This window comes from Ahaetulla prasina, chromosome 2 (genome assembly GCF_028640845.1).
Source record: "Ahaetulla prasina isolate Xishuangbanna chromosome 2, ASM2864084v1, whole genome shotgun sequence".
NCBI classification, from domain to species: Eukaryota; Metazoa; Chordata; class Lepidosauria; order Squamata; family Colubridae; genus Ahaetulla; species Ahaetulla prasina.
Genome location: NC_080540.1, coordinates 193,960,255 through 194,087,324, shown reverse-complemented (window position 1 = coordinate 194,087,324; position 127,070 = coordinate 193,960,255). Strand labels below are relative to the sequence as shown.

At 40.7% G+C, this 127,070-nt stretch overlaps 4 protein-coding genes and 1 non-coding gene across 6 annotated transcripts; 1 reads left to right on the top strand and 4 right to left on the bottom strand.

Annotated features, from left to right (window-relative positions):
* Positions 1-12,285: 12,285 nt before the first annotated feature.
* GAPDH (glyceraldehyde-3-phosphate dehydrogenase) lies at positions 12,286-19,025 on the top strand. Its single transcript, XM_058171036.1, has 12 exons — positions 12,286-12,391; positions 13,387-13,432; positions 15,806-15,905; positions 16,081-16,187; positions 16,276-16,366; positions 16,900-17,015; positions 17,136-17,217; positions 17,410-17,561; positions 17,657-17,735; positions 18,152-18,235; positions 18,533-18,630; positions 18,800-19,025. Exons 2-12 carry the CDS (start codon positions 13,410-13,412, stop codon positions 18,867-18,869), a joined length of 1,002 nt encoding a protein of 333 aa, XP_058027019.1. The 5' UTR covers positions 12,286-12,391; positions 13,387-13,409; the 3' UTR covers positions 18,870-19,025.
* A 12,478-nt stretch (positions 19,026-31,503) lies between these two features.
* IFFO1 (intermediate filament family orphan 1) lies at positions 31,504-53,475 on the bottom strand. Of its 2 annotated transcripts, none has more exons than XM_058169482.1 (9): positions 52,180-53,475; positions 40,121-40,181; positions 39,926-40,021; positions 39,264-39,404; positions 38,291-38,448; positions 37,641-37,761; positions 33,847-33,942; positions 32,898-33,028; positions 31,504-32,223 (listed from the first exon to the last, which is right to left on the bottom strand). In XM_058169482.1, the coding sequence occupies exons 1-9, from the start codon at positions 52,992-52,994 to the stop codon at positions 32,121-32,123; spliced, it is 1,722 nt and encodes a 573-aa protein (XP_058025465.1). In that variant the 5' UTR covers positions 52,995-53,475; the 3' UTR covers positions 31,504-32,120. The 2 variants fall into 2 exon arrangements, with proteins under 2 accessions (XP_058025465.1, XP_058025464.1); XM_058169481.1 differs by having other exon boundaries at positions 38,291-38,472; positions 52,180-53,473.
* A 2,050-nt stretch (positions 53,476-55,525) lies between these two features.
* On the bottom strand, positions 55,526-77,200 carry NOP2 (NOP2 nucleolar protein). Its single transcript, XM_058169483.1, has 16 exons — positions 77,027-77,200; positions 73,918-73,963; positions 70,406-70,479; positions 68,874-69,112; positions 67,684-67,727; positions 67,411-67,562; positions 66,346-66,545; positions 65,733-65,822; positions 65,563-65,650; positions 65,311-65,451; positions 63,143-63,282; positions 62,735-62,824; positions 57,316-57,438; positions 57,127-57,224; positions 56,891-57,021; positions 55,526-56,056 (listed from the first exon to the last, which is right to left on the bottom strand). The coding sequence occupies exons 1-16, from the start codon at positions 77,130-77,132 to the stop codon at positions 55,746-55,748; spliced, it is 2,073 nt and encodes a 690-aa protein (XP_058025466.1). The 5' UTR covers positions 77,133-77,200; the 3' UTR covers positions 55,526-55,745.
* A 1,712-nt stretch (positions 77,201-78,912) lies between these two features.
* CHD4 (chromodomain helicase DNA binding protein 4) lies at positions 78,913-112,801 on the bottom strand. Its single transcript, XM_058169350.1, has 39 exons — positions 112,098-112,801; positions 109,102-109,229; positions 108,643-108,837; positions 108,249-108,367; positions 107,505-107,746; positions 107,242-107,369; positions 106,961-107,096; positions 106,360-106,541; positions 106,032-106,271; positions 102,502-102,705; positions 102,210-102,415; positions 101,261-101,392; positions 100,956-101,052; positions 98,392-98,583; positions 98,099-98,299; positions 97,800-97,937; positions 97,155-97,276; positions 96,817-96,990; positions 96,375-96,516; positions 95,701-95,832; positions 95,458-95,575; positions 95,143-95,267; positions 94,714-94,978; positions 94,110-94,282; positions 93,748-93,928; positions 93,575-93,661; positions 93,087-93,175; positions 92,807-92,940; positions 92,364-92,508; positions 91,983-92,148; positions 91,577-91,695; positions 91,051-91,177; positions 90,798-90,875; positions 90,534-90,671; positions 90,339-90,447; positions 89,688-89,820; positions 88,774-88,969; positions 79,788-79,963; positions 78,913-79,655 (listed from the first exon to the last, which is right to left on the bottom strand). Exons 1-39 carry the CDS (start codon positions 112,192-112,194, stop codon positions 79,638-79,640), a joined length of 5,784 nt encoding a protein of 1,927 aa, XP_058025333.1. The 5' UTR covers positions 112,195-112,801; the 3' UTR covers positions 78,913-79,637.
* On the bottom strand, positions 91,814-91,948 carry LOC131193785 (small Cajal body-specific RNA 11). Its single transcript, XR_009154036.1, has one exon. It is a non-coding gene; the product is annotated as a small Cajal body-specific RNA 11 (non-coding RNA).
* Positions 112,802-127,070: the final 14,269 nt, after the last annotated feature.

The window sequence follows — 127,070 nt, the reverse complement described above, 5'->3', positions numbered from 1 at the left end:
CACAGATGCATTTGAATAGGAGTGCCGTTCAACCTGTAGAAGAAATCCAATTTCCAGATTAAAGCCTCCCTAAACACCTGCACTGGAGAAGCATGGGATGACTATGCCTGAGTTCTGGGTGGCTTTGCCTATCTAAAAGAGGGTTTCCCAACCTTGGCAACTTTAATATGTATGGACTTCAAATCCCCAGCTGGCTGAGGAATTCTGGGAGTTGAACACACATCTTAAAAGTTGCCAAGATTGGGAAACCCATCTATAAATTGGAGAGCAGTTGAGAATATAATAAAAACTTGATTTTTGCAGACTAACTAGGGAGAAAGGGTGTCTGTTACAGCTGAATTTACATCATTTTCACAAATTCCTGCAAATAAATGCCCAAAGGTATGGAAAAGTTTCCTATTGTCCTCTTAAAATGTTAATCAACTTTATATTCATATTTATCACAATTATCTTGAATACTAGAAGGAATTACTCCTATAATCTAGAGGTATTGAGAATGATTCACTGCAATTTATACTATGACTACAGAAAATACCAAACTCATAGTAATAAAAATCGGGTTAGGAAAATATAAAACATATTCACATTACTTCAATAATTTCAGAATTTAGAACCAAATAATACAGCAAGTGATTCTAAAACTAGATTAAAAGTAGAGGGAAAGCACAAGCCCTTGTGATTTAAGGATGAATATTTTTTTTTTATTCTGAAATATGGAACTTTAGAGAAACTCCAAATAATACAAAACTTTTACTCAAAGATTGGTAAGAAATCAAAGTTAAAACCAAATATTCTTTTTTACCAAACCTACAAAGCTGGGCCAAGAACCTTCCCCACTTTCGTAGGTTTAATTTTAGTGATAGTTTCTGGAAGTCACAAATTACTATCACATTCTCTACAAACAAATTTAGCTGTTTTTAAATTGGAATTAAACAGCTTAGAATAAAATTCAAAAAAATTGAAGAATACAGTTAAGGTTTTCATTCCATTCACATATTAATAGTCTAAGTACATAAAGTAAGTACTAGACTAAATCCAGAATTGGCCTTAATGCTGCTGATAATATGCATCTGTACAAAATTCAACTTTGCAAACTTTTAAACAAATTTTAAAAATAGAAAAATAAAAGTTAAAATGATGGGGCAAACAAATTCAAATCAAAACATCAGATTTGTTGCAATTACTTTAAGATGGCTTTAGCCAATGGGTTCCTAAATTTGCAAAACATTTATTTTACTCCGTCAAAACAAGAATCTTTTGGCCTGAAAGTGCCAACGATCTGATATAGATATTTCTTCATCTCAAATTATTTCCTAACCATGGGAAATCTATTATTTCCCAAAAGATATACCTCAGAAGAACCAAAGCAACTATCAACCACTTATAAACCAAAGTAAGTCGAAAAAAGAAGTTGGAGTAAGTGGAAGGAAAGTGCTTTGCCTTGGAAAAAGGATTATCACAGGAAGAAGGTGTTTCAAGCACTATAAAAGCACTTAGCACCATTCAGCTAACAAAAAACAGGAAAAGGAAATCTAGGGAAAGGAGCCTGGATTAGATAGATATACAAGAACGGGAAGGGGAAGCTTCCAAATTAGTTTCCAACTTTTTTTTCCTCCTTAGTTCATTTGTACCACAAAATTACAAGATAGTTATTTGTTTTGTTTGTTAGATATATTCAACTTTTGTTCAGGATTTCAAAGCAGCTTTCATAGGGATTTCTCTGCACTTTATTTATACAACAGCAACCTGTGAAGAAGTAGACTGAAATGAGAAGTCACCTAATCTGTGAATGGAGTTAAACCTGCATCTCCCTAATCCACACCCTAGTCTAAATTTTACCCACTGTGTATTAAACCAGAGGTCTCCAACCTGGGCAACTTTCAGCCTGGTGGACTTCAACTCCCAGAATTCCCCAGTCAGCTTTTCCTGACTTTCCAGAAGAGCCTGAAGACCCGGCAGGACCAATTAGCTTGGGGCCCTGATGGGGGAGCACCAGGCTGGATGGACGTGGTTGATCGGCTAATAACAGCTCTCACCTCCCTCCCCCCATACATTCTGCTCCTTTCCTCCTCATCTTTAAAGTTTTAATTTTAATGTGTATGTTTATTGTAATTATATAATATAGTTTTATTTTAATGCTGTAAGCCACCCAGAGTCACCTTGTAGCAAGATGGGCAGCAAACAAATTTAATAAATAATTAAAATAAATAAAAAGCTCTACAATTTAACAGGTAAACTTATCAGTGGTGAGGCTGACTTTAAATTACATTAAAGAGGCTCAAACCTCACAGACACATTTGGCTTGATATTGATATAGGTATACAAATGTTAAAGTACATCTTGCAGTAAGAACTAAATTGCAACATATTTACATATTTATTTATTTCTAATTTTCTGGATGGTATTAAAAATGTCCATTCTGTTTTGAATTTTCCTCACATCAAGGGTTCTCCAAAGTTTGTGTTTTCCTAAGAGTCATGAGCAAATCTGAGGGGGTTATGCATGGAATGAGGATCAAAGCCACAACTTGCTCTACTGCTTGTGCAAACTGGCTATCGAACAAACAAGGAGGAGAGGCCAGAGCAAGGCTCCACCTTTGCAGCTGCAACTCCTAATGGCGTATGCACCCAAAGCTAAAGTCCCATCAGAATGTGGTCTCTTTCTGCCTGGACAAAGTCAGGATTTTATACAGCTGCCACTATAAACAGCAAATATCAATTCTTTAAAAAGATGGAATGAAAAACTAGAACAGGTATCTCAAAAGTATAACTTCTGAAAAACAAGCAATATGATTTTAAATCGGATTGATTTGATATAATTGAAACAATGATAGAATCCCTCAGCTTTTTACATAAAATGTTTTATTCAGAAATAAACAATAAGGATGGTTAAAATTTAATTATTAAAAGTAAGTAGTCTATTTTGTTTTTTGCCCAACTTCAAAATCAACACCATCATTTTTATTTATGGAAGTCACACAAATTCAATTATCATTTTAGTTCATCTTACCACAAACTTTTACATTAATGGTAAAAGCTATTAGATCTGACATGCAGCAGATGGCAGCAAAATCAACCACATCTTAGTATCTAAAAATTGCAAATTCACATTCCTACTGTTGCCAAAGAACTAGATGACTGTGACCACATAATCACCTGGAATTTATGTTGACATAATTGTTGTTGCTAGTTATCTTTGGGCTCCCAGAGAAGCATCTGTAGCATTATAAAAGTAGGAATACCAACCCATTTCCCATTGCTTTTTAGTAGGCTTACAGTTTACAATAAGGGGTAACTGGCTCCAATTCTGCTCACTTTTAAGAATATAGAATTATAGGTTTGGAGATCTTCTAGTACAGGGATCTCCAACCCCTGGTCTGTGGACTGGCATGCTAGAAACCAGGCCATGCAAAAAAGCAAAGCCCCATCCATGGGATGCAGGCAGCACACGAAACCACATCCCCTCTGTTCCATGAAAAAACCTCTGCTCATGGAACCAGTCCCTGGTACTCCAAAAGGTTGGGGGGCATTGTTCTAGTCCAGTCCCTGCTCAAGGCAGGACCCTTTTACTATCCCAGTCAAATAGTTGTCTAGTCTATTTTTAAAAAATCTAGTAGTGGAGCACCCACAACCTCAAAAGATTAATTGATCTCACTATCAGAAAATTTCTCCTTACTTCTCTCTTTAACAAGCCTCCACCCATTATTTCTTGTCCTGCCCTTTGGTACTTTGGAGTATAAGTCAATCCCCTCTTCTCTGTGGCAGTACTGGAAGGCAGTGAACATGTCCTCCCAATCCTTCTTTCCAATACACTAGTCATACCTAGCTCTCTTAGCTATTCATCATATGATTTAATCACCAGACCCTTTATCATCTTTGTTGCTATTCTCTGCAAACTTTTCAGGGTCTCAATATCTGCTAAACAAGGGTTTTTACTTTTGGATGTCTCCCTCAATTAATAGGGAATTATTGGACAAGTTGAAGCAACACATTTCTTTGAATGCCTCACATCCATGGTTGTGCCTTAAGAGCAGATAGTCCATGGCAACCCTATTTTCCAATGTGGCTTCATAAACTTGTCTGAATTCCTGATTCAGGCCACCCAGCCAGGGCTTGTGAGATGACATTCAGGCTCTTGGCAATGATGCAAGCCAGGCTCCTAACACTGGGGGTGTTGCAAGTGGTTAACCTTGGACACTTACCAGGGAGGTGGCAAGAGAGACATATTCCACTTTGCTTACCAGAATGATGTGGGAGTCACAGTCAAGAGCTAGGGGTTGGAGGTTTCTTTTCTTCTGGTTTTGGATGTCATTTGGTCTTTCTTGTAGGCATATTTAGTCTCTCCAGTATTCAGTAAGCCTTCATGAGGTACTAGTTTCAGTGAAACTTCTTCACCATCATTCAGATATTCTTCCAATGTTCTTTTTTCTTCTACTATGTGGTATACATGCCACATTCCGCACCCACCTATTTTCCTCAGCAAGTACAGTTCGTCAACGTCAGTGCATGAATGAAGAGCATGAATCACTGTCATGATTTTTCTGGTTTTCTTATCTAGGATTTTTAGTTCTGCCTGAATCCAGCCCACATTCCAGCTATATATCTAAAAACAGAAGTATATATATAAATAATTATTATTATTAACATCTTAATTCAGGGGTGAAATGCTCCCAGTTTGGACCGGATCGCCCGATCTGGTAGCGATAGTGGCAGTTGGTTTGGAGAACCGGTAGCAAAAATCCCTGCCCTTCCTCCCATGCCCAGCTGAGCCACACGATCATAAGAGGTAATTTTTTTTTTACTTTTAAAAGCATTTTTTCTTCAGCCAAAAAAATGCTTTTAAAAGTAAAAAAAAGCTTCTGCTGATCACTTGGCTCAGCTGGGACGTCAGAGCCTTTTAAAAGCATTTTTTCTACAACCTCTTCGGGCGAACAGGTTGTAGAAAAAATGCTTTTAAAAGGCTCTGGTGATCCCAGTTGAGTTGCCTGATCGTCAGAAGCTTTTTTTTCTTTTAAAGGCAAAAAAAATGTTTTTAAAAGAAAAGAAAAGCCTCTGACAATCAGGCAACTCAGCTGGGATCATCAGAGCGTTTTAAAAGCTCTTCAGCCAAAGAGGTTATAGCAAAAATGCTTTTAAAAGTAAAAAAAAAGTTAGCCACACCCACCCAGTCACATTACCCCCCCACCAAGCCATGCCCACAGAACCAGTAGTAACAAATTTTACATTTCACCACTGCCTTAATTATTATGGTTGGTCACACAATTAACCATATGTTTAGACTGGATTTGGCATTTTTATCCATCTATCAAGTCAGTTGACCAGCCATATAATTTTTTATACATAAATAAATTTCAGATCTCATTTAATTATTATCTTTGTTATGTATTAGATTTGTAACAGGGGGATTACCAAAGGAAAGCAAATAGCCAGACTCAGTATATGGCACAGGGCCAGGGGTGGGCTTCAGATCCTTTAGCAACGGGTTAACTGCCCTGTGCTGGGTGGGTGTGGCCATGGTGGGCATGGCCTAGTCAGTCACCTGTACCACGGTGGGGAGGCATTTTTCATCCTCCCCATTCTGCGGAGGCTTTCCTCAAGCCTCCAGGGGGGTGAAAACAGCTTACCCCAGGCTCTGGAGGCATGCTTCCGGACTTCCGGAACCTCCAGTAGGCCCAGTTTTTTGCCCTCTGTGCGGCCCCTGCACTTGGACTAATGAACGGCCCATGTGGAGACTCTTGGGAGGGGCGGGGTGGGCTAGAAGGGGCCAACCGGGGTAGCATTTGGGGGTTCGCCGAACCCTGGCAATCCTTGGCTAGAGGATCGCTTGAACCCTGCCGAACCCCTAGGAGCCCAGCCCTGCACAGGGCCATATCATAGGGTCATAGAATCATAGGGCTGGAAGGAACCTTGGCGGTCTTCTAGTCCTTATCTGTGAAACTGCATTTCCCCAAGGACATCTACCCATCCTACAAGGTCAGATAGCGTGGGCACACACACCCTAGTCCCTTCCCCTAAATATTGTTGTCTGGCAATCTGTCCTATGGAACACTCCCTGAAGTTCAGTAGGCCTCTAGCCTTTTGGTCTTTTGTAAAGCTTCGAAGACCTGGCTTTTCTCCCAAGATTAGATAATTGCACATTAGAAGGTTGACTTGGCACCAGATCTTTGTTCCTTTCAAGGTTTCAATCTGTTCAGTTTTATAGTTTTAGTATGATTTTATATGTTGTTTTAACTCTTGAGTTGGAGCTGCTCAGAATTGGTTAGAAAATGAACAGCTATATAAATGTTTTAAACAAACAAACAAGTAAACGAATTTGCACTATAAGATAAATTGCTTAGCTTTATCTTTCAGGCCAGAAAAGTGTTTACTCATACAATTTTGGCATGTAAAATTGCAGACTCAAAGCGGCATATTTGCCAAGCCTTGGGAAGCATCTGCCAAAACCTTACAGAAAGCCACTGCCTGTCATTCAGATCATTTTGGATTCACTGATCAATGAACTGACCAATTGTTTCATTCTGTATAAAGCTTCTTTTCATCGTATTTTTCATCAATGGGTGAAATTCAAACCAAAGAAGTTTTTATCCCTTTTTTGTATTCACTTCCTGATAGTTCATTAGTTTTCTAATGCTAGTGACAGCATAAACAATGGAATACTAAAATTCGATGTTCCCCTGTTATTTGTCCTCTGCCCCTGCACAGAGTCCTCGCTGGGAACTGTTTGCTCATCAAACAAAATGCAGTGATTGTGTAAATGCTCCAAAAGCTTCAGAGTGAATTTTTCATGCCCTTTCTATAGTAGAAGGCTGAATGCAATCTAGAAAAGTTCCTTTGGTGCCCATTTGAGAAAAAAGTGAAACGCTTGGTAGGCCATACGGTACATTTTGTTTGTGGAGTTGGAAAAAAAAATCTCCATCTCCTTCAGTACAGGTTGCCCACAGGGCCATGTCTTGAGTCCACTACTGTTCACCTTGATGACCCACGACTGTTGTGCCAAATCCGCTACAAATCATATTGTAAAGTATGAGGATGACAGGGCAGTGGTGGGTCTTATCCAGGATGACAATCAAGATGCTTATAGGGAAGAGGTAAAGGCTCTGGTGGACTGGTGCAATAAAAGTAACCTAGTTCTAAATATTAATAAAACAAAGAAAATCGCTGTAGATTTTAGAAAGAGCTGACATGGTCATACTCCACTCAGTATCAAGGATGCAGCTGTAGAGATGGTCAACAGTATTTATTTATTTATTTATTTATTTATTTAGTCACAACAATATACATAAGCATCACACAAAAAGATTATATAGTATATAAACATATTATCTGGGGATGCAGATAACTAACAATCTGAACTGGTCTCTCCACACGTCATCCTTAATGAAGTGTGCAAACCAGTGCCTGTATTCCCTGCATCGGATGAAGAGAGCACAACTTTCTCCTTCTGTCCTGGCCACTTTTCACAGACCCATGATTAACAGTGTTTTAACAAACTGCATCACTGTTTGGTTTGGTGGCTGCAGTGCCTCAGAGAGAAAGTCCATTCAGAGAGTGGTAAGGACAGCCGAGAACATGATAGGAAGCTCGCTTCCTGTCATTCGGGATACTGCTTATAAACCCTATGAGCTTAGATCTCAAAGCATAATTAAGAGACCCCACATACCCACTTCACAGTCTGTTTCTGTTGCTCCCCTCTGGGAGGAGGTTTCAAAGTATTTCTAGCAAGACTACCAGATTCTGAACAGCTTTGTTCCCTATGCCATCTGTCTGGTAAACTTGCAAGATTCGTTTTTCTCACCATGTACATTTATACAACTGGACTAGACTGTATTGTTTTCCTGTATCATATAATATATGTGGGTATATGCATAATTTTGTATTTATTATTTATTTTGCCATGTTTATGTAGTGCATATTGGAGGTCAAGGGGTGGGTTTCATTTACCTTTGCTATCGATTAACTTGCGTGTGCGTCACTTCTGCGCATGCGCAGATCATATTTGATGATGTCTGGGCAGGTGGGCGGAGCTTCCCGCCACTGCTGCTACCAGTTCGCCCGAACCGGTTGGAAACCAGTAGCAACCCATCATTGTGGAGGTCGTGACCCTTTGAGAGCTGTATGTAGCGAAATTTCATTTCAATGTATGCCGATTAGTGTACATTCAAAATGACAATAAAGTTATTCTTGTACATAGGCTAGTGGCTGACAAGTTGTGCTGCTTGGTTACTTAAACAGCGATTTCCAATGCAAGAAATTATCCTATGCAGATTATGTTAATAGGGCCCATCAACCCCTTAGCATTTTGTGAGCATCAAATCATAAACTGGCTGTTTGACCTTTTGATAAAGGTTATAAACTCAGCCAGGGCTAAACTTAGTCCCTTGGTTGTTCTGTAATACAGGGAATACTGGTTGGTGATAGGAATCAACTTACATCCTGAGACAGATAAGCTTTCTCCAGAATCCCTTGGAATCTACTCTCACTTGCTTCTCCTCAGCAGCTCTTCAGCTGTTTTCTCTCTATTTTCCATATAGCACAAGAAATCATTGAGTTTCCATTATTATGGCTAAAATATTCAAGTAATCATTTTTAAAAAGACCTTTCATCTTATTCACCCATTGCTCGGAATCCTACTTGAAAGTATAAGCACATAAGTAAGAAATTGACTGGATATTATGTGACCAAAAATTTTAAAAAATGAAGGCCTTAATTCTTGCTATTAGGTTTGATCTATTTTTAATGATAAATTTGATGATTTAGAATTCTCAAAAGACAACACTGAGCAAAATCATTACTACATAATCATTTTCAAGTGAAGTATTCTTTAAGTCTTTAAAGAGAGGTTATAAATGCCTACGATTCAGATCTATGAACACTGGCATCACTGCAGCCACACAAAATATATAAACACTGGACAACATTATCTCTGTGTATCTTAAAGGTTCCAAGTCTAAAATGTACCATTTCACATTTTGTCAATGCTCATTGGCCTTGGTAAGTATCAAATAGCGTAATCCTTATACAGTTAAGATGACACCTGATCTGCAGTTCAGACATTTATCGGAGTACCCAGAAAGTAAGTAAGTAGTCCAGTTGGAGATGAATCACACTCAATTTTTTTCCTGAGAACTGCTAAGAACCTTTTGAAATCAAAGTTATAATATGGCCCAAAGAGATCATATATAGATCCCAGAGGTGGAGATTTATTTTCTCCTATCTCTAATCTGTAAACCCATTTAGTTGTGCTCATTTCACAACAGCAATGTATCACTATTTTTTAAATTAAATATTACTAAGATTTAATTTTGAATTATTATTAATATTTAATTAAACATTACAAATATTAAATATTTTGAACTAGTGTTGCATGTGACAACTACTTCCAGGATACTCTATGCACAAAACTTGATCTGAGGAAGAATGGCAAAGTTATAGAAAGTACAACTCAGTGTCCAAAATAATTTTGTATTTCAAAAGAAAACCTGATAATTTACAATGCTATATATGACCTTGCACCATATATGAAATATGGGTTTCTCTTAACATAAATCTTAACATTCTTCAGTAAATATTTGTTAAATCATAGTAGATCTTTAGTAGCTTGAATAGAATTTATTGTAACTTTTTAATTTTATTTTAAGGTTTATATTGTGGTAGTAGATATTTATATTTATATATTGTTTGGCTGTTAACAACAATCTGGAGTTTTCAAAATATATTTGGTTAAAACTAATGAAATATTGAAAATTGTAACCTAATTCTATAGTGTTTCTAAATTCCCTGTTTATTCACTACGTGTATTTTTCTCTTTCCTTTTCTCAAATTTTTTAATGAAAATATAATAAAAAGTAATGTATTAACAGGAAAAACGTTGGCTTCTACTCATTTTGTTTGTTTGCTTTGAGGCATAATTTCTGGTGATTTGCTAAAGTGATACTCCTACCACTTACTCCTGCTTAACATAAAACATGCCCGCATCCCCGCATAGCGTGATTTCTATCACAGCAATAAACCTCCTTTGGCTGTGGACTGCCAGAGGCTGCTATGGCAATATCCATGGCCTTTGTAGCCGGCTCCTATTGTATTCTGCAAAGGGGGCAAGATTGCAGATTCAATTGATCCGCACAACCCATTGTAATGAGAAGGCGGGATTTCCGCTGTCACGTTCCTCCAGTAGAATTCTAGGAGGAACTTCAGTTTTTTCTCCTTATTAGACATGCTGCTTGCGCTTAAGTAGAGAAAAGGCTGGAGAAGGGAGGGACTTTGCTGGGTCGATGAGCAATTCGAGTAGCCTTTGCGAGAGGAATGCAGAAAACTAGTGAGAAAGGGCCTCAGCTGGGAGGGGGGGAGAGTTATCCTGAATAAACATGAGTAGAAGTTCATTGCAATGACCAGAAATCATCTGCAACTCATAAATATATCTAGAATTTATATGGGTTGAGCTATTCTCCCAAAGGCTCTTTCAAATACATACATTTGCTTCTAAACACACTAACTTTGTATTTCATGATTGAAAAAACAAATGAAACAAAATGTAACAGATGGTCTGATACAAATTGTTACACTAATTTGCCTATTAATGCAACCCTTGTGCAGTTACACGGGACACTTACCCAATGCTTCTGCATTGGACTGCTTTTTAAGAGTGCTTTGTGCAGAAGTAATTTTTAGCACAGTTATAAATATATCTCCTCTTGTGAGATGTACCGAATGGTAGCATGGAGATGTAAGAGTCTCCCTCTGATAACAGATTATGCCTTGATTTGTAAAGGCAGGGCAATTCTTTTGTTTGGGATGGCAGAAATAATTGGAGGGAAAGATATTCTCTTCCACTTATAATGGGTGTCTTGGAAGGCTATGTTTCAGCTCTAACTCTGTTACTATTTCAGTTATGGCACACACATTTCCTCTTTGGGCTGGGGGGGGGAAGGAAAAGAGCTGCAACTGAAGTAATTTTGTGGCTTCTCCTACTAATCTCAGTGCAAATAATTTTTACAGAATTGTGCATGGTTACAAGGCAGGTTGATCCAATATTGAGCTAAATTATGTGGTGACATTACAGAATCAGAATTTGGACATCCTTCATGATTTTTCTGCACATAATTCTCAGGTCTAGAACAACCAAATGATAGTCAGGTTTATACTGTATAAGCAATCAGCCCAAATGCACATGATTTAGCTTAAGCCTATCCTTTGAACATAGACATTAACACTTCACAAAAAATGGTTTACGGCTTAGATATGGGCTGTGTGAATTCAGCTATTCTGTGTTTTGAGATATTGTCCTTATACTTAAAAAATAAGTCCTGAACCATCCAATCCCAATGCAACTGCATCTTTCAAGTTGTCTAAACTTTCCTGGGATTCAGTGATTTTGGCAGAAGCCGCAACATTTGGCTGCTAAATATTTCAAGCAGAATTGATTCACAGTATTTTGATCTATATGCTTTATTTCATTGCTTGTTTTGTTTCATGAATCATTTTTTGGGGGGGGGGAAATGATACATATCAAACCATGTTACATAAAAGTGTCTCTCGTTATTATTGCAATTATTTAGAGTCAGACCTTCCTAAGAATTTTGTAGCTTGTAGGGGAGAGAGATTCAGATTCCTCCATTAAACTGCTTCTGAATATGTCGGTTCTGTTTTATAATCACAAAGAATACAGGGATTGGAATTATTGCATGAGAACAATGTTTTTCTAATTCCAGCATTCTCTCAACAACGGTTGACTAAGCATCTTTGAACAAGCAGAGCATGAAGGAATGCGATTTCTTTCATGCTAGTTTTCCTAAACCATACTCACAGAACAAACTAGACTGTAATGGCTTTGGCTTACTATATTGTGTTAATAGTGGACTACAGTACTCACTACGTAGTTAAAACTCAAACCACGATTTAATGTGTTGCATGAAACTGGTGATAACATGATTCGTCCTGCGAGCTTGGCAAACCGTACACGGGTTTAGGAAGCGGCTTTGATTCCAAAGTACTTTGTCGAGATTGCAAAATGCCGCAGGTGCCAAACTTGGAAGGAACTGATTGATAAATCACCGGCCGCCGTCATAGCAAAAGTGATCGCTTTGGCATGGCGGTTCGGGTCAAACAAGCGTTTTGGGGAGTTGGGGAGGCCACGGAGCGAAAGTCATGGCGTGGGAGAACAAAGAGTCTTTCTCTGAGCCGGACTGAAAGCAGGGCGGGAGGGAAATGGCGCCGGGCTTGGGGCTGTCCATTAGCCACCCCTCCGCCGCCTCCTCGTGTTCTGATTCGATGTTGGCGCCGGAGGTCGGGCTTCGTGATTACCATACCGCGCTGTATAAAGGGGAGAGCCGAGGGGCCCTGCCTTCTCACCTCCTCACTGCACTTCGGAGCTGAGTAAGGTCAGGACCTCTCTGGTAAGCGCTCCCTTTGAACGGAGTGCGGGGAGCGCCTGGTGTTGCAACTTTGCCGGGCGGTGGTTCGAGAGACGCAAGCCAAGAACGCTGTAGTTGAGCGGTGGCCGGGCGGCTACCATACTACCATCCCATGCAAAAGACCCGGCTTGGGCCTTGTTGCTGTGGGGCGGCTGGGAAAAGGGAGCGTTTATAGACCGTAGTCGGTGCCGGCCGAGACTGAACTGGAACTGGGATCTTGCATGGTGGAGAGTGGGGTGGGGTGGGGTGGGGTGGGGTGGGAGCCGTAGCCGCGGAAACCAGGATGCACGACTCGGGGCGGCGTTTTCGGCTCCCGTGAGCGGGGAAGGCGGGAACAAAAGTTTCGAGGAAGCTTACAGGTGTGGGGTGGAATATTCCGGAAAGGCAGCTGCGGCCCCCACTCCCGCCTCGAACTCTCGCAAGAGTGAAAGGGGTCGCAGGCCGTCGGTCCGTCCCAGTCTGGGGTTTCCTTCTTTCCTTTCCGCCAGGCTTCTTAATTCGCCTCCCGTCTGTCGGTTCGCGGGCGAGAGGGGAAGGGAGTTGGGCGAAGAGCGAGAAACGGGGTTTTAGTCCGGACGTTTATCGGCTCCGCCATAGTTTAAACCAGGAGTCTCCAACCTTAGTCCCTTTAAGACTTGTGGACTTCAACTCCCAGAGTTCCTCAGCCAGCTTTGCTGGCTCAGGGACTCTAGGAGTTGGAAGTCCACAAATCTTAAAAGGACCAAGGTTGGAGACCCCTGGTTTAAAGCCTGCAAGTCAGGAGTCTCCAACCTTGGGAACTTTAAGCCTGGTGGACTTCAACTCCTAGAATTCCCCAACCAGGAAAGCAAAGCTGGCTGGGGATTTCTGGGAATTGAAGTTCTCCAGGCTTAAAGTTGCCAAGGTGAAGACCCCTGCTATAAGTGAATCTTGGGCGGAGGGGGAAAAGTTTGAACTTTCTGGAACCGGTTGACAAAGTTTGCCTCTTCTTTCTCTAGGAACAGTTATTCAAGCGGCGAAGATGGTGAAAGTTGGTATCAACGGGTGAGTCCGAGGGGGGCGGACGTGCAGCGAGTCTGCCTGTGCATGGCAGGGAGCGAGGGAAGGAGGGGCAACCCTCGCATAGGAGCTTCAATAACTTTCCGGCCAATAGGGGGACTCTGGTGTAGGGATGGCCCCTATTGCTGTCCAGCCTGAGCTTCTTGCAGATCTTGGGAGGCTGCAACGGGAGCTTCCAGCCCCAGCATTCCTTTCCTTTCCAAGGACATCTAGAAGTCATCCCAGCCCTCCCCCTTTCCAGCAGCTGTTTCTCTCCAACAGGATCTGCTTGTGTCTTTTCTTGGCACTCTTCCTCTTGCTCAAGTGGCGCCCTGTATAAAATTTTTAAGGCTGCCATCTTTGCCCTTTTTATTTCAGTGTGCCGAAGCACATGGAGCAAGCTTGTGGCCACGATGGGTACAGGAAACCCGGACTGACTCATTTTCCTAAACATTAATTGCTGAGTCATCCCCACCAGGAAGCTACAATAGTTCTCTGATCTTCTCTATTGCTTTTAATTCTACCTACTTTTTCCCCTGATACATTTACATGCTGAGATACAGAGCATTTTATGAGGTCTGCAGGGAGGATTATATAATCTTCCGGTCTGAAGGGCCTATTAAGAATGTGACCTTCTTGCTCTTCTGAGCAGCCAAAAACTGTAACCAGATAACTCCAGCTGGGTATCTGAGAGGACTGGCTCTAAAGTTAGTGTTTGACCTTTCAGTAGCAGGATGGGGTTGTAAAGAAGGGAGTTTCAAGTAGCATTCCCTAGGAAAGACAAATGGGAAGATGCAACTTGAAGTTCTGCCTAAGATACTTGTGTATAAAGACTGATAATGAAATAACAGGAACTGATTTTTAGAGCTTGACAGACAGGATAAAAGATTTTTTTGGCAGAGGGGGTGTTCCCTGAAAACACTAGTCTCAAAGATAAGGAAACCCCCCCCCATTCTTTTTAGTTAGATAACTCTTACAGACTTTCCATAAAGCAGCCTTGTGCAGCTGTAAAATTGTAAAAGCTTCAGTTCCCCTTTATTCTTTTGGTAGTCATAAAAACCTGTAATTTTGAAACATTTTAGAGCAGTGGTCACCAACTGGTGGTCTGTGAGAAAATTTTGGTGGTCCGCAGAAAAATTATTTGCATTTTTTATGTTGCACTAAATACTATTTATCTTTTTAAAATAATAATAAATATTTTAATTTTTATACCGCCCTTCTCCCGAAGGACTCAGGATATAAAAAATTCATATTAGTGGTCCTCGGGATTTAAAATTATGAATTTAGTGGTCCCTGAGGTCCGAAAGGTTGATGACCGGTGTTTTAGAGCAATCTTGCTGATTTAAGAAGGAAATCCTTTCTAAACTGCAACCTGTATGGTAATTTCAATACCTGTTAATGCTGCATTATTTTGCAAAGGAAAAAAGGTGGATTTTGAAGGAGGATGGCCACAAGTCTGGGGGAGGGAGGGGAGTTATTCAGTTTCCTGCAAGGATGCTCTTTGTTTCAAATACAAAGCAGTCACATGATCCCCTAAAGCCACATACTGTTTTAAGACTCTGAAGTATGTTTCTGTAAGAGTGATATCCCTCCCGTCCTCCCATCCTCCATTGGCCCCTTACCTCTGCAGGGAAACTGAGAAGAATTTTCTGAGCTGTGTCCTACCAGTCTTTATTCTAGTACTGGTAGATGGTTGCTCTATAAGCCTAATGAGGGTCTCCATTTGAATTCTGTAATTTGCTAAGAGGAGAACAAATCAAATATGGAACTTAGGCTGTACATTGCAATGACAGTTACGCAGTATGTCTCTGTTGGGAAGTTTTGCTGCAATTTAAAATACCAGACAGAAGGCTCAAATAGACATTTAGTGTTAAAACAGAAAGTCTACCCTGAATAAATTCCTTTTACCTAGAACTAGATCAAAGTTTAGGGAATAAACCAGAAATAGTTATAGGGTTTCTTAAGTATTTTGTAATACAAATTTCATCCTTATTTTGCATAGCCACTGCTAATAAACTATGGTTCAGATCTTCTGCAGGACACCATGTTAATTTGTCTAATATTTGCCATTCAATATTTATAGGCCACCTGATTAGGTAATTACTTCAGTCTGTTTCTTTTCCTATCCAAAAAGGGTGATCCTTGATGCTTTCTGTTCTTCCCTACATGTTGAGCTGAATTAGTTCTCTTAACCGAGGGGTGTCAAACTGGTGGCCCGTGGGCCAGATAGTTCATGTGCAGGCCACGCCCACCCCAGCTCCGCAAAGGGAAAAACATTGTGATGTGTCATGTGATGGCAATGTAACGATGAGAGTTTGACACCCATGTCTTCACCCATTCTGGAAATAACAGTTGCTTTTTATATTTTTCTTCCTTTAGTTTTGGCCGTATTGGCCGTCTGGTTGCCAGATCAGCAGTCATGTCTGATAAGGTCCAAGTTGTCGCCATCAATGACCCATTCATTGATCTGAACTACATGGTAATAACTCTCTGTTGTTCTTCACGGGGCCTGAGTTTGTCTGCCTTTTAAGGCAAAGCAAGTTACACTCGATCATAGAAACATCCATATGTCAACAAATAACACTCCCCTCCATTGTTCTAGAAACTTGTCCAGGTAAGCTACACTGAGTTAATGTTGTGTGTCTTAATTTCAGGTATACATGTTTAAGTATGACTCTACTCATGGCCGCTTCCGTGGCACTGTCCATGCTGAGAATGGAAAACTTGTCATCAACGGACATGCCATCACTGTTTTCCAAGAGTGAGTAGCATCCCCTCCATTCAAGTTTTCTTTACTTGTATATTTCTTGCCTGCAGAATCTAAGCTAATCCTTCTCTCTTCTTGCCAGGCGTGATCCTGCAAACATTAAGTGGGGTGAGGCTGGTGCAGAGTATGTTGTGGAATCAACTGGTGTTTTCACCACCACAGAGAAAGCTAGTGTAAGTATCTGTTACAGGAGGAAGGAGCATTGTACAAATTTCTGCTGTACATAGAGATATACAGTTCTTATACTGACGGAAAATTTGGATGCCATCTGGATTCATAAGTGTTTTGTATTCTATTTTTATGAGGGTTGCGAAGAGTGGGACAGGACTTTGCAATTGAACAACAAAATTCCATTTTATTTTTTTAGAATTTAATGTGTTGTGTGCATATGCTCAAAACACCTATTTCCTGAGGAGGAAGTAGATCCATTGATGAAGTGCTATGGTGAAACAATATTTTTGGTATTTGGACCTGGCCACTTTAAATTACTTATCTGCTTAGCCGCCTAAACTGTGAGATGGGTGGCAAATAAATTTTATAAATAAAAAATGAGCAAACGTTTCCATCATGCTATATGAGAAATCCAAAGAAAATAATTTGCATAGCAATGTGTGATTAGATTGTTCTTAAGACTTGCTGTCCAGGAGTCTTGTATTATTTGTATTTTTTTAAATACGAGATAAAATGTTACTCTTTTCCCTTATAGGCTCACTTGAAGGGTGGTGCTAAACGTGTTATAATATCTGCCCCATCAGCTGATGCTCCCATGTTTGTGATGGGTGTCAATCATGATAAATACGACAAATCTTTGAAAATTGTCAGGTGACTATGGGGGAAAGCAAGGGGAGAAAGCAAGGCTGTATTGCCAGAATAACATGGGTTTTCTAAAATGGTGCATGTCCATCCATTGAGTGCTTCTTCCTTTTTTTTTTTTCCCCCCAGCAATGCTTCTTGTACTACCAACTGCCTGGCACCACTGGCCAAGGTCATCCATGACAACTTTGGCATTGTGGAAGGTCTTATGGTATGTGAATTGCACAAGTCCTAGGTAGTTCCTCTGCTTCTCCAACACTTAAAATAATTCAGAATTGTGTTGCGTAATGGTGAAATGTTAAACAGGAATGGTGATCATGTGTGCAAATTCTTCCTGTGGTACTTGGAATAAATATTCAACTTTAGGTGGTATAAATGGTCTATTCTGCTTCTCCTATTCCAGACCACAGTTCATGCCATCACAGCCACACAGAAGACTGTGGATGGCCCTTCTGGGAAGCTGTGGAGAGATGGCAGAGGAGCAGCTCAGAATATCATCCCAGCATCCACAGGTGCAGCCAAGGCTGTAGGCAAAGTCATTCCTGATCTGAATGGGTAAGCCTTCCTGAACACAAAGTGCAAATGATTGCATCATAGGCCAGAACAAGGACTGTGTATTTCTTAACCTGAATCTTTTCCTACATTCACAGGAAGCTCACAGGAATGGCTTTCCGTGTCCCAACTCCAAATGTTTCTGTTGTGGACTTAACATGCCGCTTAGAGAAACCAGTGAGTATTCCTACAGTAGTTCTAAGCCTGCTTTGCTTGTACAAGACCTAAGGTTCAAAAACCTAGATCAGCAAAGACATTCAGAAAACTCATGTAATGGTTAACCAATGCTTAGCAGTTTAAATCTGATGATCCTTACTTTTCTAGGTTTTAGGGAATTTGTTCAAACTCAGTTATGGGGAGAGGGTGCCAGATTGGGAAATTCTGCTCTAAATGTATTGCAATCAAGTTCTTTGTAATTTAAGTTAGGAGTGGGGAACTTGTGGTGCTCAAAATTTTGAACATCATCTTGTCAAGGGTGATTGAATGGTAGCAGATATTGGTGAGATGAATTGACCATCAGCTTGCTACACAATAGGAAATCGGGGCAGAATTCAATTACTTAATACTTCTGTCTCCCTCACTTGCTTTCTTAGGCAAAGTACGATGATATTAAGAAAGTTGTGAAGGCAGCTTCTGAAGGCTCAATGAAGGGTTTTCTGGGATACACAGAGGACCAGGTAAACTGAAAATTTTTGATGATACAAAAATAACTACCAGGCCCATTGGAACACTTTGTAACAATTTTGGTAATGTGATTAGAAATTTGGCAATAGTTTTTAGGTATTGTTGACATGACTGTATGTAGTCATAAAATATGCTTTTTCTACTCTGCCTCCAACCTGTAAAATGTGGCCATCTAGTGCAGCCAACCATTCCATCTAGGTTCATTTGATTTGGCTCAAATATACATGGAGGCTTAATTTCAAGACTTTGCTTATTTTCATGGATTATAACATCTACTTCTTCTCCCCCAGGTGGTCTCTTGTGACTTCAATGGCGATAGCCACTCTTCCATCTTTGATGCAGCTGCTGGCATTGCTCTCAATGATCATTTTGTCAAGCTGATCTCCTGGTAAGAGATGGAAGGTGGTAGTTAGTTAGTTGGCTTATTGGATTTGGGAAGATATGGAGGCGCAACATTTAATATTCTAATATGCTGTGGCAAGACAATGGCTTCATGCCACTTTTTTTGCTACTGCTATTTTTCTCAAGACTAAAAGAAACCCTGCTTCCTTTCTTAGGTATGATAATGAATATGGATACAGCAATCGTGTGGTAGACCTGATGGTTCATATGGCATCTAAGGAGTAAATACTAAAGTTTTCTTTTTCTTGCAACTTGGCTCTGTATTTTGCAGTTTAGAGGCACTTTGTTCCATCTGCCTCTGAGGAAGTAGAGAGGCTGGAAGAAACGTGAATGTTTCAGGAACATCTCCCCTCTTAATAAAGTCATCACTGTCTCAAACAATTTCTTCTCTTGTGTGGCAATATTGGGACTGAGGTTGTAAACACAAAATGAGACTTTCCAAAGTTTAAGATCTGGCTTACATTTTGCAATACACTCCAGAGTACAGCTCCCATATAAAAATGCCTTACCTGACCTAGTATTCCAATTATGAGGTATCCTTTTTCAATCCTGGAGCTTGGCTTCATTAGGGAAATACATTTGGCACATGGTCTTCATTTTATCCCTTCTAGAATCCATTTCAAAAAACATTGCTTTTCAACTTGCATAAATTTACCCAACATTTTTGTGTTACATTCCTCTAAAATATATGAATAATTATGATTTCCCACTATTTAGAAATAGGCTGCTGATTCTTAAACTCGGCTAAAGTATTAAAATAGCTGAAACTTGTACAGGCTTGTTCCTTCCACAATCCTAAATAGCTATACATTGAGTAAGTGGTTTTAAACATGTCAATTTTTTCCCCACTTCCTTCCCACTGGGGACTTGAACTAACTAATATGGGATGACGAATGAATTCTGTTCCTGCAGAACTGTATGAAATTAGGAAATGCAAATGTTACTCACATTACATGAACTTGGGCAAGCTGACACTTCCTATAGCAGTGGATTTAATGATACATATTTTCATATGCAAACAAGAGTGACATATTTTGTGGAGAAAAATCCTTGTGGAGGAAATTTTGTATTCTGAGATCCCTTTGACCTGCCAGAGGAGGGCTGTAATACTGGTGGGTGATGAGAAGGGCCTTGGACTTCCTAGCTGTAGCCCTGGCCCTGTTTCCTGCCCACATAAATAACAAAGCTGCTGGTTATCGATTAGTTGATATTTCTACTGCTGTCCTATATCCTGGAAGAATGAACATACTTTGAGTTGGTTTCCCTTCTACCTTTGATCTACTCACGTGAGATGGGCTCCCCCAGTCTGCGCAACTTGCAAACATGAGCATGATCCTGATGGTGGCAATAAAGATGAACAAAGAAGAAAAATCTGCCTGCCTATCCGAGTCCCTTCATATATCGGAAAGGGATTACAAAGTGAGCATTTGGAATCTGGAAGTAAAAACACAAGTTTTGTTACATATTTTTTTTAATTAGAATTTATATCCCGCCCTTCTCCAAAGACTCAGGGCAGCTTACAATGTGTTAAGCAATAGTCTTCATCCATTTGTATATTATATAAAAAGTCAACTTAATTGCCCCCAACAATCTGGGTCCTCATTTTACCTACCATATAAAGGATAGAAGGCTGAGTCAACCTTGGGCCTGATGGGACTTGAACTTGCAGTAATTGCAAGCAGCTGTGTTAATAACAGACAGACTTAGTCCGTTGAGCCACCAGAGGCCCCTATCATGAATAATAAATGAATATCAATTAGATAACAGTTAAATTTGCTGACATTGTAAAATCATGAGAGACTTACAATTCCATGTGTCCTCCCCTCCCAGTTATAAATGGGGGGGGGCACCAAACCATTGACAATGTAGAATGCATTCTAATGCAGAATTTAATTGCTTTGGAGGTCATTTCTACCAAAAAGAAAAAAAGGGAAGAATAACTTCAGCATTTTTTTTCATCATGCCTGGTATCTTGTTTAGAGTCAATATTGTTAGGTCATATATTCAGCTCCAGGAGAGCTTTTCATCAGGTTCGCCTGATTCGCCAGTTGCGCCCCTTTCTGGACCGGGATTCCTTAAGCACAGTCACTCATGCTCTGGTTACCTCTCGCCTGGACTATTGCAATGCTCTCTACATGGGGCTCCCCTTGAAGAGCACCCGGAGGCTCCAGTTAGTCCAGAATGCAGCTGCGTGGGTGATAGAGGGAGCGGTTCGGAGCTCCCACATAACACCTCTCCTGCGCAGGCTGCACTGGCTGCCTGTGGTCTTCCGGGTGCACTTCAAGGTGTTGGTTACCACCTTTAAAGCGCTCCATGGCTTAGGACCGGGAAGCAATGTCGGCTGGCTGCCCCCAGGGGAAGGGCCTTCTCTGTGGGGGCTCCCACCCTATGGAACGAACTTCCCCCTGGACTTCGACAGCTCCCTGACCTTCGGACCTTTTGCCGCCAGCTTAAGACATATCTATTTTTTCACGCAGGACTGGCCTGAAATTTTAATATTTTAGATGATTTTATGGGTTTTAATTTTAATTAGTTTTATATGGTTTTTGAATGTATTTTAAAAGTTGGGCCAAATTTAAATAAGTTTTTTAACTATTGTTTTTAGTTGTATAGTATGTGTCTTGATTGTTGTTTTATTTGGCTGTTAACCGCCCTGAGTCCTTCGGGAGAAGGGCAGTATACAAATTAAAATATTATTATTATTATTATTGTTGTTGTTGTTGTTGTGTTGACTCCTAGTGACTGCTTGGACTGGACATGACCCTGCAGTTTTCTTGGAACTCATGGTCTTCTGAGAAGCCTGTTCCTATTTCTTTATTAAACATATTTTTATTAAATAAGTATGCAATAGAATAAAAGCGATTTAAATTTTGAAGAGAAGAATAGAAAAAATAATAAAGTGATTTCCGATCTTAACAGCAGTTGTATGGTATTACATTTTACCGTCTCTTAAGTTTGCAATGTAATATCCTTTCCATGATCTCCCCTTTCTGATATCAAATCCATGAAACCTTTGAAAGGCTAGTGCTGTCCCACTTGAAAACCATCACGGATCTGCTGTTTAGACCCCTTGCAATTTGCATACTGAGCAAATAGATCAACAGATAATGCTGTCAATATGGCTCTGCACTACATCCTACAACATCTCCAAAGACCTACGCAAGAGTCCTCTTTGTAGACTTTAGTTCAACATTCAATACCATCATTCCAGACACTCTTCTGACTAAGCTAAACCAGCTACAGGTACCTGAACACACTTGTAAGTGGATCATAAGCTTCCTAACAAACAGGAAACAGTAGGTGAAGCTAAGCAGAATCACATCAGATATCTGTACAATTAGCACAGCCTCTCCCTTCCCCCAAGGCTATGTGCTCTCCCCACTTCTCTTTGTATACCAATGACTGCATCTCTAACAATCCATCTGTTAAACTGCTGAAGTTTGCAGATGACACAACAGTGATCAGTCTCATTCGAGACAATGGTGAATCCGCATACAGACTAGCCTCGTGGTGCAACTGGAACAATCTGGAACTGAACACACTCAAAACCATAGAAATGGTGGTAGACTTTAGGATAAACCCTTTCATACTTCCACCTCTCACAATACTAGACAACACAGTATCAACAGTAGAAACCTTCAAATTTCTAGGTTCTACCATATTGCAAGATCTAAAATGGACAGCTAACATCAAAAACGTCATCAAAAAAGCACAACAAAGAATGTTCTTTCTGTGCCAACTCAGAAAGCTCAAACTGCCCAAGGAGCTGCTGATCCAGTTCTACAGAGGAATTATTGAGTCTGTCATCTGCACTTCTATAACTGTCTGGTTTGGTTCTGCAACCCAACAAGACAGATACAGACTTCAGAGGATAATTAGAACTGCAGAAAAAACAATTGCTACCAACCTGCCTTCCATTGAGGACCTGTATACTGCACGAATCAAAAAGAGGGCTGTGAAAATATTTACAGATATTTATGTCACATCCTGGATATAAACTGTTTCAACTCCTACCCTCAAAACGACGCTATAGAGCACTGCACACCAGAACAACTAGACACAAGAACATTTTTTCCAGAATGCCATTACTCTGCTAGAGAATAATTCCCTCAACACTATCAAACTATTTACTAAATCTCCACTACTATTAATCTTCTCATCGTTCCCATCACCCATCTGCTTCCACTTATGACTGTAACTTTGTTGCTTGTATCTTTATGATTTATACTGATATTGATTGTTTCCTGATTGCTTATTTGTAGCCTATGACTATCATTTGTATCATTAAGTGTTAAATTTGTACCCTATGACTATCATTAAGTGTTGTAAGTGTTGTACCTTGATGAAGGTATCTTTTCTTTTATGTACACTGAGAGCATATGCACCAAGACAAATTCCTTGTGTGTCCAATTATACTTTGCCAATAAAAATTCTATTCTATTCTAAATCTCCAATACATTTTTTCTTATTTCAGCAAAAAGGTCCATAAGAGGTTTCCAGTTATTAATAACTGTAGCTGATCTTTAAGAAAACTAATTTTGCCACCTCTGGTAATTCTATCATTTTAATCAACAATTCCTCTGTTGTATTTCTGAGTTTTTCCTACTGTATTTCTAATTCCAGTAAAGAGTTGTATCATGATTAAGAAGACCTTTTTGCTTCAATGAAGAATTATATATTTATTCTCACCTTTATTATTTTTACAAATAACTCAAGGTAGCAAACATCCAACACACCTTTCTTGTAATCATACTTGACCTACATGTGTAAGTAACCTGTTCATAAGTTTCAATTAACAACAGCCTTCATTACGATTTCTGTTTTAAAGCAATATTGCTGACTGTCGGGGGGCGAGTCATTGGCCCCGATGGAGAGGGTGCGCAACTTAGGCGTTCTCCTGGATAGGCGGTTGTCTTTTGAAGACCATTTGACGACCATCTCCAGGAGGGCTTTTCATCAGGTTCGCCTGATCCGCCAGTTGCGTGCCCTATGCACGGTCACTCATGCTCTTGTTACTTCTCGCTTGGACTACTGCAATGCTCTCTACATGGGGCTCCCCTTGAAGAGCACCTGAAGGCTCCAGTTAGTCCAGAATGCAGCTGCACGGGTGATAGAGGGGGCTGTCCGTGGCTCCCATGTAACACCACTCCTGCACAAGCTGCACTGGCTGCCTGTGGTCTATCGGGTGCACTTTAAGGTATTGGTTACCACCTTTAAAGCGCTCCATGGCTTAGGACCGGGCTATTTACGGGACCGCCTTCTGCCACCGTTTGCCTCCCACCAACCCGTGTGCTCTCACAAAGAGGGACTCCTCAGGGTGCCGTCGGTCAAGCAATGCCGGCTGGCAACCCCCAGGGAAAGGGCCTTCTCTGTGGGGGCTCCTACCCTCTGGAACGAACTTCCCCCGGGACTTCATCAACTTCCTGACCTTCGGACCTTTGGCCGCGAGCTGAAGACGTACCTATTTCTTCGCGCAGGACTGGCATAGAATTTTAGAATTTTAATATTTTATTATTGGGGTTGTAAATTTTAACTGGGTTTTATTGTTTTATATGTATTTTAAATTGGGCCATATTTGATAGGTTTTTTAATTATTGTTTTTATTATATTTATTATTGTGGTTTTATTTGGCTGTGAACCGCCCTGAGTCCTTCGGGAGAAGGGCGGTATAAAAATTTAATAAAATAAAATAAATAAATAAAATAAATATATGTAACTACCAAACATAACTGCTTTAGGATGTCTAAAGATTTTAGCTGTGACACTGATGTGCCTACTACCATGCAGATTAACTTTTTAACTTTTTTATATTCTTCTCCTTTTTTTCTCAGCCATGGCAGCCCTTCTGCTCTCTTGTGATCTTTAGCTGGCATTTTGTCTAGCTTGTGATTTGTTGAAGATTAAACCTCCAATAATTTCTATGAGCAAAAAACTTAAAATGGTAAATTCTATTACTTATCATATCACTCTTCTGTCCTCTGTTTGTCCTTGCTTGCAAGATAATGCAGTTGTATTGAACTGTAAGAATGCAAGAAATGTTATATAAATAGCAGTAAGAGGCATCTCTGTCCCCTTGGAAAAGGGACATCATAAAGCAGTATACAAGTACAATTATTAAATTAACAGGTTAGGAATAACTGGCTTGGGAGACAGTAAAATTATCATCACTGATAATTCAAACCGTGAAGGCAATCATAATGCTAGCCTATGAAACCAGCACACCTCTACTCCATTTAACAATTTTTAATAGAATGTAAGCACCGAACTCCACCGAGTTCCTTTAACTCCTTTAGCTTCAGCTGAGAATCCGCTAGATGGCTCTCCAGGACAATAAAACATGCTTTAATATGCTGGCAGTGATTGCAAGACTGGTGGATCCAGTGTTCCTGGGGTTTTCTGTTTTCTGCAAAACAGATATATATCCCCAACTGCACCCCACCGCGTAAATAAGGGAAAGGCACATCACTTATGCCTCCAAATCAGGTTTGCCTCTAGCAATGGCATTTCCCAACCCAGTGAATATTGCAGCAGCGTATTGAATGTTTGAAGTTCTGTGTGAGTTTTGGCTGGGAGAGGGAGAAACATGGAGCAGAGATGGCTGCAAAGAAAGGACATGCAGGTTCATCTTAGGATATTTTTTAAAAAATCAGCATTTATCCTTATGCTTGTATCCTTATGATTTATATTGATATTGTTTCCTGATTGCTTATTTGTACCCTATGACTATCATTAAATGTTGTACCTTAGAATTGTTGATGAACGTATCTTTTATGTACACTGAGAGCATATACACCAAGATAAATTCCTTGTGTATCCAAACACACTTGGCCAATAAAGAATTCTATTCTATTCTATTCTATTCTAGTCTATTCTAGTCTAGTCTAGTCTAGTCTAGTCTAGTCTACTCTATTCCCTGAAGTTAATCCTTCCATTCCCCACCATTCAAGTCAGAGCTGAAGAAGCTTCTTGGATGAGATGAGAAGCAAAACATGTTCAAAGAGAAAACAAGAAAGTCCAATTGTCTCTTGAAAAAGCACCTTTGGGACACCCCGCAGTGACAGGACACTATTTGTGGGATTGCAGCATGCTTGCTATTATAAGGTAAAGATTGGTATAGTATGATGTGGAAGCTTACAATTGCAGATTCTATTGCTTTTAAGAAACACCACAAGAGCTTGTAGTTTGATGCATTAGAAGATTTTAAATAAACTCCTTAGATGTATGAACTGAACTAGTTTCTCTTCTTTTAATCATTGAACAGACCAAAGAAGAACAATGATTCTCAGTGAAGATTAACTATTGTGAAAAATATTTTAAATATGATTTGGGAGGGGGGGACCAAATTGTTAACCAAGTTAACAATTTTAGATGTAGCTGTGCTTTCTGGCACAGGGCGCCACAAGCAACGATTGGCATTTGGACACTTGAACAAAGCTAACTCATGTATGGAGACTCAAGTATGGAGATCAGAGAGGTCTCCCAGTAACAAACTGGATTAATATAAAAATCTGGCAAAAAGCTTTTAGCTGCTTCAGCAAATGCAAATCAGTATCTGCAACATGGCTTCCAACCTGTTCAAAAGGAAGTTCTGCTAAGGGCAAATGCAAACAGAAAATAAAGACATCCCAACCTGTTCTGATAGTGGATGAGAGCTGAGAGTAAAAAGGTGTTTCAACACTTCAGAGATGTGAAAAGAGCCATTTAGACCAGGGGTCTCCAACCTTGGCAACTTTAAGACTTGCGGACTTCAACTCCCAGAATTCCTCAGCCAGCCTTGCTGAGGAATTCTGGGAGTTGAAGTCCGCAAGTCTTAAAGTTGCCAAGGTTGGAGACCCCTGATTTAGACAGCCCAGCTTCTATTTGAACACACCTAGAGAAGAGGAACTATTTAATTGGGTATTGCTTACACTGTCAGCCTGCCCTGCTCTGATAATGTCCTTCCTCTCAGTGTTCATCTTGAAACACAAGACTTCATTTTGTGCTTTGTGCTCTGCAGCTCACTTGAAAGCTGAAAACTCTCTTCAGGCTTGTCTCCCTACTCTTATTGTTTAGGCCCAAACACACCTAGATGACTTAGTCTCTTCTCCTCAGGTTTAGCTTCTGTTCCTTGCATTAACTTCCAATTCTGTATCTCAAAATCTTTCTTAAAGTTTAATGCTCAGAATTAGAAAAGGTACCATTATCTAGCACCAAAAAAGTGCTGACCATTAGTTGAGAGTATTCCTATGCATAGGCATGGATAGCAATAAAGTAGTGTTTAATTAGACTTTCATGCGTGGACTTGATCTTTCCTGCCTGACGATTCCTGGCCTTTTGCATGTTTCCATGTAATATGCCTTTAATTGGTTAGTCTGAAGCAGGGGTGAAATCTAGCAGGTTCTGACAGGTTCTGGAGAACCGGTAACGGAAACTTTGAGTAGTTCAGAGAACCGGCAAATACCACCTCTGGCTGGTCCCAGAGGAATGGAGATTTTGCAATATCCTTCCCCCAGGAGTGGGGAGGGAATGGGGATTTTGGAGTATCCTTCCCCTGGAGTGAGGTGGGAATGGAGATTTTGCAGTATACTTCTCCTGCCATGTTCACCAAGCCACACCCACCAAGCCACACCCACAGAACTGGTAGTAAAAAAAATTGGATTTCACCACTGGTCTGAAGTTCTCAGGACTTCAAGCCTTCTCTCCTCTTACAGAGTTCATTTTTTCCCCTTTTCTCACATTCGCTTGTGGGGTTAAGGTTCTTACCTGACTTGCTCTCTCTTCATAAAGGAGGAGGGCACAGTTCCTAGCTGTGGAGAAGCTTAGGTAACTCAGCCTCAAAAATACTTTCTTACAAAAATTTGGGAACTATATTTCTACTGATGCTGCTTAAAACTGCATTTGCCCTTTTAGCAGCCAAGGTCTTTATCATGCATATTGTTACTGAGCTAGGCATTCCTCATCCTGTCTCTACATTTGATTTATTTTTTGCTCCTAAGTAAAGAACTTTGCATTTCTTGCTAATGTTATGTTATTTTGGGGCCATTTCTCTAACCTAGAAATAGTCTGAATGTTTCTATTTTTAGATTGTTTGCTATTCTACTGAATTCTGTCGCCTGCAAATTTTGATAACCATTGTGTCATCTTCATCTATTCCATTAATTAAAATTAGTACCAGATCCAATGCAGAACTCTGTGGCTATACAGGTAGTTCTCAACTTACAACAGTTCATTTAGTGACTGTTCAACATTACAACTGCACTGAAAATAGTGACTTATGACCATTTTTCACATGTACAACCTTTGTAAGGACTACCTATATACCTTACTCCAGTTTGATGAGGAATCACTCATAAGAATACTTTAAATATAGTTTTCAAGTGAGTTCTAGCTCCACTTAGTTAGATGAGCCATTTAACTATAGTTTACGAACTTACTAATAAAAATATCATGGACACTTAGTATACTTGCTAAAATCAAGTATACTAGGATATCCTTACAAACAACCAAGGAATTTATTCAATCAAATACTAAGACAATATTATTATGGCAAAACGTGTTCCCCTGATACATCTAAGTTGATGTCTAATAATTTGCAGTTACCAAGACACTCTCATCTTCTATGATCCAGCCAATGTCAGACTACCAAGTCTGAAATTCTGCTTCCAGTCTTCTTTTTTAAAAGACAAAACCAAAACTTGTCCTTTTCTAGGGGCTTGTCTGAGATGCTTATTCACTTTACATTCTTGACGTAGGCTCAGCCCTCTGACTGTTGCTATGGTAGTGGCTCTCCCCCCCCACACACATCCCTCATGGGCATTTCCTCTGCCTTCTAGAATAACACAGATGGATCAGCCAAATCATCTGCAAGTTTCTTCACATAGGATCTTTCATGTTAACCTGACCTGCAGATTTAAAGTTTAAACCATTTTTTAAAAAAAATCCCTAACCATGTTTCTCTCAGGATTGAGCATCAGCCTTGTCCATTTTTACTGCTGCTCACAATTGCCTGGAAAATTCACACACTTTGGAATAAGACTGAACCAAAATAAATGTACTTTTCTTTTGTTATTTGTCACGCCATTAAATATCTTCACTAAATATTGGTATACTGTGTCCTATTTCAGGAGAAGTCATATTTGTTCTTGTCATCCAACCCAAACTCTTACCTTTCCACTTTATAAATCCAAGTCACTTTGTAATTTGGGATTTGAGATGGTTTTTATTTCCACAAGTACTACACATACTTCCAGATGTGTGGCTGTGTGTGTGCATGTGGGTGCATGCAACTACAACCTTTTTCTGCTGTTTCTCTCTTTCTCTTTTTGAAATTTATTTATTTATTTATTATTTAAATTTGTATACCGCCCTTCTCCCGAAGGACTCAGGGCGGTTCACAGCCAGGTAAAAAATACACAATACACCATAAATACGATTAAAATACAATTAAAAAACTTATTAAATTGGCCACAATTAAAAATTTAAGATAAAAACCCATAGACTTAAAAAACTAACCCAGTCCAGCGCAGATGAATAAGTGAGTTTTAAGCTCGCGGCGAAAGGTTCGGAGGTCCAGAAGTTGACGGAGTCCTGGGGGGAGTTCGTTCCAGAGGGCGGGAGCCCCCACAGAGAAGGCCCTTCCCCTGGGCGTCGCCAGACGACACTGTCGCGCCGACGGCACCCTGAGGAGTCCCTCTCTGTGAGAGCGCACGGGTCGGTGAGAGGTATTCGGTAGCAGCAGGCGGTCCCGTAAATAACCTTTAACCTTAATCCTTTGTGAATATACTTTATAGTTTTTCTTTTATTTAGGGAACTCATCTATCTAGGGCTATTTTAAATTCTTAATGAAATCCTGCTTTTTTCTATTTATTAAAGTCATATTTACTTCCCCTTTTTATCAATAATGTCAGCATTACCACTAATTTTATTTTATTTTTATCATGTTTGGATAATTTTCATATTACATTGCCCCAAGTATTGTCTGTTTGGTGAATGATGCTATAATTTATTTTTTAAAATATACTTAAACATGCCCATGCCCTAAGGAAAAAATTAAAATAAATTTATAATACAAACATATTAAATAAATAATAATAATACAGAAGTTAAAATTTATAAATACATTGGGGCATAGAAATAAATGCATGTGCAACTTTAAAAAAATTTATAAGAGATCGGATATATAATAATTATCTAATTATTATATATAAATAATTATGTACAAATGAAACATTTTTACCATGTACAAAACTGAGGAAGAGGCAAGGGAATTGAAAATGTTTGAAGCAAAAATAGAAAAATAATAACTGCGGTGGTTCAATGGCTAAGAGGCTGAGCTTGTCAATCGAAAGGTCGGCAGTTTAGTAGTTCGAATCCCTAGTGCCGTGTAATGGGGTGAGCTCCCATTACTTGTCCCAGCTTCTGCCAACCTAGCAGTTTGAAAGCACATAAAAAATGCAAGTAGAAAAATAGGGACCACGTTGGTGGGAAGGTAGCAATGTTCCGTGCGCCTTTGGTGTTTAGTCATGCTGGCCACATGTCCACGGAGACGTCTTCAGACAGCACTGGCTGTTTGGCTTTGACACAGATGAGTAACCTCCTCTAGAGTCAGGAATGACTAGCACAAATGTGCAAGGGGAACCTTTACCTTTACCTTAACTGCATCTAGCAACAATAACAAAAAAAGTGCCATGCCTTTTTTTTAAATTTGATTTGTGTGAATCCTTGTAGTAAGTACCCCAAATATCTGGAGAAGCATGAAGTCCAATAATGTCATTTTTGTAACTCCTCACTATTTTTGATTAGTTTAGCAGACAATGAAGTTTGAGGGGAGACTTGACACAATACTCTGCTTCAGACTTCCTTGGTTGAGGACCAGTCCTGGCAATGTTGTATCTCTCAGAGTGCTGATACAAGGAGAGAGAAGAGCACTTTTTACAAGGTCTTGTACAACACTTTGCACAAAGTGAGCATCAAAGATGGGGATCCTTGAGGAAAACTGGTCAGAGCAATCCCAGAGGGACCCAGGCAGATTAGACACTTAAGCCAATGGGCCAATCCAGGATTTAGTGGCTACAGGTTTATGCTAGGCATGACATACCTGAATTAAAGTTATCTGAAATGCTTATGTCTTCTGTTGCAGAAATGGGAAGGAAACTTGACTTCTTCCAACTCTCCTTATTCTCCCGTGTTGGAAAAAGCAAGGAAATTTAGGATGGTTGTGCCAGCAACCTTAAATATGTAGGAGCCCCATTCATGAGACTGAAGGGTTATTTAATCCAGCAAGAAGTAATAGGTCAGAAGATACCCCTGAGAAGCCAAGTCAGACTTGAAGGCCACCACCCCCTTTCTTGATCCCAGAAGGTCCAAGTACTGAGACTTACTTCCATTGAAATGTGAAGCTGAAGAGTTATAGCAGAGGCCAAGGACATCTCATAGCTGTGAACTCCATCAATTAAGGACTGTACATTTTTATGTGTCCTAAATCTCCTATTAACTTTCACTGGATTGCTTTAAATTCTTATTGCTATGTGAAATATTTTGCTACTGTTCAAGTTTTACCACCTTTATGATGTCACATTCTCTGTCTTTCAAGCTTAGAAAGCCCAAAGTACTATTCATTCCCCACTTCAGAGATATTTCCCAGTTTGTATCATGGATTTAAATTTAGGAGGTTTTGCATCACTGTCTCATTTACATCTGGAATTTTATTGCTCATTCACCATGTCTGGAGTTTTTGCGGTTTGTATATACCCTTGTGAATAATTTGGGACCATCTGAAAACCCACCCATTTCATTGCTCAAAAGAGGGTCATTACGTATCTTTTAAAAACTCAGCTACATGAGACACACATTTCAGAAACAAACTCACTAACAACAGCTGTTGAAAAAGGAAGGTAACCATTTAATGTTCTTATTTCCAGACATAACACATCACATATGACTTCTGCGCCAGAATGGCACAGCCAAGCAAGGCAAGGACAGAGCTGCGGTGGAGGGATGGGGTTCATTCTGTGTCTCCACAACAACAGACTGTCACTATTGTGTACATTGTGACCTGGAGGGAGGGTTCTATTAGCCCAGCCTTCGGTCCACTTGGCACCAAGAGAAAGTTCAGTTTTGCTGAGATAGGCAGACCCTGCTTATATACGTACAGCAGGGGGAGGAGAGTCACATATGTTTGGAGGCTGCAAGGAAGACAGGGTTTCATAAGGCAAATCTTCAGGGCACCAGATACAGTTAGATGGGAGCCTCCCCACACAAGCAATGGCAAGAAGGAAGGAATAGGAAAGGGATGGGAAAGAGCTGGGACGTCTCCTTGCCCTGGGCATCTTGGTTGGCTCCACCTTCAAGTAGGGAGGGCATGAGTGGCAGAATTCTAGGAGCGGCTTCTTGCCCCTTTCTGCCTCTCAGAGCTTTAGCTAGGACAAATCTCCCCCTCAATACGCTCACGCTCCTGGGGCAGGAGGGGGAGACGCAGAAGGGACAAAGCCTCCCACATTATCTTATCGAGGCATCACTTGGGAGGTCATGATCGGACTCCTCTGTTTCCTCGTTTGGGGCCGATTCACAGTTCGGTACCGGAGTAAAAGCAGGAGATTTTCTGAAAGAAAAAAAGGGCGGGGGTCACATGGGCACTAGGGCTAGGAGAAGAGGGAAGAGGCCTCAAAGGGGTCAGACACAGGGCTCAAGAAGCATCAGGCCATAAGACAGGGCACAGGTTGCATGGAGAGACTTGGCTGAAGTGTTAGGGTGGCTTCATAACTAGAGTGGACACTGTTGTAGAGCACAAGGAGGAAACTGAGGTGGGCAAGGAGGGAGCTTCATTGGGTTCTTGCTAAGCCTAGGATTACAGTTGGATGGGAAAGTCAAAAGTCTTCCCCGCCCCCGTGCTGCATTCATTGTCCCATAAGCTAGTGCAAAGGGCCGGCCGATCAGTGGTGCGTCTTTTTCCGATGAAAGTTGTTGTTCGACAGCGATTGCATCTGACCTTCTAGAGACACATGGCACGAAACACAACTCCTGCAAGTCTGCAAGGGGGGGTTACAGCCAATCACTCAGAATCCAGCTCAGGTTTGCCATCACCCCACCTTTGAGATTCTCCCATACCAGAGAAGAGAACTCCAGAACTCCATGTTTCCTGGTCTCACCCCTAGACCTTTCTGCACCTCTTAGTACTATCTGGAGAACTCATGTGATCTAACTCCACCTCACTCCCCACACCACCTAGGATTACAACATGACTATACTACAGCCACCAATCCCATGGGCACTTACCTATCTCCAGACTGGGTGATGAGGCGACGACATGTCTCCATCTGCACGTCCAGCCCACGCTTCATGCTGCACATCTCCATGTATTCATGTAGATGCCGGTTCATGTCATTCTTCGCTGTTGCTAATTCCAGCTAAATAAAAGGGTAGCAACACAGAGGATCATTCTGCCAATAATATTGGGGACATCACGCTACCTCCTGAGGCTCTCAAAAGGGCTGGTTATACCTATGTTGCTGGCCAGGCAAATATTCCCTTATACTACTCAGTATCCCAACTTTGTCATATAAATACGTACGTACATACATACATACATACATACATAATTTCCTCTGTGGTTGTCCTTCACTGCAATGCTTCTTCCATTTATACATAGAAACTGATTTTCATCATAGCCATGCTCTAGTGTAGTGCGACCAAGAAATAAGCTACCCTATGTTCTAGAGAATTGCCATTTGGCCAAAACTTTATCGCACCTCAAATCTTGGATGCAACAATTGGACACCCAGCGTCAAAGGATATTCCTCTTTAGACAAATGCCTTTGGAATTCTTAACATTATACCAATGCAGATTTTGTTTTAACAACGATATGCCAAACAAATCAGAAGTTGCTTTATACATAATTCTAGGTCAAAATCAAACCACATTATGCATTGTGTAAACCAACTGGCAAGTTCCCGTGGGTAATTTATCTAAGTAGGACACACACTGCTTTTCATTTTTTCCCCTTTTCAGTAACCTTTTTCTCTTTTTCTAGAGAGATTTCACTGCTTCCTTTCATTATTATTTTTCTTTTTGCCATTGCCATCTAGTTTTTCTAAGCCCTGACATTTGCATTGCGCTATGACAATGATAAGAAGAATGCCAGCTTGCAAGCGTCATATTTGATAAGGTGAAGGCAACTTGTGTTTCTCTTGCTTCCAGACTTGGCAGATATTGTTTTTTCCCCACCTCAATTTGGTCAATGGTTTCCTGATATTCCTTCTCTCTGCTTTTGAAGAGTGACTCTGTGTCCTTGATCACTTTCTCCAAACTGTCATCTGATTGCTGAAGAAAGAGAGAGAGAACAGAGACAGTTCATGAAAACCAAGGTTAGAGGAGAAGTCATTCCTATCACAAGACAGAAGAGATCATATAACCATTATTTCTCTTTTTAAAAATCATTTATTACATTGTTTCCAGAAAGGCAATTTCACCTGAGAGTTGGTGTAATGTAAGTTTGAGTAAGCTAAATTCAAGTTGTAAATCAGGAATGTTCCTTTTCACTTTGCCTCAGCCATGATTTTGCGGGTTTTGCATCAGACAGATCACTTTCTCAGCTCTCTCGCTCTCTCTGCTCTTTTCCAACAGAGAGGGGCCACATTTAGAGATGGCTCAGAAAACATACATGCAACTGTTCAAAACTTCATATGCGTTATACAATAATGAATAGTTGTACTAAAAGCAGCACTGAAAAATGTGGGAGATGGTAAACAATCTTGAAAAATTAAGTTCTCATTTCATGTACATTTTCTAATCACTATGTTACTTACAATCTTTTTAAGCCTTACTGTTTCAGCATTGTTTTCTTCAGGCTATTCTTACAGATAATCTAGATGCCTCAGCTACTTCAAAATGCTTTCCAATCTGGAGCAATCAGAACCTATCATTATAAAATCTTCAACTGCTTCTGTATCTTACTATATAGGTTCAAGACATCTCTTCCAAAATATTAATCTTTCCTTCCTGCAAAGCATTGAAAGAGATTTCCTTCACCTCCCCATTTTACCCTCTCATAGGATAAACACGGAAACAATATATATTAATTGAGTAAAAGCACCCAATTAATTCCCTGGTTGAGAGAAAGATTTAAATCTTGCTCCAACTTCACACGTTCGTCATTACTCTACTTAGGCTTCTTTTTTCATCCCACTATTTTCCTAAACTGGTTTAAAAATTGGTAGTTATACTGCTAACTGGAATAAATATTGAAAGCACATTATGACTTTATTAAAACATCTGCACAGATTACTACCCACATATCTAATCGGCTAGATGCTAAGAATAACGGAACAGAAGCATGTTCTATGAGTTAGGTGGGAATGGAATGGAATAGAATAGAACAGAACAGAACAGAACAGAACAGAACAGAACAGAACAAAACAGAATAGAATAGAATAGCTTTATTGGTCAAGTGTGATTAGATACATGAGGAATTTATCTCTGGTGCATAAGCTCTCAGTGTACATGGAAAACAACAATAATAATCATAATAATGAATGATAATAACCATAATGATAGCAATAGAAAAGGTAATAGAGCAGATGAGAAGGATAAAAGTAACACAGCCATACTACATGGATAATATACTTAGACATAAGACAAAACTGTGGAAACTGTTTAGCAGAGTGATGGCATAAGGAAAAAACTGTCTTGTGACTAGTTGTTTGGAGATGAAATGCTCTGTAGTGGCATCCTGAGGGGAGCAGTTGAGGATGCCAACTCCTCCACCCATCACATTTATCTATTTATTTTTTTATCACATTTATCTAATTTTTTAAATTGTTCGTTATCTATCTATCACATTTATGTAAACGTGATAAACAAACAACAGAGAAGCAGTGTGGTACAATGGTTAAGGAGTTGGACTAACCCTGGGGAGACATCGAACATGGAAGCTTTTGAATGACTTTTAACCTGTCACTCAGCCCAAGCTACCTTCCAGCATTGTGGGTTGTGATAAAAAAATAGAGACGAAGTATCTATCTATGCTACCTTCAGCCCCCCTTCGAGGAAAGGAGGGATATAAATTAATAAGTAAATCAGCAATAAACCATAACAACAACAACAACAACAACAGGAAAGGCTCTCTTATAAAGAGATTTTCATTCTCTGAGGTCCATTTGCCAGATGGGTTTTTTTTTACTTCTTTTACCTCTTTACTTCTCAGGAAATGAGTTTCCTCTTCAGCCAGATTTTTTTTCAGTTAGAGCTAATCTATATTATTTTAATTGTTTTTATATTATATCAGGTATTCATCAGAGGTGGGTTTCAGCAGGTTCTGACCAGTTCTGGAGAACTGGGAGGAAATGGGGATTTTGCAGTAACCTTCCCCTGGATTGGGGAGGGAATGGAGATTTTACAGTATCCTTCCCCTGCCACACCCACCAAGTCATGCCACACTCACTAAACCACACCCACAGAACCGGTAGTAAAAAAAATTGAAACCACCACCGGTATTCATGATTAATTTATTGCTGCTAGTTGCATAATGAGTGCATTAATTGTTAATCTTACTTTCTTATGCTTGGCCCAGTGATATAGTACTGCCTCCAAAGACAAAACAATTCTACAAACTTAGTACAAAGACTGCGTCTCATGCCATAGAAAATAAGCCATAAACTGGCATATGCTGACAGCTCTAACTTTATACTCTTCACGTACACAGAATCCTTTGAGAACTTATTTCTGCATCAGCTGGCAAGTGCATCACTCAGTAGTATAAGCAACCCTGGGGCTATTCATAACAGAATTCCAACCCAAACATTGTACAAGATGAGCAACAAATTACTTCGTTATCCACCCTTTCAAGAAATCAGAGAAATAAATTTAGGGACTTCAAAATACATATAATTGTCTTCTTTCTCTACTAGAGGACTCACTTGTATATGACCAGATAGCAACATTTCACAATATGAGAGAACAGGTGCTTAAGTGTTCAGAGTGTATGCACAAAGACTTGAAAACTGTACTATATGCACCTCTGGGATGTGATTGTTCCTGAAATCTATGTTCTTCCCATCCTGAGGGCCTTCTGTTCCTAGAAGACCTGGTATTTCCCCTGGGCCATAGGTTGTGATGGATGGAACCTCTAGCTGGATGTGTTTTGGTCTGTGTTTTTGTACAGAGTAACTGGATCTCATCTTTGCATTGTGGGGGATTTTTCTGTTTATTATATTCTGAGTTGCCCAGAGTTGTTATGGAGTTTGAAATAAATAAACTTCCCAAGAAGAGGCAGTTTTCCTCCTTACTTTGTGGGTCATAGTTTATGTTACCTCAAAGCAAGGGCAAAATCTTGATAATTGAAGGGATTGTCAATGATTGGGCAAGCCAACTTTAAATAACCTGATGAGCTCATTGTTCTTTTTTTAAAAAAGGATATTCAAATATGTATCTGAAACCAAAGAAATCTATTTATTCAAACAACTTGGTCAGAAAGTCAACGTGTCTACTATACACATGGGAACCTGTGCCAAAAACACAGCCCTCCTCACCATTCTAAAATGTACAGTATAGCACTTAGCACTTACACTTATATAAAGCTCCACAGTGCTTTACAACAGAGGTATCCAACCTTAGTAACTTTAAGGCTTGTGGACTTCAACTCCCAGAGTTCCTCAGCCAGCTTTCCTGGCGGAGGAACTCTGGGAGTTGAAGTCCACAAATCTTAAAAGTTACTAAGGTTGGAGACCCCTGCTTTACAGCACTCTCTGGGTGGTTTACAGTGTCAACATATTTCCCCCAACAAAATCAGAGTCCTCATTTTACTAACATCGGAAGGATGGAAGGCTAAGTCAACCTTGAGCTGGTCAAGATTGAACTCCTGGCAGTGAGCAGACTTAGCCTGCAATATTGCATTCTAACCACTGCACCACCAGGTTTCACCACCATGATATAGAAATGAGTCGTGTCTCATGTAGAAGTGAACGGGACAGAATCTGGAGATGACAAAAAAGACTGCTCAGAAGACAGAAGCTGAATGTTACCTCTCCTTGTGCCTCAGCAGCAGCAATAGCATAGCCAGAGAAATCTTCCCACAACAGCAGTGTTTCTTCAGTCTCCTCCCAGGTGAGGCTGTCACAGTCATCTTCAAAATCATATTCCCTCCTGAGGATAAATTGTAAATCAGTGGAGAGAATAAGTAAAAAATGCTACAACAGAAGAAGTGACTTTGCTACATTTTCTTCCACCTTTCCTATTAGACACGCCAGGTTTGGGGAAAACTTTCCAGTCCTCTCTACTTCTGGAATGGATGTTTCTTGCATGTGGTGGCCATATGTAATCCAGGAGCTACAGCAATTGGGTACCAGTCCCTCTTTCCCAGCACACACAGATGGAAAGCTTCCAGCGTGAAGTTGTTTTCTCCAAGCAACTCCTCCAAAAGGAAACATCTATGTGATTCTTGAATGGCTCCACAAAAGGTCAGACTGTACAGAGGCTATTCCCCTTTCCAGAACCTAGGAGAATCATTCAAATCAACAGTTACAGGATAAGGGAAGAGCCTTAATTTTTTAAAATGACCCTTGTTTTTACAATAACAAGATTCAAATTCAGTGGTGGCAACAGCATAGGCAATTCCTGAACATGAGTTTGGTGCCTCTCTTTCCCCATCCCGCTGCAGACAGGCTTCACTCACAACTGATTCAGCATCCTCTGCATCTCTTCATTGATGCTCGCAGTGGTCTCATCCTCTTCTTCCTCTTCTACTTTTTTGGAGGCCTCACTCTCAGAGAGGGAGGTGTCCTCATCACTGACCAGCTTTCGCTCCCGTTTCCGCCCCACTGTAGCTGGGACCTTAATGGGAGACAAGTGCAGAGACTACAGAACGAAGTTGGGTTGGAGATCGTAGGTGGATGGGTGAAAAGAGATGCAAAGGTTGATGGAATGGGATGGGATGGGATGGGATGGGAGAGAGAGAAAAGGGTAGACAGGTAGAGAGGCAGGTAGAGAGACAGAGAAAGAGAGAGAGAAGCTTATTATGACCAAGTTAAAGATGATATGATGACTAAAATGCAAGATTAGAAACCTTTATTTTTCTAAATTAAAAGCTAAGCAGCTGAAGATGGAATCGGATGGGGGTTCATTTAAAGTAACTCAAATCACACATCAGAGATGAAGGCAAGAAGACAAAACAAGACATAAGTAGAAGGAGAAAAATGCCAGGATTTGCAGTTAAGTTTTATTTTAAAGAAAAGCTTCTAACTTGGATATTTTTCCAGCTTAATGAAAATAAAAACTAACCAACTGCTTCTGTAAAGGAAGAAGAGAAAGAATAATGTGTGCAAAATAGTGCAAGAAAGTGAGCAAGTGAATAAGACAAAGAAAGAGAGAGAAAGAGGGTGGGGAGGAGAGGAGAGAGACGGTGTTAGAGGGACACACATGCTTTGCACCATGTCTCCCTCTCCGGCAACTTTTCCCCAGAGACGGCGCACCAAAACTGGGTGGAGAGACGTTCTGGGGCTCACTTTGTGGGAGTTGCCCTCCAATTCAACCTGCCTGCCTGATTCTGCCATAGACAGAGGTGAATACATGGAATGAAGATAGAGTGATGGGGACTTTGCCCTTAGATGTTTCGGCTCCAGATGGGAAGGGAATTGGGCGCCTCTCACCTGAAACATTTTGATCATGTCCTCGCAGTTGCGCTGTTGGGCTACATCACATAATTTAGCTGTGATATCGATACGTCGACAAATGTCCATGTCTACCTTCATGGCCTTCTCTTGGATCTTAGTATCCAGCTCACTAAGATTCTTAACACAAGCAGAAGAAACAAGAGAGAGACGAATTAGGCTAATCTCTCTATAGCCTCTAGTACAAATTAATCTGGTTTGGAGGTCTCATTTAGGAACAAGGTAGGGAAGGGAACAATTATGTATGGCATCATGTTTTATAGCCCGGCATTTAATTGTTCTCCAAGTATTATGGCAGTCTGTAATTAATCACTTGCTATCTCTTTCCAGCCCCGAAATAAATTTAATATTTAATTTCAATATTTGGATTTAAGACACAATGTAACTCCAATTGACTCTGGACAGCTCAGAATATTAAAACAACATAAAAAAATACAATCAAAATAGAAACATTGAACATTAAAGAAGATGGTGAATCCAGACGCCAATAAACAAACATCTCATAGTACCCAATAAGGGTTTCCACCACCATAGCCCAAAGCCTGGGAGAAGAGCCAGGAACACCATCAGTTAGGGGATGGGGTGGGTGGGTGGGGACGGCGTCTGCCTGTAGAGGCCAGCCTTGGGAATAGCATGCTCACATTACTCATCAGTCCTTTGAAAATGACCAGCTCTGCTTTTAGCTTCTCCACCTTCATGGCCAGCTCCTCCTGACATGCTTCTGCTTCTTGGGCTTCCTGGTTGAGAGATGGCGAAGATGCACAGATGAAAATGAGAACCAAGACAAAGGCAGAGGCAGGTCGCAGAGAGTGGGAAGAAAAGGAAGTAACCCTTACCTCGTGTAGCTCAGTCACTTGGTCCTGCAGCTGAACCCGCAACGTGTATTCCTCTTCCCACCTGAGAAGTCAAACAGGACAAGAAGTCAAACTATGACAATGGATTTGAGCCCAGAGGGTACCATGATGCAGACCCAACCCTCCCTGGCTCCTTGCTCCCCAGCACAACCTAGTCCCAGCAGAGGGATTTTAAATGGATGTCATCTACAGCAGGGGTCTCCAACCTTGGCAACTTTAAGACTGGTGGACTTCAACTCCCAGAATTCCCCAGCCAGCTTTGCTGGCTGGGGGATTCTGGGAGTTGAAGTCCACCAGGCTTAAAGTTGCCAAGGTTGGAGACCCCTGATCTAGAGAACAGAAGTGCTGCAAATAAGCACAGTTACCCCACTGGAATGCGTTCCTATGACAGGTGGGAGTCTCACCCCACATGCTTATCGCATCTTGATCTGGATTCATTGGCTACTCTCCCCCTCTCAATTGAGAAGAGTAACCACAAACTATGTTTAGTAACTGCAGCCCACTCAGAATATACTGTCATGACAGATGGTCCCCGCCTTTCATCCCTGCAATGCTGGATCAGGCCGATGGGCATGTCTAAATGGAAGAGTTTTCCTCTCCTTTCTTCCGCATCTATACCTGGCACTCAGCTGTCTCTGGCCTACAGAGTATCAATTTTCTAATGCCAACTAACTAGAGCAAATGCGTCAGAGCCATTCTAACCTCTATAGGGTATTAAATCAGCCAGAAGAGCCTTTGTCTGCAACATTGAAGCAATTCCTTTTTGTTGTAATACAGGACCTGGCAGAATTAGTAGAAAGCTTTGGAGTTGGGAGAAAATGGCAATCAAATTATTATTATTATTATTATTTATTTGATTTTTATACCGCCCTTCTCCCGAAGGACTCAGGGCGGTGTACAGGCAAGATAAAACCAACAATACAATATACAGGTTAAACTACCATTTAAAAAACTTATTTAGATTAGCCTGAAAATTAAAATTTGCCGTAAACTAAAAACCCCGTTTAAAAATTAATAAAATTTCACATTAAAAAATCCAATTTAAGCCAGCCCCGCGCGGATAAAGAGATGCAGCTCTACAAGGGAAAGAGAGCAAAACAGAGGTTTGGAAAACCCAAGTGCGAAGTACCATAACCTGAAAAATTCAGAAATGCATATTTGTATCCCAGCCCATGATAAACTAGGGCAGATATGGACACCAATTTTCATCCGAAAATAGGAAGCAAGTTTCTATAGTAACAGACTTGAAAAATTACAGCTCAAAGGAACAGTACACACTCAGGAATGGGGTGTTAGGTGAATTTCCAGAATTTAAGAGTGAGAATCCGTTTGGTGAAGTGGTGAAGGCAGATATGTAAGAGTAGGGAGATTTGAATCCAAATTCCGTCTTATGTAAAAAGCCAGCATTAGGCCAGTCAGCTCTCTCAGTCCTAGGAAGCAAAAAAAAAAAAAAAAGGCAAACCACTTCTAAATATTTTGCCAAGAAAACTGCAGGGATGCCTTTAATCCAGACAGACGCTACAAGCCAATAATGATTAAAAGGCACATGTGCCTGTTTGTGCAAACACACCCACACATGCAAAAAAAAAAAAAGCAGGCGCACACACACATGCAAAAAAAGCTGCTCATGCGCACACACATACAATGAAGAACTGGCAGAAAATAGGCAACCTAATGTACATGAACATTCATGTGTTACACAAAGGTTACAGAATATAGCTACTCTAGATGTAAATTTCAAATTGCTTAAATTAGTCTACTAGGTTCTTTCCAAAATAACTTTCCTTTAACAATAAAATGTGAGAGGGGACATATTTTTCAACAGCAAGAACTGGTTTTGATTTAAATAAAAAATAGGTACTGGAAGAAAGTGTGGAATGGTTCTAACTTTTTAAAAATTTCAAAATTCCACCACAAAATCCCAGCAATTATCATTAGAAATTGTAAGCCAAGAGTTACCTTGAGGAAAGATGGGTAGCTTATAAATTTTATAATTAAAATAAATAATAAATAACCAAATTAGAAAACAAGGGAGGCAAATTTTGCAACATGTGAAGATTTTAACATAGTTTGCCAGAATGGGCCCATCTAACACAATAACTGCCCTAAATTGATGTAAATTGAAGAGTGGAAGCTAAATTAAATAAATACACTACTTGGACTAAAGTACCTAGAGCCCATATATGTAAATAAGGTGGTTTAGACCTTGCACATTTGCTTAGCTGCTGAAAATCACTGAATGTAGTATACCGTATTTGGAATGTAGTATACCGTATTTGGAAAGACCGTATCATTGATCTGAAAATAACATCTTCCATTTACAATACAAAAATGGCACCATGAAGCCTCAGAATAGGAATAAAACCAAGTAGTCATTTAGTCTTGCCTTTTATTCCAGGCTGGAAAACCTCAAAGGATCCCACTGGGAGAATTTTTCCTTATAAAAATCAGACTCCCAAGCATTTCTGAATTTTTTTTCCAATCTGAGAATCCTTTGCCTTGTAATTTTGAAGGGAGCGTTTTATGGTGATGGTAGCTTCTCAGAACCTCTTGACTGACCCCATGTTTTCTCTATTCTGCGGGTAAACCTGAAGCACCTGAAGGCAGAACAAGAAGCAACGGATGGAAACTAATCAAGGGGACAACCAACCTAGAATTAAGGAGAATTTCCTGACAGAACAATTAATCAGTGAAACAACCTGCCCCCAGAAGTCGTGGATGCTTTTTTACTCAACGTTTTAAAAAAGGGATTGGAAAGTCATCTGTCTGAAATAGTATATAGGGTCTCCTGCTTGAGCAGGGGGTTGGATGAGAAGACCTCCAAGGTCCCTTCCAACTCTGTTATTTTGTGATTCAGTTATATAAAAGATGTTAAGTACCAACAAAGCTATTTTATGATTCATATACTAGATCTCCATAGAGAAGCAGAATGGCATAAACACAACAAGCGTGACGGAAAATATGTGCTGCTTGAATTGGTTGATCTACACTGCAGGGCCAAGAGATGAAGAGATGCCCCGGTAACTAACTAAGGATAAACAAAGCCATCTCACCATTCTCAGAAATTCAACAGAGGGAAAGGTATTTGGTCAGGAGATACAGCATGAAGCTCAAATGCCAGTGTTTCTTTTCCCTCCATCTCTGAACATTCTTTAAACACTGCATAAAATTAACCCCATTTTAAACTGCTCTTTTTCTTCTCAAACCAAAGGCCACTTTGTCTTGCTTAGTGGAATTTTTTTCTTTGGCAAAGTCCAAGGCAAATATCCTGTAGGCTGTAGGCCAGAAAAATCTGCCACTCGCCCCACCCTAAAGAATCAAAACAAATGGATGATTACTCACAGAGAAAGAACACAGAAAACTGGGCAGAATATAGAAAAGAAAGAATGACTCAAGTTAAGGGCATGAAGAAGGAAGTAAACACACACACACACACACACACACACAAAGAGTCTGTGGGAAATATCAAGGGAGTAACAAATGGTTAGTATTATCATATACCCACTAAAAAAATGTGGGTGCACAGGCATACCAATCCAGTCCCAACCCTCCCCCTACAAATACTCTGCTGTGTATTTCAACAAAATCTCCAAGTCATGTTATATTACCCGCAACTCTTGAACATAGCAATTTGCTGTTCTTTTGAAATATACAAGGATTCCCCCACGAAACAAATATGGGCATTCCCCATATTATGAAAAAACTGTACAGGGAACTGCGCAACTCTTGCTTCTGAAAAGTGTGTTTATTTATTCTGCAAGATCTTGCTTAGAGTCTATTTCCTCAGGTACAAATGTGACGGGATATTAGGAAATCTCTCTCTCTTCCTCTCCACCCCCCACAGCACCCTTTCTCTCCCTCATATACACACACAGAGCCACACAAAAATATTATGAGGGAGAGAGAGTACAAGAGGGCAAGGGTATCTCAGAAGCACTGCCTAAGTACTTTCCCTACAAAGAAATGGATACAAGAGAAACTGAGGTGCTTATATTTATAGAAAGTGACTCTCTTCGTTTAAAACCACAAGTGACGAAATGGCAGATGCTGGGTTTTCATACATACAAAAAGACAGCAATTTTGATTTAAATTGTTTTCAAATTCTACCTTTAGTAAACCATTCTTCTTCCCTAGCCTTCTGGAATGAGAACACACACTTTAGGTCCCTCCCAAAATTGATATGGCCAGGGTTCAACTTTTTCATTTCTGTCTTATTAACGGATGGAAATGGACTGAACACTGATCAAAGAGCAAAACCAACCAGACTATGTGCCATTAAAACTGGGAGAAAAAGCCAATCCTTCTTTCCCTTCTTTTTCTACATTAAGCCTCAACTTCTCTTTGCCCTCCCCACCAGGTTTTCATTCGCATCTGCAATGCACCATTGCCTAATAATAGTCTTACTGCAACAGTCTCTCCATCCCACTTTGCACAACCCAAGCAAGCAGAGGGCATCCAGCACACTGTTTCCTGGACTGACCTCACCACTCGCATCTCCCCACCTCCCACCCCAAAAAAAGGGGGGGCAAGCAAAACAATTCCCAACTGAACCAAAGCAACTGAAAGAACAACGATCGACCAGCATAGCTTCTTCTCCATACAACAAAGTGTGATTTCCTATTCATATTCTCAGCAGAAAGAGAAACCAAGAAATTGGAACTCTAATAGGTCTCCAGAATCAACTGCATCCAGTCCAGGGGAGCCACTCGGAACAGCACTTTTTGTTCCCAATGTCCTGGCTCTAACATGCTCCCAGATTTATAGCGCAATAATGTAATACATAATTGTAAATGCCCATATAGGCTGTGCTGTACAACTGATCTGACATTTTCTACTAAATGAATGATTTATAGAAATAAAAAGGGTGGAAGGAGTGGGAAAATAATTGTCCTAATTAGACAGAGGGTGGCAGTAGATGATCTCCAAACTAATGTCCAACCCTTACATTCTATGACTATCTGGCTTTTACATTAAATTCTGCAAATAAGGCAAGACAATCACTTGCCTAGAAGCATGTCTAGTCCCTGATTCAAACTATTAGGAATGGGGGTTCTATGAGTACAGATTTCTGAAGATTAGTTTTGGTCCACAAGAGCCGCATTAAATGGCCCCTGACAGCCTATAACTAGAGTGAACCTACTCATATCTCTTGTATATTCCCTCTTTGTATGAATGTATAAATGGGTAGAAGAATCTCATTGCTGTATTGGTCCAATTAAACAGACAGAAAAGCTCACAAATGCAGCATGAGAACAATGTGTCACATCCTGACTTCAGCATTTGATATTTGCCCTATACGTTCAATTCTCCAACAACAGTGCCAAAAAGAGGATCAACATTTCAAAGCATATTTATAATGCAGTCTTAAATTTGTTGACTAATTTCTGAAAACTTTTCAGCATTATTATATTCTAGGTGAGGTAAAAAGATGCTAAGGATTGCAAATAGATTCTCATTGCCATAATAAAACCATAATTCCCAAGATTTTGGAGAAACACACACAAGAGTTAAGTAGGTACAAAAACAAAGCAAATTTATAACATAAATGGTCAAATTAGGTCACAATTTAGTAGAATTCAGAATTTTGTTTGCTAGGAAATCAAATAAGTTGTTTGTGTATGTTACCTGGTTTTGACTCCTTCTTATCTAAACAAACCAGGGAACATCATCTTGGACTTGTTTTAGCATCACCAAATCACAGTCTCTGGCGTTTCTGTATAGCAAGCTAGAATCAAAACCTGTTGTGAATACTGATTTTGGCTTGTTAGGAGATCTGGAAGCAAATGTTCTCTCAATCTGCAACCACATCAATTAATTTAGCTCTCATCAAGTCAAATTTAGGAACTGTTGCATCCTCACATCTCACTGCAGAGATCCCAGTTTAGATGCAATACTGTCCTAAACAAGCTTTTGTGGTTTGTTTAATGCTTCCAAATGACAGGAAGAGCCATTGGAAATCAAGCTCTTGTTCACTGTGATGTTGCTATATCTAAAGTAAACCTCAAAAAGGCAGTAAACTTTATTCTAAGATTAAATAAGTATTACATATGAAAAGGAGGTCAAATTTTTAGCTCATAAAATAAACGTGCCCTAGATGATTAACTACTAAACATAGTTTAAGGTTAGAGAAATTTTGCAATCCTTTTTCAAATCCCTTCCAACTTCAGGACTGTGTTTTCTGCAGACATCAACTCTGCACAGTCATCTCAGGTCTACACTTAGCACTTCTAATTGTCAAAACTGAAAGATTAATCAATATACATTTAGAACCTCAAACTCCAACTCATTCCCTGATTTCTGCAAATGGACTCAATTTTTCTCTTGATTGTTACTTAAGGCAAGGGCGAAAACTAGATCAAGTTGTTTTCTTTGCTGTCTGGACTGGTGGCGCATGTGTGCGCGCATATGCACATACATGCCAAATCTGGATGCTGAAAGGAAAGGGCGGAACACAGTTAGATGCAGAAAGATCTCTTGTCCATCATAGTTTTAGCAATCCTAAAAGCAGCCTTTTCTGTCTAGCAGTTTCCAGGCAGGTGAGGTCAAAGAGAATCATAAGAGCAGGAGGAAAAGGCATACAATATGCTACCATAAATTATAGCTGAGGAAAAGGCATACAAAATATTCTCTAGGTGTTGTTGCAGCATCTTTCACTCCTTGCCATGTCATCTGAGAGTTGTGATTCAGCTGCATCTACAGAACTACAGCATTCCTGTTTCTAATTTAGAAGATTGCGGTACTGCAGAAGTGATTTATAAGGATAGCTTTAGAAATCTGATGCAAAAACACAGAGTGAAACAATTATTTTCTCTTCCAATTTGTGGTTAATATGCAACGATCTATCCAAGTCTCAACAAAAGAGCTACAGTCTCAATTTTCTGGGCAAAATACGTTGTCTAATAAAATGACCTTGACTTCACTTCATGTAGAAATGTAGTTATATAAGCAAAGTAAATAAAACAGTATCATATATATGCAGACGCACATTGAATCTGAATTCCCACTCTCCCAACTGAGTTGGGGAATTCTATTCTTCTCCTTACTGAACCTTTTCAAAAACTATTTTCAACAAGATTCAAAGAAGGAGGATTTACAGTACTAAAATATTCCCTAATCCAATAATCCCTCTTCAGACTAGGCAAAGATAGTGTCACGCTACAATTAGTGTAAAATGAATTGACAATATTTGTCCCTACAAATATGGAACTGAACTGAACTGAACTGAAGAAGCTTCTTGGGTGAGAAGTGAAATGTTTTGAAGGAAAAATAAAGTCCAGTTGCCTATTGAAAAAAGCATTTTTGGGATATTTGTCCCTACAGTTTAATTTCACATTGGAAATATTTATATAGTACTAATATTACTATTTAATTTAAATATAATACTGTAAACTATTTCCCAGAAACGTTTATTGCATTTTTTAAAGTTTAAATCATCATCAACTACTGTACTGAGTTTGCTGCTTCAGGTCCCAATAGATCAGTGGTGGGTTTAAAAATTTTTTACTACTGGTTCTGTGGGTGTGGCTTGGTGGGTATGGCAGAGGAAGGATACTGTAAAATCTCCATTCCCACCCCACTCCAGGGGAAGTGGGGTGCAAAATCCCCATTTCCTCCCAATCAGCTAGGATCTGGGAGACAGAGAATAGATGGGGGCAGGACCAGTCAGAATTTTTACTACTGGTTCTCCAAACTACTCAAAATTTCCGCCACCGGTTCTCCAGAACTGGTCATAACCTGCGGAAACCCACCTCTGCAATAGATCATTGGTCAAACCTGTTTCCACACACCAAGAAGTTTATAGGTTTTGTATGTTAGTTTGTAGGTTAATTACCTACAAAATAAAAATGCACAGAAATGAACTCCTATGAGTGAAATTACAAAGTAGAAGGTGAAGACGGTGCCTGGTCCTCATCTGCTCACTCATTGGAAAAGACCCTGATGTTGAGAAAGATTGAAGGCAAAAGAAGAATGAGATAGTTATAGTGTCATCAAGGTAATGAACATAAATTTGGACAAATTCCAGGAGACAGTGGAGGACAGGTGGGCCTGGCATACTGTGGTCCATCGAGTCATAAAGAGTTGCACATAACTTAGTGACTGAACAACAAGAACATCAACTGCTCCCTACTTCTCACTTATAAGCCCCACAAAGAAGGATTCCAAGTAACAGGTTTAAGAGCAGATATATGATTCATGGTTCTTGCATACATGTTTGAGCTCTAAAGTTTTCACTGGAATCAATTTGTAAAGTTCTAGTTTGTGGAACCCAGAAATATGATATTAATGAAGTGTCCTAGACTTTCTAATAGAGCTTCTGGAAGGTGATTCAGCAGAAGGGACTTGCTTCAGTCTCAACAAAGCACTTAACTGAATCCAAACATTGCCAAGAACGCTAATTTCTTTTCGTCTCACTTAACTTGTTGAGAAAGGCAATATATGGATGGGAGAAGTGAAGTTTCATTACTGTCTTGAAAGAGCAATGAATCATGAAACACAAGATAATGATAGCAATCACATTGAAATTAATTGCAGGTATTTTGCTAATTTGGGTAAAAGCATACATATAGTGACAGATCATAATCTTGGTCTTTTAATCCAGGACTGGCCACGAATACCCAAATATAGGACAGCCAACCATGGATATAGGACAGCCAGCCAAGAGGAGGCTGGTGCAGAAATCTGACTTATTTTTAGTTATTGACATAAACATGGTTAAAGTACAAGCATCATGTTTATAACAGAAACTAAGCATAACTGGTTTTTATTCCAATCCAGTGAATTTTAACAATAATTGTGTAGCATAGGATTTAGCCACTTTTCCGGGAATTTTGGAATGTTATTTAGTAAAGATATGCACAATTGCCTGTTTAAGATCAAGCTGAGTTGTTTAGGGAGATGAACTCCAACCTTCAGGTGAGGGACAATTCCAAAGCATTTGTGTGCTGATCCAATTTCAGTATCTCAGCATATGCATAAGCAGTTTTGATGCGCAATAATACTGGATCTCTCAGTCAATGCTATTGAAGTAGGGTGTCTAGCAGTGGTGGGTTTCAAATTTTTTTACTACCGGTTCTGTGGGCGTGGCATGGCTTGGTGGGCGTGGCTTGATGGGCATGGCAGGGGAAGGATACTGTAAAATCTCCATTCCCACCCCACTCCAGGGGAAGGTTACTGCAAAAATCCCCATTGCCTCCTGATCAGCTGGGAATTGGGAGGCAGAGAATTTAATGAGGGTGGGGCCAGTCAGAATTTTTACTACTGGTTCTCCAAACTACTCAAAATTTCCGCTACCGGTTCTCCAGAACTAGCCAGAACCTGCTGAAACCCACCTCTGGTGTCTAGGCCTGCCAGCAGGAACACTCAGCTGTAGAAGAGCATGGGAACGTGGCAAAATATTTGGGAATGTAAGGGATTAACACAAAACCTCAATGAAGTAGAGGTCTGCCAAATCAATTCTCTGCAAATAAAAATCTAAGGTTCTTTGCTTGATCCCATGCCAAACTATTCTAAACCCAGCATCGATAGAGAAACCAGATCTGACATAATCTGATCCTTCCATAGAAAAGTGAGTTTATCAGTCCAAGATGAGCCAAGGACTCTCATTCAGTACTTTAACAGAATAGGCTTCTAATGAAACATCCAAACTCTAACCAAAAGAGGTTTGGGGTTTTTTTTGAGACTGAGCAAGGAGCAATGAGGATAGATCTCAGAAATGTACAGTAGATTGAACTGCTTATCCACAGCAATATCATCATGCTGTACAGACAGCACTGTGTGCCATACCGCAGAGGGCATAATATTTCAGCTTTTGAGTATTTTGATTGGTGAAGGAAGAAAAGCCCACAAACAGCAAATGAGATCATTTTATTCTTTCCTGAAAGTTGAAGATATCTCAGCTTACATCAGCATTGGGATTCTTTTTTCTTTCTTTCTACAACTTTGCCAGTTCTGCTATATAGACAAATATCTAAGACTTTGAAATCTGGCTAGCTTTCAACACTTAGGAATCAGCTCTGTCTCCATTTCTGCATATTTAATGCTTCTGAAAAAATTAATATTGCCAGAATCTCATATCTAATACCTTATTCTATATTTGGATATAGCTGCAGAATGCAAACCACTTTTTACTCCCTGATGGGCAATGGTCTCCATCTGATGTGCATAACTAGCTTCATACACTGCTTTTGTTGAATAAATTATCATGTCCTAGTTTGCATATTATGCAAAGCCAAAAAATGATAACTTAAAAACAACAATGTTTGGGATCATATTTATACTTTAACCATAAACAAATAAACCCATATGACTTAGTGCTCTGTATGAATTTACTGTGTTAAATTCCTTTTTCCAACAGACCTTTCTTAAGCAGTTTTGTAAGGAATAGCCAGTGAGATTCAAGGCCGACCAAAGATTTGAACCTGACACTTCTTATCGGTGTCTAATAAGTGAAGACCGACTTCTGTATATTTAAATACCCATGTACATTGCATATCTCCTTATTTCTTCTGTTTCAGACTGATATTCACTTTATCAAATGCAATATATAATACTTCATTGTACTAGATTGTGGGATGCTCAGTTTCCAAGTGTTTTGTTGGGGAAAAGGGTACTAATCAAAAGAAAAAGAAAAAAAAGTCCCTGATAAATCTAGATTTGAAGAACAGCTAAGTTGAAAAGCCTGGATGAAAAAAATACTTTAGGGAAAAAAAATGACTTAGCAGAAGAAAGCTGAAATGGGCATGCCACCATGAGGTTGACCCAAAAAGGAAGGTCCTTTTGCTTGGATCATCCACTGCCTCTAATGGTACATATTTCTGATAGAAGAAGAACTCTGCAGAGGGTCTCTAGATAACTGCAATAATACATTTCTGAGGAAGAATTTCTCCAAAAGAGCTCTCTGCTTTCACCCTTTAGCCCAAAGTGTACCTGCCATATATTCATCTGTACTTGTTCTTAAGTTCTTTTGAAGTCAGTAGCCTAGCATTTCAGAAGTTACTGGTATAGAATGCTATTTAATGTTTGCCTTTCAGGGATTTATTTATTGAAAATCTACTCCTGGCAGTTTTCCACTTGTGTGATACATTTGTAGCCTGTAAAGAATATTAGACTTCAGCAAGTCCTACCTTGCAGAAGCTGTTTTCAACTGAACCACAGAAAAACTCAGAGGACCCACTAACAACCGGCTGATTTTTTCATATGTATCTCTTGTCATAAATTCCCTGTCTAAATGTAGGTGACAAGTCCCTCAAACTAAGAATTCAGCCACCGCTAATATAAATACATCGAAGCTGTGCACGTCTCCTGCGTGCCACATGCACCGACAGTAGGATATAAATAATACAGTACTCCTGTAACAGTAATATTGCATACCGAGATCTTGCTGAGAGTTGAATTTCTGCACCTTCCTCTCCCTTCTCCCCTCAGCCAGCATCTGCCAGTGGCAAAGATGTGATTGAGACCAGAGAAGTTAGGTAGGAACTGATAACAGGGGACCACCACGCAGTCCTAGCTTCGTGGTGTTTCATCAAGAAAATGGAGAAGAAACGGAGAAGGCACAAGTGGTGAGGACTTAAAAGCAAAGCAAAACAGACACTCTGCTTCAAACCCGAACTTTTTTTCTTTTCTTTTTTTTTTGGTTCCAAGGAAGAACAAGCCCAGAGGAGGCTGTGCAACTGTTTTCTCCTCCCTGAAAGAGACCAATGGGCTCAAGAGGAGAAGTGATGTTTCATTCCCCTCTTCCAATGAAAAGTGTCCAAAAGATTAGATTTTGCCCTAAAATAGCATCATACCAAACAAGTTTCTATAAGGACCATAACGGAAAAGGCTGTTCTCTCCCCTGTTTTTTTTCCTTTTACTTTTAAAGCTAGGGCAGACATTTCTAGGAGGGTTCATAGAGAAGAAAGTGCCCCCAGTGCCGGTTTCTGAGATTCCCATGATGGCAGTGATCACTCTGTGGGGACAGAAGGCTCCCCAAAGAAGCCTTTAAAACTTTCACAGGTTCCCGGACCACAGCCAGCCCCTCTCTTGCCTCTTCACCTCACCTGCGCTTGTATTCATCCCGTTCCCTCTTCACCTTGGCCAGGACATTGTAGAGAGCCCGGATTTCAGGGGTGATGGTGTCTATCTGCACCCCAACTCCATCCGGGTGCATCCAGGAGACCCCAGGCCCCTGAACTAGGGTAGTCTCTAGGCCCGGCCCCAGGCGGCGAGCCTGGGAGAATGACCAGATGGTCCCGGGCAGGAAGCGGGAGGATGCGGAGAAAGCGCTGCTGGGCAAGGAGGGAGATTGGCAAGAAGTGGGGGTGAGCGGTGCTCCTGGGTGGTGGTGGCAGCTGGGGGAAATCAGCACCCTCGACGTGCTGCTGCCCAGTCCCACCGGCCGGCTGCCGCTGCTAGCCCCGCTGGTCAGGGAGAGTCCCAGCGGGCGGATGGGGCTGATGAAACCGGTCTGGACGGCTTGGTCCCGGCGCTGCAGGCTGCCCCGGCGGGCTCCCCCTTCCTCCAGGGCATGCTGCAGCTGCTTTTCCAGCTGCCGGTTGCGGCGCTCCAACTCGTGCACCTTGGCCAGGAAGCATCGGAAGCGGAGGTTGAGGGTCTTCAGCACGTTGATGTTGGAGCCCAGGTCGTTGCGGAGGGCCATGGCGGCCGGCGGCGCCGGGAAAGAAGACCCGGCGGCGAGGGAAGCCGGCGGGGCCAGTTCCCCGTCGAGAGAGTCCCCCTGGGGCTCGTGGGGAAGGAAGAGAAGGGCCGGCAGCTGCTGCTGCTGCTGGCGCTGGCGCTGCTCGGGGCCCGCGGCTCCCAAGCCCTGCTGCTCCTGCTGCAGGAGGAAGAGGTTTGGGCCGAATAACGGGTTCATGGCTCCGCCAGCCGTCCCGCAGCTGCGACAGGGAAGGGGGAAGCGGCCGCTGGGCGGAGAGGCGCAGCCCAGGCAGCCAATCCCCGCCGCCCGCCGCGGAAGAGGGGCGGGAAGGAGCCCCGAGCTGCGCAGGGAGGGATGCGGCGCTGGATAACAGAGGACGGTGCGGCGTCCTGCGGGAGGAGGGATGCGCGCCCACGGACGGCGGATGGAGGCGGCCGCACCATGGCCCGCCGACGCCGACGACCGAGGCAGCGGCTGCGGTTGCCACAAAGGATCCGGGTTGCAGCTTCTCCCGCTAAGCGCCGGAGAAGAAATGGCTCGACCCGTCAGACAAAGCAGGAGGATACGGCTGGGTTTTTTTTTTTTTTAATAATGTCTACCGTCGTTTTGCATCATCCCCATCAGCTCGCACCGGAGCTACTGGAGAGCAGAAGGCTGGGCAGCTTAGACGCCTAAATAGCGACAAAGGGTGCTGAACGGACGTGCTCACCCTTATCCGAAACCAACCAGCCAACCCCTGCAGAAGCCTTTGCCAGCGGCAGAGTTTCATTTACACGTTGCAAAGCAGAAAACACAAAATGGAACAGACGGCTGACTCCCTTGTAATATTAGCTCTTCTGAATTTCTTGAAGTCAGTAACCTAACATTTCAGAGGTGAATGAATGAATGAAAAGAAAGCTATTTAATGGTGTGCCTTTCAGGGACTTCTTTGTTTACTGAAAATCTGCTCCTGGCTGTTTTCCACTGGTGTGGTAAAGACATATTTGTAGCCTGTAAAGGAAGTTAGGCTTCATCAAATCCTGCCTTCAGAAGCCGTTTTCAACTGAACAAAAGAAAAAGTCAGAAGACCCACTAATATTTGGCTGATTTGTTCAAATGTATCTCTCGTCATTGCCTGCAACTGAATCTTGCTCTCCAAATAAGAGTATGAGATTTGGCATAAAAACCACAGCAGCATCAGCGGGCATTAAGAGCTGCAACTGTAATGGCTCACTTTGGCAGACATAGCGGTAAATAGCCTGATGGTGATTTCATGTATAAAAATCCTAAGGACACCTGAGAACGTGCAGAGAGCAGTTTTCTGTCCAAACTCTTTAACTTGTTCACAGATTATCTGAACCTGATGGTGAACAGTGGTATACAAATTTGGAAGGAACTTGCTCAGTATAGTGTAATCCCGTGAAAAAGATCCCAGAAGATATGTACTAAATGAAAAAAAATATTTTTTGCACATTTTTATTCCATGTTATTGACAGCCATATTGATCATTACAGAATTCAACCAAACATTCTTAATGTCCAAACAAAATGAATTGCTTTCCTTAAAAGGAGTTGAAAGACCAGCATGTAATAATATTTACCTCCGGTCAGATGGTTTCCTGCTTTCTTTCCAGCTCCTCAGTTCACACTCATTTTGTATTCTGGAATTCACACAACATTCTGTGGTTTCAGCAGTTAAAGCATATGCCGAGTCTTCCTTGACTACTTTGAAGGGGATCAGCCTCCTTGGGCATTTGCTCAAATTCACTCCAGCTTACCAAATACCTGGTTCCATTTTAGCTCCCATCTTGTCCATACTTATTCCCTGCTATTAGGGCAGGCATTAAAATTCAGACTAACAAAGAATAGAAATATTGATCCAAAGACATTGTCAAAGTCTACAGCCTCAAGCAATATAAATTTTGCTAGGTTTTATTGAGCAAGTCAAATTCACTCTTAATTCTTGTAGTTTTGTTATTGTATGTTTCTATTCAGGAACAACCAACAGTGCAGCATTCCTAGGATCCCTTCAAATTAAATGTACTTGCTTTACTTCCCCACAGATAAATGCTGACACATACCATACCGGTAGATAGGCAGCAAATGTCCTGGCAGGTTTTCAAGCCTCAGACCTCTTGACTAGGCACACACTAGCTGAGGGTGCTTTAAAGATGCCCAGGGCAGGGAACTCCACCATCTGAGGATCACTTCTGAAAACAGCCTCATCTATTGGGATTTTTGGAGAGCAGCAAGATAGATCAGGGCTTCAGCTGCAGAGCTTTATCGTTATTGGTTAGATTTGCACCCACCCTTTCTCTAAGAGCTCCAGGCACCCTATACAGAATTCTCCCCTTATTTCATTCCCCATGATCATGTTAAAAAGGCTGGACTGGGAAGAAGTGTGGACTAGGACTTTGGTTTCCCCAATCCTTGTGTGAACATCATAACACTATACCATGCTGCACCTGTGTGCAATTAAGTTTAAAATACAGTCTTTGGTTTTTAAAATCCCATGTACGTAATTTGCAACTTTTAAAATCCAAACCCACCATCTCAGAAAGCAACCAGGAACCCATGAAATTGGTTTTTGATTAAATGAAGCCAAAGTACGCGCAGCATAAAGTTGTGTGCTTGCTTGCAATTTGTATTAGCCTTCTCCAAAATTCTTCCAAGAATTTTAAAGCTTTTGCTAGCCCCAGATTTATTTATCAATGCATAGCCCCAAGTGTTGAGCTCGGCTGCAGATGGAAGTGTTATCCAGACACATCATGAAATCAAGGAAATTTTTTAATGACAGGTAGGGGTCTCATACAAATAATCTCTGCCCTTCAACAGGCTAAAAATAAATGAAACATCTGAAGCGCAAAGGGGAAATGCCTTCTGCACAAGTCTTGCCAGGACAAGTTATCTTGGTAGTCAAGATCTCTCAACAGTCACCCCAGAATTGCCAGCAATTATTCCATGATGTATCAAACATAATGGCCTCCTTCTACTGGGGTTTTCGTTGTATCCTGCCTTTTTTTCTGGGAGTTGATTTAGCCCTTAGTCCTCCAGGAGAGGGATTCAAGAGTCTGGCCTTTTTCTGAAAATTGCTCTGCTTGGAGGCAGCAAGCGTTTTTTTCTTTTTATTAGCTTTCAACTCTCCTTTAGCCTCCTTCCTGGCTGCGGTTGCAGCTGAAAGCTTTGAAGCCTGCTGCTGACTTTCTGGACCTTTTTTCTTTTTCAGTGGAGGTTCAGTTGGAGCTGGAGCAGATCCATCTTTTACTGTTTGCGCTGTTAGCTCCTCACTGGGCGCTTCATCTAGAAGTTAAAACAAAGTCAGATTAGGTGCAGCCGTCAGATTACAATGTTTTCTGTTTTTAATTAATTTCAGGTTTTAACATCTTTAACAGGAAATTTCTGGGCCCCAATTATTACTAAAGGTTCTGAGAAGAGGTGGTACAAACCCAATTCTCATTTTAATTCAAACTGCACCTTCCTTACCACTGTTAGAAAAAGGTATTAGGATGTTCAAACCACACAATAATTTACAGTTGATTAATTTACTTTAAGAGTTAGCTTCACTGGAACACATTTGTAAAATGTCAAATTCATTTACACATATTGTTGTAAAGTTTGGGTCAGTGCAGTGTTTGGGTCTAATACAGGCAAGAGGGCTTTGGATCCAAAAAGGCATCCTTGGCCTACACTGCAAAGGAGCTTTTTCTGGCCCTGCATGATATTTCAGCAAAATACTTGTTAATACATGTTAAATACGTACAGCAGCCTGTCTCCATAGGTGTGTTATCTCAACCCAAATATATCACCCATTCTGAAAAGTGTCTACTAGTGACATCTAACAGAAACAGCAAATAATGAGATTCACATTCTCCCCAACATACTTAATTTCCTCTTTGGTTTCTATTCTTTAGCCCTTTTCCCAGCAATTCTTTAGGTACATTTCAGGTCCACCTCAAAATAAAGCCTTATTACTCAACTAAATAGATTCTGTGGATAGCAAGAGGAAGGGTAAGCCAGCAAAGTAGTGCATTCTGGTTGAAAATGTTAATTAGTTTCCAGGTTTATGATTCGTGGTGGGTGTTGTTTGTTAGCAAAACAAGGTTTCTGAAAAAGGCAAGCTTTCAGATTCATTACCTTTCTGAGGTTTAGGAATGGCATTGGAAAATTTTTTCAACTTGGCCACAAAAAAACCATCCATATTGTGGGTGTGCGGATAGAAACGGCGTGTGGATTTCAAGGAAGGGTGGAAACGACGCTCCCTAAACCTAGATAAATAAATGCAAAGAAAAAGTGATGCATTTCCAATACCCGAAGCTTCTGAGCGAATGTCCAGTGCCCCACTCCATTTTTCAGAATTAAGAGATACAAACCGGGTAAATCCTTCTTTGCCAAAGTCCAGACCCGTTGGCACCAAGCGGACGTTACGCTTCTTCAGGGCATAATCCACCACCCACTCGTTTTCTTCTACCTGCCACCACAGAGCACAGGCAATCAGGTTGGTCAATGTCTCCAGCAGAACAAAAGGGTCAGTGGAGGCAGCAGATAAAATGGGCACCTACCATGACTGAACAAGTGCAGTACACAACGTATCCCCCAGTCTCAGAGGTTGCGTTAACAGAGTCAATGGCACTGAGGATCAATTCCTTCTGTAGGTGAGCAGAGCGCAAAATGTCCTTTTCATCCTGAAAGAAGACAGAAAGATGAATGTCCATAGAAACAAATCTTAGTACTTTTTTTAAAAAGGGGAGATTACAAACTTTCCACCAGGAGACGGGGGAGGGGGGGCGCTGAACTCTGTATTTTTCTGCATTTTGCAACGGCTTTTATACCATCAGCAAAGGTCTAGAATGTGGACAGGAGAGGATTGCATGGATAGTGCTCATAGTTTGAGTGGCTTTCTGGAGGTGTTGCTAAGGAATTTGGTCAAAGCATTCATTTTGCCAGAGTTTGTGTTGTTGCTTTTTAAAATTTACTGGAATCCTATAGCCACTCATCTCAACAACTAACTCAATTCTATTATTTTCAGACTGTTATTTCAAAAATAAAATAAACTTTTCTGCTCTTCTGGTTGCCTTTGTCCATTCAGCAAACTGGCATACTCTTTTGAACCTGTTAAAACCAGTCATATTCAGCAATATACATTTTATTATCAGGGTTCTAAATATACTCCAGAGATCCACAAGAGTTCAGACTACTCTGAACTTCAATTATTCAAATTTCTCTTTGAACTTTTTCTTTGAACTAATCTCATTTATATGCCAGACCTTAACCAACCCAGTGTGGACCTTTCACACTGTTTAGTTCCATGACCAATTCTTCCAAGGGACAGATCTAGCCAAAAGTGTTAATTTCTGACCAGATGAAATCTCTCACTTTTTTCAGATATCCTTAGAGAGGTACCTCGGTCGAGCTTGTAGCGATTTATGGGAAGGAAGAACGGATGTATCATTCTGAGCTATTCCGCATGCCCATTCCGATACTGCTGTGCTTCATGTAGTGAGAATGAATAAATTTACCTTGTTGGTTTTGACTGTGGGGTCCTTTGAAATAACACCAGTACCACTGCAGGGAGCATCAAGCAAGACTCTGTCAAATCCACCCAGTACCTTAAGATGAAGAAAAATGGACTTAGAAGGAAGTTTCTCTCTTGATTCTCTCTGCTCTATTTGATCAGCTTAATAGCTAAAGAATAAACTCTTATTTTGAAGTCTACTGTTCCCCACAGAAGGCAAACCAGCCACGTCTGGTCCTCCCTCCCCTCCTCAGCAACCTGGGCATGAGTCCTGCTCAGCAGGGGAAGGTTGAGGCAGTGGCTGATAAGTGTTGATGTAGCTTTGCCCCTGACAGTTACCTCAAGAAGGACCAGGTGCCCCTCATCCCAGAAGACACATGGGGCCAATGTCCTCAGCAGCAGCATACCTTAGGAAACTGGCGCCCATCACAGTGGCTCACAACAGTATTTGTGACTCCTAAGCGGTGCAAGTTTCCCACCACGCTGCGCAAACGCTCAGCATTGCTGTCATTAGCTAGTATCACCCCTGTGTTCTTCATCAGTTGAGCTGTCGGGCGGAACAGAAAAGTGCACGTCAGCCCTGCCTTTGCACCAATGATGCAGCAACTCCCAAGAGGCTTCCATTCCTTCCACACAATATGATGTTTTGGAGCTTCCTACATAGGCAAATCCTTCTCCTCTGTACAAAACAGAGAAGACTGCTTGCATTTCCTATAAAGCAGCCTTCTCTGTGGGTCAGTGCTCTAAGCACTAAGAACCCAGCACAAATCTAAGCCTGTATGCACACCAATAGTGAAAATACCCTGCACAGTGTCTCTTGGCAGAAGGTTAATTTTCATAGACGTTGGGGTGGCTCTTTTTTTTTTTTTGGCAGGGCAATAAGGGTCTCTAATATCATTAAACCCAAGTGTGAGGAAAAAGACAGCAGCTAAAATGTTAAGGCCAGTTGTGTGACCTTCTCCAATACAGTTGGCCTGGCTGTTTGCCAAAACTTAAAACACCCTCCCATCCCCCCTCCCTGCTAAAGCTTCTTTCTTAAAACAATTGTGGTCTTTGCCTTTCATTGTGCCAATCGACTTTAGAAGTCTGTGTGTGTGTGTGTGTGTGTGTGTGTGTGAGAGAGAGAGAGAGAGAGAGAGAGAGGGAGGGAGGGAGGGAGGGAGTGCAAAAGGGGGAAGGAGGATTCCCAGCTCTAAACAAAGGGAAATCCCGGAATGCCAGCGCGAAAGGTGGTGCTCACGTTCCTCCTCCCTTGCTCAAAAGCCCCAACATGATATTGGAATTGGATGCCATTATATACCTGCTGAGGGGATAATTTGAATAACTTGAAAGATATAAAAGCTCTAAACATATTTGTTTAAAAATCTAAAATCTATACTTAAAATAAATGAATATAAAGTAATAAAGTTCTTTAAAGTTGTAATTCACTTTGCTGCTGAAAAAGAAAAGAAGCTTAACACCTTAAATGGTATTTATTAACTGAAATATCATCAAATCAAATATATAATGAGGTATATTATAATGACCTTTGTTTTCAGAAAGAAGCATGATGGAAGTTTTTCAATAAAGGGGGAAATATAGAAAAAACTTAGTGTCATGCTCATATATCATCTTTACAGATGTTGTTAACACTATACTATGGCAGCATATGATGGTACAATGTTTCAATCAATTTCAGGATGAAAAACTCATCAATGAGGAGGAGGTATAATTTATTAACCTTGTATGATATCAGTTTCTCAAGGACTCTAGAAGGACCGAGGAAGAAATCTCTGCCCCTCCCACTTTCCCTTTCCAGCCCAGCCTTCCAAGGGGACCTTTGAGGGAGAAATCTCTGCCCCCTCCCCACTTTCCCTTTCCAAGGCAGCCTTCCCAGCGGACCTCTCGAAAAGAGCGAAAGCTTTCTCCTGGCGTTTACCACCACCACACCCTCCACGCCGGCCATCCTAGGCTGGGTTAGAAACAAGAAGGGGGAAGTTCAAGGACCACATCGATGGCATGAGCTCAGATTGCCGGCTGGGGATGATGGGCGCTGCAGTGCGATCTCGGGAGAGACTAGGGGGGAAGAAAGAATGACTGTTTCCCCACACCCTAGGATTGGGGAAAACATTGACCCCCCCCTTAGTTGCGGGAGAAGGGTTGCGCTTCAAAGCGGTCGCCTCCATCCATCAATCCATCCTTCCTTCCTTACTTCCATCCATCCATCCATCCTTTTTTTTTCCCCAGCGAGTGCGTGTGTGACATGCAAGCAAGGCGTCTCACAGGCGTGTGTGTGTGTGTTTGTGGTGGGGTCTCGTCCCAGCCACCCACCCACTCGCTCCCTTTCCCTCTTGGGCGTGGGCTGTTCCCGTTCGCCCTGGCCTCCGTCCTCCGATCTCCTGCGCTGGGAGGCGGCGGCGAGCCAGCGAGCAACCGGGCACCGCGGACTTTGGCAGGAGGAAGGTGGGAGGAAGCGGAGCTGCCGGCTGTGGGGGTTGAGGCGTGCAAGAGGAGTGGCGTGGAAAGGCCTTTTGTGTGTGTGTGTGTGTGCGCCTGTGTGCCCTAGGGAGGAAGCGGAGCTGCCGGCTGTGTGGGGGTTGAGGCGTGCAAGAGGCGCGCCTCCTCCTCTTCCTCACGCTCGCTCCTCTTGCACGCCTCAACCCCACCATCCCCACCCTCTCCAGCGTGAAGGTCACCTCCTCCCTCTTCCAGGCGGCGGCGGCGGCGGCTCCGGCTCAGCGGGCGCCACAGCCGGCAGCTCCGCTTCCTCCCACGGTCCCAGTCCAGCCGAACGGTGAAAGCGACATGCGGCGCGCTCGCTTTCACCGTTCGGCTGGATTGGGACCGCTTCTGGTCGCGCGGGCGGGGAGCCGCCAGCCTTCTCGGCCGGCGCTTTCACCGTTGAAACCTCCCTCCCTCAGCCGAGAAGGCTGGCGGCTCCCCGCCCGCGCGGCTCAGCGGGCGCCACAGCGGCAGCTCCGCTTCCTCCACGGTCCCAGTCAGCGAGCGGTGGCGACATGCGGCGCGCTCGCTTTCACCGTTCGGCTGGACTGGGACCAGTGGGAGGAAGCGGAGCTGCCGGCTGTGGGGGTTGAGGCGTGCAAGAGGCGCGCCTCTTGCACGCCTCAACCCCACCATCCCCACCCTCTCCAGCGTGAAGGTCACCTCCTCCCTCAGCCGAGAAGGCTGGCGGCTCCCCGCCCGCGCGGACCAAGCCAAGCGGTCCCAATCCAGCCGAACGGTGAAAGCGAGCGCGCCGCATGTCGCTTTCACCGTTCGGCTGGACTGGGACCAGTGGGAGGAAGCGAGCTGCCGGCTGTGGCGCCCGCCGCCGCCGCCGCCGCCGCCGCCGCCGCCTGGAAGAGGAGGAGGTGACCTCACGCTGAGAGGGTGGGGATGGTGGGGTTGAGGGGCGGCAAGAGGAGCGAGCGTGGAGGAAGAGGAGGAGGCGCGCCTCTTGCACGCCTCAACCCCCACACAGCCGGCAGCTCCGCTTCCTCCCTAGGGCACACAGGCGCGCACACACACGCACACACACACAAAAGGCCTTTCCACGCCACTCCTCTTGCACGCCTCAACCCCCACAGCCGGCAGCTCCGCTTCCTCCCACCTTCCTCCTTGCCAAAGTCCGCGGTGCCCGGTTGCTCGCTGGCTCGCCGCCGCCTCCCAGCGCAGGAGATCGGAGGACGGAGGCCAGGGCGAACGGGAACACTGCACCACCAGGGCTTCCCCGCGCCAATGCACAGCCCGCCAAGTTTGCGCCGTCCGCCCACCAGACACAGGAATGGGGGCCGGCCTGGGGGCGACAAATCCCGCGAGACCTCGGCGGGCCCGCTCCCCGTCCCTCCCATGGGAGTCCGGTCGGTACCCCCTCCTGGGCGGGGTTCCGAGCGTGAACTCGAGTATAAGCCGAGGGGACGTTTTTCAGCACAAAAAACGTGCTGAAAAACTCGGCTTATACTCGAGTATATACGGTAACTCAATTCTATTATTTTCAGACTGTTATTTCAAAAATAAAATAAACTTTTCTGCTCTTCTGGTTGCCTTTGTCCATTCAACAAACTGGCATACTCTTTTGAACCTGTTAAAACCAGTCATATTCAGCAATATACATTTTATTATCAGGGTTCTAAATATACTCCAGAGATCCACAAGAGTTCAGACTACTCTGCAACTTCAATTATTCAAATTTCTCTTTGAACTTTTTCTTTGAACTAATCTTTTATATGCCAGACCTTAACCAACCCAGTGTGAACCTTTCACACTGTTTAGTTCCATGACCAATTCTTCCAAGGGACAGATCTAGCCAAAAGTGTTAATTTCTGACCAGATGAAATCTCTCGCTTCTTTCAGATATCCTTAGAGAGGCACCTCGGTCGAGCTTGTAGCGATTTATGGGAAGGAAGAACGGATGTATCATTCTGAGCTACTCCGCATGCCCATTCCGATACTGCTGTGCTTCATGTAGTGAGAATGAATAAATTTACCTTGTTGGTTTTGACTGTGGGGTCCTTTGAAATAACACCAGTACCACTGCAGGGAGCATCAAGCAAGACTCTGTCAAATCCACCCAGTACCTTAAGATGAAGAAAAATGGACTTAGAAGGAAGTTTCTCTCTTGATTCTCTCTGCTCTATTTGATCAGCTTAATAGCTAAAGAATAAACTCTTATTTTGAAGTCTACTGTTCCCCACAGAACAGAAGGCAAACCAGCCACGTCTGGTCCTCCCTCCCCTCCTCAGCAACCTGGGCATGAGTCCTGCTCAGCAGGGGAAGGTTGAGGCAGTGGCTGATAAGTGTTGATGTAGCTTTGCCCCTGACAGTTACCTCAAGAAGGACCAGGTGCCCCTCATCCCAGAAGACACATGGGGCCAATGTCCTCAGCAGCAGCATACCTTAGGAAACTGGCGCCCATCACAGTGGCTCACAACAGTATTTGTGACTCCTAAGCGGTGCAAGTTTCCCACCACGCTGCGCAAACGCTCAGCATTGCTGTCATTAGCTAGTATCACCCCTGTGTTCTTCATCAGTTGAGCTGTCGGGCGGAACAGAAAAGTGCACGTCAGCCCTGCCTTTGCACCAATGATGCAGCAACTCCCAAGAGGCTTCCATTCCTTCCACACAATATGATGTTTTGGAGCTTCCTACATAGGCAAATCCTTCTCCTCTGTACAAAACAGAGAAGACTGCTTGCATTTCCTATAAAGTAGCCTTCTCTGTGGGTTACTCAGCACAGCTCTAAACTCCTTAGACTTTCTTTAAAAAAAAAAGTTGGTTGAGGGTGATATTTCAACATTTCCTCCCTAAAGCCATATATGACACTTAGTTCCCTTTAGGCTGCTAGTTATGAAACAACTTAGCAACAACCAAGGCAACAAGGTTGGCAACGGTATTTTTATGGCATTTGAAGGCTGGCTGGGGAATTTTGGGAGCTGAAGTCCACACGGCTTAAAAGTTGTTGAGGTTGAAAAACACTGGTTTAGTAAACAAAATTGAAAGGCAAAAAACCCTACTTCCTATGAGAAATGCAGAGAACAAGGAGGCTTCATTACAAAAGCAACAAGAGGTGAAATATGTCATGAGTCCACAATAGATAACATTTGGAAGGGATTTAGATATCTCCCTATTTCACAGGAGTATAAGAAGGGAGAAGACGTAAGATCTGCCAGTTGGCCTGGGGACCAAATGGGCGAGTTCCATGTGGAGGAGGCTTCTGGACTGATCGTAGATTCCACCTCCTCACTTGCCCTCTGCTCTTCATCCACTCATCTTTTTGGTTATCATATCGATGTATTATCTTTTTGTGTCCTTCATTATTGTTTATTTCATTCTATTATTTCATTTCTGTTCTGTTTGTGGTTCTTTCCTTTTCTTCCTTTTTATTATTGTAAGCCACCTAGAGTAGCCCCATAGCAAAATAGGCAGCAAGTAAGTTTAAGAAATAAAATAAATAAATATAGCACAGACTTGCAAGACTCTGTTATTATGGCCAACCTCAATCAAAGTAGTTTCAGATTCCCTATGAAGTTGATCGTCTGGTCTGGTTCACCTAGTGGGACTGACAACAAGTGACTTCAAATCAGACAAAGGTGCTGAAGTTGAAGAGATGAATCTAAACCTTTACCAAACAATTATCTCAGGAGGGGGGTGGGGGGAGAAAGAGACTATAATTATGCACTCTTTCCCCCCAGCCATGCCATGTGGAGCAGTAACAACTGAAGAAGAAAATACATCAATTTAAAAACCCTCTGACTGACATTAAAGAGACCTTGATAAAGTCCAATTCTCCATGACAATTCTACTAAATTCCAGCAAATAAGTAAAAAAAAAATCCTTTTCAAGCCAGGAATTAGGGAAATGGAACAGAACCAGAAATGTTCTTTAATCTACCATATGCATTTCTGTGTTTATTGCAGGCATTCAAATACTACTCCGGCTGAAATATTAACAGTCTTCTTCTTTTGCGTCAACTCAGGATATTTCTATCCCTGCCCTCATTGAATCCTTGACATTCCCTCTCAAGAATAAAAAAATAAAATGGTAGCTGCACAGGGGAATAAAGTGTTACTCTTCTATTTTCTCCACCTACAGCTGCCATACTCTATGGCAGTCCAGGGAAACTCTGTCAAAGGCTTTAAAACTGATCTCCCGGCATTTCTTCTACTCTTCTTCTTTTACTCTTATTTTCATCATCTAGCTCTCTTGCTGGGAGGATGAGAAATCAGGAGTAAACCCAGATCTTTTTTTTTTTTAACCTTTTCAACTCTCTGCCTATCCTGCAAGTGAAAGCTATGTTGCAAGAACTCAGCTAAACCAATATGAAACCTACAACTGTTCCTGCAGAAGGAAGGGAATGACAATTTATGTCTTCAGAAGAGAAGTGGACCTTCAGAAGGAGCCTGCCTTTTAATGGAGACCATCGATAACTGGATTTCTTTTGAAACTTGGTTTGAGGCTCATGAATTAATTAGGGCATCCGTCGGAACACTGACAGCAGCCTTGATGGTGGGCAGTCCCCAAAATGGGGAATTTGAACCCATTCTTCCCCAACAAGCATGAGTACCTATGTAACTGGTCTTGCCTCCTGGGGCACAGCACATGTCCAGAATGCGCTCATTCTCCTGAGGGGCCAGAGCCATAACAGGGAGAAGGCTGGAAGCACCTTGCAGCATGTAGTGTCCAGCTAAGTATTCTGGGGTGGCACCTAAAGGGGGGGGGGAAGAAGAAAGACCAAAAGGATAAATACAGGGAAAGCAATGGCAAAGCACATGTATAGAGGCAGGATTTGGGGGAGAAAGAGAAGAGGGATACCCACCTATAGGCACAGAGGAGTCATAGACAACAAGCCCAGTTTTAGACCACTTTCCTAATGGGTCTAAATTCACTCCACGATTTATCAAGGCCTGCAACACAAAGGAGGCAGTTTAGCTCTTCCAATCATGGCAGAAGAAGAGAAAAAAGGGCTCGGGATGCTCAGGTACATACCTGGGCTAAATCACGGCGTCTTGTCTTCAATGTATTGGTACGGAGGGTCACTGGCCGAGAGACCTCATTGGCTTCTAAGAATTCAACCAGCTAAAAGCAGGCAGAATGAAAGAATGGGAATTTTTCCTCATCAAGAAGCAGTGGTTATACACACATTGTTTTTCCCCCATGGAGTAGAAGTAATTGAGCTGACACTTGATTTAAAGAATACTCATCTATCTAAAGGGGCAAATAGGGGAAAACTGAAAATTCTTTGTTCTTGTCAACTGATGCTATGCAAGAAACCAGACCAGTTTTTTGTCTCCCAATAACAATCTAAAGGCAAAAAGCATCTCACCAGCCAGAGCTAATATTATGTGAGAGGAAGCTTTGATGGCAGGGAAGAAGAGGAATATTTACAATTATACTCGACTTCTTGCAGCAAGCAGATCTATGCTAATGTATGTGTGTACATTGATCTGCATGTCAATACAGTGAAACTTAACCAACAAAATTGAAGACTGAGAAAATTTTGGCACCAAAATAATTATCTGTCAAGATTTCGGGTCTGTTGTTGACTGCAGCCACCAAATTTTTGTGTTTCTGACTAAAAATCTTTCTAGAAAAATAGTACCTCAGACAGAGGGAAGAGTTCTGTCATCTTTCCAATTAAGAAATCACTGTAAGAGTAATATGCGGCAAGATCCTGATGCAGAAGGGATAAATATTCCTGCCTTGAGCGTCCTTTCTCTCGCTTCGAACTGAAATCCTGAAGCACCTCCATATTATCTTTTATACGCTGATGAATGAGTTGGAGATCAGGAGGCTGAGCAGGTGAAAAGGAATTAAGGAACAACCAGAAATGAAACTGTCTTATACCAAGTCAGATAACTGATTTTACTAATAGCTTACTCAGCCTTTTGCAGTTGATTCCAGAGATTATTGATTCCATCAGCAACTTCTTCAGGCCTCCACAACAGGGGCACAAAAGAGTAGCTGGAACCTACCAAACAAGGGACCACTGGTTAGGATTACACAAATCCAAACCACAACTACGACAGCAAAAATATACTTTTGCAGTCCAGATTTGATAATCTCAGTACTTTGTTTGGTCCCCTTGTACAAATATAAAAGTTACACGCAAAGTACTTAAATACCAATAATGCAACATTCGTGGCTGAAGCTTAATTTGCACTTTGAGCCTTCCTATTCTACCGTCCAAAATACAAATTGGTTGTGAAAGTGTGTCACACTGGAATCACACCACATTCATTTACTTATTACATATTTATCTCATTTAAAAAAAAATCCTAAAATGGAAATGAATTGAAATGTTTCAGAGAGGTATAGATACCTAAGCTCTATTCCAAGAAAGCAATTCAGGACTGTCATCCTTTTATGGAAAGTTTAACAGAGAATTAAGGGGTCTATATGAATTCACCATATACCCTATAATCAAGGGTTTCCTAACCATGGCAACTTTGACATGTGGACTTCAACTCCAGAATTCTCCATCTAGCCATGCTGGGGGATTCTGGGAGCTGAAGTCCATGCACTTTAGAGTTGCCAAGGTTGGGAAACCTTGCCTATAACAAAGCTGTGCCATACAAAGGGATCTCTAGGGAACGACTCAGGAGGAGGCACAGAGCAATCTGGACAACCCCCTTAATATTCTCTGGGTCCACCAGGATAAGGATATCTTCTTTCTCTATCTCCTGCCCACTGGGAAGCACGAAGCACTCCTCTGCCTCCATGTTGAGCTGCAGGTCTGTGTCCTTTTCTTCTTCTTGCTCTACTCTCGGCTTGGACGGTGGTGTCTCATCCTCACTGTCATCCTCACTGATGTCCTGCCTGCAACCCAGAAAAAAAACCATTTTGCAAGGGGACTCATAGAACAGGAGAAAAATTGGATCCATTGTAAAAGGGAAAAGGCTCAGCAATTCCCCCAAAGCAAATATTCTGGATTACTCACCCTTCCATCTTTTGTTTTCGAGCAGCTTGTTCTATAGGCAGGAGCTGAATGTAAAAGCACACAAAGAACCTCTTAATCAAAGGGCAGGAGTATCCTCTCCCCACCCACTCTGAATAATGCAGAGCTACAATATAAGGAATGGGAAGGGAAAGTATATTAACTTCATTTAATGAGACTGAGAAGGCTTCTTGACTCTGGGTGGTCTTAGAGCAGGGCTCCCCAACCCTCAGCTGCAGCCCATTAGGAAACAAGCCACGCAAGTGAGAGGAGCTTCATCTGCACATGCACAGGATCTGGGTAGTACATGAAATCACACACACACACTCAGGTCCATGGAAAAATTATTTTCCATAGATCTGATCCCTGTGCCCAAAAGGTTGGGGACTATTGCCTTAAAGAATCCCGTCTGTGGGTTTTTTTAAAAAAATATAAAATATGTACTCATTCTGTGAATTCAGCTACCTTTTTATAAATTGTAATAGTGACACTAGAACAGAGCAGAAACGGTCACAAAAAAACACCCAAAACAAAATAGGAGATCCTTATAAAAATAATTTCATTAAACTTCAAAAGAAATTGCTTCCAGGTGCTGCAGCAGATCATCCTATTTCAGTGGAAGAGCTTTTCCCTGGGACTATAATAATGACAGGGAAATGTATTGGGGGAGAGGAGGTAGAAGGAGAGAGGAAGGAAGGTGCAAGATTAAAGTGACCATTATTTTTCATTTATTACACTCAGCAAGGCTCAAAGCAAAGCTTTGGAAAAGCTAGGAGGCAAATAAATAAAACAAACTTCCCACCACCCTTGGAAAGCCACTGTGACATCTCTTGCACAACTGACAGTTTCTGCTCAGTAACAAAGTCCTAGGCAAGAGACAAACATCTTCAGTCTTTCAGGTTTTCTTGGTCATTCAGGCAGATCCCCAGAGTTGGTCTTAGTAACTAAGTTAAATAAAAAACATACATGTCTCCTAGCATACTGTTTGTATTGATAGCCCAGCTGCTTTGAAATGTTAGATTACCGTGCAATCCCAACACAGAATATGAGGTTCTAAGTCAGGGACAAAAGACAAAAGAGACAGAACAGAGAGACAAATTTCAAATAGGAGACAATGACAGAAGAATTTCCACCTTAATAAATAAGAAATATTTCCCTCTATCTGAGTAACAGCCACCAAAAAGCATACTTGCCTCTTCGTCACTAGAGGAAGCAACTCCATAGTCATCCATCATTTCATCCTCACTTAGATCATCTTCATCACTGAAAGCCATGCTTTCTTCTTCATCTTCTTCACTCTCTTCGGTCCTGGATCTTTTCTTCCTTAAGGCAGAGGAAGCGAGCTGCACGGCAGCATCAGTGCTGCAGTTAGTTGGGTTGTCCTCTGGGGAACTTTTCCCCTTGTTTGCATTCTTGAGTGTTTTCTTTTTAGCTGCCAAGAAGGACAATAGAACACTGTGAAACAACTACAATGAATTGTCTGCATACTTTAGAGCACAGTTCTTCACCTCATGTAGATGAAGTGAATAATGAAAGGAGAAAGATGGTGAAAGTCAGATGAGGTTGGTGGGGGCCAATGAAGGCAGGGTGGCTGGGCTGGCAGAAGGCAGGAGAGAGATGAAGGATGTGTGTGGCGGAGGACATAGGGCATAGGCTGATGAAAGGAGTTGAGGAAGAGACATTTTGTCCCTTATCTTACTGAAGCTTGGGGCTGAGAGAGACCAAGCCAGGACCAGGATTGAACTGGGTCCTCACCTAATAACCAGCAGTTAACCACAGTTAACGACAGCAACAGAGAACACTGGGATTACCATTGCTATGTGATGCGGTCACATTTCCAAGCAAATCAAAATCAATGCCAGCAGGGCAGTTGTTGAATCCAATTATACTACTTTTCAACCATTCCTATTTTCATCTTTTATTCTTAACTGAGGAATCCAGATCCATCTTTAACTACCAACTATTATGCCCTGCATAATGTATATGCCACAGAACTTTCATTTGGACTAAGATTACACATGTCAAGTGATCAATCTTGCTAGAGTTCTGCTGATTAGTTGAACAGAGTTGCTAAATATCGTTTAAGTCTGTAGGAGGTAAACGAATAGGAGCACCAAACTGGCACAAAAATAGCTTTCATTTACCAAACTTACATCTAAGAATGTAGAGCATTATAAAATTTGTTAAAGCTAAATAGCACAGTGGTTTGTTAATCTTTTTGTAACTGCCGAGGACAGAACACCAGGTTATTTTTATGGGGTGGGGAAGGAAGATTTCTAAAGAGATTTAAAAATGACATAGAATGAGCCTCTAAATTCCTGGGGTCCAAGTGACTAATATGAACAGACTGCAATAAGTTGATGTCGGACCTGGAGGAACAAAAGAACAGATCTCATCCTCATTCTGCCTACACTGTCCCACTAGAACCCAGCTTCTGAATAGTAGCCAGTGACTGAAGTGGAATATCCTTCCTAGTCTCCTGAATTAACAGAAAAGAAATGACCAACAGTTACTCAGTGGCTTAGTATTCTAGATGTTTTAGTATAGTCAGCACAGGCTACTGGTAAAGTATGGAAACTAAAGGCCTATATATCTCGATGATACAGAGTTGGGGAAGCACACTGCTGCTCTACATCCATCAATTGTAAACCCTGAATAGTAACAGCTCCAACCAACCTGCCTAAATAACCTTGATGAAATATATTTTTTGATTCTATCAATGTACCTGTCACATTTTGGTGATTGGGGACATTCTTGTTCATCTGCAGTTGCTCAGATTTACTCCGTCTTTTGGCAGCTCTAACATGAAATAGAAGAATGAATAAAATGCTACTATGTCCAAGACAGTAAAAAGAAGGAACATGAATTTAGCACTTTGAGTAAATACATATAAAATGATTAATTAGCAAAACAACAGTTTGAGAACAAAAAATATGTTGGTTCTCCCTTATTGACCTTTTAAATTCTTCAAATTTACTATAAATAGATGGATGTGCTTATTTCAGGAAAATTGTGTCAACTGTTGCTAAAAAGCCTAATAAAGAAACTGGGTTGAATGAAAAGCAACACTTCCAATGTTATAGGTCATCAGTAGATGGCAGTACTGATGCGTTGCAAGCTCTGGTGTGGTTTTTTTTTAGCATCAATTCTTTCACTTCATTTGGTGGGAAGTTGCTGTGAGAAAAATGTTAAGTGGCTACTGTTTGTGAAATGGAAACCTGCAATGAATACTTGACAGTGCAATGCACTGTGATTGAATTTTTGACTACCAAAAGTCTCTCCAACTAAAACTCCACAACTATATATGCAGGTTGTTTATCATGATAACTGTTCCGACATGAGTACTGTGCGTTATTGGCAAAAAAATAATAAATAAATCTAAAGATGGTGATCTAAAGAGAGCTGATCAACTACAAAAGGGATGATTTGTGATAGAAATCAACAGGTTTTACACAAGAAAGGCTGATGAATTGATGAAGGAGAATTGGCACATCCCTCAAAGGGAAGTTGCTGCTAAATTTGATACTTCACAGAAAAGTTTGGATCACATTATATGATGTTCTTCAATATCAGAAAGTTGATGCAAGATGGGTTTCCTTGCGTGCTGGTGAGAAATGAAAACTTCAAGAGTTTAAATTTGCCAGCAATTCTTATCCCAGACTCTGAATTGCAGACACTTCCTGCAATTGCTGTCACATCATGAGGAATTTCCTCATTGCACTGTGAATGCAATGAAACATGAGCTCATCATTATGACCCAGAAATGAAACATTAGTCTATGAATATAGTCAAAATGCTTCACCTGAGGAAAAAATTCAAAATTCAGGCACTGGCAGGAAAACTCATGGTTCTGATGACAATCACTTTGATTTCCTTGAACTTAGTGCCACTATCAATTATAATGCCAAGTTGCAATACTAAAAATTTGAAATAACAAGCAAGCATAATTTGTAAGCAGAAAAAGGATATTTTGTTGCAACATAAACCTTAGACCTCATAAGCCACCCAAGAGGCAATGGCAAAATTAAATCTCATCTTACCTCATCAGCTGTACAGACTAAACTAGCACACGTGACTTCCACCTTTTCCCAAAATTAAAGGAATACCTTGGTGGATATCTGTTTGACTCAAAAGAGGTGGAAAGGACTTGGTTGAAGAGACAAAGTACAGAGCGCTTTCCTGGTAGTTTTAAGAAGCTTGTCCGTAATACTTATTTCACTGGACCAAAAATATAAAGATGGTGACCTATTAAGAATTGATCTGTGTGATCAAGAACAAAGCAGACAATTTGCCGCAGAAACTGATGAGTTTCACATGAAAAAGCTGATGAAGTGATTAAGGACAATAGAGGAATCAAAGACAAATGGCTGTCACATTTGGCATTTCGTATGAACAGAAATGTGCAGCAAATGGTAATTATATGCAGAAATAAAAATAGGTTACAAAAGAACTAATTGCAAAGAGTATTTTCGTTTTTCATTTATTATAATACTTCATGTAAAGTTATAGAGATGAAAGCATTACTTTTTATTCAAGCCTTATATCACAGATAATGTATAATATGCTTTCCTAATAATGTTGAAGTTATCTGTAAAACTACAAAAGCTCTTGTTTTTTTTGTTTTTTTTTGTTTACATTTATATCCCGCCCTTCTCCGAAGACTCAGGGCGGCTTACAGTGTATAAGGCAATAGTCTCATTCTATTTGTATATTACAAAGTCAACTTATTGCCCCCCCAACAATCTGGGTCCTCATTTTACCTACCTTATAAAGGATGGAAGGCTGAGTCAACCTTGGGCCGGGCTCGAACCTGCAGTAATTGCAGGCTACTGTGTTCTTAATAACAGGCTTTACCAGCGTGAGCTAAACCGGCCTGTTAAACTGCAGATACATGTATTGCAAAGCTATATAAAATTGAATAGCATAAAACAGGTCTCAAACTTGTGGCCCACAGGCCAGATGCATCACACGCTAGCCACGCCCATCCCCATTTTAGCGAAGGGGGGAAAAGTCATGATATTTCACGTGACTACGTGACATCATGAGTTTTACACCCCTGGCATAAAAGATCACATTTAATCTTATGGTTTGCTCTGAGCACTGATCAATCAGTAACTGAGATTTAGAGGATGTACTAAGTAGGTAGTCATTTCGCATTAATTTCTAATGCTAATCTACACACTTTAGCAAAAATAGGAACTATATGATTCAGGGACAATTAACCTTGGGATTTAAACTTAGCATTAAAACAAAATCTAAACCATATCACTACTGCCTTAGCAAAAAGTGCCAGATGTTGTACACCAAATTGTAAATATTTACATTTGTTTTTAGTATCTTCAAAGACGTTCTTATATTGGAGGTTCTTTTGGCTACAACCAAATTCACCTCAGGGTTGATAAAACCCTTCATGATGCACTTTATGACGTTCTACACTTTCTGTAATACAAGACTTTTGTCCTGCCCAGACAAAAGCCTCAAAATGCAATGTACATGCGGCCCCCTGCATGTGTCCCTCCACCCCGCATGTGTGCGTGGCCCCCTGCATGCCCCCATATGCGTGGCAGAGACCCAAAGACCAGCTTGCTGACAGGAGGCGCATGCGCAGCAGAGATAGACTAGGATGACGGCTCATGTGCTATCAGAGAGGGTGCTGTGTGTCACCTCTGGCACGTGTGCCATAGGTTCGTCATCACGGATCTAGAGAGCCAAATACTTAAGGACATTAATGCACAATAAAAGGTAAATATAAAGGTTCCCCTCGCACATACGTGCTTGTTGTTGCCGACTCTAGGGGGCGGTGCTCATCTCCGTTTCAAAGCTGAAGAGCCAGCGCTGTCCGAAGACGTCTCCATGGTCATGTGGCCGGCATGACTCAACGCCAAAGGCGCACGGAACGCTGTTTCCTTCCCACCAAAGGTGGTCCCTATTTTTTCTACTTGCATTTTTACGTGCTTTCGAAACTGCTAGGTTGGCAGAAGCTGGGACAAGTAATGGAAGCTCACCCCGTTACACGGCAGCACTAGGGATTCAAACCGCTGAGCTGCCAACCTTTCGATCGACAAGCTCAACGTCCTAGCCCCTGAGCCATCGCGTCCCTTTAATGCACAATATGGTAATTTAAAAATAATAAGCATTAGCAGTATAATAAATCCAATTATCAGCTGAAAACATTTTTACTTATAGGCATGCATATTAAAAAACACTCTTGTGAAATACATTTTAATCTAAACTAACCTTCGTCGAGCATGACTAGAAAGTTTTGCTGCATTGTCATCAAGTGCTGGAAGAAAAAAAACAAATCACAACATTTCAAGAGGGAAAAATCTTTGTAAGAAATACAAAAACCTTCATGACATTTAAAAACCAACAAGTTTCTCAGGGTTATAAACTTTTGCAGATAATGTAGACGTTTTCAGATCTTACGGGAAAGCTGGTACAAACAAATCTGAATTTGATAGAACAGAAAAGTGAGACTTTTAATGCCAACAACAAAAAGCTTTTTAAAAAAACTGTCAAACTACAAAATGCACATCTATGATAAGATAGAACCAAAAGATCCTACTGTCTCAAGTCCTCCACATAAAATTGAAAGTATTTGCTAAAGTCTCAGGTATTCTTTTGCCTTTTGCCTTCCACTCTTCTATTCAAAATATTAGGACTTTTCATAATGAAGGATATATGGCATTTGCGATTTGGTACAGTTGTCATGTAATTGATTAAATATTGAAAACTGATTTTTATGAAGCAACAAACGAGCATCAAATGGTTCAGCCAAGTTTACAGCAAGAAAATGGAGTATCTTGCTACTGATTCAGTAAGATATATGGTTTTGGTAAATAATATAGTTTGATTTGTATATTTCTTCCCTCCCCAGCACAAAATTAAATACCATAATTTTGGAATATAAGATGCTCTGGACTATATAAGATGCACCTAGCTTTTGGGGAGGAAAACAAGAAAAAAAATCTGCCTCTGAGCAATTTGCCTCCTTGCAGCAAACAGCCTGGTCAGCTTCAGCATAGTCTGATTTAGCACGAGCAGCTGATTGACGGCTGGATCTGCCTCCCGGAATACCGCCTAGTCCTATCAGCTGTTCCAGACTGTGGGAATTGCCACCGCCCATCGCCACTGCTGCCTATCACTGGCTCTGTGTGCCCCATTTTTGGCCTCCGTGAGCCCCATTTTTGGCCTCCAAGCACCATTTTTGGCCTCCGCTCGTCCTGCTTTTGGCCCGTTCCAGGTGATGGGGATAGGTGGTGGCAGTGGCAATGGACAGTGGTGATCCTCACAGTCTGGAACAGCTGATAGGCGGTATTCCGGGAGGCAGATCCAACCACCAATCATCTGTTCATGCTAAATCAAGCTGTGCTGAAGCTGACCAGGCTGTTTGCTGCAAGGAGGCAAATTGCTGGCAGGTAGGCAGGGCTTCAGCAATATTTGCTGTATAAGATGCACAGACATTTCTACCCACTTTTTTTGGGGGGGGGTGTCTTATACACTGAAAAATACGGTATATACACATACAACAGAAAACACTTTCCCTCAACTTTTTGAATGGCCTTTTTATCTTTTTACATTAACAAAAATTAGGTCTTTTGTTCAAGAGGAAATATACAAAGGAAAACAAGCAGGAGGTTTACCTAATTCTCAATAGAAACATGTCAACAAATGTTTTCAAGTACTGTACTACAAACAGCCTTAGAATTCTTACAACTAGCCTAAAAAGGAAAGCAGAGATATTGCTTGGCTACATGAAATACAGTGTTTGAAGTTTAGTGCCGTACCCAAAGCCAACTCCACACTATAGATCTGAGATTTTAATACAGTATATCCTTAATAGGTATGGAGCCGTATCAGGAACATGAATCTGATCTCAGACTAAGCATACTAACAGGTAAAATTCTAAATACTTAAATCACTTAAATCAAATACAGGAAAAAAGAGCTCATAAAATCAACTTGCTAGTGGAGTGCAAGAATGTCACTATAGCAAAAAAGGCTGTGCTTTATATACTGTAATGTGCTATCCATCAAAGAATCATCCAACTCAATCTTCATTCCTAAAAACTGGAGGCCAGGGGGAAGAACTGAAATGTATTTTCCTTATGTGCCTAGCCCTGAGAGAAAAATCAGAGTTTGCTAGCAGTTTTTCCAACTAATAAATTTTAGCAAAAGCATAAACTTTTGTGAGTTGTAGCTCACTTCATCCAATGCATGGAAAGGCTAAGCTGATATAGAATTTAAACTGGAGCGAGGCTATGGAGGAGAGGGGATTAAAGAGAGGTTGGTTAGGCAAATGTGAGAAGATTTCAGTATTTTATAAAGTGACAATAGTAATGTGATCAAAACCATTGCTGAAATCATTTGAGATTGCCAGAACAGTTTGTTGTACATAAGTTCAACAATTTTTTTCTAAGCAATGAAGTTAAAGTCTTGCTTTTTTCAAAACAGTAACTATGAGACCTGCTAGAGATACCCTGAGATTACCTTGTCCTTGTTTTGAGCCAAGATCTCAAATGTGTGCCTATAAATTCTTAGACATCACAACTCAAAACAAGGACAAATTAATATCAGGGTATCTCAACTCCCAGGTCACACTACAGCAAATCTCAAAGTGACTGTTTTTGAAAAGCCAGGACTTTGAACGCCCCATCCACTGAGAAATTGTGGGATTTCAATAGAAGAGAATCAATATAGCTCAGGGTTGAACTGTGGAGTCCTTGATACTCCTGAGTGTGGTTGTTTTCTTGCAGATGTTTTGTTATCCATGCTGCCACCATATGGGAAGTGCTCTGAAGATGTTACCTGGCTGGGTAACAAAACGTCCACAAGAAAAAAAGTAAGCTCAGGGAGCACCAAGGACTCCATATCAAAGGCTTTTAGTCTATCTCAGAAGGCTGCAACAAACCCAGAGGGTTTTAACCCAATACAATTGCTAATCCATTAACACATGGGTCTCCAACCATGGCAACTTTAAGACTTGTGGACTTCAACTCCCAGAATTCCTCAGCCTGGCTGAGGAATTCTGGGAGTTGAAGTCCACAAGTCTTAAAGTTGCCATGGTTGGAGACCCCAGCATTAGGAGGCTTGCAATCTGCCTCACCTATAACTCCCATCTTAATAACCAGCTGATCTCCACCTCCCAATTCCCCACCCTAGCCCTACATCGGTTTAGCCACTTCACGCGTGGGGGAGGTGAATGGCACTTCACGAAAGCTGATGCTTTCGAATAGAATTGGTTAGTCGGAAAAGGTGCCACCAGATTCCCGATTGATTTATTTTTAGCATCCTAGGCTAACTGCGTACGTTGTCCACCGGCACGAAGTTCTGGCAGAGTAACTTACCAGGCGGCAAAAACCGGGCGAGCTCCTCTTCCGCCCCACGCTGCTTGCGGGCTTTCCGACCTGGCCCCCGCTTTGCCTGCCGGTTCGGGTCCAACTTGCGCCCCATGGCTTAGAAGGCCTCCGCTTTGGCGTGGAGTGGGACACGTGGGTAAGCTCCGCCCCCTCCGTGAACATCCCGACTTCCTTCCGTTTTCGGACAAATCTCATTGGCCACTCCTTTCTCCCTCCCCAACCTTACTTCTGCCGCCTCGTTTACTACTGCGGCCTCGTGATTGGTTAATTAGTTACCGCTTTCTTTGATTCATAGATTTGTGAGGGCGAATACTTTGGTGGGATTCGTTTCTCTTCTCCCTTACACAGTACAGCAGGGGGGGGAGGCTGGTCCGCAGAAATAAATAGGAAAGAAAAAAAGTCGAAAGCGGGATCTGGTTTATCCACCCAGTTTCATCTCTTCTATTTTATGCAATAAACTTTTTTTTTTAAAAGAAACCAGTTACAAAAAAGAAGAGCCGCTAATGCTCGATGCCACCCTCCAAGTTGAGGAGACGAGCTGCTGCTCCATCACAGCTACCTCCAGAATGTGAATGTGATTTCCAACAGGGAAATAGGAGCCATGTCGTTTCAGCAATCTATGCTTGCATCTTCCTGAAGCCTCTGACTTCCGCACAATTCTGCCAATTCTCTATTAGAGGGTGAACTTCAGTAGCTGCAGTTTCTCTTCTCTTTTCAGAGGAAAAGTAAAAAACACACTTATTCCAGGAGTGCTTTACAATCTGAAATGTTCTCTTCCAATTTGATATGAAATGTTTCTCCATTAAAAGGTGCAATGTGTATTAGGTATCTTTCTCCATCTTTTACCAGCCAACTGGACTTGGAAAATGATTTCTCCAAAAGAAGCGGCTTGACAGAAAATGGGATCTGCACCCAGGATTAGAAGCATGCCATAACTCAAGTGTTTCTCAACCATGGCAACTTTTCAGATGTGTGTACTTTCAACTCCCAGAATTAGTTATGCTAAAGTTGAGAAACACTAGCATAAGTAATTAATTGGATTGTGCATTTTTTTTCACTGTTGCATCTACAAAAGACACTGTTGGATCTCAGGTATCTAGAGAGGACATGTGACTCAAGGCAATTCTATGTATTTGGTAGTCACAATTAATTTCTATTAGTTTTTTTTAAATGCCACCATTCAATGCAACCATTCCAAATATACTTACAGCCCTCCTGGTGGTAGCCTAGGCAAGCACTAATGAAATCTGATCACGTAGCTTTTGATGTCAGTTGAATGAAAGATGCTCGCTGCTCATCTACCTATGGTTTTTATGTAGAAAAATACTTGCAGAGAACTATCATGTAAGCCCTATCAAAAAGCAAATTGACATATGAAGTGCATGTCTTTTATAGAAAAATTCTTAGATTAAAACATTATCAGGAGCCCCTGTAACAACTACTTCTGCAAGATACTGCTTTTGTAAGAAATAAGCATCAGCATCATGTCCCAATGTAAATCAACCATATTTTTCTGGCTTCTTGAATACCACTCTGAAAAGAAAGCATTTCTCAAAACAGAAGCTTGGAATTTACTCAGAAAAGCTCCATACTATCTTTTAATTGCAATTTTTTTACATTCCCATGTAAAGTTGTTGGATAGAGTAACAATGGCTGGGTTCACACATTGTGTTAAGTAATAAAGTAATGAATCCAACCACGGTAGTCAGTAACCCAATTCATGGGCCAATAAATTGCCAGAGTGAGCTTGTAAGATGCTTGTGTGCACTGTATGACATTCCAAGATACAAAACCATGATTTGTGATATAAAAGGAACAGATTTAAAGTGTATTGACCCTATAGTTTACATAAATTCAGACAAAAGGTGACACTGTCATGTAGGTACTGCCTGTAATTGCACATTGCAGCACATTTTATTTTCTATTACAAAGCCTTTTAAAGTTTATCAATTGGAAAAATTATCTAGGACAGCCTGGAATCTCCCTATCTTGGGCTAAGTTGGAAGTGTACATATTGTTTGCACATGTACACTATTCTGATTTTCAGATCACAAGTCACATTAAAATTTTAATAAAGAAGCTGTTACATCCCCCATATATTTTGCCCAAAGCAAATAAAATACAAGGAAACCTTTATTTTTAACTTTATCAAGATTTGTCTTTTTTCCAGCTGTTTCAGAGGACAAGTCCAGTCAGTTTTTGTATTAAAAGGATCTTGATGGAGGTAGCTGTGTCTGTCCTGACGTTTGCTTGCACTCATCTTGGTAAACAAACTGAAAATAAAATTAAAATCAAGGAAGAGTGGGCCAAGGTGATGAGCATTGCAGCCAGGTCTGTGTAACAGATGTGACGCTGCAGCCTCCAGTCACTATATACAGAGTCCATCCAATGTTCCTTTTCACCCAAGTGCAATCTAAGTGCAACTGGCAGCTTATGGAAGATTGCACTTCCTCCTTTCTCCAGTCATATCCTCCATCTGAGAGGACATCATCTGATCAGGAGTGCCAGACGGAGGGGATGGGGATGGGGCCAGAACTGAAACAAGGGTATACGTGTCACTTTAGCTGAATCACTGGATTGATGGCACCAGTCAGGTATTTCACTGCTGCTGAGCCACCTGTTTAAGGGGGGGAGGGGAAAGAGAGAGAAACATTTAGTACAGTACACTCTATGCAAAGCCCATTCCCCAATCTTAGGCAGTTGCCATGGGCCCCAGGATAGGGTGGAAATGGCAGGGCTTGATGCTTACCTGCTGGTTTGGTGGTGGAGGAGGAGGTTCATTGCTACGATTTGCCAAGCGACTGAGGATGTTGCGCTCCGACATCTGGAGACGCACAGCCACTGGAGGAATGCGGGCAATTGTGGCAGGTAGCCGCGTCACATCGGCCTTCATGTCGCTCAACAACTCCTCCAGCTGCTTCAGCACTGGAAGAAAAAAAAAAAAAGGAAATTTTGGATTCTCTGTAAATGTATTTTCCTTAAGGAAAGGAAAGCAGCTCATTTTGAGAAATATCTCCTCCAGGACCAGAAAGGCAACTACAAATCCAAACTGGAGGAGGGCACGTTCACCTGACTATACAATGGCTGTAGAGAACATAACAGAGATGAAAGGAGTTACTCCAGCCCTAAATAAAAATACCCTTGCCATGAGATGCAACATTACTATATGCACCTTGGCACAACTACCCTCCTTTCTTTAGAATAAAAATTCACGAAGTTCAGAATCTCCCTCAACAAGGGAGAAGTGGAGGATAGAGGGCAGCTAGCATTAGACTGTTAAAAAAGTGATGCATACTGGGGGCACGTAGGCATTTCCAATAGTTAGCCAAATCTATACAATTCAAGTAAACCAAGCACACAAAATGTTATGGCATCAGTGCCCTAAACCAAAGGGGCTTGGGGGATAATGTGATTTAAGAAAGCTGCATGCAATTTCCCTGTGAATAGTTGCTTGAAAATTGTCTTTTTCAATTTTACTGTCAACTGCCATATAATCAATATCTTTATATCCATGAAAATGGGTCAGCAAACTATAACACAAGGCAGTTAATCTCAGAATGAGTTAATGCATATTTTGTCCTTCTACAGATAAAGGAATAAACACTGACACTGCACCAAAATAAATATTAGAAATAAGTTCTGAAGACCAAACTTTCAAAGAGGGATCCTTTTTATAGTTCAGATGGAAACTTAACTAAAGCTCTGAATTCACATTCAGGCAGGGCAGAAGAATGAACAGGAAAAGGGTCACAAGATAAACAGATTTGAAGAAGCTAAATTATCTAGGCTGCTGAATAAACAAGAGACTAATAGGATAGTCAGAGCAGTAGCATTTTAAAAAAATAATCTGTTGTTATTATTATTATTATTATTATTATTGTTATTATTATCTGCTGTAGACTTTGTGCCACCTGAATGTTAAAAAAAATTGAAATGGTATTCTAAAAAAACTATAAGAATTGATGATCTCCTACCCTGTTTTCCAAATAGCTAGCTGCTGACCTTTTGATATTTGATCTTGAAGACTTAAAAGTCAAAATTATTTGCCAATAGAAAAATGTATTTAAACTCTATGGGTCCTTCCCCTAATCTAAATTGCTACAGATTATATCCGCCTTTGATCTATTTTCTGGATAATTTTTAAAATAAAAACAATGGAAATTTTGTGTATATTGCTTCCCCACCCCCGTACATTATTCTGATGTTCCATCTGTTCAAGCAAGATCTTCCAGTGCAGTTTAGTAGGCCTCTATCAGGATACATATGGCTACAGTATAATACAATTTAGAATTTTTAGAATTTTTTTTTTTATTGGCCAAGTGTGATTGGACACTCAAGGAATTTGTCTTGGTGCATATGCTCTCAGTGTACATAAAAGAAAAGATACGTTCATCAAGGTACAACATTTACAACACAATTGATGGTCAATATAACAATATCAATATTGTATTTGATCTAAGGCTCAACTGGGCCATACAAATCCTATATGTATTGTTCCTGATCCTTACCATATCATCTTGCACTGTGATTGCTAAACCCACATCTTACAATTCAGATAAAGCAGTCAAGAAGACTTGTAATACCACTTTTCTTATGGAACAAATTTAAAATATATGGAATTACGCTCAGAAGCTTCGCTGAGCACAGGAACAGGGACAGAATTAAAAATATATTACTAATATGCTTCCAGTTGTTTGTCTATTGGTGGGGAAACCTGATTAATGACATGTTAACCTCTAGGTTGAGAAAAAAAACCAGATGACTCAAGCAGATAATTAGAAATAGCACTAACATCTTTGGCAATTATTACTCAACCAATAAGCAGAGTATCCCTGCTCTTACAAGGGAAAAAATGATAGGAGAGATATTGGTTCGAATTGGTAATACTGGTTTATAAATGTGAAAGAATACAGCAATTTATATTTGTAAATGGGAAGGTTTTCAAAGAAGAGTGTGAGAAAGAAGAAAGCTGGAGCACATGGAAGCCTGGCATTCTTGACAAATCAGCCATCAAAAGATAAACAACATCTACATACCAAAAAGGACAACCAACAAACAAAAAAGGGAACAAAAAGACCAAAACACCTCTTCACTAGCAATCAACACCCAGATAAGCAGAGATTAACATCAATATTAGACTAACAATTGACAAACAATATCCCTATCAAGGAACTGCCAAATAAGCTAACATCAAACAGCCCAACCAAAGAACTACAAAGATCACTCTTAACAGACAGGGAAGTATATAAAATGAGAGCAAACTCTACTCCCTTCCAGCACTGATGTTAATAATTTGAGTAACGAAATGTCTGCAAGAAAACAAGATCAGAGAGCACTCACTGAGAAAAAAAATCATGCAGAGATTTCTGAATGCAGAATTTGCTTTAAGCAAAGACAGTGGCTTGCAGACTTTGTATCTAGTGTTTTGTTTCTTTTTAGAATGAAGAAAAGCGTGTACTTTAGAATTGTGAAAAATTCTGTGACCTAACTTCTGAAGAGTGATCCTTTATTTTTTCATTTTTTGTTTGTTTCAGTTTTAACTAGCAGAATCTTGCAGGAATCTGAGTAAAGACACAATAAGCTACAATTGTGCTTTAAAGTTTATGAAGTCTTTTGAATTTTCATATTTCCACATAATTTTGACCTAAAATGTAATTTGTTCTCCACACAAGTCCTAAAACTAGATAGAGAAACCAATTAAACAAGTGTCAAAAATGTATTTGTTCATTTATTTATTCAAGAAAATGATACAAAGCTACATATTTGTGTGGCAAAAGTACTTGAACCTTTGTGTTTGGTAACTGGTATGCCCCCATAGGGCAGCAACAGTTGCAACTAAACTTGTCTGATAACTCTTGAACAATTCTGCACATCAGCTTGGAAGAAATGTAATTCACTCCTCCTTACAGAAGTTTCAACTTAGGGATGTTGGCGGGCTTCCCCATATGAACTTCCGGCTTCAGATCCTTCCATAACATTTCTATAGGATGAAGGTCAGGACTTTGATTTGGCCATTCCAAAACATTAACTTTCTTCTGTATTAACAATTCTTTGGTCATATGTCTTGCGTGCTTTGGGTTGTTTTCTTGCTGCAGGACCCATTTTCTTTTGAGCTTCAGTTCACAGGCAGAAACCCTGATGTTTTTCTGTAGAATTTACTGGTTCAATTCAGAATTTAGTTTCATCAATGATGGCAAGCTCTCCTGATCCAGAAGCAGCAAGGTAGGCCCAAACCTTGATACTGCTACCACTAAACTTCATAAATGGGATAAGTTTATGCTGGAATGCAATGTTGGCCTTTTGCCAAACGTAACAATTTCATTCAAGCCCCAACATTTCTTTTTTGATTTCATCTATCCACAGAACATTCTTCCAATGCCTTCTGACTTATTTATGTTGCAAGCTGTAGACAGGCACAATGCTATTTGGGAGATTAGTGGCTTTTTCCTTGTATGATGCCATGGGCACCATGGTTATTCACAATTCTCCTGATGGTTGTTTCTTGAACACTATTATCTAGCAATGCAAGAGAGGTCTTTAGTTCCTTAAACGTTACCTTAGACTTCTTTGAGACCTCCTGGGATACTGCATGCCTTGCTCTTGGTGTGACCCTGGTTGGTTGATCACTCCTGGGGAGGGCAACAATGGTGTTTAATTGCCTCAAAGTGCATATGATCTGCCTGTCAGTGGATTTGTAGAGTCCACGTGCTTTGGAAATAGTTTTGTAACCTTTTCCAGCCTGGTGCTTTTTGAAGATCTTCAGAAATTGTTCAGCCCATGCCATACCTCCACATAACTGTGTTGGAAGATCAGACTTTGACAGTGAATTCAGAATTCTGTTCTTTAAATAAGGCAGGCCGACATTCATACCTGATTATCATTTCATTGACTGAGACGGCTGACCCTAATTTTTCCTTCAAATGAACTAATATTCCTAAAGGTTCACCTATTTTTGCCCCATAAAAATATGTAGCTTTGGATTATTTTCTTCAAAAGTTTAATTGACTTCTCTTTACCTAATTTTAGAACTTGTATGAAGAACAAATTACCGTATATACTCGAATATAAGCCGATCCGAGTATAAGCCGAGGTCCCCAATTTTACCCCAAAAAACTGGGGTAAACTGGGGACTCGAGTATAAGCCGAGGGTGGGAAATGAGGCACCTACCGGTCGGCGAAACCCTCCCTCCCTCGGCCGAGAAGGCTGGCGGCTCCCCCGCCCCGCCCTCTCACTGCACCGGCAGGGCTTCCCCGCGCTAAAGCAAAAGCCCGCCAAGTTCGCGCCGGCCGGTATAATGTGAAAAAAAGAAAGAAAAAAAAAACTCGAGTATAAGCCGTATATACTCGAGTATAAGCCGAGGGGACGTTTTTCAGCACAAAAAACGTGCTGAAAAACTCGGCTTATACTCGAGTATATACGGTACATTATACTTAGGCAGACATTTTGAAAATTCAAAAGGGTTCACAAACTTCCAGACTGCGTAGCCATCAGAGCTGGATCTCTTTAAGTCCATTTCTGATGCTGAATAGGCTTACTATCCTTCTTAAGAAAGAAAAGCAGCAAGGTTTGGAAAAAGTTTTTTTTAGTACAGGCGGTACATTTTATCATTTATTACACACTTCTGAAGGTTCCTGAAGAATCTGTAATCCAATAAAGAAACATTATTTATAATTTAGAATTGCTTGTACTTGAGTAACTATATATTGCATGTTTCTCTATTTTCATCAGAAAGCCATTCAGACCATGACGCTTTTTTCCCCTTCTTAAATCACTTTAGACCAGACTGTGCCAAAGATGTTCTTAATGTGTAGCTTAGAAGTATAATTTTCAGAATACGTTAGCCTTAAAACTGTGTGTTGCATTAGTATATAAGAAATCATTCACAAGAGTGATATTTTTGAGATAATGGTTATCTCACAGCTCTTGTCTTTTGGGACAGTCCAATCTTAAACATGTCTTCAATAACTTGCAGGAGTTATTTCCTTTCTTTACAATCTGCACAGGGCCTTATACACAAACACATGTTTTTATTTTTATGTAGCAATAATAGTATGATCCATAGCATCTATGAAAAAAGCAACTCTCTCATGCTCTATGCTTTCTTTCTGCCTGTACTTATAAGAGGAAGAAGAGAAGGATGAATGGAGAATGAAATTCGAGAAAGTTCTTCCCTGATTTCTGCTGATGTAATATTATGGGGAAAATAAGCATTTTCAATCCTATGGAAAGAACTCCCAATTTTTGTTTATTTATTTAATTTATGTAGCGACCCTCACACCAGATGATTCTGGGCAGCACACAACAGAATTTTAAGGATGCACTTCTTGTTGCCATTTGAAAAATAAATATTCAAGTTGCCTGAATCCACTACAAAAGAAGTACAGTAGATATAGAAAGTCTACACACTCTTGTTAAAATGCCAGTTTTTTGAGATTAAAAAGAAAAAAAGAATCAGACCAAGATAAATCACTTCAGAATTTTTTCCACCTTTAATATAACATATAAGCTGTACAATTCAACTGAAAAACAAACTGAAATCTTTTTTGGGGGGGGAAAATTACGATGAAAAATTTACAATAATGTGGTGTAAACTAACACTTTAAATTAATTCTTTGTTGAAGCATCTTTTGGTTTTATGACAGCATTCAGTCTTCTGGGGCAGGAGCCTATCAGCATGGTACATCTTGCCTTGGGACTGTCTGCCTACACTTCCTTGTAAAAGTGCTCCAAATCTGTCAGATTGTGAGGGCATCTCCTGTGCACAGCCCTCTTCAGGTCATCCCCCAGATTTTTAATTGGATTCGGTCCTGGGCTCTGATTGTGCCATTCCAAATCTTTGATCTTCTTTTGGTGAAGCCATCCTTTTTTGGATTCGGAGGTATTTTGGGTTGTTATCATATTGAAAGGTGAAACTACTCATTATTTTAGAAGAGGCCTGAAGGTTTTGTGCCAAAATTGACTGATATTTGGAGCTATTCATAATTTCTGTCACCTTCACTAAAGCCCCAGTTCCAATTGAAGAAAAGAAGTCCGAAAGCTTAATGCTTCACTGTGGGTATAATGTACTTTTGGTGACGCGACCAAACATACTTTTTGGAATTACTGCCAAAAGTTCCACTTTGGCCTCATCATACCATAATACATTTTCCCACATGCATTTGAGAAACATGATGTATGTTTTTGCAAAATGTAACTGGGCTTAGGGGTTTTTCTTTGTAAGAAAATGCTTCTGTTCCACCATGCTATTCCATAGTCCAGACATATGAAGAATACGGGAGATTGTTGTCACATGTAATACACAACCACTTCTTTCCAGAAAGTCCTGCAGCTCCTTTAATGTTGCTGTAGGCCTCTTGGCAGCCTCTTGGACCAGTTTTCTTCTCGTTTTTTCATCAATTTTGGAAGGACATCCAGTTCTTGGTAATGTCATTGTTGTGCCATATTTTCTCCACTTGTTGATGACTGTCTTTACTGTGCTCCATGGTATATCCAGGGCCTTGGAAATTTTTTTGTACCCTTCTCCTGACTGATACCTTCCAACAATGAGATCTCTTTGATGCTTTGTAAGCTCTTTGCAGATCATGGATTTTGCTGTAAGAGGCAACTAGTAAATGTCAGAAAATTCCTACTAAAATTTAATTTTATATGGGACTGGTCAGAGTTACTTTAATTAATGGCATTTATTTAACATCAGTTTGAATGTAATTAGTGAATTCTGAACACAGGCACATCCCTACTTATAAGGGTGTGAACACTTAAAATGGATATAAAAAGTCTACACACCCGTGAAAATGCCAGATTTTTGAGATATAAAAAAATCAGACCAATATAAATCACTTCAGATTTTTTTTCCACCTTTAATATAACATGTAAGCTGTAAAATTAAACAAACTTAAATCTTTTAGGGGGGTAAATAACAAAAACTAAAATAATGTGGATGCATAAGTGTTCACTCTCTCTTATAAGTAAGGTTGTGACTGTGTTCAAAATTAACCAATCTCATTCAAACTGATATTAAATAGTAATCAGTATACACGGCCCATCAATTAGTGACTCTGATAAATCCCACATAAAATTCAGCTGTTGTAGTAGAGTTGTTTGACATTTACTCAGTCGCCTCTTACACCAAAAGCCATGGTCACGGACTAAAAGGGATCTCACTACTGAAGGAGAAGGCTTTAAACAAATTTCCAAGGCATTGAATATACCATGGAACAGTGAAGATAGTCATCAATACATGGAGAAAATATGGCACAACAGTGACATTAGTAAAAACTGGATGTCCCTCCAAAATTGATGAAAAAATAAGAAGAAAACTGGTCCAAGAGACTGCTAAGAAGCCACAGCAACATTAAATGAGCTGCAGGAATTCCTGTCAAGTACTGGTTGTGTACTACATGTAACAACAATCTCCCATATTCTTTATATGTCTAGGCTGTGAGGAAGGGTAGAAAGATGGAAACCTATCTGACAAATTCATGTGAGAAAATGTGCTATGGTCTGATGAGACCAAAGTTCAACTTTTCACCCATTAATTCAAAAAAGAATTTTGGTGCAAAAATAATACTGTGCATCATTTAAATACATCATACCCACAGTGAAGCATGATGGTAGTTTCAGCTAGAACTGGCTTTAGTCAAGGTGAAGGAAATTATGAACAGTTCCAAATATCAGCCAGTTTTGGCACAAAACCTTCAGGCTAAAATATTGAATCTCCAAATAAACAAAATATTGGCTTCACTAGAAGATCAAAGTTTTGGAATGGCCTAATCAGAGCCCAGGCCTGAATCCAATTGAAAATCTGTGGGGTGACCTAAAGAGCTTGCAATCTAACAGACTTGGAGCACTTTTGCAAGGAAAAATAGGCAAAGATTCCCAAGGCAAGATGTGCCATACTGATAGGCTGCTACCCCAAAAGATGGGATGCTGTCATAAAATCAAAAGGTGTTTCAATGAAGTATTAGTTTAAGGGTGTGCATCTTTATGCAACCACTTTATTGTAAGTTTTTTACTGTTATATTTCCCCCTAAAAGATTTTTTTCTTTTTAAATTGAACTGTAAAATGTATATGTTATATTAAAGATGGAAAAAATTCTGAAATGATTCTAATTTTTTTGTATCTCTAAAACCTGGCATTTTAACAGGATATGTAGTTTCTATATCCATTGTAAATTGGGATTTTCTCTATTACCCATTAGCTTCTGGGTCTGTTTTTTTGAAAAGACCAATGAATTATCCTAAACTGAGCACTAAAAACCTTCTTGAAAATGTCACTAGGACTTACTTTATGGTAACTATTTCCTAATTAGAAATGCCACCAAATTTAAAATATTGAGAAAATTAATCTATGCAGCAAAGGAACTCTTGGGCCATATCTACTGGAGAGAAAATGTTCCTCTATAGATACAAATACTAGGGCAATTTTGCACAAAGGCTAACCTGGAATCCATCTCATCTTCTGGAATAAATTATTATATTGTTTTCTTTTGTAAAACCACTGGTTGTTTGGGGAGCTTTCCTACTCATTTCAAAATTGATTTGTTTTCCTGAATTAAAACAGGGGCTTTCCCCAAGTACTAGTTGCCCTCCTTCCCTTGAATAAAAGGAAAGGATATATATTTAGTGGTGCATGGAACAATGTGTATCAAGGGAGTGAGGGGGGGATGGGGGAAAGGGGCCAGTGGCATGCAATTCAACCCCTATTCTCAATAAACAATGTCTCCCCAGTCCTCACCTTTGTGAAGCACTGCATTGGCTGGTTTATTCCCAGCCATAGATTCCTTGGATAGATGCTGATGGCTCTCAGCTAGGCACTCCACTTCAGCAAATCGGGTATTAAGAGCCATAGAGGGATGAGATGGATCTTCTGACATGTTTAAATATGCAGCTCTCCGTAGTTGCTCTTCAATCACTAGGGCTTGTTCCAGCAGCTGAAAAAGCAAATGTTGGTCCTCAGTTTTTGGTACAAGATCAACATTGCTTATAATTCCTGTATGTTACATTCAGTTCATAATGTCTTTAAGACCTATATACTGTTGTTCTAAGCGAACATTCAAAATTCTCTAACAAGATATCACAAAATTTTGATTTTGTTGCATTTGTGCCACATAGCAAGGCCATGTGGCACAAATGCACAGCTAATTCTTTGTCCTGTTGCCCCAAGAGACATGGATAAGAATCTTAAACCTAACAACTAAAATAAGAGTAATAAATATATGTGTACAACTCAATTACTAATACAAAGTCGAAATGTTACAAAAGAATCATTCCTATGATTACAACTTGACAGAATATTTTAAGAAGAGTATTGATTAAAAATCACAAAGTTCTTTATGAGCTGAATTAAGCTTCACCATATGGTCAACAACACATCAGAGAAATTTCCCTGTTTTTATACGGCAACTTTTAAGGGGCAAAAAGGGTGCCTTAAATCAAGCCAGGAGGCATTCATTTTACTTTTAAAGCCCACCCTTATCCTTCAAACAAAAAAGGGAATGATACTTTCAACACATCCACGCATCTATCCTGTTCTTAATATCCCCCCCCCAAATCTAAAAAAGAAAAAAACCTGACTTGTTTTTGAAAAAAACCTAACCTGTTCATTTGCCACATTTACAAAGAAAACTGTAACCTAAGAAGGATGCTCACCTTAAACCTCCTCGCCAAGAATTTATTCTTTATTTCTAGAAAGTTACCCCTGTTCATTTCACCCTTGAAAGGCTCATTGAGGATGGCGTAACGGGAATCGTTCTGGATATCTTGCCATCGAGCATAACCGTGACTGTAATTGGAAAAGCTCAGAAAAAAAATAACCTGGAAAATGTGGGAAATCAGTATTACAGTTATTTGAATTAGTGAGTAGTGATATTCAAGCTGAATTTAGGAATTATAGTAGGATTCCAATTTATTCACAGGGAAGATTTTCAGGTAAAATCCTTTTTTTGGACACTCTCAGTCAGGTTTCCTCATATTATTACTTCATAAGAGATATGAATGCAAATACCAGACTTGTTTTAAACCCAAGAATCATTTTGTTTTGCCTTAGCTAAGTCAAATTCTCAATCAAATCTATCATGGTTCCTAGAGGAAGGATATCGGCAACTGGACTTTCTGGGGTTTTTTTTTTTCCTTTGCTTCTCATCTAAGAAGCTTCTTCAGCTGATCCAAGAAGCTTCTTGGATGAGAAGCAAAATGTCTTCAAAGAAAAATCAGAAAGTCCAGTTGCCCCTTGAAAAAGCACCTTTGGGACAACCATGACCTGGATGACTGAGAATCTCCATAGACGTAGAGGAAGGATACTTTATAATTCCTGCCAAGAGCCAGTAGTCATGGCGCCGGTGCCAGATCTCATATGTCTTCTTGGTAACAGTAGCTGCTCGCTCTTCGTTTTGCCACAAGGAATGCAACTCTGTAAGGAAGTAAAAAGACAAAAGTGTTTATAATTGAATAGAAAAAAGCTCCCAGAAAATATCTATCCTCATTGTCAATTAGTACCAGTGAAGCCTCCATCTGCAATGTTGAACATGAACCGTTGTTTTATGGCTTTCTTGTGCCGCTCATCAGCAGGATCTTTAAGTGTTTCCCCATTTTGCAGCATCACTATATCTTTTTTCTCATCTTCCTTTTTCTCTTCTGAAAAGAGAACAAATAAACAATTACCAATGAGAGTCCATCTTAATATTCCAAAAATACCTTAGCCTCTGCCTAGAAATCTTGTTTTATTGGGTGGATTAAATGTACAATAAGTAGCACTCTTGCCTTTCTCATCAAGATTAATTGTGGGAGGTTCAGTAGGTGGCTCCGCAGGAGTCTTTTCTTCCACTTTCTCCATATCAGCTGTAGAGAAAAACATCTGTATAAATGAGTGTCTTGGGTGCTTTTCACAAAACTATACAGTCTCAATCCAGGTTAAACCCTGTTAGCATTAGGAGTTTCCATTTATACCAAGAACTCCCATGCTCTACAATTCCATTCATCTGTGGAATAGGACACATAGGAACTACAGCCATACCTTTACTTTCTGTTTCCATTGGCTCCTCTTTCACTTCCAGGTCATCTGGTTTCTTCTCTTCAGCTTCTACAGTATTTATAGGAGATTTTGCCTCTTGTGAGTTGGTCTCTGTTGAAGGCGGGGCCTGCTATATGGGAGAAGAGTAAGCAGAATATTTAATCAATAAGAGTGTAAGAAAGTAAAACCAGTCCCCGTTAAAAAAATTCACAGCATGTCTAGTAACAGCATACAGTAAAGAATGCCCGTATATTTTGCTATTTTAATAGAGTTTTGCGAAGCTTTGGATTCAAAGCCAAAAATTACTTCCAAGCATGCAGGGACACTTAGGAAGTTATTTTCCTAAATCAAACAATCTACAACTGCGCAGGATACCTGTGCAAGCCTAGGTAACGATGCAGTTTTTCATCTTCAAAGTTGGAGAGATTATGACTAAATTGAGCAGTACTTAAATAATTTTTAATAGCAATAGAACTTTAGGAAAAAAATATTTTTTATGATACTAAATAAACCTCTGGCAGACACTCACCTCAACTGGAACTTCATTTTCAACAGAAGTAGCAACTGGAGGACTGATCTCCTTCTCTGATTCTACGGGCTCCACTTGATCCTTGCTAGTGATTCCATCTTCTACCTTCACTCCCTCCTCTATAATCAGCACAAGAAAGAAAATTTTCAGAAGGTTTTTTTTTCCTGTCATAAGAGACTGATGTTTATACTCACCCAACCCTGAAGTAATTTTATTCTGATATAAATATTCTATCTGGATGTTCTCTTGTGCCTTTGAGGGCAGTTCAACACTTGAAGAAGCCCTCCTAAGATAAGAGTGTTTTATTTACGTCCGGCCCCAAGCTCTTTGCCACAGCTTTGGCAGGAGGAGCAGAAATTGAAAGCTGGACTGCTTTTTCTCGAAGATACTAACTCAAGGCTCTCACCTAAAGAAGGAACAGGTGCAGGAGTATTAGGCTGAGTATCTCCTGGAGTAGAAGGAGTTGGGGTTTTGGGGGAAGGCGAACTTGGCTGCAAAAGCTTCTTGTTCTCCTCTATCTCTGCAAGTTCTGGCATACTCCAGCGTCCATTCACATGTTCAAATTCTTGTACCTTAGGTGGAAAAAATAAGAAAACATATTACTCTTTTCAAAATCAAAATGAAGGAAGAATAGCAGCATCTATGTTCTTGAACCCCAGTGTGTATTTAAATAGAGGCAAAAAGATACACTAATCAGCGTATCACATATGTATGAAGGATTGGAAGGCCTTTTAAACTATTTTCTTGTAATCTGTAGAATAGATGGAAACTGCGTTTTAGAGCTCACCTTCTTGCGTATGAGAGACATGACCCCTATTCGTGTGAGAACATGTTGTCGGGACAAACCCTCACGTGGGACCCCATCGGCAAATGTTTCTGCACCATCTGCTCCTGGTTCACACAAGTGACGCATGAAGAGAGAGACATAGGCCCTGCCAAATGCAAAGGGGAGAAACCTTTATAATAATAATAATCACTCTGCAAATAGCCCCACTCTTAAATAAGGATTATTCGCCTGGAACAGCCAAAGAAATTAACATGGAAGAGCTCAAGCAGCAGGCACCATTATTCTGCCTACATCAACTTGGCTCTTATGCATACTCATCAGGAAGTACTTGCCAAATTTTAATATTGCTCTTCCTTATCTCCATAGAAGCACAGCTGGCATTCATTGGGTTTCCCTTCTCCTGAGCTTTTAAAAGAGATTCCTCTATTATTGCACAAACTCACTTGAACTCCTTTTCTGATTTGCCACGGAGATCTCGGACCAGCCACTGGGTAGTAAAGGCATCTTGAGGTGGCATCCCATAGCGCATGATGGCATTAAGGAAGGCCTTCCGCTGTCGAGCGTTAAAGCCTAATACCTGTTACAGGAAATAGATTCAGGGAAAAAGATTTAGATATAATGGGAACATGTTTGTATGTTCAAGCACCCCATGTAGGGTTTTATTAGCATTCTTAGAACAGATTAGTACCTTTTTCATAACATTCTCATAATTATATACATTACCTCTATGTTTCCTCCCACACGGGCAAGGAGTGGAGGCAATGGCTTGTCTTTGTCATTCCTCAGGCCTTTGCGACTAGGTCGCCGTGCAGCTGACAAAATGAAAGGATGTGTCAGTTAACAGCACAATTTAAACCACAGGACTAGAGTATGATATATTTTTATTGAAGACAAAAAGTGTATGAAGAATGTATATTTTATTTAATACTTTAGTTCAAAATATATATTCTGCTTTTCTTCCAAGGAAGGGTGTGTGCAGCATATTCACCTGCCCCTCTTTTTTAATCTCCACTCTCATATTTTAGAGATTTTTATAATATTTAATATAATATAATATATAATATTTAGATATTTTAGGCCAAAGTATAGCAAATGACCTAATGAGCTTCAGGACTGAGAAACTGAATATTCCACAAATCTCCCCAAACATCTTTTAACAATGTTTTCTCAAATTGAAAGAAAACAGTGCCTGAATCTGCATCAATATTTACCTTCTGACCGCTCATCGAAATCTTCATCACCTTCCTCGGAGGCAACAGAATAGTCAGACTGATTATCTGATTGATCATCCTGCCAGTCTGGGGAAAACAAAAAGGTGGTGAAAATTCTCTGAAAAAGACTACTTTCAAACCATAATAGTCACCTTCACTTATTCGCCACACACCTCTATCTTCCTGTGAGCCATCGTTGTAGTTGACTTGTTTACGAATGCGCTTGCCCTTGCCTAGATTCCTAGCCAAGTCTTCTTGCTGCTGCTCATAATGATGGCGAAGCAGTTTTTCCCAATAGTCTGGATCCACCGATTCTTCTTGCTTGATAATCTCACGTTCAACCTCTTCTTCTTCCTACCATAACATCAGAAGGTAACAATAGCTCAGTATTATTCCTGTTTATAAGAGAAGCAAGTCTCCCTGTTTTCAGTGTTTCCTAGTAAGGAGGTTTTTAATTGCCAACTTAATGTGAATCTTTTATCAAGAACTGTTTTGGAAAAAAAAACATCTAGAAAGAGCCAATCACTTTACTTACCCCCATTTCTTCTTCACGCACCACATATTGGGCTACTTTGAAGGAACTCAGGTACTCATTCATACCCTGAAGTTCTGCATCCTCTGTCTCATCCTGATTCCTATCCAGAAGTCGTTCAATTGCCTTATCATCATAATGGATGACACTGCTGTCCTCACCTTCCTTATTATCCCCTGGAAGAGGAATCATTTAGTAGATGAAAAGGGTACAAAACATAAAAGCTATCAACAGATTTAAACTTAATGTCAACCGCACCAGTTTAGATTGCAGAAAACATGATTTCTGTAACAGAATTATCTATGCTTGGAATGCATTACCTGACTTTGTGGTCTCTTCTCATAATCCCAAAAGCTTTATTAAAAATCTATCCACTGTTGACCTCACCACATTTCTAAGAGGACACTAAGGGGCGTACATAAGAGCACAAATGTGCCTACCGTTCCTGTCCTATTGTTTCTTCCCCTATATATATATATGCTTATACTACCTTGTTTCTCCTCATAGATATGTTTATATATTATATAATCTTTTGTGTTATGCTTGTGTATATTGTTATGACAAAATTAAATAAATAAATGCAAATAAAGGAAAGTAAATTACTCACTTTGTGTTACACTGCAGAGATTCTTACCACCCTCGGTAGCTTCATCTTTGAAAAGCTCTTCAGTACCAAACTTAAGGATGTCATCCAGTTCTTGTTTGGACATAGAACCAGTCTTGGAGCCCAATCCTGGTCTTACTACGAGATGTGTTAGCATCATTTTTTTCTTGGCCACTTGTGTGATTCGCTCTTCTACAGAGGCTCGTGTAACAAAGCGATAAATCATCACTTTTTTGTTTTGGCCAATTCGGTGAGCACGACTAAAAGCCTGACAGGAAAAAAAGATAGATGAAAACAGGCTTTCAGCTATTCATTAAATCAGTCTGTATTCTCACAAACCATGTTTTTACCCATTTCATCCAGCATTCTCCCTAAATGCATTGTTTTCCAAGGTTCAATCTTGAAAATTTTTGTTTTACTACTCAAATTCACCTGGATATCATTGTGTGGATTCCAGTCAGAGTCATAGATTATTACTGTGTCTGCAGTGGCAAGGTTAATACCAAGGCCTCCAGCTCTAGTGGAAAGTAAAAAACAAAACTGTGGAGCACCAGGAGCTAGAAAAAAGAAATGAGGGGTCATCAGTTGTCAATAATTTGGAATATCCATTTCACCTTCAAAGCTTGTCTAACCAGTCCCAGATTAACTTTAGAAATATTAGCTAGTAGAGGGGAGGAAGATGCGAGGGAGAGTCATAGCTCCTGCCAAGGTAAGTAAATTTGTTGGCTGTATCCAACACATTCATACCATTGAAGCGATCAATAGCTTCCTGACGCATATTTCCTGTGATCCCACCATCAATTCTTTCATATTTATACCCTTCATGTTCCAGAAAGTCTTCCAATAGATCCAACATCTTAGTCATCTATAAAGTACAAAGAAATAAATGGAATCAGTAGAAAACATGTTGCTAATCCATAATCAAGTGAACAGCTTCTGTGACATGTAACTACTCCTAATCAAGAGGAAAATACTGTTCCTTTCCATTACCTGGGAGAATATCAGCACCCTGTGGCCCCCTTCCTTGAGATTCTTCAACATTTTCTGAAGCAGAAGTAGCTTCCCAGAAGCTCGGATTAGGGCACTACCATCATACATCCCATTAGGCATCTTTGGTGCTTCCTATGTGTGAGCAAAAGCAAAAAAGAGGTTAAAAGATTCTTTGGCTTTGGTCAGATTTGCTACAAATATCCTACAATTGAATTTAGTGCATATTATTTCAATGCCATTTTTTATTGCTTATCTCACTCAAGTATTCCTTATTACTTTATTGTCCTGACTACTTTTACAGCTGCCATACTCATGTACTTTTACCCAAAGAAAGACTTTCAGTGGCTGTAGCCAAGAACAAATATATCAATTTAAAAATGTGAAATGTTGAGCCAATTCATAGAGTATTGTAAAATCTTAGTAGTCCATTTGGAGAGAAGAGTTTTATTAAATCCAAGTCAACATAGCTGACAAACATTGGGTCAGTTATTAAATATGTAGACTCTATTAAATTTAAATTTGAAGTGCTTGTCAAAACAGTTTTTCTCCTGTACCTGAAAAAAATGATTGGCTATGGTATCTACAGTCAAGAACCTCAATATCCAAATGACCAATAAAAAATAATAGAAGGTCATAGGTTTTTTAATCAAGACCCTGAAGGAACCAGAACATACCATGGCAGCCACAGGGAAGAGATATGGATGATTGCAGCATTTCTTCAAATCCATAACAACATTTAGCAGAGAAACTTGGTTGCCACCACCCCGTGCATTCAGTGCCTCAAAATTTCTTGTTAGTATGTATTTGTAGTACTTCCTGTAAAATGTTAATGTTCACATTATTGGTTTCTGCTTTTCATATGACTTGCCTTAAAATCAAGCAACTACCTTTTACAATAAATTTACCTCTATCTCCCATTCTCCACCCCTTAAATGAAGTAAGAGGAAATAGATTCGCAATAAGAAACTGGGCAAAAAAAAGAGAGAGAGATAGGCAGACAGTAATTTAAAATCAATATCCTAAGACAAAGCAGGTGGATGCTTATTAGAATACTTAACCATTATTATTTAAGTAAAAATAAAAATAAAGAGAAGGCAACCATTCTGTGACACTCACTTTTGCATAGGGCTTAGTTCTACTCTCACTATAAGTTCTGTCTTTGAAGGCATGTTCTTGAATACATCAGCTTTCAGACGTCGTAGCATGTGCGGTCCTAACATATCATGAAGCTTTTTGATCTGATCTTCCTTAGCAATGTCTGCAAATTCTTCCAGGAAGCCTTCCAAATTACTATAAAGGAATTCAAATAGAAACATGGAAACATCAAGCTAAGAGGAAAATAAGCCACCTTAAGCCACTTCGGTGAGATTAGCGGCACAGATGTTTATAAACAAACAAACAAACAAAATAAAATAAAATAAAATAGTACTTTTAGGGTGTACTGTAGGACTTACTGAAATCTTTCTGGTGTCAAGAAGTTAAGGAGGTGAAACAGTTCCTCCAGATTATTTTGAAGAGGGGTTCCTGTGAGCAACAGTTTGTGCTGAAGAGAATAGCCATTCAGGACCCGGAAAAACTGAGGGTGCATACCAAAGGAAAAGAGATATTAAGCACAATTTCATAAATTACGACACATTTTAAAATATGCATAACTGTGACTCAAAAAATAAAAACCATTTCTGTTCACCAAGAAATTTGTCAGCAAACTTCTAAACTGGCAACAGTGAAATAACATTTTAAGGAATCAGTTCCAATCTGAGTCACATAAAGCTGTTCCTATTTTTTTTTTTAAATTATAATTACTATAAATATTTATCTTGCAAAGTATTTGTAATAAAACTAAGGAGAATTCAAAAAATATACTGATCTTTTATGAAGAATAAACTACATCAAAAATTGTATATGTACATACATATATATGGCACAAGACGACATATACATGCACATACATGCCACAAATGACAAGAGTCTCTTGAAAAATTTGTTTAAATGACCATTTAGGAGAAAATGAGAACATTCCCATTCTAAGAAAGTTCCTGTAATTTTGGATAAAGCATAAGAATTACAGGAGAAATAGAAATGAAGCAATGTATCCCTACCTTGGATTGATTATTCTTCAGTCGATGGGCTTCATCCACTATAAGGCAAGCCCAGTCAATAGAGCCCAGAATAGCCATATCAATAGTGATCAACTCATAAGAAGTAAGCAATACATGGAATTTCACTGACGCCTCTTTCTGTAAGGATCAGAAATTATTGATTGGTTTAAAAAAATAAAAAGACAAGGTGCAGACTCACAAGATACCAAGTTTTCACTACTCAACATTAGTAGAAATTCTAAGTTGCTAGAGAAGTGGAAATATTTTCAGGCAAAAAGTTAAATTAGTTGCCAAAATACCTTCATCCTGGAAGCCTTTTTCCCTCCACGTATAGCATTGTCTTCAAAGGAAAATTCGTTTTCACGGATGATGGCCCGGCTGTCTTTATCCCCAACGTAAGTCACAACATACATATCAGGTGCCCACATTTCAAATTCTCTCTCCCAGTTGATGATGGTGGACAATGGAGCACTCACCAAGAAAGGTCCTTTGGAATGGCCCTAGAGTCAGATAAACTCTTAATATAAAGGCAACAGGAAACAAATTTTTAGAATGTTGTTTATGAATTATATATGGAATGCTGCAATCCTACCTCTTTGTAAAGAGAATACAAAAACACTGCAGTCTGCACAGTTTTCCCTAGACCCATTTCATCAGCCAGAATGGTATCAGTGCCTTGAGCCCAAGAGAAACGCAGCCAGTTCAGGCCTTCCAGTTGATAAGGATGAAGGGTTCCTCCAGTTACATCTAAATAATCTGGTTGTCTATCGTATTTCACCGTAGGCTGTAGAAAGGATGGAGAGAAGATGAAAATGTTTAGTGTCTCAGCTTAAACTCAGTAACATAAGCTTGTTTTTTTGAAATTTGCCACCATAAACAGCTTCAGAGTTTGAGGGAGTCTTGATAGCATTTAATACCTTGTTTTTTAAATATCCAATTTATCTTTTTTAAAAACTTGTGCAGTAGAAATAAAGCAAATGTCTATGGAGATTCTCAGTCATCATAGTCGTTCCAAAGGTGCTTTTTTCAAGAGGCAACTGGACTTTCTGGTTTTTCTTTTTTCTTTTTGTAAAAAGTTTTTTATTTTTTAACACATACACAACACACATTTTTTCTGAACAGAATATTGGCCAGGTTTCAAATTTATACAACTTTTAGTTCTCTTCCAACACATTTTATATGCTTACATTGATATATTTTGCCTTTTTTCTCTCATTTTTATTTTCTTTCTTTTATTTATGTTGCATATCTGATCTTACCCTTTGCCCTTAATTCTAATCATTTAACAACTTCCCTCTTTTTTCCCTTCTCTTTACTTCCTCTAAATTAAACCCTTTATTTCCCAATTCAAGTTTATAAACTTTTATAAATACTACTTATCAAACATTAGAGCATTCATATATTTGCAATTCAAAACAATTCATATAATGTTAACCATAGTCAAAAAAGAAAAAAAAAGAACTCAGTTAATCTTCATAGTATCATTTCTAATGCTTTACATAAATTCCATAATTACATTTAAAGACTTTTTCTAATTTCAAATTCCATTATTAATATTTAAACCATTTAATATATTGTCAGCAACTTTCTGGTTTTTCTTTGAAGACTTTTTGCTTCTCATCCAAGAAGCTTCTTCAGCTCTGACTGGCGCTCCATTCTTCACCATCCAATCAGAACTGAAGCAGCTTCTTGGATGAGAAGCGAAACATCTTCAGAGAAAAACCAGAAAGTCCCGTTGCCTCTTGAAAAAGCACCTTTAGAAATAAAGCACTTTAAAAATGATTCCATAATAATTATTTAAAATAATTAGAACTACCTGTAGTACTTAATTCAGTTAATTGTACAATGTTGCTCTAAGAGTAGGTGTAAGTTTCAAGTTTAATACAAATAACAAAAGAAAATGAAAACATTTGGGGGGGGAAATGGTGTGATAATTATTTTACTTCTCACAAAGTGAAAATGCATCAAATGATATTTACTGAATTACAGAATAAGGATTGGAAGGGGTTTGGGAGGTCTTCTAGTCCAACCTGCTGCCCAAGGCAGAAGTCCTTATAGCATCCCAGGCAAATGGTTGCACAGTCTTTTCTTAAAAACCTCCAGTGATGGGGCACCTACAACTCTGGGAGGCAGGCTGTTCCTTTGATTAATTATTCTGTCAGGAAATTCCTCCTTAGTTCTAGGTTGAATCTCCCTCTAATGAACCCTACCCATTGTTTCTTGTCCTGCCCTCAGGTACTATGGAGAATAAATTGAACTCCTCTTCTCTAGAGGAGTATTAAAAGACTGCTATCATGTCACCTCTAGCCCTTCTCTCTGTTAGACTAGATATACCCAGTTCTCACAACTGTTCATTGTATGTTTTAGCTCCACTCCCCTAATCATCTTTGTTGCTCTTCTCTGCACTGTATTTAGAGTCTCAACATCTTTTTTGTAATCATGGTGACCAAAACTAGGCACATTATTCCAAGTGCGGTCTTACCACTGCAAAACAGTACTTATACTTGCTTATCAATCCATAGACATCACCTATTATGCTCATCCCTGAACTTAACTAATAAGATTCTTTGTGTATAGAACACACAATATAATTATATAGTCTGATGCCTTGCCATGACCAGAGTGGATACTCATAGAACTGCTGAGGATAGAAAAATTTCAACTTCGGCAAACAGACAGGTAATTCTTTAACAAGGCCTAGTGTTGTTTTACTGAAGCACCTTTTCAAAGCAAACCTACGTATTATTAGGGTTCTGCTTCAGATTCAAAGGCATAAAGGTACTTTAGAAAAACATCCACTGCATCTGTCTGCAACTCTTTAAAACCAAGCAAAGCCATTTCCCAATATCGTATTTCAGCTGCAGATGACAGTCAAGTAACCTTGAAAAAGAGGTTGCTGCTTGGTAACAGCTTGATAGCTGCTGTTAGAACCTAAGACATATCAGAGATAATATTTTGCTTTGCTTAGCTTAACATACTTCTGATAGTACTAAATTGCCACATAAAACACAGAAATTATAAAAAGAACCTTTATGATGGTAAAGTCATTTGTTTTTTTAAAAAAATATATATAGCAAAAACCCACTAAAAATGTTATCCCCCAAACTGAATATGGAGACTGTATGCCCATGAGGCTACATCAATCCATTAACTTACATCCACTGTGGGTGTTTCTGGTGGTCTCTCTAATTTTCGTAATTTCACTTTCTTTATTTTTTTTCCTGGTCTTCCTTCTTCACCTCTCATCAATTCCCTGTTTAGGAAGAGACCCACACAAATTGAGCTATAATCAATATGCGGAGAATAAACGTAACAGATTTTCCAATACATTCAGAAAGCAGGCTAGATAAATGCCAGATAGTTTCCTTAATGATACAATCTAATAGGAATAATTCTTCCTTTTTTTCCCTTATACTTATTCTCAGTATAAATTCACTGTTCAGTTATGTTCATATTCCTACCTGTGGTTCCAGTATGACTGTTTGTAGATATCATAATCCTGTACCTCTGCCTCTTCATTTTCCCAAGAAGCTTGGTCATATGGTAGATCTCTCCATTTAATAAGATAATGAACATTCCCTTTCTTATCCACACTGGAAGAAAAGAGGACAATCAACATAACCTTCTAAATCAGTGGTAGTCAACCTGGTCCCTACCGCCCACTAATGGGGGTTTCAGCTTTCATGGTGGGTGGTAGGGGTTTTGTCCAATACTGAAGCACTTTCCTTTTTTTTTAAATTTAATTGGCTTTTTAAGAAATTTTCATAGCATTATTTAAAAACATTTTCATTAGGTTTTCATAAAATTCCCTGTGACAATTTAAATTTCTGAAAATATACTATTTGTATTGCCCATGCATAAGTTTAGTTCACGTTATGTAAGTGAAACTAAATGGCGCTAAAGAGCCTCGTCCCAGAATAGCTCGCGCATCTCCCCCACATCACCTAGCTGTAACAGACAAGCAGAGCTGGTAACCGGCACCCCCACAAACCCAATCCACGATGCACGAGAGGCATGCGCAGACGACGATACACAGCACATTACTGTGAAACTGGTGGGCGGTTAGAAAATTTTACTATTAACAGAGATACAAAAGTGGGCAGTAGGTATAAAAAGGTTGACTACCCTGTTCTAAATAAACCTAGTCAGCTTCATCTTTTTTCCCCTTCCTGGAAATCCACTAATTAAAGAATGGAAAAACAACATGCATCCACTAATAGTTTATCCCAAGTGCATATTCTTAAGATAGGAACACAATTTGACAGTTGTGCAAAAGTAGACTGATTTCCTACTAAAAGAATCAAAATATCAGCAGTAATGGCTGCCAAACAAGCATGTTCACCCTTTGCTACTTTCAGAATAATCGTGCACAGGTTTGTTTTCCAGATAAAAGTTCCTTATTTGCCTAACCTATGATTGAGAATTCGATGGATCATCATCCATTCTGGTTTAATCCCATATCGATAAAACCGTTCCTCCATCTCTGCAAACTTGGGATCCTTGTTCTTCCGTTTGCGACTCTTCTCTTCTTCTCCCCCAAAGTCTCCCGAAGGGGGCTCATCCATGTCATTTTTACGTTGATAATTGCGGAACATTACTTGGCAATGCAGTTCCAGCTGGGATACAAGCAGATTACACATCATTTGAACATAGTCGGCCAGCTTCCCTTCCCTGATCAGTGGAAAAATCAGCTTTAATTTACCTGCAGCTCGGAAACCCAGGAACAGTGCCAGTAGGACATCCCCTGCCACTTGACAAAGAATTGTCTCTCAGGTCTTCCTTCCAGAGGCTTAGGAGAAGGTGCATTTGGATCTGCATCAGCAGGCCGTGGTACTGGAGTTGGTAATGGAGGCTGTCCCCACTTCCATGTCAAGATTTTCTGCACTTTGCCTTTCAGAGGTGGGCACTAAAGGTGTGTAAAGGCATTAGAAAATGTTTGCTCTGGGTCCTCTAGCATTTGCTAAAGCTTCACAATACTTTCATTATATCACTATTAGAAAGACAAGACCACACATCTATATTCTATCTTAGAAAGTTTTAAACTATGGAGAACATTCCATATGTCATGGTCGGATCATTTTCTCCTTCGCCTAGACTTCCGAACCGCCATTCACCACCGCAGGGAGACGGAACCTATACGGTGGTTCCGTCCCAGGCGCCTGATGGACCCCGAGAGGTTCCTGACGGAGCTTGGGCCATTCCCTGAGGAACTGGCCCACGGCACGACTGAGGAACTGGTCGTGGCCTGGGAACAGGCCGCGGCCGGGGCCTTGGACCGTGTCGCGCCTTTGCGGCCTCTGACCCGGCGTAGATCTCGTCCGGCCCCTTGGTTCTCCGAGGGGCTGAGGGAGATGAAACGCCGGAGAAGACGCCTAGAGAGCACCTGGAGGTCCAGTCGCTCCGAAGCTGATCGGACACTAGTTAGGTCCTATTCTAGGACCTACCTAGTGGCAATGAGGGAAGCGAGGCGTTCCTACGCCTCCACCCTCATTGCGTCGGCAGATAACCGCCCGGCCGCCCTGTTTCGGGTGACCCGCTCTCTCCTACATCAGGAGGTGCGGATGACCCTTGCAGGGACGAGCCGAGGAGTTTAGTGGTTATCTATACGATAAAATCGCTCAGCTGAGGGACGGTCTGGACCGAATTTGGGATGATCCAAGCGAGGGAGAGGAGGCACGTCTTGTTGAGTCCATTTGGGATGAGTTTGACCCTGTGGCTCCCGAGGACGTGGACAGGTTGTTGGGGAGGCTTCACAGCACGACATGTTTACTGGACCCGTGCCCTTCCTGGCTGGTACTGGCCACTCAGGCGGTGACACGAGGCTGGCTCCAGAGGATTATCAACGCTTCTTTGTTGGAAGGGGTTTTCCCTGCCGCCTTGAAAGAGGCGGTGGTGAGACCCCTCCTTAAGAAGCCCTCCCTGGACCCAGCTATTTTGGGTAATTATCGTCCAGTCTCCAACCTTCGCTTTGTCGCGAAGGTTGTAGAGAGTGCCGTGGCGCGACAGCTACCCCAATACCTGGATGAAGATGTCTATCTAGACCCGTTCCAGTCCGGCTTCCGACCCGGATACAGCACGGAGACAGCTTTGGTCGCATTGGTGGATGATCTCTGGAGGGCTAGGGACAGGGGTTATTCCTCTGCCCTGGTCCTATTAGACCTCTCAGCGGCATTCGATACCATCGACCATGGTATCTTGCTGCGCCGGTTGGGGGGATTGGGAGTGGGAGGCACCGTATATCGGTGGTTCTCCTCCCATCTCTCCGACCGGTCGCAGACGGTGTTGACAGGGGGGCAGAGGTCGACCGCGAGGTGCCTCACTTGTGGGGTCCCTCAGGGGTCGATTCTCTCGCCCCTGCTGTTCAACATCTATATGAAGCCGTTGGGTGAGATCATCAGTGGTTTCGGGGTGAGATACCAGCAGTATGCTGATGACACCCAGTTGTACTTTTCCACCCCGGGCCACCCCAATGAAGTTGTTGAAGTGCTGTCCCGGTGTTTGGAAGCCGTACGGGTCTGGATGGGGAGAAACAGGCTCAAGCTTAATCCCTCCAAGACGGAGTGGCTGTGGATGCCGGCATCCCGATTCAGTCAGCTGCAGCCACGGCTGGCTGTCGGAGGCGAGTTATTGGCCCCAAAGGATAGGGTGCGCAACTTAGGTGTCCTCCTGGATGATCGGCTGTCGTTTGAAGATCACTTGACGGCCGTCTCCAGGAGGGCCTTCCACCAGGTTCGCCTGGTTCGGCAGTTGCGCCCCTTCCTTGATCGGGATGCCTTATGCACAGTCACTCATGCGCTCGTTACCTCTCGCTTGGATTACTGTAATGCTCTCTACATGGGGCTCCCCTTGAAGTGCACTCGGAGGCTTCAGTTAGTCCAGAATGCAGCTGCGCGGATAATAGAGGGAGCTACACGCTCCTGCGCAGACTGCACTGGCTGCCTGTGGCCTTCCGAGTGCGCTTTAAGGTGTTGGTTATGACCTTTAAAGCGCTCCATGGCTTAGGACCTGGGTACTTACGGGACCGCCTGCTGCTACCATACGCCTCCCACCGACCCGTACGCTCCCATAGAGAGGGACTTCTCAGGGTGCCGTCCGCCAAACAATGCCGGCTGGCGACCCCCAGGGGAAGGGCCTTCTCTGTGGGGGCTCCCACACTCTGGAACGAGCTTCCCCCGGGTTTACGTCAAATACCTGACCTTCGGACATTCCGTCGTGAACTGAAGACACATCTTTTTATCCGCGCGGGGCTGGCTTAAATTGGATTTTTTAAATGTGAAATTTTATTAATTTTTAAACGGGGTTTTTAGTTTACGGAAATTTTAATTTCAGGCTAATTTAAATAAGTTTTTAAATGGTATTTTAATCTGTATATTGTATTGTTTTATCTTGCCTGTACACCGCCCTGAGTCCTTCGGGAGAAGGGCGGTATAAAAATCAAATAAATAATAATAATAATAATAATATTCCTTTTCAAGATCAATAATCAAAAACTACAGAATTATATTTATTAGGTATCTTCAATAACCAGAACAGAAGAAAAACTATCTAATATGTAGGTATTGTAGCATGGCTTACAGATCCTTTTAACCAGTTTCAAGATGGACACTTCATAACAACTTGTCTCGTACAGTATAAAAGCAGCATTCCAGTGTTTGGACCATTAGAAATTAGCAAGTGGAGAAAAATCAGGATAGCTTATAACTAGTGAACCATTTTAATTAATACAAAAGAGTGGTTCATACGAACAGAAGCAGAAAATGTTTGAGTACACGTGAATTTCTTTTTATGATGGTGGGTTAAGTGCCAATGTACATTCTGTTCTAATACTGTGTGGTCCAGATATTTCTATAAGCAACCAAATTCCTCTTTTTCTTGATTTGATAAAATTCCATTAAGTAAATAGACTTAAGATTTTCTGCTGACATCTTGAAAAGTCTGGCCTCAATGTCTAGTTATTTTTATTATAGCTCCTTCCACTCCATGATCTAGCAGCTCCTACCCAGGGTAGAACAATATTTCTTATTTAATTATCAATTTTTTCACAAATATATTCATAGCTCATTTTAAAATAAAATATATAAGATCTACAATAAATTATTCAAAACCATGCTCACATCCTTCTTTTTAGGAATATAAGTTCAATAAGACACCTTTTACCTCATAAAGTCACCATTCCCATAATAAACAGTATGCTACATTTTACACTAGTTGCAAATTATTGCAAGAACTCACAGTACAACGTGGACAAAGCCATTCTCCATTGGGGATCTCTGGCAAAGGGGGATTCAAACAGTGTATGTGGTAAGATGAAGGGCAGGCATCACAGCACAGAAGTTCTCCACCATCTTTGCAGACACGACAGAACTCCATGTGGTGATCATCTTCTTCCTCTGCATCCCCCACAACATCCTCCATAGTTTCCTCACCCTCAGAATTATCTTCTTTGGCCTCCCACTGGATACCTTCTTTTTCCTAAAGGAGAGGCAAACTGTTAGCTCCAAGTGCTGTAAGTTCTAAGGAGCATTTGCCATTTTCCCAGGCTTCTACAACCCAAACTCACACAATGGGGGCAGCTCCATTTGCCCTCTGGTGCTTTCTCCATATCTGGATCCAGACAAACCATGTGATAGGCACGAGGACAAGTATCACATAGGATGATCTCTCCCCCCTGCTGGCAGACCTCACAGTAGTCCTGATGATCTGTCTCATAGCCATCCACCGTTGCAGTTGCATCTTCTTCTCCTAATGGAGGCAACAGTGTTCAAAGCATTCAAAAGCAATCAATTAATTAGGTTCTTTAAGCAAAATAAATGGATTTTAGACTTATATCGTAGAGAATTAGCTAGATAAAAGATTTATAATTGAAAATTCAGATAACTAACAGCTGTAGAGATGGCAGTTTGAATCCCACCAGTGATTTCCAAGGACTGCAACAATGAACAGGTATACACTAAGAGGACCCAACCAATAATTAAGATTTTCTTTGTTATATTCTCAATAGGACTTCATTCCAGAATCTTTCAGTTCAATTTTTTCTCTAGACAAGACAGTAGCAAATTCCCTTTTATGGATTTGAGGCAGGTTCCAACCTCAAACACATAGGCCCATCCTATTCTTGAATCCTGTACTCCCTGGAGCTCATTTTAATCAGAGTTCAGTACCTTTCTTTTTCCTTTTTCCAGCTTTTAATTTTTTACGGCTGCGGCTGCTGCGACTGGTAGAGCCATCTGACACAGAATAACTATTGATACTTGCATCATCAAAGTCTGATTCAACGTCCAAGTCATCCTCCTCACTCTGAAGAAGAACGAATATATTAGATAGGCAGATGTAACAATAGCCACCTCTTCCCAATCTCATGAATGCTGAAGGAAACTACTGCCTCAAGTAATACACTCTACTCTCTACACCCAACTACCAGAAAAAAAGGTAAAAAACTCACAGATGATCTTTTACGCTTGGAGCCAAATCCTCCGAGTTTGATTTTTAAAGGTGCCACCTTCTTGGTTTTGGGTTTTTTGATGTCAGGGACACGAGGACTAGCCTTGGGTTTTTTCCGCGCATTAGGGCCTAGAAGATATCACCACCCAGTTAAATAGCACCTAGAATTCAAACTATATTCAGTATACTAACAATATTTAAGGAAATTAGGGTTGCCAGACACATTATAAAAAAAGGACCTCTATAGCTACATATCCCCCTCACCTTTTCCTTCTTTGGTCTTGGCCTTTCGAAGTGGCACTTCAACAGGGGGCTGAGGAAGAACAGCATCCACATTAGTTACCATGCTCTCCACTACAGCTACAGCAGCGGCAGCAGCCGCTGCCACGGATGCTCCAGAACTCCCTTTGAAGGGATTATTTGTGCTGAACTCTCTCCATTTGGCCCCCAGAACCATCATCATTTTTGAGACAGCAATTTTAGGATTTTTTGCAGCAATAAGTGGCCTATGGGAAGGAGAAGAAAAAAGAGCATTAGTAGGTCACGCTGGACTGAGTGGGATTTTCAACTTCAGTAATCACATCATTCCCACCAAATAAGACCATTTTCTGTATACTGGCTAAATTCTTCCCAAAATATGAGATACTAACACAATCAAAACAGAAAAATGTTTCTAGCACTATTTTCTTTCTCTTACAGGCAATATTGAACCAATTTGTAGGGCCCTCAACATCTATAAAATTAAATCCTCAGGCATAAGATATTGCAATAATGTATGGAAAATATAACAGTACATAAGTTACCAGTATTGCTTATTACAGCTCAACAGATTATTAACTTACAGTACTTTGCAAATGAGGTACAGAGGCATGGAAAAAGTAGATGGCCTTTTTTTAAAGCAGTTTAACAACTATTTAGATTTAGCAGTGCATGCTTTATTAAAACTATTTAGTTATGCATAATTTAATGCAGTATTACTGAGACATAAGGAACAAAACAGACTCATACCTGACAAACTGGCTGAAAGCCTTGTAATTTGTTAGAGTGCGATAATCTTCTTCTGTGAAAATGTGATCAATATCTTCCATGCCCCAATCTTCTAAAAGTTGGGCAGAGGACTTAGGTTCCTAGTAAAAGAAGGATTCAGAAGGTAGTATTATCAGAGATAAAGTCTCAACTTGAAAACTGTTTTTTAGTATCAAAAAACCCAAAACATTTTACCAAAGAAGTACCACGTGAGAGATTTAGAAACCGAGCAAAGGAAAAATACAAGACAGACACCAAGTCTACAAAGTTCAGGAAGTAGAACAATAATCTTTTAACTGTAACTGTTGTTAGTCCATGCCAGTATATTCTCAAACTAAACTAAACACATAACTTTAGCAGAATGTTTCAGATTCACCTTGGAATCATCATCTTCATCTTCTTCTTCCTCCTCTTCCTTGCGCTTGGTTTTGTTCTTCTTCTCTTTTTTAGGCCCAAGTTTTTTCTTTTTCTTTTTGCCAGGAGTATAGTCACTTCCCTCACTATCTGAGCGTAACAGCACCTCCTCTTCTTCCTCTACAAATTCATTTCCTTCACCAGAGCTATCTCCAAGCTGGAATGGAGGCAGGTGAAAAAATTAAGATAAAGTGAGCCTTTATCAAACCCTTGTTCTTTTAAAAAGAACACCAGACATACCATCAACATGAAGTCCCATCTATTCAGAAAAAAAGCTTTTCTCTCTTCAATCCCTTCCTTCCTTCCCCCACTGTATTTTCCTATTTGCTTTTATATTTTTGTATTTTATTCTATAATCTAATTTAAACAATGTTCAATCCCTTACAATCACCACACATGCAAAGACTTTCTATTTCCTTACCTCTTTTTTCTGACGCTTACTGAGCTTGGGTATCTTAGGTTCTTTCAGCTTCTTGGGCTTCTTCTTTTTCTTGATTTTTGGCAACTCTGCCTCAGATAACAGTTCTTCCTCTGGCTCTTCTTCAGGCTCTGAGATAAGTAATAAAACCAGCAAGCGAGTTTCTAAAACTCAAATGTGACATCATACTCTGTTCCTAATTACATCCTCCTACCTATACTTACCTGAAGCTGCCTGACCATTTTTTCAAACCACAAGGTAGGCAGTAATTACTCTAATCTTTAAATTCTGGTCTTTTCTAAACTCTTTCTAGTTTGAGTTTATCCCCACCATGAATTATGGGTAGTCCTCAACTTACAACCATTTGTTTAGTGACTGTTAGAAGTTATAATGGCACTGAAAAAAATGACTTATGACCTGTTTGCACAGTTACAATGGTTGTAGCATTCCCATGGTCATGTGATCAAAATTTGAGCTCTTAGCAACTGGTATGTATTTATGGCAGTTGCACTGTCCTATGGTCATAGGATCACCAATTGTAACTTCCTAGCTGACTTCTGACAAGCAAAGTAAATGGGGGAAGCCAAATTCGCTTAATGACTCCATGATTCACTTAACAAACATCTTTTGCCAAAATGTTAAACTTCATTTAACATTTTGGCAAAAAAGATCAAAAAATGGGGTACGTTCACTTAACAACTTAATTAGCAATGGAAATTTTGGGCTTAATTGTGGTCATAAATCAAGGACTACCTGTACTAGTAATATATTTCATAAATGAAATGTAACATTCAAAGAACTGTAGACTAATGTAATCATTCACATAGGCACTGAAGGTTTTTTTTAAATGGGGAGATACAATCACCTGTTAAAAATTATACATACGAAGCTTTCATTAAAAGAAGCGATTTCTATACAGTACTCATTTTTTCTAAGCCAAACTGATGTAACTGGAAATACTAAGTTCCCTATAAATCTGTATCCAAATCCCGAATAAAAAAAGATTAAAGGAATACTCTTTACTCCAGGGAATTAACCCCTGCAATACAGCCAATTGGCTTTCTGCATCCATTTTTTATGTAAGTATCAAAACAACATAGAAAATAGGAACAGTTCTTCATAAACAAACAAAAATCATATGAAGCAGCTACCAAATTATCCTTTTTGTCTCTACTTTGAAACCTTTACCCTCACAGCAAACTTGATAGGAAACTGCACGAACTCCCCCACCCTACCTAGCACTTACTGTTCAGGTATCCAAGTTCAGCAAGTGTCAGAAAAGAAGAAACATAACCTCCATTTCAATCATTAGGTTTTTATTCTGATACCGGTACTTTTCCAGCTCAGTCACATCTTCTCAATGCAAGCTATAACTTATTCCTTCTCCCTTACTCTCTTTTTCAAACACAAATTTAATACATCATTCCTCATTCCAAAACACCATAACCCCATCCGTTCTTCCAATCTCCCACTCCCCAAAGCACATAGGGGCACGGTCAGTAACCAGCTTCCTTTGTGACAGGATCCACAGTAACCCAGTCATTCTTCTTCCCCTCCCCCTTCATCAGCCACCCCCGCCCATTACACGCAGCTAGAGTCACTAGTTCTCCCTCCAAGGAAAATGGCCTCCTAACCACAGGCACCGGGCAGGATGAGGGAAGCCACAGGTCAAAGCAGTTGCTGCAACCGAAGGACAAGAAGCAGAGGGAAACTTCTGGGTGGAGTCCTATATTCCCAAACCAGAAAATATATCTTGTGCCAGAAATATTTTTTATTATATCCCTTCTTCCCAATCTTTCTTACTACAAACATTTCTTAACTTAAACTAAATCTGGACCAAGTGTCCTTTCCACTCCTTTTCCTAGGCAAACTAACACCCACTGAAATAGCTATCTTACTTTTCAACTGATTAACACGAAATAACATTGATTATCCACTTCCCTCTTGAATTTTGGAAGAGAGAAAAGAAGAGCTGGCTCTCTTAAGGTAAAAAAAAAAAAGACATACTATCCAATTGGTCAAACTACTATAGGCACTTCAAAAGCAATGACTCTTTAAAAAAAAGATGGTTTGCTGCAGAAAATAACTGATCTCAAACACAAAAGTTTTCTGAAAACAATTAAAACGTGACCAAAACCCATTACTCATGACTTTCACTGCATCATACTGGCCGTATTCATTCCAAAGGACTAAGGTGAGCAGTTGTAAAGTAAGCTACCCTAGGTGTGGCTGGGAACAAAAGTGGGTCATACAATTACCCAAAGCATAGATCACTTTGGATACAGAAATACTGAACTTTCAAGTAGGCAATAGAAAGAAAGCATCCCTTAGATTCACTGTTTGAGGGAGAAATGTTTTCTTTTGATAGGAATCATTATCCAACCTTCCAGTCTCATCTCCTTTAATATCCATGCAAGGTTCCCTCTACACATCAACAAATGAAATAAACCACATAGATTTTAGAAAAGGGATGCAGACACTTGAGAGACACTTTCTGTAATACACATATGGACTAATAAACAAAACTTTTCCCATTTTCACATACATTAAAAAACGACAATTATTAATTCAAAATATCTGAGATCTACAAAATGCTCTTCCTAAACATAGCAGAACACAACTTCTGCAGGAACTAATGGATACAGGAAGTAATGGATACAAGACATACCAAATATTAGCAGTAGCTGTAATCACAGTTTCATCTGCAATCCAAGTAGAAGTTTATGTCATTTTTATACTGTGGGGAAAACCTCACATTTTTACCTTCCATATTCTGATACTACATAGTGTTTTTATCATATAGTTATCATCAAATATTAGATGAAGGGTAACTTATTACTTCCATGTGAGCCCTATAAAAAATCTGGAGTGTTGTGGTGTTTCTGGTCCCATATAAAACAGATGACTCTAGCTAGTTCTGGTTCAGACAGCCAACAGACATATTGTTTTATTCCTTGCCTTAAAAAAAAAAAACCTTCTATCACAGAATTTCTGTGTACCTTGATGTTGATGAATACTGTTGTTCAACAGGATCTCCATCTCCTCCTCATCACTGCCAGCAGAGCAGGGCGATGGGGATCCTATGCCCGACGCCATGCCCTCTGATTAAGAGGGCTTCTGGGATTCAAGCAGCTTGTGCTATCTTGGCACTTTCGTATTAATAATGGCAGTAACGTGCTACATGAAGAAAAAAGAGCAAGCAATAAGACTTAAAAGTCCCAACATCTTTTATACCAAGTTGTCAGACGGCCCAAATTGACTCCATAGAATATCAAGAAAAAGGCAGCACCAGGGAGAGCCAAAGAAGTCAACAACTTGGCCCAAGCACCAATCCAAAGTGGTCCTGAGGGCAATGCTACATTAATTCGAGGCAATTATTTCATTCTAAGTAGATTGACAGGAACTTCGACTTTGGGTTTCCCAGTTCTTTTCGGATGGAGCCTGTGGGCAGGAAGGCGAATGTCTGGAATTACCTGGCTATACTTTCTAAAAGATAAAACTATCTGAGGGCTTCCTTCTTGCTTACTTAAAAAAAGAAAAGACCTCCCTAAGATTTACATTTCGGTGGTGACCAGCAGTCCAGCTGCAGGGAAAATATACCAAGGGATCGTTTTAAGGAAAATAGCAAACAAAAGGCACAGTCAGCTCAAAGGAAAGCAAGGCAAACTTGCTTCCCCTGGGAAATGGGGGTGGGCACGAAGGCAGAAATCAAGCAGGGTAAGCGTGGGGAGAGACGGAGGGAGGGAGGCGGGGACGGGAATCAAGGCCGGGTTTGGGAGATGGCGAGGAAAGGCCGCTTTCCCGGCTCGGGACGCGGAGGGAGAAGCGCGGCTGGGGAGCAGCGGCGCCCCAAAGCGCCCCCCCCGGACACGTGCGCCGGTCGGGGGTCGCGCGTTAGGCAGCGCGGGGGGGGCCCTCGCCCCCCGGCAGGTTCGGGGTCACCAGGGGGGCTCGCGGAGGGGCGGGCAGCCGAGGCGAGGCACCCCGCCTCCCTCGGGCGCGCCAGGCGGCGGTCTCCCGGGGGAAGCGCGGCAGACCAGCCTGGGGGGGGGCCTTCCGGTCGCCCCCCCGTCTCTCCGGTGTCCGTCCGTCCGTCCGCCCGCCCCGGCCTCTCCTTCCATCCCGCCCTCACCCGACTCCGGGCGCCCCGGCTTCTTATTTCTCGACGCCGCTGAAGGGAAAATGGCTCCGGCTCCAGCGCCGCCTCTTAAAGGGGAAAAAAAAAGCCCCAGCCAAGCTCCTCCCCCTATCCCCCCCCCACGCACTCCCGCCTCCATCCCATAATATGCCCCTGGTGCCTTGGAGACGGGTCCCACCTCCGTCACCTCAGTAACCCCCCCTTAACTGAGGCATCCCATAATACTCCTCTGCCCACCAAAGTACCCGCTCGGAACCCGGCTCTGCATCCCATAATAACCACTCCCCTCCCCTTTCCAAAACATCCCATAATAGTCCCTGCGGGGGGACCGTCCAGTAATACACGCTCCCCCCATGCGGAAACATCCCATAATACTCGCCCTTACTCATACACACCACAATAGTCACCCTTCCCCCCATGGAGGCATCCCATAATAGTCACATTCTCTTCTTTCTCCCCCCCCCCTCCTCCCACAGGCACCGTCTCACTGCCCTGAACATCCCATAATATTCACCACTACCTACCCTCATCCCCTTGCCTGGCTCTTCCAACCCACCCACAGTAATCTCTCCCCACTCACTCCTTCCCTAGCATATCCCATAATAAGTGCATGCTGGCTGCCAAGTCTGGTATCCCAGAACAAGCCCTCCCTTTTGCATCCAGCCCTGCCTCACTGAAATATTCAGGGAGCCCCCATGGCATCCCATAATAGGCACACCCAGGACATCCCATAATATCAACCATTTTCACCTCTCTCTCCTCCCCCTTAGCCAGGCATCCCATAATAGTCTCTGGCCAGTGAGACATCCCATAATACTACCAGCAAATCTTAGCCACAGCCTACAATGCTCGCACTTACTGCATCTCACTCCTTCCCTGCAGCCCATAATAATCACTGTCACACTGTTCTTCCCTCAACAAGTAAAAGCAGCATGAAAAGAAGACCCTGCTCCAGAGTCTAAGGCACCCAAGGGACCCCTCTGGAGCAGCACCTTCCTACAGAGAAGCAACCCCCAAACCACTTGGCAAATGTGTTATAAATGTATCCCATCCCCCTACTGAACACACAGACCATAATAACCACTGGGGGCATAGGGCCAATAGCCTATCCCATAATACTCTAGCAAAGCCTGCCAGGAATCTCCATTCCTCCTTCAAATGATGCAGACGCTGCACATCCCATAATCTTTCATAGACTCCTATACAGCAGGGACATGTGAAGTCACATCTTATTGTCTGACTACTATAAGGCCTCAAGACAGATTTCACCTTTCCACAATTGTTTCTGACAGTTTGATAGCAGAGGGATATGGAGAAAGTACACAAGGATCACTCTATATGTAATGATTACTGTATATGCAAATACAGTATCAATCTAAAATAATCTTCAGTCATAGACATCCATAAGAACATTTGGATACTCATTCTACTTTTTTATGTCTAGTGGAAAAAAATGGTCCACTTGTTTTAAAACTTTATTGCAAGTGACTAATAAAAAATGTTCATGATTATTTCTATGTACACAAGACACATCCCACAACAGTATTTTAAGCATACTACTTGTCAGATATTCTTATTATCTTGTATAAATGTCCATGCAAATATTCCAAGAAACTATTGAAATTTAAATACAAAGTATTATTTTAAATGTAACAGAAGTTTTCTTCTTGACTCCTAATGTTTTATGTTATCTTTCAAAATGTCCCATACTCTGTTGATATTTAACATGCATGGAAAGCTAGACACAAAAATATCTAGTGTTGCTATGCATTTCAGTGCTATTAAATAAAGAAATTGATAACATTGTTAAAGGATAGCCTCTTTGCTCATATCCATTTACTCCCTGAGTTAAAAGAACTTGTTTTTATCCTGCTATCTACCATTTTTTCTTATTATAGAAATTTACACTATATCATATATATTAGTGATATATTTTAAAAAGTACATATTGGATCATTAAATTTAATATAGCACATAGACATTAAAATTACTGTTAATAGCATGTTCTATTTATCCCCCAAAATATGTAAATAGAATAGATTTAAGATGAATAGAGATCTGAAGGCTGGATAATGTCAGTACCACTGGGGCAATACCTGGCCTGAGATCATGCTGTTAGCATTTTTGCCAACAAAAATAGATTGTCCCTACCATCACTACCAATCCCACCTCACCCTGCTCTTGCCATTCTCCCATAGCTCAACATCATTTTGATAAATGTTGCAAACACAATTTATACTGAATATACATTGAAGGCAAATATATGTATCTTAGGATAATTTTTCAGGATCCAATCTGAGTTGGTCACTGGGACCAGAGGTTTACTGTTCCAAGCTTTCGGATTCATGCTTGAGCCCATCCTCAGGGAATTTCTCTCTACCAGAATGTATGCTTTGGGCTATTCTATGTGTAGTATTTTATATATTTAACATTTAAATTATTTTTAAATATTTAAATTATGTTAAGAGTGAGGGGGGGGGGAAGAAGTTCCCTGAGGATGGACTCCAGCATGAGGCCGAAAGCTTGGAAGACCAAACTTCTGGTCCCTGTGATTGGATCCTGTTTATACATTATAAGGTTTAGGCAGGGGTCCTATTAAGCTTATATTGTGTGTGAAAGGGCTGTATCTGATATACACGTGAGCATACAGGTAAGGAATGTTGTAATGGAATTGAGAAAAGTTGTTTTGTACCAAAGGGAAGCATGTGCAACCTCCCATCCCTGTAACAAATATAGTTTTTGTCTTATAATCCTTATAGCTACTAGACTTCATACGTAAACTTAAATACTTAATTCTTCATACTTAAACACCATCGGTAACTCCCTCTCTATTCCTGCAATGAAAGCTGCCAGAGCCAAAACAATTCAGATGATAGAAGAGAGGAGAGCTGGTGATCATGAACCTCCAGAAGCAGTTAAACTCTCTATTGGTAAATGTAAGGCAGTTCACATTAATCAGAGGGGCTAAACCTAAGGATCACTTTTACTTTGCTCAGGCTCCCTGGAGCAGAATACACATTTACTGCAGCCCCATTAGTTCTCTGTTTAGGGAGAGAGAGAACCTAGGTAATAGAATATCTAGGTAGAAGCATTGTTTCTTAGCTGCTTATTATAGTCCTTTGGACTCCTCACAGGCAACTCTTTAACCAGTAAAGTGGTAAAGCCAACCCAACTCCTATTTCAGAGCACAAAGGATATACATTCATCAACAGGGATCGGTGTGAGTCTAGCGGTTGTTATGTGGAGTTGCCAGCCTTTCCGTTTTAATCATGAAGATATACAGTATGTACACATATTTTTCTGTTAGCTATCAAATATCCAGGATGCTATAATTCTGTGGGATTTGGTTATTTTTGGTTATATTTGGTTATTTTTCTAGGAATTCTGGGAAACATATAAGCGTTTCCATTAGAGAATTGTGCACCAGCTCAAAACTAGCTTCACATATCAGCAATCCCATGACATAAGCAGTATTCAGATGCAGATATTATTTATTGCTGGCTTAGTTACAATGTGTTTGAAAACCTTAGTAAATCTAATATTTTGTTAAAATTGTAAAACTTTGTGGCATTATGGACAGTCCATTTCCACATCAGAAATTCTTTCCATACTCCGACTTCTGGAATTCAGCTGCATTTGCAGCTCCCTTGACTTTAAGATCTGAGCTATTAGTAGATAGTAGCAAAGAATTAAAAGTGTTATATCCATTGATTGCTATCTTGTGGTTATTTGGAGTTTTGCAGCCTAGATCTGATAGCCATATTCTCATAAGAATCACTCAAATTATTTTGCCAATAACCATACAAATGCATACATTTGAAATAAGGGCATAGGACTGTGATGGCGAACCTATGGCACGTGTGCCAGAGGTGGCACCCAGAGCCCTCTCTGTGGGCACGTGCACCATTGCCAGCTGATCTTTGCGTGTACTGGAGCCCCGGCAACCCAAAGACCAGGTGGCCAGCACGTGCATGTCCACCACCAGCTGGTCTTTGAGTTTCCGGGGCTCCGGTGCATATACACGCGTTCCGGTTTGGGCACTTGGTCCCGAAAAGGTTCGCCATCACTGGCATAGGAGATGCTGCAAGCCATTTATTATATTTCCCTTTTGTAAAAGAAGGAGGAGTAAAAATTTTTTTGATTCTCCAGGATCTGCAGTGCTTGGGAAAGAGCGGTTATTAATTCCTCTTTGTTTTCAGCATTCTTATAACAGTCTTCAAATTACTTTTAAGTGATTGGGGGAATGGAAACATCTGGAGATATAGACATCCCCTTAGTCCCAATGCATCTGAAATGCACCAGACTGGGGAAGGTATGTAATTAAGCTACAATGTCAGCAGGCAATGTCACCTAATAGTTCACAAGTCACTGCTGGTATGACTACTGAAGAATCCTATATCAAGTGGACGAACTTCATACATAGCTTCCTTCTTCCTATTAATGGGGGTTAAACAAACTGTGGAAACTCCTTTTTTGTTTTATTGACTATAATGTGCAAACAAGACTTTTTGACTTTTTCCTTCCTAGGAAACCAACTTTAAAAGCCATGGTTTATTTTTATTTCCCAGTTTTGGCTTGTTAAGTGGTTAATAAACCAGAGGATTCCTGGCTTGCATATTAAACAAAATATGAAATTTTCATTAGTTGTTTAGCAATTCCTACTAGCAGGAGAAGCCAACCATCGGTAGGTTAATGTATCAGAGATGAAATAGACAACTGCATCTTTCAGTATTTTTCCTGTCATAACCTCCAATTTTTTCTCAAGCTATAGTTTTCAAATAAACTACACTAATTTCTTGACTGTGAACATAGTGGGGCCATATGGTCTGTCTATTCAGTATAATTCTTAATTAAAGGAATGTTGGGTACATTTTAGTTGCACTACAGTTTGCAATATTGTCTCATGAAAGTAGGTATAAGGCACTTCCCCAGATAGAGTGCATTTAAATGCATAAATTCTATCTCATTATCTCTAGAAAGTGTTCAAAGTGGTATATTGATACATGTTCCCCAGTTTTGTCCTCATAATACCATCTTGAGATAACTAAAGAAATGGTGATTGGACCACAGCCACCTAGAAAGTTTCAAGAATAATGTGTATGTGTAGTACATGGAGTCATTAATAGATACGTTTATGGAGAAACTTTTTTCTGGAGACCAGTTCAAAAGCATTACTTCTAGTATTCATGCCATGTGAACATTTCCTCTTTAACTAAAATAGGTTTTGCCAAACTACAAATGCAGATTGAATTCTTAATATTCACCAGTAGTTTTTATTATCTTCAAAGCTTAATGTGGTATACAAGTACTTGACAATCATAATTTATCTCCATACTTAGCTTTTGCATGCATCAGGTTTGCTGACTTCATTGGATAGTTCATCAATCAGTAAAAATAAACTCTTGCCTATGAAAGTTTTTGCCCCAATTAATTAATTTGGTGCCTTTTTATTTTAATATGCAGTACAAAGTATTTCTGAGTTTCATATTTTTCTCTTTCATCCTTCAAAGGGGGAAATTGGGGCACTGCATGACAACATTTTTGCAGTGTTCAACAAATCATAGAATATAAAAATTGTTAAGCATCTTGAAGACCATCTATTTCCTTATACAACACTCTCATCTTCTCATGCATTGGCCAATTCTCTCTCTAGATGGCTAACTAAGGAATATTAAAAGTACCACATCTGCTCCCTTCTTTGTTCTTCTTTTAGTTTCTTTTCAGGGCAAGGTTTTTTTAAACACAACTAACCAATTGGAGAGAGAATGGCAAAATCAGCCCTTGGAACAACTATGGGCTGGAAGACGGGCAAGGGTGCATAGGAATCCCAAGAAGGAATAGGCAGGATGGGATGTGAAGTGCTACTAATGGGAAATTACCTGCTCTGAAGCTTCAGAGGAAATGCAATTAAATTGTGTCTGGAATGTTTTCTCTGGAGCAGGAGCCATGCTGGAAGTCCTGCAACATTGTGGAACCAACAAGGCCACCTCATCCAATATGCCATGGGAATCCAGTATGCCCAATTAGTATGATATGAGAAGCTGAATGGCAACCAGTGCTGCCTTGAAGGTAAAGCTGCTGAGTACATTTTCCAATTCTAATGTCTGCTGATGCCTATGAATATTACCTAAAAACAAAAGAGATTTATTTCAAACTTTTCAAATTTTCCCATTTACAAATTAATAATCTATCAACTCACACAATTAAAAATCAGTTGTTGATACATGCTATATTGAGAATCTCCATAAATATACCATGCTTATTGTTTATTTCTTTCATAAGATGTATTATATTCCTTCAGCTAAAACTAACATACAATATACACATATACAAACCTGTATAAACAATAATTATACAACAATCAGTAAAACACAAGCAAAGATTGCAATTACAGCAGAAATAAAAGCACTTACTGAATACACAATATGGAGGTGGGACATTAAATATCATGCAATAAGAGAAACAGGTCTTTGCTTGGCACTGAAAGGAATAGATCCTGGGGGGTTGAAATTAGAGTAAAAACATTACTTAAAAACAGAACTGAGGATAATTGAAGACCTGTATTGTGGTCTGAGGACAAAATAAAGGCAATATCACAAGAACATGATACAAAAACCTGGTTGCTGAGACAAATTTTGCTTTTGTTAGATAAAAGTGAGGACTCTTACTTAGTTATAAAGAGCCCTTGGTAATCTGAAGTACTGTCTCTCAATGTAATCTACCTCAGAAGGCTATGAGCTAGGATTCTTTACCAGCCATTGCTCCTCTGCTTTGGGTTTGGACATAATCCTCCATAGTCATTCTGGTTTCGACAGTAGAACTCATTTCTTTCAAAACTATGCTCTTCTATAGCACTAATTCTCCAAGCTGATCTCGTTTGGAGACCTGGATCCTTTTGAATATGCCTGCAGAAAACATTTTGCAGGCATATTGCAGGTGCAAAACCAGCATCAATTTTTACAGAAGTCACCAAGTAAAGCAGTCTATCTGTTAATATTTGCCTGCTACCCGTTCCACTTTAAAGAGAGCGACTGGAGGATTTTAGTGTGGATGGAATGGAAAGAAAGATTGGAGAATCCATCTCTTGTCCTACCAAATCTGCTTTCCTGGACTTTATGTGTTTTTTGTCTTGAAGACATTTCACTTCTAATCCAAGAAGCATCTTCAGTTCTGACTGAATAGTGGGGTCAGAACTGAAGATGCTTCTTGAATGAGAAGCAAAATGTCACTGATACTCTAGCTACAATACTATATCACACTGGAAGTGTTAAGATTGAGTAGGTAAAAGATTCCTGTTTTGGGTTTTGTTTGTGGTTCTGTCATTTTGTTTTTAATATGTGCACGACATAACATGCAGTAATTAAACAATTTTCCCTATCACTTCTTTTTATGCTATACCATTGTTGATGGTGCCATATCAAGTTGTTAAATGTGTATTAGGAAAGATGTGAAAAATTAGTTGATTTGAAAACAGAGGGCTCTGGAGAACTCCAGAATATTCCATTTTCCTCTATGCTGTGTCTAATGTCATCCCCACCATGAGGTTTCTGAGGCTATTTGGCAGTTTCTGGAAGTAAACACTCCAAACCAGTAGCAGCTTGAGGTGTTCTAGACATTCGGAAAATGCTCTGGAATGTTCCGTCCCCAGTTTAACTAAGTTGATCCACCTCTGATCAGGATCAGGGATAACCTCCAAACTGTTATTATTCCTTTTTTCTCACACATACAGACTTAGAAGATGGAGCATTTGCCTGGAATAAAAGCCAACTGAAAACAACAATCTTTATGTTTTGAGCATCTTGACTTCTTTTCCCTCTAAACCTTCTTTTTCCTTCCGTAGTGAGAGACACATGCTCTGAAGGTCTCTGGACAAACAGCCGCACCCAACAAAATTAGACTCATCCCATAGTATTGCTGAGAGGAGACGTTGCTTGCAGCATAGCAACTATCCCCACCCCCCATCCTGCTAGCAGCCATCCCATAATATTTTGCCTGCTTTACAGGTTCTGACAATTGAAAGGAGGAGATTAAGTGGCAGAGGGGGCCGGCCTGGGTGGGTGGCAAAAGGGCGGTTGATAAAGGGGAGGGGGCATGCTGGAACTGGCTGGACTAGAGAGGGAGAGGGAGAAAACGCAGCAGCCTCTTGGACAGAGTCCCAACAGACGCAGCCAGACATGCTGTCTGTGTGCTGACATCCCATAATAATCTACTCTCCTCCCTCTTGTCCACAGCACGCCATAATAATTCAGAAAGACCAGCTATATATCCCATAATGTTTCTTCCAATTGTCTGTGTTGACTGAATACTGAGATAGCCCATAATATTCACTGAATCCTTAGTGTTACACCACACCCACTCTGCTCAGTGGATTTTTCTTTTGCTTGTTATCTATCCCATAATAGTCCCGGTGTGTGTGTGCGTGTGTGTGTGTGTGTGTGTGTGTGTGTGTGTGTGTGTGTGTGTGTGACATCCCATAATATTCTCACCAGCTGCTGCAGCAGCAGAAGCGCAGCAACAGCAGCTACCACATCCCATAGTACTCTCAGCCACCCACTTTTCCCTCCTCCCCCATTTCTAGTCACATTTGGCTTTGCTGCTGTGCCATCCCATAATATGCATTTGCTTTCCTCTGTGAGGAAAAGCCTCCCAATCTCATAATAGTGCCAGAGGCACGACCCAAGGGCCAACCCCAGTCACTAAGCCAGCTTGGTTGGAGACATTTCCTGGGGCTGGGACTGGGCCTTGTTTTCAGCTTCCCCTGAGCATGAAACCTTGGGCACCGGCTGGGCTACCTCATGGCTCTTCTTGCCACTTTACTTTTCTGCTTGAAACAAAAATCTTCCATATCTTTAATCTAGGGGTCTCTCTCTCTCTCCCTCCCTCTTTCTCTCTCTCACACACACAGTTGTTAAGTAAACCAGTGCAGTTGTTAAGTTAGTAGCACAGTTATTAAGTGAACTTGGCCTCGCCATTGACTTTGCCTGTCAGAAGGTTGCAAAATGTGATCACATGACTCTGGGACACTGCAACCGTCATCAATTTGTGCCAGTTGCCAAGCATCTGAATTTTGATCATGTGATGGTGGGGTTGCTGCAACAGTCATAAGTGTGAAAAACGGTCATAAGTCAGTTTTTTCAATGCTGTTGTAACTTTGAATGGTCGCTAAATGAAAGGTTGTCAGTCAAGGACTACCTGTAAATGACTTTCTCCCTTATTTCTGCCCAAAGCTCTTTTGTGAGTCAGAGTTTAAATATTAAGCAAGGGGTTCAATCTTAAGTTAGCCCCATTTTACCTATCTAGCATTACTTTTATTATACCGCTATAATTTGGAATACAGGTTTATTTTCATGAATTCAGACTTTTTTCAGAGAGCTAATCTCAGTTTACACAATTACGTTCTTATGGGGTTATTCTGCATGGCAGCCTTAAGCAGCTTGGCTCATGTGCTGAAACTGGCAGCACGTAAAGCTGGTTTAAGAAATTGCTGTTTGGATTTCAGTCTACAGCTTTGACAATGATGCTGGCTAGATATCTGCCCAGACAGTAGTTAGCAGGACTCCTTTTACCATCATCTGTATGTATGTAATGCTCACCTATATTGGCAAAGCAAGAGCCAATCACTTTCCTTTTGTGAATGGGCCCAGCATCCCATCTCCCTCTCCTGGGAATGAAACAACATACAGTAGTTTTGCCATTCTTTCTGTCACTTGAGTTGGAAGGGGAATTTGGCAGAAGTCAATTTCAACCAGCTAAAATAAAAAAAAGATCCATTGTTTTATCCTTCTGCTGGTACACACATAAAATTAAGTTTTCTAACATTTCACTGCTCTCCCTATTGTTAACAAACAGCAACATGCTTTCCCCTGGCCTAGTGGGATGATCCCTTCAGAAAAGAGTAGGCACCTGGGCAGCCTAGACAAAATGGAGGAGAGGGACCAGAGCAGAGGGAACATTCACACCTCAATACCCACTAGCTAACTAGAGCACATGTATTTGTCTATCTAGTCCTCGACTTACGACTACAATTGAGCCCAATATTTCCATTGCTAAGCAAGTCAGTTGTTAAATTTAGCCTATTTTACAACCTTTCTTACCACAGTTGTTAAGTGAATCATTCCAGCTGATAAGTTATACAGTTGTAAAGTGAATTGGGCTTCCCCATTGCCTTTGCTTGCCAGAAAGTCACAAAATGTGATCACATGATCCTGGGACACTTCTACGATCATAAATACATACCAGTTGTCAAGCAATCAAATATTGATCATGTGACCACAAGGATGCTGCAACAGTCCTAAGTGTGAAAAATAGCAATAGCACTAGACTTATTTATCACTTTATGGCCCTCCCTAAGCAATTTACAGAGTCAGCATATTGCCCCCAACAATCTGGGTCCTCATTTTGCCGACCTGTGAAAGATGGAAGGCTGAATCAACTTTGAGCCAGTCAGAATTGAACTCCTGGCAGTGAGCAGTGAGTTAGCCTGCAATACTGAATTTTAACCACTGTGCCACCACACCACCATGGTCATAACGGGTGAAATGCTCCGGATTGCCTGATCCAGTAGCGATGGTGGTGGGTGGTTCGGAGAACCAGTAGCAAAAATCCCTGCCCCCACCCCCATGCCCAGCCAAAAAATGCTTTTAAAAGTTAAAAAAAAGCCTCTGATGATCACGTGGCTCAGCTGGGATTGTCAGAGGCTTTTAAAAGCATTTTTGATTGAAGAGGTTGTAGAAAAAATGCTTTTAAAAGTAAAGAAAAAAAAAAGTTGGCCATGCCCACCCAGTCGCATTACCCCCATCACCAAACCACGCCCACAGTACCGGTAGTAACAAATTTTACATTTCACCACTGGGACATAAATCACGTTTTTCAGGGCCACTGTAACTTCAAATGGTCACTAAATGTATGGTTGTAAGTCAAGGGACTACCTGCAATGAAATTAAGCACGGGCAGCTTAAAGGTAAAGGTTCCCCTCGCTCATATGTGCTAGTCGTTGCCGACTCTAGGGGGCGGTGCTCATCTCAGTTTCAAAGCCAAAGAGCTAAGTGCTGTCCGAAGACGTCTCTGTGGTCATGTGGCCGGCATGACTCAATGCCAAAGGCACACGGAATGCTGTTACCTTCCCACCGATTTGCATTTTTTCTATTTGCATTTTTTATGTGCTTTCGAACTGCTAGTTTGGCAGAAGCTGGGACAAGTCACAGGAGCTCACCCCGTTATGCGGCACTAGGGATTCGAACCACTGAACTGTTGACCTTTCGATCAACAAGCTCAATGCCTTTAGCCCCTGAGCCACTGTGTCCCCTTACAGGCAGCTTAGGCTGGTAGAAATTATAAAACACTACCGGTACCTTGGATAAAAACCAAGAAAAGACAGTGAAGAGGGTAGCTTCACAGTGGACTGGAACAGACTGAGAATGAACATTGTGCATTCTTGTCCTTGAGAAATTGGCTGTCCTCATACAAGGCAAGCAGAACTTATCAACAGGTCCTTAATGTGTCTAAAGGGAGGGCAGCATTTAAATCTGTGTGCTAGTGTATGGGTGCTTTTACTGTTTCTTTCTGATTACAATTAGAGTTGCAAACTTTAACCTATCAAATCTTAAACAGAGGAGCTTTGCATAATTCAAACAATGCTCTTCCATCATTAAGAACATCTTCTAGACTGGACTTCCTTTTCCAATAAGGCAACTAAGATTCATTAATAATAAGAGGCCACAGGCTCATTAATAGTAAACCAATACACCCAAAAAATTCAGAAGCAAAGTGAGAGGATAATAGCTGTCTTTTACTACTATTCCCACAGAACTGCCATTTAACAAATGTTGACTATAGGCAGCTATCATATACCTAACAGCAATAAATATCTCTCCCTCCATGAATTTGTCTAGGATAAAAATTTCCTTGAGTGGGGTTTGACTTCTGGAGCCTATCACGGACTTGATGGACATATCCATGAAGTTTCTTGCTAGCAATATGGTGCGCAGAGAGGTTTGCCACTGCCTCCTTTTCAATGTTTTATTTTTATTCATATTATTTTTTACAAATAACTCAAGTGGGTGAACATATCCAAAATATCTTCCTCCTCTTATTTTCTCACCACAACAATCCTGAGGTGAGTTGGGCTGAGAAAGTGTGACTGGACCAAGATCATCCAGCTGGCTTTCATGGACTAAGGTGGCGGTAGAACCCAATAGCCTCTGGCTTTCTACCCTAGTACTTTAACCATTGGACCAAACTGCCTCCATTTTACTGGCTTCCCAGTTTTTTCCTGAATTTCCCTTCAGATTTGTTAGTGGCCTCTTATTTAGAGGTGAAATGCTCCCAGAGATGGCAGTGGGTGGTTCGGAGAACTGGTAGCAAAAATCCCTGCCTCCCACAGCCCAACTGAGCCGTGCGATCATCAGAGGCTTTTTTTTTTACTTTTAAAAGCATTTTTTCTTTGGCCGAAAAAATGCTTTTAAAAGTAAAAAAAAAAAAGCCTCTAATGATCAGGCGGTTCAGCTGGAATTGTCAGAACACTTTAAAAGCATTTTTTCTTCAGCTGAAGAGGGCGTTAAAAATGCTTTTAAAAGTTTTAAAAAAAAAGTTGGCCATGCCCATCCAGTCATGTTACCCCCACCACCAAGCCACGCCCACAGAACCTGTAGTAACAAACTTTACATTTCACCCCTGCTGTTATTCAGTAATTAATCAAGTCTAACCCTGATTAGATGCTTTAAGAATGGTGGCTTACCTTCTTTTAAAACCATTTAAATTGGTAGCCCTTATCAAATCCAAATGCAAGAAAATATAATAATTTACGAATTGTATAAAGAAGCATTTCCTTTTATAGATACTGCATCTCTTCACATTTAGTACAGAATATCATTTTTAATATAGAAAAGGGAGAATAATTTATCTTTGTCCACATTTTCCATATTATGAAACTTGATCATTTCTCTTTTTAGTTGTTAAAGAATAAAAAAATACTAACATTTTCTTCTAGCTTCATACTCATCTTGGTTGCCCATTTCTGTACTTTTTTCAAATTGTAATGAACAGACCCAGACAGACCCAAATGTGTTCAAATGTAGATGTATGCAAAGTTGTTATTACATTGACAGCTTAATTTTTAGCCCCCTTCCTGATTTCCCAACTGTAGAAGTTGCTTTTTTAAAAGCAACCTCATACTATTTTTAAGAGGGATGTTTACCATGATCCAGCATCACTTTCTTGGTAAGTCTTTACCAGCTTAGATCTCATTAATGCATTTTGATAAGATTGTTTGTATCAACTACTGTACAAGTGTATTATTTTGCACTTGCTTTATATTAAGATCCTTTTTTAGCATCTCTGCTCAATTTAGAGGCATCCTTTAGAACTCCGAGTAATCTCTTATTGATTTTGCCACTTTGGAAAATTCAATTTCATCAACAAACTACCCATATCATTCTTCATCTTTAATTTATATGAAAAAGTATTAGTCCCAACACCAGCACTTAGAGAACTCAGCTGTCGGAAATTGTCCATTATGTCTACTCTCTACTTCTTGTTTAATCAGTTATCATAGAAGGGACTTGGAAGACTTCTAGTCCAACCAATGCCCAAAGCAGAAGACTTTATACTATCCTGGAGCCATGATGGTCCAGTGGTTAGAATGTAGTACTGCAGGTTAATTCTGCTCACTGCCAGCTGCCTGCAATTTGGCAGTTCGAATCTCACCAGGTTCAAGGTTGACTCAGCCTTCCATCCTTCCGAGGTGGGTAAAATGAGGACCCAAATTGTTGGGGGCAATAGGCTGACTCTGTAAACCACTTAGAGAGGGCTATACAAGCACAGTGAAGAGGTATAT

Excerpts from the sequence above, each read along its gene's own strand:
- GAPDH (XM_058171036.1), top strand. The coding sequence starts at position 13,410 with ATGGTGAAAGTTGGTATCAACGG. Across the intron at positions 17,736-18,151 it reads CATGCCGCTTAGAGAAACCA|GCAAAGTACGATGATATTAA; the intron begins GTGAGTATTCCT and ends TTGCTTTCTTAG. Across the intron at positions 18,236-18,532 it reads TGGGATACACAGAGGACCAG|GTGGTCTCTTGTGACTTCAA; the intron begins GTAAACTGAAAA and ends CTTCTCCCCCAG.
- CHD4 (XM_058169350.1), bottom strand. The coding sequence starts at position 112,194 with ATGGCGTCGGGCATAGGATCCCCATCGCCCTGCTCTGCTGGCAGTGAT. Across the intron at positions 102,706-106,031 it reads GGCTTTGTCCACGTTGTACT|TGCCCACCTCTGAAAGGCAA; the intron begins GTGAGTTCTTGC and ends ACACACCTTTAG. Across the intron at positions 95,833-96,374 it reads TCTTCCCTGTGGCTGCCATG|GAAGCACCAAAGATGCCTAA; the intron begins GTATGTTCTGGT and ends GCTCACACATAG.
- NOP2 (XM_058169483.1), bottom strand. The coding sequence starts at position 77,132 with ATGGGGCGCAAGTTGGACCCGAACCGGCAGGCAAAGCGGGGGCCAGGT. Across the intron at positions 73,964-77,026 it reads CGCCCGGTTTTTGCCGCCTG|CACTTGATGACAATGCAGCA; the intron begins GTAAGTTACTCT and ends TTTTTCTTCCAG. Across the intron at positions 63,283-65,310 it reads AGGCAAGACCAGTTACATAG|CTCAACTGATGAAGAACACA; the intron begins GTACTCATGCTT and ends TCCGCCCGACAG.
- IFFO1 (XM_058169481.1), bottom strand. The coding sequence starts at position 52,994 with ATGAACCCGTTATTCGGCCCAAACCTCTTCCTCCTGCAGCAGGAGCAG. Across the intron at positions 39,405-39,925 it reads TCAAAGGACTGATGAGTAAT|AATCTTAGTGAGCTGGATAC; the intron begins GTGAGCATGCTA and ends GCTTGTGTTAAG. Across the intron at positions 32,224-32,897 it reads ATCACCCAGTCTGGAGATAG|AAAATCTCCTGCTTTTACTC; the intron begins GTAAGTGCCCAT and ends TTTTTCTTTCAG.